The sequence below is a fragment of the Neolamprologus brichardi genome, chromosome 17, assembly GCF_056152115.1.
Source record: "Neolamprologus brichardi isolate AB-2024 chromosome 17, ASM5615211v1, whole genome shotgun sequence".
Taxonomy (NCBI): domain Eukaryota; kingdom Metazoa; phylum Chordata; class Actinopteri; order Cichliformes; family Cichlidae; genus Neolamprologus; species Neolamprologus brichardi.
In genome coordinates this window covers 25,466,472-25,596,169 of record NC_142120.1, presented here as the reverse complement: position 1 = coordinate 25,596,169, position 129,698 = coordinate 25,466,472, and the positions used below count along the sequence as shown (strand labels likewise).

The 129,698-nt window shown below is 39.4% G+C and overlaps 2 protein-coding genes and 1 pseudogene across 4 annotated transcripts; 1 reads left to right on the top strand and 2 right to left on the bottom strand.

The window, feature by feature from the left end:
• The first annotated feature begins 11,485 nt into the window (after positions 1-11,485).
• ghrhrb (growth hormone releasing hormone receptor b) lies at positions 11,486-86,857 on the top strand. Its single transcript, XM_087830715.1, has 13 exons — positions 11,486-11,751; positions 33,887-33,995; positions 58,325-58,435; positions 64,155-64,255; positions 67,593-67,690; positions 67,820-67,952; positions 73,429-73,582; positions 73,715-73,775; positions 75,287-75,356; positions 81,693-81,784; positions 81,899-82,028; positions 82,131-82,172; positions 83,389-86,857. Exons 1-13 carry the CDS (start codon positions 11,650-11,652, stop codon positions 83,593-83,595), a joined length of 1,410 nt encoding a protein of 469 aa, XP_087686841.1. The 5' UTR covers positions 11,486-11,649; the 3' UTR covers positions 83,596-86,857.
• A 2,704-nt stretch (positions 86,858-89,561) lies between these two features.
• adcyap1r1b (ADCYAP receptor type Ib) lies at positions 89,562-126,642 on the bottom strand. 3 transcript variants are annotated; one of them, XM_087830335.1, is made up of 15 exons: positions 126,298-126,642; positions 123,909-123,977; positions 111,764-111,898; positions 106,269-106,365; positions 103,292-103,405; positions 103,077-103,180; positions 102,879-102,976; positions 101,986-102,118; positions 101,714-101,867; positions 101,572-101,632; positions 101,416-101,485; positions 101,241-101,332; positions 99,966-100,095; positions 95,740-95,781; positions 89,562-94,690 (listed from the first exon to the last, which is right to left on the bottom strand). In XM_087830335.1, exons 3-15 carry the CDS (start codon positions 111,818-111,820, stop codon positions 94,298-94,300), a joined length of 1,545 nt encoding a protein of 514 aa, XP_087686461.1. In that variant the 5' UTR covers positions 111,821-111,898; positions 123,909-123,977; positions 126,298-126,642; the 3' UTR covers positions 89,562-94,297. The 3 variants fall into 3 exon arrangements, with proteins under 3 accessions (XP_087686461.1, XP_087686460.1, XP_087686462.1); XM_087830334.1 differs by lacking the exon at positions 123,909-123,977; XM_087830336.1 differs by lacking the exon at positions 123,909-123,977 and having other exon boundaries at positions 94,341-94,677.
• LOC148097949 (uncharacterized) lies at positions 112,088-115,799 on the bottom strand (annotated as a pseudogene).
• Positions 126,643-129,698: the final 3,056 nt, after the last annotated feature.

The following is a 129,698-nucleotide window of genomic DNA, read 5'->3' as shown; positions in this document are numbered from 1 at the left end:
ACTCCATCCCTTTTCCCCGTCTGAACAAGTGTGACCATGAATGGTCATTAACCAATTTCTTCCACCAGTGGGCATGGTCTTTGGAAACCCTTGGTAGGCCCGTCTGTCGTCTATCAACAATCGAGCTCAGTATTTGAACTTTGTCCCTGGCTCTCTCACCCTCTCTGTCTCCTCAGTCTTTTTGTCCCCATGTCTGTTCTTACCCCAGTCCCAGTGTCAAGCCCATATGTCTTAGTCTGCATTTTTCCTGTGTTATTTTGGCAGTCTCTCCTCCTGTGTTTAGTTTTGCTTCACCTGTGTCATTATGTCAATTCATTCCAGCTGTGATCCCCATGTGTTTCCACTTCCCTCGTCATCTCTCTGTATATATATTGTGTCAGTTTCCCTTTGTTTTTTGTCAGGTAGTCTGTTCACCATGCGTCATGTTCCTGTTCTCCATGCGGCACATTTTGATATTCATGTTTCAGGTTTACTCCATGTCCAGACATCATGCTCTGTGTTCTCTGGGTTTAGTGTTTGGTTTAGTTTAGCTTTTCCCACTTTAGTTATATTTTAGCTCCCTCCCATTTTTTTCTTTACTGTTCATTGCAGCCTAACTAAAACACCATCCCTTTTGGTTTCATGCCTCGTTTTGTATCTGCATTTGGGTCCACACCCTGCACCAGCCTTCCAGCCCTGACAGACACTTAAGAAAAAAAGAAAAGTTTGAATTTCATTGTTTAAAATTATGTTTAAAAACAAACAAAATGTGCAAATTTTTTAAGACAAAACTCTCACTTGAGTGCCCCAAATTTTCACATTTCCATTCATATTTCTTAAGGCCAACAACCCTTGTCTTCAGTGTTAGTAAATGGATGGATTTTTACATATTTTCTCTTTTTTCATTTTTGTTCTGTCCTTTTTCTTTCTTTTTTTTTTTTGTTTTACCTGCACTTCAGTTGTTGTGATTCATTGTGACTGCTGACCTCAGTCTAATGAAAAACAAGAAAACAGAGTTTTCATTCTGAAGGGTTCCTCTCAGTCAGTGGGGACAGCTGCTGTTGTTGCTGTTGGTCCTTGTGAAAATAATGCTGATCATGTTTCTTTTTAATGATGTTTTTGTTGTGAGAGCAGTTCCAATGTGGTTAGGGTTAGGGCTTTGAGAAGAGATACTGATACTGGAGAGTGCTGCAGTTCTTATCAGTGATACACAAAAGTATTAAGCTTTTCATTGTTACTGAGACAAGTGATCCTGACCAAATCAAAGTAATACGTTTTTTTTAGTTTGCTGTCTTAAACAGATTTGTTGCCAGTTAAAAAACTAGTGGGTATGTTACTACACCACATTTGGGTCACAGCTGGTACCTTTTTAATCTGATGCTTGGATTTACTGTGAGATGTTGTGATTGAGACCACAGTGTGAGTCACTACACCCTCAGGTGTTGCTGCTCAGGCAGAAAAACGCTAAAACATTGATTTTATCTTCTCATTCACTGGCAGCTGCAGAAGCTGATTGAGACAGACTGTAGTGGTGATTATGACTGAGGCCAGGGGATCTCGCTGTACCACTTAATGTGGCTAGAACACATTAGTTTAAAATGAAACTACATGCAGCAGCTGTGTGAGTGCACTGACACTAATGTGTTGGCAGAGAGTTTTATTGGAGCTTTAATACTCATGAACGTCTGTGACATGTTGTTAATTCATCTGTAACATGATAGGTACACAACTCATATTAACACAGTGAGATTTGTTAATGCTAACACACACAACTTTAGCCAAGGAAATAGTTGTAATACAATATATCAGAAATACACTCATTGGCCACTTCATTAGGCAAAAGTTCAAGTGCTTGTTAACCATCTCTATGGTTTACATAGAATGATCTGAAAAAGATAAGCTATCTATTGAGCTGCAGTTCTCTGAGCAAAAATAATTTGTTGCTGTTGCCATCTTATGCCAGAGGTCACAGGAGAATGATCAGTAAGTCAATAACAAGCTAAGATAAGCTAAGATTTTATCATATATATATATATATATATATATAGTGTGTGTATACATATGTATATCAAATTATAAAAATATGAAGGGCATCTTAAATCGTTTACACAGTGCTGTTTAGAGTAGCAGAAAATGGTCACTTTTTAGCCTTCAGTTCAATTTCTAGTGACACAAAACTAATAGAGAATAATGGGATTTTCAGTTAAACCATTGCATTATTATTCCTCTGGTGTAAATGTGTTGCAGCTCTCTTCCTGCAAATCAGCCTTGCAACCACTTTACCCTCTTTAACATCTTTAAATGTGTTTCCAGCTGGACACCTCTCTCAGCAGTACAATTAAATCCAGCCTTCAAATAGCTCTGTGAAATCATGTGTAAAACACTCCACATATCAGCTGAACATCTAAACCCCAACTCAGTTTAACACAAATTTGGAGTGAGCACACTCCTCCACATTGACGGTACCTCGCTATGTTCGGGGCGAGCCTTACTCACATGTGTGCACACTCACACATGCATAATTGTTTAATGTGGGGGAAACGTCAGTAAATGTCAGTAGCTGTCTTTATTTTTGTCAGTATCTGTTCATTTACAACATATTTTTATTTGATATTAATAACAGTGCTTCAGAAATCGTTGGAAGCACTTTTAACTGATTAGGAGGCATCAGTGGAGTAAAACAGTAAAACATGAAGACAGGAATTAAATATCAGGCAACATAAGGATGAAAAGGCAAAAATTAGAGCAGTGCCTTCCAGCAAAGCCTGTCTGGTCTAACAGCAATAATAAAATAAATACTTTGTCTCTGTGTCAACCCTTAAATCACCTTACTTATCTTCATAAAACCTTCCCCCGTATATGGGTCGACATCATCCTGAGGTTTTTATTTTGAACTTTAGGAGGAAGTAAGTGTCACATATGGGCGATGATGAGGTCCTGAGGTGATGAGCGGATACGTGACACATCTGAATGAGCTAGTCCCATCAGTTTCCGTTCAGGGTTCACAGCCTTGTAGTGTCTCTTTGAGCTGCATGCCCCCATGCAGCTGCAAACAGCATGTGTCTAGCAATGAAAACACACACTGTACACAGGAAGGTTGTTTGAAAGTCACCACCAGTACACAAAGGAACAAATCTGGACAAACAGAAAAGAGGTCAGCCCTAAGCTAAAGGCTAAAGAACATTTTTTTTGTACACACCAAATGAACTGCTGAAATCTGGCAGTAATATAAGCACTAACTTTCTGGGTGGGATTCACACACACAGTTCAGATCCTAGCTAACATTCATTAGTAATTCAAAATGTAATTATGGTCATTTTTTGTCACATGAATGTTGTTTTTCACATACTGTTGATATAGCTATTACTTTGTACAGTGCAAGCCAACTGGGATTCTACTCAACAGGCAGACTGAGAAAACAGAAAATGAATCCTCTGTACTTCAGGATGAGTGCATTAGAAAAATGTGTGTGCACACGTGTGTATGTGTTTGAGCTTCATATGTGTGCTTCTTATGTACACACAGTCCCTGGTGGTTTATTGTTTAAAAAATTAACTTTGTGTGTTTTACAGAGATGAACTGGGACATCACATGTAAAACTTAACTGAAACTAATTTCTAATCAGTGCCTCATTATATCCACAGAGACATACATTTCTATACGTACAAGAACACCTTATTGATTTGCATTCATAATGACTCTGGGGATCATCGAGGCTCCGTGTTCTGCTTGTCTCGGCATCTACAAGAGGACACATGTATAACCACAGTGAATTTCGTGAAATTTTAGAAATTTGGTGGCAGACACTTTTGGGTTGCGAGGAGAATAAAATGGGTTGTGGCTAATGTTTTTTGTAGCAAAATATAACAAATGGGAATGACATTGAAGACAGCCACAAGTACTTGGGAATGATAGACCCGCAGTGATACCGAATGACAGCAACATCAGGAAGAGGGAACACGAGAAGCTGGAGAAATGCCAAGGGCTCAGAAAGAGCTCAAGAAGATGTGGAGGGTGAAGGCAACACTGGTCCCAGTGGTAATTGGAGCACTAGATGCAGTGACCCCCAAGCTAGGCGAGTGGTTCCAGCAGATCCAAGGAACAACATCCCAGATCCCTGTTCAGAAGAGCGCAGTCCTAGAACAGCAAAGATACCGCACAGGACCCTCAAGCTCCCAGGCCTCTGGTAGAGGACCCGAGCTTGAAGGATACACTGCCCATATGAGTGAGAGGGGAAGTTGTTTTGAGATCTTACATATATATAATAATATAATATAATATTATAATAAACAGGATTGTATCAAATATATATATTAGTAAACTCTTCACAGTCTATGTATGAATATTGATGCTCGTGCATTAAAGAAAGATTTTTGGTCCCATGTAAGGATGGGTATCGAAAACCGGTTCTTGTTGAGAACCGGTTCCCAGTGTTTCAATTCCTTGGAATTGTTTGCCATTTTTGCAAACGATTCCCTTATCGATTCCAGTCGCCCCGAATGACGTCACCACGTTGCGGAGCGTCATTTACCTGGCAGGAAACACGGCGCCTAAGCGGCTCAAACGCTCAAAAGTTTGGTTTTGCTTTACGAGAATGGATGACAACAGGGCAACTTGCAATACTTGCAAAGTAGATATTTCATTTAAGGGAGGAAACACTACAAATATACAAAAGCATTTGCTCACAAAACACACGATGACCTTAAGTGAATGTCGTGTTTTTAATTCCGCTCCGGACTCGTGAATCTCAACCCAGCAGCAGCGGTAACGTTTGCACGTCCTCTCCCGTTAATGCGGTAAATAATCAACTAACAGTGCATATTATGTTAGCGCGATCTGCCTTATTACAAAACCTGCCATTACTGTGCATTTAGATGACCATGATGAGAGAGACAGACAGAGTCTGGCTGGCGCTCGCTGGCAGTTCTCACTGCAGTCTACTGTTAGCGTCTCCTTTCAGGCTAGGATAGACGAATGTCACCGAGCAGTGACTAAGTTTGTGGTCAAAGGTTTGCACCCATTTGCCACAGCAGATGATTTTCGGTAAGTGAATGTGTTTAATTGTAGGCAGGGACATTACTGGATATTCTTGTGTAATTGCTACAGAATAATTGATGTTATACTTTGTTATTGCTACAGAAAAATATTTATTTTATTATTTTACATTTACAATTTTTTTTCCTGGGGACCCTGTGACACCACATTGAAGAGCCGTAGGCTGGATCTCTTAAAATCTCACTGTTGGGTTTGTAAGGCCATGTTACTCCTAAATTTCTATCTTGTTCAAAGAGAAGATATAAAACAAAGTTCTAAGCTATTAGACCTTAGTGTTCTCCTTTTTTAAAAAGAATCGATAAGAGAATCGATAAAGAATCGAATCGTTAAACAGAATCGAAAATGGAATCGAAATCGTGAAAATCTTATCAATACCCATCCCTAGTCCCATGGCTTCCAAAAGTCTTGACTTTATCAGTAATTTTAGATCTGAAGATCCTCATTCCAAAATCAAGCCTACTTGATGTTCTCTTGTCAATGTTTCTGTAGCAGTTTGGGTTTTACGGTTTTATGTGTAGTTGCTAGCCCTATGTGCACCCCCAGCTCCTTTCTTATCAGTGCTTGGGATCACCCACGGCAGAGTTTTGATCACAGATACCCAGGTATTTTTATTTTATTTTAAGATCAGTTGATTGATAAAGTCACATTTTCAGTAGCCAGAAGCTGCAGTGGTTATTATTGTACAAGTATTGTGTCCAATGAAGCTCCCCATAACAATGATTAAGGGGTAAGTGATCTAACCATTAAAATAATGACAAAGGTTGATGCCAGGTAGCATAATAACAAGGAGTCATTGTGTTTTTGCCCATGAGCACCAAAAGCTAGAGCTAGAGTGTAATTAGAGAGGTGGTGTCCAAAATGTTCATTTGAAGTACTTTTGATACAGTTAGAATGTCTGTTATGTTTCTTTGAAATTAACTGTTTTGCTAGTTGAAATACAAATTGCTTACTTGTGAGTTCTGGTCAGATTTTTGTCTTGACAATGCATCAAAGACATAGCACACATCTACTAAAAACAGTACAAAATCACATTACCTTGAGCTTTGTTCTGGCTCCATGATATAACTCATTGAATGTACACTTAACAATTGTTCTCCTACTGTAGTGTAAACTCATATGTACAGCCTAATCCCTGTATAAGAACCCTCAGGCACTCTTCTCCTTCTCACAGGTGCCGCAGACAGCAGCACCTGTGAGAAGGTGGTCTGGTGACAAAGCCAAAAGCACCATCTGTCACCCGCTGACCTATATGCAAGGTGCCTCCAACGCACACACTCGCGCACATACAAACACACACACACACACAGCGCTGCTGTCAACCTGCACTGTTTAACTTTACTAGAATTGTTTATATAAAGTTTCCAGAGCAGCAAAACATTTTTGAAAAGGCCCTCTTACTGTGCTCCTGGAACACAGCATGTATAGACACTGCCGGGAACATCAAATCTATCATAAACCACTTCCTGTTATAAGTAAATGTACAGTGTACATGAGAAACAGATACTATCTGTTGTATTATATTAATTTTTCACAAGCATTTTATGTGACTGCTCAAAAGTAAACAAAAAGCACTGAATATAACCTGACAGTTAAAACAAGACTTTTAGATTTGCTAAACAATCTGGTCTTTGCAGCAGATTTAGGCTTATGGGTATGGCTGTAGTGGCACGGTACTGTGTATACCTACAGAGAAGACACAGAGAAGAGACATTTGTGGATTGATTTTTGTGTCAGGTGACCCTGAATCTTTTATTAGTTATGCTGCAATAATCCTAGCCTGCTAGGGGCTTCCCAGGATACCCATGTTTCTTCTTCACTCACTTTTTTATTTGCTCTTTTCCACTAGTGCCTACTCAACTTGACTCAATTCTAAGGGGTGAATTTCAGCTTCTTCCCTCAGGACAGAGGTTTCTATTTCCGAGATGCAGGACAAAGCGTTATAAAAATAGCTTTGTCCCCGTTGCTGTCACTGAATTAAATAAGAACTGTTTTTGATTCGAAATATTAAAATTACTATATATACTATATATATATAAAATTACTATATATGTGCCACAGTGAGGTTTATATCTTTACTAGGTATGTGTGTTTTTAAAGGGATGCCAAATGCTGTCATTTTTTCTGTAAAGCAAATTAACCTTGCCTATGGGTATAAACAAAGTTACCTTGACCTTGACCTCAATGTGACTCAACTCTGTGAGTGTAGGGTCATTATAGCAATGTGACCGAAAGTCCCGAGGCTTCATTTGTATGTGACTTGAACACTACAACAATGGTGGACACCGAAACGATGGTGGACACTGCTGCATGGTGTTTTGCTTTTTGTCAGACTCTGGGATCATGGTGTCAATTTTTATGTAGCCATTTCCTTTGTTGCTGGGTTTGACAGTGACAGTGATTGACAGTGGTTTTTATTTTCGTGAAGCAGTCTGTCTCATGACTCATCAAGTGATGCCACTGATTAGCCAATCAGTGGCATGCAATCTGTTGTTGTCCAATTTTCAGATCACTTAGATCACTGGAACCCTGGCTGAGTAGGCACTAAAAAAGTAGCTGGTATCAGGTACTACCACCTAATTGAAAACCCCCCCAAAAAAGAGACCCGCGTAGGTACTAGTGGAAAAGCACTATGTGTGTTTATGCCACACTGCATTTAATCATATTGATTAAACTGCTTGAGCTTCCATTCAGTCATTGCTTTGAATACACAATGACTGTCCACATGAGAAGTCGACAAGTCCACATTAACATGCTGTGGGAGCAATTTGCGCACTAATTTGCTTTCAAACTGTATTTTGAAAATTTGGCATGAAAATTCACTTTCAAATTTTCAGTTTTTAGCTTTGGAATTGCAAGAATATTTTGATAAAAATTAATAAGACAAGTTTATTTCTCCCATATTTCGTAACTGATTTTGTCAGGGTCCTGGTTGTTTGACGCAGGGTTTTTAGTTTTGTTCTGGAGTTGTGTTACTCTACCAACTGGATTCATTGTGCAGTGATGAAGGATAACATAAGACTCAATTACAACATGTAGAAACCAAAATTCAATTTAAAAATAAATATATGAACAAATACAAATAGTGTCTCAGTCAAGTGTTGGGCCATGAGAGATTCAGTCCTCCTTGATTCTCTTAGTGTCCATCCCAGTGAGTTAAACACCATTCTTCCAATGATGTTGGAGATAACAGTCTAACCAGTCCCTTTTAGATTTTTGTTTTAGCTGTGAGATCTAGATCTAGATTCTGAAGGCTACTATATATGATTTGCATTATGTCTGCACTTATCAAACCACTGAGTTGCCTCATGTCCTCTCCACATCAATGCAGACCAGTGCCTGTTCTTTTTACATCACTGAACTCTCAAATGTGCATTCATCTTTGCAAAGAAGGCTTTGTGCACTGGAACTCTGTTAAAATCTCCTTTCAGTTGACATTCTGAATCAACGAAGAACGAGTTGTTTTTCTCTTTTTCTTTCATTGACTGATTCACACATTTATCAAAAGCCATTTAGACTGTGGTAGTTCAATAAAAAGTCACTAAGAAACCTGCAGAAAAGGATCACATTACCCTGCTCCTTAAGACATCGCCCAGTCTACTCACATCTCTCAGAATGAATTTTAGCACTCTTTGATTTGCATATAGAGTTTTAAACAACTTAAAACAAAACAAAACAAAACAGTGAGACTCTTATTTTATGCTGCTGTCAGATCACTGAAGTCCTTCAGAGCTTTTGTTTTCTGTTTCTGTTCCACTGGAGTTCCAGGAAGGTGGGTTTCATTTTTAAGCCCTTAAACATGGGGAAAATAGGCCTTAAAGCAAAACAAAACAACACCCAAATTAAATAAAAGGCAACATTCATTTAGGTAATGACTGCAGGTAAATGACTGTAATCGGTCTGCGCTGCTGGTTAACTTGATTCCAAAAGAGGCCACACCTCTTATGGCTGTCATGGCTGACAAAAACTTTGGCCCAGTCATTTTTTCATTTAGTAATGCGGGTCTATATGACAGATAATATAATTTACTGTACAAAGGTCTGCCTTGACTCTCTATATAACTCAGGAGTTGTGATGCATGTTGTGATTTATGACAGTCAAAATAAAGATGGACATGCAAAAGCTAATCAGGAGGAAAACAACAAAAAATTAACAAAATTGTTGTTCAACATAAATGCTTCATATTTAAACATTTCAAGATCTGCAGTCACAGGGGGAAAGAAAGCAAAGTACTTCCATAGGAAGTGATCGGATGAAGAAGATGGAGATGGATAAGACAAGTCAAGAAACAAGGCAACAACATTACCAGAGAAGTCCTAACATAGAACCTGAAAGAAAGGAGTAAATAGAAAGGCCAAAGAATGCATGGTGAAGATGCCCCCAAAAGGGATACCGAGCAACTGTGATACACCTTGCATGAGACCGAATGGCTCAAGACAGAGGCTTTCGGAGGGCCCTTGTTGACAGCCGGTACCCCAGGAGGCATAAATAAATAAGCTTCTCACCATTTTCTCAAAAACCTGTTGAGCAATCAAACCTGAGTCTACTGCAGGAAAAAGTACCAGCACTATGGAAGACAAAGAAAGCCACCTCTTCTGGCCTTAATGACTTCAGACCAGTTGCTTTGAAGTCACATGTCATGAAGGTGCTGGGGAGACTGTTTATTGCTTGACCTAGCTTGCAAATGAAGTCTTCAGTTTGCCTGCCAGTCTCTTGTGGGGGTAGGTGATACTGTTATATACCTGTTGCAGCATGCTCACTCTTCACCTGGAAGGTATTGGTGGCATTGTGAGAATCACGTTCTTCAATTTTTTTTCCAAGATCCTAAACAGATTTTTGCATTATACCTTAATACAATTAGGTGTTGTTATGTACTACTAGACTGTACATTTTTTCTCTTTATCATGTTGCTGTACCACATTTTTGCTTGTGGGATCAATAAGGATTCTAGCTATCTAGCTATCTATGAATTATACAACTAACAATGCAAGCTGGACAGGAAGCCAGGACTAAGAAACTAGGGAACTACAGGGAAAAAATCAGAACTTAGAAACAAAAAAGGAAAGAAAATTAAGATATAGGAACACACAGTATATAGTTATGAAGGAAAACACAACAAAGGACAAATGGAGACTGAGACACTAGATACATACATACAGGTAACAAGGGAAGAGGAAACAGGTGGGAGCTCAGCTGACACTAACTGCAGGGAACGAGACAATGGTAGTTAAACTGAAAACAGTGCACACAGTATGAGGGACTATTAAAATAATACAGAAAACTGAGACAGAGACTGAGCCATACAAACTTGATATAGACAAAAAAGAAAACAGACATGACTGACAGAGGAAACAGAAAACACATGACTGAATGAGAAAGTATGGTGAACTTAACAGATGAGAACAGGAGGACTAGACAAGGGAAATGGGAGACAGACAAGTATGGATGAGATTAAGACAAACACAGACTAAACATCAAAAGGTAAACACACACAAGACTGACTACACACATGAGACTACAGGACAAAACAGATGAGACAAGGACAGATACGGAAACATAAGGGAAGCAAGAATACAAGGGGACATAAGGAATAAACTGAAACCAGGAACAGACTGAATAAGAAACTAGATCTCTGCAAAATAATGAAACAAATCGATAAATGAAGAAAAAAAAAGACAAAAAACACTATCCAAACACTGATACATGCAAACATTTGTTGCATCTCATACTCTGCAAAGACAGTTTGTATATATTCTGTTTTACTTAATATTTAATATTGTAATGTAATTTTTGGTCTTCAGGTCTGTATTTCAGATGGAATCCAGACATGATCACTGTTCCCGTTTGATTGAAATATGCTTTCTATGTTCTGTCATGGATAAAATATGGGTTTATGAGATTTACAGATCATTGTATTGTGTTTTTATTTACATTCCACACAGCCTGAACTACCTTTTTGGAAGGGGAATTGTAAAGTGATACGCACAATACTCAAAAAGCAACTATGATTCAGTAATATTATGGATATGATTCTGTAGAACTTTTATTTTAGGTATTTGGAGTACAATTTGATGCAAAACCTTTGTACTATTTGGGTATTTAAACAGAACCATAATTTAAATCTTAACAACTCCAAATACATGTTTATCCCTTCCTAAAACAGGTATTCAGTGCAAAATGAGGTTTAAACTTTTGTGCATACATTTTTCAGGAGATTCTGCATGGCAGTACGGAGCCTGAAAATTATCCTGTGTTATCCGTTTATGCAATTAGAGTAAAAACCTCGAACCTATGAACACACCGTTTTCCTGCTCGTGAAGACTCCACTCGCTGTCTTCCCTCTTGTCAGCGCGCATCTGCGTCTGTGTGTTCTGCTCCATTTCAGGGAGGAGCGCAAACTGTTTGGCTCTGTCCAGCGCCGGCTCCTCTCCGCGTGTAAATGCGCACTGTCTCACTCACCGGACACTGGAGAGAGACCGGGCGGCATTAATACCGGCGAACTGTCAGCCGGCTGCTCAGTTCATTGGGTGTTGACAGTCGGGGAAATTTAAGGAGGAAATAGTTTGTTGTAATCTGTTTTTTCTACTTTTCTACATGCACTTTTCAAAGCGAGCATAGATGTCATCGCACAGCATGCTTATCTCTGGAAGCTCCCGATTGAAATGGACGGACGCATTTCTTTACTTGGGTCTGTTCATGCAGTCGGCGGTTTGGGAAACGGTGAGTCCAAACGCACAGCTTAACCTCATCTATCTTATCAGAAGGAGAGTTGGAACATGAAGTAATGTGTCTGTGTGGGTGATTTTAACACGATTCTAGTCACATTGTTTTTATACTGACATGACTTAAAATATTTGAAAATTATTTTTTAATCAAATAAGATCAATTCTTTTACTTTTTTTTTATTAACTTTTACTTTTATTCACTTTGTACATTTATGAATTCTTTCATTGTAGTGGGACTGTACATTGGGTTTACATGTTATCATGAGCCTTTGTTTGAGGATTGAGGAAAGGGAATTAGGGATCCTTGCCCCTTTAAATTAGAAGTTACAGACTAACATACATTTTGTGTGTGTAAAGCTTAGAATACAAATACAAGATGAACAATAAAATACACAAAAACGATAGTAACTGTACAATCTATATTTGTGACATTTTAAGATTCTCTTGTTCAGCTTCAGTCTGGGAGTTTAAAAGAAACATAACACATTTTAGTCTTATTATTATAGGCAGGCAGGATTGATAAGGTTTGCTGCCTAATGCTTTTTATTATTAGCAATTAGCCATTAGTCAGTACCTCAATGAAAACAGATGGCTGATATATCTATTGAGTAAGTGCTAATAGTTAAATAGTTAATTGCTGTTGAAATGGGAGCTTTACTGGCCTCTCAAAATTCTTTAAAGTGTTGTGAACATCAACTAATGCAGCTGCTGGTGAGACGCGTTTGTCTGCGTTTATGATGCATTATTGGAAAAAAGGTGCTGTGTGAATATTTGTATCAGCTGGAGGAGGCGAAGACAGCACTATTGGCAAATAGGTGCTTAATATGATTTAAACACCTATTTAAACACCTAATATCAATATTGTTTAATATCTGTGTGTCAGTTTGTTGTGTGTGTATCATACTTGACTTAAATTTTTTCCCCCATTGTGTATCAAAGTAAATAATCTTCAGATGTTGATTTCCAGAGCTGTTATATTCTGCCATGTAAAGAGAACGCAAAAAGAAGTTACATGTACAATCAGTACAAAAAGTACAAAAAGGCATGCACTGTTCAAAACAAACAAACCAACCCCCCCCCCAAAAAAAACAAAAAAACGCCAAACCTTTGAGCAACAGATTTCCATCAACCTTAACCTCCTAAGACCCGAACTTTTCCATGGCATGCATTTTTAATTTCTCTTTGATATTTAGGCTGATTGGGACCTTATGAATGTAAAAACAAAGAATCACCAGATTTTTTTTTTTACCTGATTTTTGTTTCTAAGAAAAATGAAAGGCACATATGAAGACATTCATTTTAAATTTTGATAAAACAGAGGCAGTGTAATGTCCTCGTAAGTGGATATCAGGCCCTTGTGGAGCTAAATTTAGTATTTTGTTCGAGACAACCCAAAATGTGATGTACACATATGTGGACGCCGGGTCCTAGGAGGTTAAGACTCTTAATTGCAGTGGTATAGAAGAACCAGATGATACCTCTGCATTCTTTTCCATCTTCTTGCTACACCATCATATACGTTAACTCTCCCCAAATGTTACCTGAGCAGATTCCTCCATATTTTGTTGTAAACAAATTCATTTTACATTAGATGGACTTTTGTGCAAATGGTGAGTTATACATGACGCTGGCATTTTTGTAAAGAGCTAAACTATTAATGTAATAGAAACATCATTTAAATTGTAAAATATATATTTTTTTAATCAAACTCTGCACTGTATACATTTGCATCAATATTCTAACATCTAAATTTTTTTTGTCATAAATAAAAAGAAAAGCATATTTTAAACAATTTTATAAATTAAATTGTTATAATAATTTTCTGCTTCCAACGTAATCATGATCTTATGTAAAAAATCACTAATATCTGCACGAGTGTTTCTAAAAATTTAAGGTGGAAACATTGCATCCATCATAATCACAGAACGTGTAGATTAGGAGTTGTTTTCTGATATTGACCTGCTGCGTTCATGTTTGTCTGGCACATCTGATTCGAACTAGGATGATAATTACTTGCTAGATGACTAATTTGTCTCCAGTGGTGTCAAATCGCCACGAATCATGTGACTTAAGAACCAATACATGCATGTATTGCATGTCTGTCTGACTTTTGTTTTTCTGCTTTGCTTTTTCTTTCCTTTATAACGAAAAAGTAGAATTTGAGATGTACCTCAGCCATCAAGAGGAGGACTGGATTTCAAAGAACAAACTCATATAGCTCAAATAAATATTGAATAAATAGTATCTCCTGTGACTCCATTAACCCTCATTGCTCACTTGAGTCTTCTCTGCTTTTGGCTTCAAAAAGTTTTTTCAGTAATGAGAACGTAGAAATATTTTCTCCCTTTTTCCCCATTTCTACTATGCATGTGGGGTTTGAAATTCAAATGGCGTAAACAATTTAGTGTGAAGCCCATTTCTTTTGCATTTTGTCCTTATATGAACTTTGATTCAAAACCATTGTGTAGTTTCTTCTTTTGGGGTTATGGAGTGATTTGTGTCTTTTCCCTGATCCCAAATGCTCATAATAATCCTGTGTTGCCTCTTCATTTATTAGCTCTTTGCTCCAGATGAAAAGATCAGATTGTCATGGACTCAAGATGCCTTTAACCCCCTTTTCCTTATATTATATATCATATTATAGATGGCAGCAAGATCAGTATCTCTTGTGAGTTACTAATCAGCTGGAAAACTTTATTCAACAGAAAATCACTGCCTTTTATTACTTTATTGCTGATGTTTTCAGTGTAAGGTACAGTAACAGTCTTTACTTAAAACACTGGGTTTTTCATATTTCTCTTTCAAAATCACTGCCATCCATATCTGACACAAAGGCTTTTGTCGAAAAACATTTGACCACATGGAAACACTTGATCTTGATTTAGTCTGCAAACATGAGATGGTGCCTGCAGCCTATTGAGATTATATAGGTAGTCGAGCGCCTTCCAGGCCTGCACATTTGTAAGTGCAGTCACAAGAATGTATTCTGTGTCTCCCAGTACAATCTCAAGTGTGTGGGGGAAATATCGGAAAACTGGTCATAACACTAGGGGAGCTGGACAGGGCTGTAGAAGGGCATCAGTCAAGCAGCAGAATTGTACCAGGAAAAACAGGAGGAGCATTGCCACTTGCACTGACCTACAAAAACTCCAGTAGGCTACGTGTGCATGTTTCTGACCAGACAGAAACAGACTCAGAGAGGTTGCCGTGAGGTCCTGATGAGGCATGTCTTTGAAGGACATAAACCTCCATAAGCTAGCCAATAAATACTCTAAATGCTGTTAGGTATGGAGATATAATGCTCAGACCCATTGTCAGAACTTGTACTGTTGCAGCTGTCACTGGATTCCAAACACTGTCTATACACATTACTGAGCCATATGATGCAATTAAAAAATGAAAAGAAAAATTAATAACATAAAATAAAAAAAAAATCCAGAGAAAATTGTAACTTCTACATTAACAAGTTGAGTGCACTCAAGCACAAGTCTAAATGGTTTTAGCATCATGCAAGGTGTTACCATGAACCATAACCAGACATATGCACCAGGCAATAGCTTTTAGGTGAAGAGGTGTTCTGGTGTAAGTCCAATATTGATTCTTCTGTCATCCAGCAAGTCTGTCTCTATAACAGATGAAAATTTTAGTCAGAGATTTTTATGAGAATGCTGAGTGAACCAAAATGGGAATAATATGGACTAAAAAGTAAATCATAAAGATATCCCAGTGCTGAATAAGATGATTGTTCCTAGTTTGTTTGATAATAGGAGGCACACATACAGTACAGTACAGTACAGTACAGCTTTGAAATGTTAGTTTTTGATCTCCATGAAGTTGTTTTTCAATACTACATTCCCATTTAAAGTGCATGTGCACACCAGTGAGACCACAGACATCCCTGCTAATAGCTTTACACGGTTCCTCTGATCTACAAGCACTACATAACAAGGAAGGGAGTTATACAACCACAGCTGTCTTCTTCTTCCCTGCTGTGGGTAAAAACATGAACGTAGATAATGAAGGTTTAAAATTACCAAGAAAATTCAACACTGCATTTAACTGATGGAGAAGAAAGCTGCTATATTAGAATGATATGTATCAGCTAAGTTCATAAAGGTGGGTTCAATAAATTCTTTGGTTATTTAATATAAAAAAAAAGTAGTGCTGTCAGCATTAATCTCGTTAAAATGACGTTAATGCCATAACCACATTAACGCGGCAAATCTCCGTTAGCGAGTTAGCATGGATCGCCCTGTGCTTGGGGCTGCACGGCGTTAACGAGCTAACTGCACTAACGCATTGATGCTGTGCAGCCCCATGCATGGGCCAATCCGCACTAACTCGCTAACAGAGATTTGCCGTGTTAATGCGGTTATGGCATTAATCTCATTTTAATGAGACTGACAGCACTAAAAAAAAGTATACTGTGTTCATAAATATGCATAGATTACTGTGTAATTATGTCTGTTATATCAAGAAATTGATGCACTCTGACAAACTTATTGTCAATCCATTAAAAAAACATAGGAGCAGGTTTTTGGTTTGTGGAAGCCGCCATGTTCCGCCACCACATTTAATATTTACAGTGGTCAGCAAGGACATTTTTCTTCAGATGAATTCTGCATTTTTTGGATGTGGCTAGAGACTGGCCACATACAAACACTAAAGACCAAGGAGAGGAGAAGTGATGTTTGCATGCCATGGAGGGAGATTTCAATTCAATTTTTTTTCTATTTGAAAAATACAAATAGAGCTACCTTTAATATCCTAATAGCAGGTCTTGAGTAACAACTTGTAGTTGTAGATTGTAACGTTCCTATCGCCTGCAGAAGCCTCTCCCATTAGACATCAAATAACCTGTTACCCTCTGTCTCCAGCCCAAGGCAAGTTCTACCTTAAAAAAAACAAGCTGTAAAATGCTAAAATCAATTCTAAAGGCCACATGTAACCAGTGCAGAGAGGCCAACATGAGGAAATGTGCCATCATCCTGTTAGTGCCCTTCTGATGGCTGCGTTTTTTTGTTGAAACCGAAGGCAGACAATTGATTTTTGGGGGCAAATAATGAGTGACATTAACTCAGTTGCTGAAAAGACAGGAAGGGCTTTTGTGCCTTGAAATGAAAAGATTGACTTCACAGTTGATTTTCAGCATACAGATGGTTCACTCTTTTGTATCATATAAGAAAGTCTGATTTTAGAGAAAGTATATATATAAATTATATAACGCCAGCAATTTAGATAATTTAAAAATGTAAAAAGTATAAAAAGATTTTTTTTTAAATTTGATTTAATCCTTGCACTCCTCTGGAACCTACAGTAAGATAAACATGTGTCCTTTTCAAGTTTTTTTTATTTGACCTTAACAACGGAGTAAAATATAACTCACATTAATCAAAATACCATCACAGAGGCAAGGAAGCACCTCGACTTTCTTTCATCAACTACAAGTGCATGGATTGAGCTGGAGTTCTTTAAGTATTTCCCAAAGCCTTAGATCACAATTTTAGCGAAAGGTTTCTATCAAAATATTACAAATCTTAAACAAACTACAAAGTGTTAAAGTGAAAATGACAAGGGCTGGTCTCTGGATCTATGGGTTAGCTTTAGCTTTAGGGTTTGCTGTTTCATTTACAGTCTTTGTGCTAACATGAGCAAATTAACTGCTGTACAGACATGAATATGAACCCTTAGTAATAAAGCAAACATGCATGTTTACCAACATGTGAGATATTTAACAAAGAGGACAGACAGACTCAGAGACCAGTGCATGTTAAAAAAAGGAATGCTAACAAGTGGAACTGACTAAAGAATGGCTGGAGGTGCCTGCAATAACGACCTGTTTTAGACAGTGATTGGATTTAAATGACACCACAGCCGCATAAACTGCTGCCAGATAGGATGGAGAGTTACAATAATTAAAGTGCTGCTCAAATGGCACTCACGCTCTTCTCTCTGAGTGAGTCTATTATTCGGCATCTGTTAAAGGAGAGAAACCATCAGCGAGCTTGTGTTGCTCATATGAGCTATTCCAGGTTCACTGCGCATCACTACATTCGAAAGTGACACCCCGTGCTGCTCCATCAGACAGTATGTCATGTTACGATCTTGCTTGTATAAAAGAGGCTTGTTCTATAAGCCTACAGGGTAGATAAGAAAGCACTGTCTTGTGTCACAGTGAGGCTGTGCTGCCAGATCAAGTCTTCAGCCACGCGCACTCACGTGTTACTCCCGGACATTTGAACTATTAATGATGTAGGAGTTAACAGGCCACCCAGATGGAATACGTTACGGGAATATTTAATATTTTCACTGTAAATTCTCCTCCCTCGTGTACAGTAACATGTTTAAAGGGCTGATAGAAACAGTACTTAAAATAGAAAATAGCTGGTGGAAAGATGGCCTTCTATGTTTATTAATGACAGAATATAACAAGAAGGGTTTATACAAGGATTGTAGTCTGACATCTAAGGGAGTGCTTTATAATTATGTGATTAAAATGAGTTGAATGAAATACTGTAAAAGTTATGATAATTATTGTGCCAGCTCACGCCAGAGCACCAGTTTACTTTCAGGCATGTGTCCTGACACACGTTACCTTCAACCTGCACAATTGCAGAATTCTTATATACACAATCGTGTAAGCTTCTGTTGTTGACTGGTTTGTACTGTATATTTGTAAATGTGTAAACTGGTGCCATCAAAGGAATATGTCCCGTTGTAAATCATTAACTCACCAGTCATGATGCATTGGCTGAATTCTAGCAATTTCTGGGTAAAATAAAACTTTTTTATGGCAAAAACAACAATTTAGCCAATCACTAAATTGGTTCATTTAGCCTCATTAATAATAATGGATTGCATTTGGCTTTTCAAGAACCTCAAAGCACTGTACAATTCCACTATTCATTCACTCTCACACACTGGTGGAGGCAAGCTACAGTTGTAGCCACAGCTGCCCTGGGGCAAACTGACAGAGGCGAGGCTGCCATATTGCGCCATTGGCCCCTCTGGCCATCACCAGTAGGCGGTAGGTGAAGTGTCTTGCCCAAGGACACAACGCCCAAGACTGTCCGAGCTAGGGCTCGAACCGGCAGCCTTCCGGTTACAAGACAAACTGCCGATCACTCCACCATCATTTACTTGTATTCATCGAGAACTATCATGTAACCAACCCAACCTATTGCCATCTGGTGGCCTTAAAATGTAGATTTTTAAACACTTTAAAACAATAAGTTCTTCTTATAGTGCTTTTCTCTTTACACACTTGAAACACTTTATATAGCATATCTCATTCACAGAAGTACTTTTCCCCCTACATCTTAGTATATTCTATATGGTAAATGGACTAGTTCTTATATAGCACTGTTTTACTCCAAACGCTCGAAGCACTTACAGAACTATAAAGCATTTTCTATGCTTGTTTTTTCCTCTACATAAGTGCTTTTTATCAAACAATCATACTCTGATGGATGCATTCGAATGCAGCTTGGGGTTAGTATCTTACCCAAGGATTTTTGCTATGCAAACTGGAGAAAAAAAATCCTGATTTAGGTCAAGAAGAGTTTCTGCCCTGTAGCAGTGAGTGTCACTGGGTTGCTGTGAGAGCACTGGGTTAAATGTCACACTCCCCTGCAGTGTCACCATCTGATCTACAGGCAGGTGTTCCACTAGAGCTTCTTCACACAGTTTGAATCAAACACATCCGAAGAAATCAATTGCATGCCAAAAAAACAAACAAAACACACACACACACACACACACACACACACACACGCGCGCGCGCGCACACACACACACACACATGCAAAAAACAAACAAACGAACAAAAAAAAATTATTCACTTGATAGCAAGGTATGACACAAATTTAACTACAGGTTCCAGATGCTGTTGGAATCTACATTTTTTGGCACATGTTACTATAATCTCAGATCTTTTTAGATCTAAGCTTCAGACGTCCTCCTGTTTACATTCCTGAGAAGGCGTGAATATAAGTAAAAATAGAGAAGCCTTGACAGCAAATGTCAACGCTTTGAGAGGACGTCAAACACCCACATTTTTTGCTGTCATGGGTGCTCATTACAGTTCATCCCAGGGGTTCATTTCAAGACTCCAACCTCTGAATGCCTCATCCAAAATAAAAAAGGACTTCCGCCTCGTGGCACCGCCACGAGCAGGCAGCAGCTGATAGCGCTTTGGCAAATTCAGTGTTTTTTTTATGGTGTATTGTTTTTTGACCCCTCACACCCCTCGTCCACCCCTCACACCCCTGATAGGACTTTTCTTCCTCTTCCCATCTGGCAGACGCTATCACAGCATTAGGGCCCGATAATCCAGACTGCGAGATAGCTTTTTCCCAAAAGCCATCAGAGTCCTGAGCTCAGCCCCCCCCCCCCCCCCCCCACACACACACACACACACACACACACATACCCACACAAACCATTAACTGACTCTACTGCACTCCACATACCACTGCCTTTGTAAATAGAATAGAATAGAATAGAATAGAATAATCCTTTAATTGTCCCACAAGGGGGAAATTTGGTTGTAACAGCAGCCAAAAAGACAAATATACAAACAAACAGTACACAGGACACGGAACAGAAACATACATAATTTTTCTTACATATTTACATTAAGGACAATGGTTACTATAAACAGAGAGTACTGTACAGTTATTAAATTAAATAAAAATAATTACAGGTAAGAGGCAAACCAGGTTGTAGTGCGAATTGGTTAATTAACTAACTTATTGCAGTTACAGCATTGATGTAAACATCTATGTTTGTTGGGAGCAGTTCAGATTGTACAGTCTGACAGCTGCAGGGAGGAAGAACCTGCGGAAACGCTCCTTCATGCATCTAGGATGCAGCAGTCTGTCACTGAAGGAGCTCTGCAGTTCAGCAACATCTACATGCATGGGGTGGGAGACTCTGTCCATCAGAGATGTTATTTTGGCCAGAGTCCTTCTGTCTCCCACCACCTGCACTGGGTCCAGGGTGCATCCCAGAACAGAGCTGACCTTCCTGATGAATTTATCCAACCTCTTCCTCTCAGCTGCCGATAAACTGCTGCTCCAACATACCACACTGTAAAAAATGACAGATGCCACCACAGAGTCATAGAAGGTCTTTAAAAGCGCTCCCTGGACTCCAAATGACCTCAGCCACCTCAGCAGGTAGAGTCTGCTCTGACCCTTCCTGTAAAGAGCATCAGTGTTGTGGCTCCAGTCCAGTTTATTATTCAGGTGAACACCCAGGTACCTATAAGAGTCCACTATCTCAATGTCCACTCCCTGGATGTTCACCGGTGTCAGTGTGGTGGGTCTGCGTCTCCGGAAGTCCACCACCAACTCCTTCGTTTTCCCGGCGTTGATCAGCAGGTGGTTCCGCTGACACCAGTCAACAAAGTCCAGAGTCCACTGTCTGTACTCTGAGTCGTCCTCACCTGTGATGAGGCCAACTATGGCAGAGTCGTCAGAGAACTTCTGTAGGTGGCAGCGTGGGGAGTTGATGGAGAAGTCTGCAGTGTAGAGGGTGAAGAGGAACGGTGCCAGCACAGTTCCCTGCGGGGCCCCCGTACTGCAGACCAGCGTGTCAGAGACACAGCCCTGTGACCTCACATACTGTGGGCGTTCTGTGAGGTAGTCCAGTATCCACTGGGACATGTGGTGGTCCACTCCTGATAGCTCCAGCTTGTCCCTCAGAAGTCGTGGCTGGAAGGTGTTAAAAGCACTGGAGAAATCAAAGAACATGATCCTCACAGTGCTTCTAGGCTTCTCCAGGTGAGTCAGAGCTCGGTGCAGGAGGTAGATGATGGCGTCCTCCACCCCAATGCCAGGCTGGTAAGCAAACTGCAGCGGATCCAATGAAGACCTCACCAGGGGGTGCAGATGGTTTAGAACCAACCTCTCGAGGGTCTTCATCAGATGCGATGTCAGGGCTACCGGCCTGTAGCTGCTGAGGTCCTTGGGATGGGAGGTTTTTGGTACCGGTACCACACAGGAGGTCTTCCACAGCTGTGGTACTTTCCCCAGTGACAGGCTCAGGTTGAACAGATAACCTAGGATGCCACACAGTTCATCTGTGCAGCATCTCAGGAGCCTGGAGCTGACGCCATCTGGACCTGCAGCCTTCCGCACCTTGATCTTGCGAAGCTCATTCCTCACTTGAAGTGCTGAGAAAGAAAGAGTGGATTTTGGGGGAAGGGTGTGTATGTTGGAGTCCACAGAAGCCGGGGGTGGGTGTAATGACTTGGAGCTGGGAGGTGTGAAGCTGAGAGGTGTGAAGTCCTGAGATGAAGGACAGGCAGTCCCTGAAGATGAAGGAGATTGCAGCAGGGGGGACGATGCTGTGGGAGGGGTGGGTGTTTGATCAAACCTATTAAAATATTTATTTAGGTCATTCACCCACCCCAAGTCTCCTGCAGCCTGGGGGGATGGTTTTTGTCCTGAGATTGTCTTCAGGCTGTTCCAAACCCCTCTGATGTTGTCCTGTTGCAGCTGCTTTTCCATCTTCCTCCTATAGTTATCCTTTCCTTGCCTTATCTTCCATTTCAGCTTCTTCTGAACAACTCTCAGCTCCTGTTTGTCTCCAGATCTAAAGACTCTCTTCTTCTCCTTGAGGAGAGCCTTAATTTCAGGATTTATCCATGGCTTGTTGTTAGAAAAACAATGTACCTTTTTGATGGGTACGGTGTTGTCCACACAGAAGTTCATGTAATCCGTAATGCAGTCTGTGATGCTGTTGAGGTCATCCTCCAGGGGGCTGCAGAGGTTGTCCCACACAGTAGAACGGAAACAGTCCCTGGGGGCCTCTTCAGTCTCTGTCGACCATTTCCTTACTGTGCGTTTCACAATTGGTTCTCTGTGTACTAGAGGTTTATACACAGGCTGGAGATGAACCAGATTGTGATCTGAGCCCCCCAAGGGAGGAAGAGGTGATGAGCTGTATGCCTCCTTGGTGTTGGCATACAGTAAGTCCAATGTTTTATTGTCTCTGGTGTAGCAGGTGACATACTGGGTGAAGGTGGGGAGAGTGGAGGACAGGGAGATGTGATTAAAGTCCCCAGAGATCAGGAAAAGGGCCTGAGGGTGCTGCGCTTGGAGTCTGCTGGTTACAGTGTGCAGGACCTCACAGGCTGCTGCAGCGTTAGCAGAGGGCGGGACATACACAGCTATCATAATCACGTGTGTAAACTCTCGCGGTAGATAGTACGGTCTCATGCTAACCGCTAGCAGCTCAATGTCCTTACAGTATAGCGTCTCTTTGATAGATAAATGCCCAGAGTTACACCATCTATCGTTCACAAACACAGCCAGACCCCCTCCTCTCTTCTTACCACTCTCCGTTGTTCTGTCGGATCAGATGAAAACCATCCATGTTTACGTGTGAGTCCGGAGTTAGCGCAGTTAGCCACGACTCTGTGAAGCACATCAGGCTGCACTCCCTGTAGCTCCTCTGATGTCGGGTAAGGGCTGCCAGTTTGTCTACTTTATTGGGGAGAGATCTCACATTCCCCATAATAATAGATGGAATCGCTGGCCGGTACCTCCTGACTTTACTGCGACGCCCGATCCCGGCCCGAGTACCGCGTCTCTTCCTCCTCACCTCGCGGGGGATGTTAGCTTGCTTGGCAGTAGGCAGGGCAGCGGAGGCTCCGAGGGCTAACAGCTGATCCCTGCTGTAAACAATGGGAGATCGGACCTCCACGCGCTCTCCGGACAAAGACGCCGTAAAAAATGTAATAAAGAATACCATTGTCCATAGAATTCTGATCTCCATTGTGGGGGACAGCAGTCCACAATAGAAAAACAAAAACAATAACACAAAACAACAAAGAAACATATATTAAAGAGAAAAAAGGACTCGGTCAGGTCGGAGCTGCTGATACTGGCTGCCAGCTCGGAGCGGCGCCGGACAATCATACACATAGGAATATTGTTCATGTTGGTCACTTTATTTCACTCAAGGTCACTTTAAATCACTCATACTGTAAACTGTAACGCTGCTACATTGGTCACTACACTAGAAGTCCCAGACTTTTCTAACCCTCTGTCAGCCAAGTGGAAGCTAAATTGGCTAGTCTTTTAGCATCAATTCATATGTAAATTAGGTCGTTACCTGAGAATTCTGGAGGGGAGTGGGGTGTGTGAATGATTGCTGATTTCTAACTGCCAACTGCCTCTTCGTTTGTGTGTGTGGGGGGAGCTGCTAAAAGCTGTGAACTTCCTTTTGTGTTGAGGTGGATGCAATTGTCATCTTGCGGGGGGTTACTAGGGTTCCATCACTACATGACTGCTGGTCAGCAAACCTGGGAAACCCACAGAGCATTGGAACTATGCCGCGAAACCGCTTCCAAGACATCATGCAACACCTACGCTTTGATGACAGGTCCACCCGCAGTGATCGCGCAAAGACTGATAAGTTCGCTGCAATTTCCAGTGTGTGGGGATCATTTGTCACCAACTGCATCACGTGCTACAACCCTGGTCTACATATCACCGTTGATGAACAGCTTTTCCCATCAAAGACTCGGTGCTGTTTCCTGCAGTATATTGCAAGTAAACCTGACAAGTTTGGGATCAAGTTTTGGGTGGCTTGCGACCTAAAATCCAAGTACATTTGCAATGTCTTCCCATATCTTGGCAAGGACCCCAATCTTCCCAGTGGGGAGAGACTGTCTGAAAATGTAGTGATGAGGCTGATGGAACCATTTCAAGACAAGGGCAGAAATGTTACCACGGACAATTTCTTCACATCGCTTTCACTTGCGCAAAAACTTCTTAGACGGAAAACCACCATCCTCGGCACAGTCAACAAGATTCGCCGGGAAATTCCTCAATCCGCTAGACACACAGATCGCAATGAATTCACCACTCAGGTATGTTGCAGGTCTTTTGTGGTTCTATGTTTATGTGTTTCATTGTGTGTAAAAGTGCTATGGAAATAACAATTTATCTTATTTCTTAGGTGTTTTCAACCTCTGCTGCCACGCTGACAGCGAATGCGGCCAAATGGAAGAAGACAGTCTATATTCTTAGCAGCATGCACAGCGTGGTTCAGACTGATAACACCACCAAAAGGAAGCCAAACACTGTCACCCTTTACAACACCACAAAGTGTGGCGTGGATGTGATGGACCAGATGGTGCGGGAGTACACTGTCCGCAGAGGAACACGGCGCTGGCCAGTTGCCGTGTTCTATAACATGATTGACATGGCAGCACTGAATGCACATGTGCTGTATCAAGCATGCACCAGGACGCAGGAAAGACGGGTGGACTTCCTGGTGGAGCTTGCAAGAGAGTTGGCTAACTCCCATATGGCTGGGAAGAAGGCAAGAAAAGAACAGTTGCTTTGGACACAACCCTCCACACCTAGCCCTGGAAAAAGAGCCATGTGTCAGGTCAAACACAAATGCAAGAACAATCATGCCACTGTGCGATGTGTTCACTGCTACAGATACACATGTGGTAAATGCAGACTACAGATACCATGGCAGTGCCAGGATTGTGAGTGATTGCTGAAAATGTTGAAATGTACTCACTCACTTTTTATTATTATCTGTAAATATGTGTACAAATGGTTGGTTTTTTTTTGTTTTTTTGTACTGTTTTTAACAATAAATCTCAGCAACAAAGGAAATACACCCATGTGTGTTGATTTCTCCCTAAGATGGTAAACTGAAACACAAGTTTCCTTGTGGCCCAGGAAACTAACCACTCCAAGTAGCTCAGCATGGCCCCACCTTATTTACATGACAAAAGCAGCAGTTCACAGGTGATTAAGGATATTAGCTAAAAGCCTACCAGCCATTTGGCTGGAAGGCGGGTTTTAAAGGTAGAAAAGCCAAAAGGCTGCTCTCTGGGACTTCCAGTGTACTTCAAGGTTAGTGTAAGTTTACAATTGTAAATTGTTAGACTGTTATTGATCCTTTTTAGCTTAAAGTGTATATTTACTCCCCTTACCTTAGTCTTAAAGTGTATATTTATTTCTTACTCTTCCTATGGAACTGGAGCCTAGTCGTCTCGTCTCTCTATATCCTGTACTGTATATAGCAGCGATAACAATAAAGTTTACTTTGACTTTGACTTTGAATAGTAGATTTTCTAAGCCGTCACAGGGAGAATGAAGCAAATATGTGCACTGGAAAGAAGAATGTTGAAACCATGTCAAAAGATAAATTGACACTTCATTTTGTCACCAAAATCTCAAAAAACAAAATCTGCCTAAATCTGCTGGTGAGATATTCATTAAATCTTCTAGCTTGACCTCAGGGCTGGACTGGGACAAAAAATCGTCCTGGGCATTTTGACTAGAGACCGGCCCACCAGGTATTCTAGGAAAAGCCATAAAGCCTTTGAATGAAAACAAACACTGTTGTGACAGTGATGTACGCTGTCTTATATGATTTCTATACATTTTAGGTCATAATAAAAAATTTGGTTGTAAGATTCAGATAACAGCCAGACATTTTAAATGAGAATAAGAAAGAAAATTATTTCTTTGTGCCCCCCTTTCCCTGTTAATGCCCTACCTGGCCCCCTGGCAAAACTTTGCTAGACCTGCCCCTGCACAGTTACCAGCTGTCAGCTACTTAGAAAATGATATTGGTGTTATTTGTCTCTCAGAAACAGTTCATAACTTCCCTTCAACTCATTCATGTCACCTAAAAGGTAAACCTGTTTCTCCATCACCTGCTCAGCTCTGATGATTCAGTAAGGACATCTCCTGGTTTCATCTTCATGTTTTCCTCTCACCACATATCCTAACTGATATCATGACCAGCAGCTTTTACAGCTGTGACTCCAACAAACATCAACTGATACTAGAAATTAATATTAAATAAATTCTAACAACAGCTTATCACGCTTAAACGTGCTGCTGTTGGTTTCCTCTTTCTGGCGCGAAATGGGTGATACACAAACAAGAGAGACAGGACTTGCGTCAGAAAAGCTGATCAGCTGATCATTGATCAGTTTCATGATTGAAGTAGCAACAGGAGAGGGAGGGGAAGAGAATGAGAGAAGAAGAGGCAGCTGTGCAGCATAACGACAGAATAACTCCAGCTTTGTGTCTTTTTCCATTCTAGCTAAAGTCCGGGACAAACTGTGTTCCTTCTCAGCCCAATACTAAACGCATAATATTTTCTCTGAATACCAGACGATTCTGTTTTTTAAGGGACGGATGGCAACTCTACTAACTAACCTTATGACTAAAATAAAATTCACTATCAGTAACATCATAGCACCCACCCAGCTGTATAGAAACTCAGTCATGCTAGCTAGTACGCAGTACGAGTTATTGTAATTGACTGTAAAAAGTCAGCACAACGAAAATAAACTACACATAAACTTGGTTTATATCTGACCCAGATAGACTGCAGGTCATAACTTCTTACCTGAAGTTCAGTTCACCTGACACTCGGACCGGCGGCCGCCTCGGGTCTCTCCTCCTCCTGCCTCCCCTTTCCCTCACCCACCTGCTGGCCTCAGTGGAAGCTTCGCCATAGCCACCACCAAACAACTGAATTATTTTTACACATCGGCCAGCATCTGGCCAATCCACCACCCTTCATTGTTTATACCGTTACAAAAAAAAAAAATAATAATCGGCCCATAAAAAAGAAAAATCACCATCGGCCCACCGGGCAAATGCCCGGTATGCCTAATGGCCAGTCCAGCTATGCTTGACTTCATGAAAAAGTCGCACAATCAAGTATTAGTAGTGTTCCCTTAGGAACCTTGCCTCATCCAAAATAAAAATAAAAACATACAAATTAAAATGTATAAAAGTGAAAGCAATCCCTTCCTTCTCTTTCTATAATTTTTTTTGCCTTTTTTCCACCCATCCTTTGTGTCACTGCCATCTTGTGTCTGCAGTTGGCTATTGTCACTGGAAGCATGCTTGGCTTGGATCCCATTGGAAACTGCAGCTTGTCTCCATTTCACCGGTGTGTCTATGTCCCATTAACAATGGCCTGAACTTATCAGGCTGAAAGGCTAGCTGCCTTTTCTGGTTCCACTTGCACATTGTGGATAAACCTCTGGTCTTTGCATGTTCCATGTTAAATTTAGGCTGGCAAAGACAGGATTAACCATTGGGCCAATCACAAAAGGCCCTATAAATTAGGACTCAGTTTCCTGGAATCAGTCTGGACCAGGACATACCTCGTGGTGAGCCATACCTTTTGCCCAGGCTTGTAGGGAGGTGCAGGAGTCCGACATTGGTCCGCCAGGTTTGTCCTCCAAAGATGGCGGCACCGGGAGAGATAGTGTTGAACTGAAGGAACTTCATGCTCACCATCGACTGCTGGAATGAGCCATGGTTGATAAGCCAGGGACGCTTCAAAAGAAGATAACCCAGTCGCCGAGGAGGTGAAGCTGTTGTGGACATACTCGACCCAGGCGAGTTGGGCGCTAATTGTGGTTGGAGTGGAGCAGCACAGTCCTGGGGTCTGGTTCTGAACAAAAACCTACCTTGACCTCCCAAGGGATCGCCCTGATGGTGCAGGAGGCTGGAAGGATCAGAGACTCCTCTGGAGCTCCTTCCAAGGAGGAGAATTGCCGGGACAGAGCTTCGGGCTAGATGTTGTGTGACCTGGTGCTATTGGTGATAGTTTTTTACTCATTTCCAGTTTTCAGAGTCCACCTGGCTTGCCAGGCGTTTAACCATTTAGGAGTTTGAAGGTAGGCAAGATTCTTGTAATCCGTCCAGACGATAAAGCCAGTGCTGGTACTCCTCCAAGGCGAGTTTGACTGCCAGGAGCAATCTGTCCCCTACATCATAGTTCCATTCTTTGAAGAAGAGATGATGAGAGATGTAGGCACAAAAGTGAAGCTTACCTTCATACTGTTGGACAGCCGCCACTCCCGAGTCCAAAGCCTCCACTTTTACAATAAACTGGTTAGATACAGGTGGAGACAGGATGGGAGGTGAGGCAAAGCATTGCTTGAGGTTACTGAAAATGGTTTGAGCAGCCTAGTCCCACTGAAAAGCACCTTAGAAGAATTTAGGTGTGTGAGAGGAGAAGCGATCTGGCTAAAGTTTCGGATGAAACAACAGTAGAAATTAATGAAGCCCAGAAAACGCTGGAGCTGTTTCCAGTCAGAGGGTTCTGGCCAGTCCACCACCGCTTGGACCATGTCTGGGTCAGGTGAAGATGTTTTCTGGCAAAACAGAGACAAGCCTTTATGTTCCTTTTGCTTGGCAGTGGTTTTTGTCTTGGAACTGTGCGATGCAGGCCCTTCTAAACATTGACCTTAATTGAGGCATGTGAGGATGTGTTGTTCTGGGGTCTTTTGTGACCTCTTGGATGAGTCGTTGCTGCGCTCTTGGGCTAATTTTGGTTGGCTGGGAAAATTTGCCATTGTTCGACGTTTTCGCTATCTGTGGATAATGGCTCTCACTATTGTTTGCTGGAGTCCCACAGCTTTAGAAACAGCTTTATAACCTGAGAAATCTCAGTTACTTTGTTCATCATTTGTTCCTAAATTTCCTTGGATTGCTGCATGATATCTGGCTTTTGTGAATCTTACTCCACTTTGTCCGGCAGGTCCTATTCAAGTGGTTTCTTGAGAGCAGGTGTGGCAATAATCCATCACATGGTGCTGTTACAGTGAGGAGAGACCTTGTCATCTTCTTCCAGACTCCATCTGGACCAAAGGCCAACTATGTACCAAAGAGACTGAGCATGGTATACTTGGCTCCTTTTAATGTTGAGGAGCAGAGGCTCTACTCTGAGCTCCTCTCAGATGGCTGAACTTCTCACCCTATCTCTGAGGGAGATGTCAGCCACCCTTCGGAGGAAGGTCATTTCTGCTGCTTGTATCTGTGATCGTGTTTTTTTGATCCACAGTTCATGACCATCGCTGAGGATAGCGACATAGATCGACCGGTAAATTGAGAGTTTCACTTTTACACTCAGCTCTCTGTTGACCACAATGGACTGGAACAGCGTCCGCTTCACTGCTGCTGTGGCACCAATCCATCTGTTGATCTTCCGCTCCCTTCTGCTGTCACTTGCGAACAAGACAACTCTTCCACTGGGGACAGGAACTCATCCCTGACCTGCTATGAACACTCCTCCTGCTGAGGACCATGGACTCAAATTTGGAGGTGATGATTCTCATTCCCACCACTTCATCCTCGGCTGCAAACCATTTCAGTGCGAGCTGGAAGCCATCACCCAATGAAGCCAACAGAACCACATCATCTGCAAAAAGCAGAGCTGAGATTCTGAGACCAACCAAGTGAAAGCTTTCTACCACTTAGCTATGCCTAGAAATTTTGTCTTTTTACAAACAGAATTGGTGACAAACAGCAACCCTGGAGAAGTTCATCACCCACTTGAAACGAGTCTGCTGACTATGCGGACCAAGTTCTTTCAATGGTTGTATAAGGATCAAATGGCCTGTAGCAATGGGCCAGACACCCCATAATCCCCAAGGACCTCTCACAGGACACTCAGAGGGACATGGTCAAATGCCTTCTCCAAGTCCACAAAACACATGTAGACTGGTTGGGCAAACTCCCATGCACCCTTAAGTATCCTCGAGCGAGTAAAGAGCTGGTCCAGTGTTCCATGACACTACAAAAACCGCATTGTTTCTCCTGTATCAGAGGTTTGACTACCAGACCAACTCTCCTTTGCAGCATAGACTTTCCTGGGAAGGCTGAGAAGTATGATGCCCCTTCTTAAAGATGGGAACCACCACCCCGATATGCCCATCCAGAGGTACCGCCCCTGATCTACACGCAACTTGTAGAGCAGTGTCAACCAATGTTCCCTCTAATTTTTCATGTGTCTGAGCGAACACACAAACTCCTTGAGCGGTCCCTTGGACCACTGTGAGCAACAGCAGACGTGTGCACTGTGGTCACGCCAGCATCGAATCCATCCAAGTTACATGGTTTATTAAAATAATCAAATTACAGCATTTACATTTATGTTAGACTACTTTGAATTAACTGCTTTAGCCCACTTACAATGAAAATTAAAAAAAAATCTTGTTCATGACCTGTGTAGTATGTTAACACTATTGGAAGTAAAAAAAAACTTGAACTCCAATTTTGAAAACACAACTTTCTTTTTTTTCTTTTTTTATATGAAGCTCTGACTTGTATTATGAGTATGAGTCTGTGGTCTGGGAGACAGTCCTGTAACTCTTTGTCTGCAAAATACAGTATATAATGACCAATGTTGGGCAATTAATTATATAGTTACTTCTTCAAAAAAGTAACTGAGTTTTGCAAACAACAAAGTTTTTTGCAGCTTTTTACCTAAAAATGCAGCCAATGCAGTTTTTTAAATAAACATTTCAAACTATTTACAGAACAATCAGCTGTTCTGCATCAAATTTGATGCCACACAAATTATTTGTGCCACTCCAAAAAAAAATTTCTGTCCACTATGAGATAAAGGAGAACAACAGCCTGATACCTGCAGGCCTGACAACAGCAGATGTATCACTCCTGTAACACCTGTAACATTCAGCAGTCGCCTCATTGTTCTGACACACACAACAAAACTATTGACTACACTACATACTAACTACACAAGATTTGCGCAAATCTCTCACATCTCAAAACACCGCCGTCACTCCTAAAACTTCCCCCTTTCTAAACAACTAAATGCCATGTTGCCATATCATTTTTTGACTGGTCGACATGGTACATTTTTCCACCAATAGGAAAGGGTGGGGTTCTTTTTGTTTTTGTTTTTGACCACAGGCGGAGAGTGCTTTCGAGTGTTTTCCTTATAAAACGTTTTTACCGTTTCTTCCCACAGTAAATATAAACAACGATAGTATTCAGGAAGAAAATCAAACATTGCATATAATTTTATCATAACTCTGGGTTTACGTGGCTTATCAACACAATAAAAACTAATAAAAACATTATTATTGGCTGGACTATGGGATAAGGTGGCATCGTTCTAATCCCATATGGGAGCAGCCAGTCACTTACTGACTAACACTGCAAAACAGAATTGTTAAAGTATTAATTTTAATTTCAATTCAGGTTAGATTTCTTTTTTGTGCGCAACACAGATTTTCTGTGCTCAGAGACCGTGCCAGCAGGGTTAGGGAATATTGGTGTCAACCAAGACAGCCCTGCAACATACAGAGCCTTCAGGAACTCAGGGTGAACCTCATCCACCCCAGGGGCCCTGCCACCAAGGAGTTGTTTAACTGCCTCAGTTACCTCACCCCCAGAGATAGACAAGTTGCCCCCCTCATTCTAAGACCCTGAAGAAAACTGAAGAAAACCATGAATCATCATATGAACATTACCTGATTGACGCAGTGCAAAGTTACAGAGGTTTTATTAGAGTCACAGCTAAGAGTTTTACAATTTGTCATAATTTTAAAAAGTTTACATTTCTTCGGTACCTAACAGAAGAAATGAGGCTTTCTTGTCTGTACACAATGGTAGACTGGTGTGTAAAAAGCAAACGAATAATGTAGAAAACAAAGATTTTTAAATGGGAAACTGTTCTTGAAGTACACTGAGAGGGGAAGAGAGCTGTGCAGGAAGTGTGATTTTGTGTTTGGTGGTTGTTGAAATAATTTGTGAGGTTTAAGCTGAGATTCTAGCGTTTCTGGCAAAATACAAATATATATTTAAAAATCGATTCAGGATTTTAATGAATCAATATTGCTTTGTTAAAGCTAAAATCGATTTTAATCGATAAATTAATTATTGAAACCCACCCATATTAAGAAGGTCCTCGAAGTATTCCTTCCACCCCCCAACAATGTTCTCAGTCGAAGTCAGCAGTGCTTCACCCACACTATGAACAGTGCAGGTAGACCACTGCTTTCCTCTCCTGAGTCGCTTGACAATTTGCCAGAATCTCTTCGAGGCAGTCCAAAGTCCATGGGAGACCCTACCATGGGGGCAAAAGTGGACTGAAAACATAGCCCCTCAAATCCCTGGAACACACAAACCCCTCCACCACCACGATAAGGTAATTGATTCACAGACAATTTAGTTGTTACCGGGGTTATTAGGGTAATAGTGCTCTTTCCTGTTTCTAAAAGGACAGGGCAGACAAAGAGAGGTACAACAGATGCAAATATGGCAAACTTTCATCACCTTATCATCTCAGAAGAAGGTGCTCATATATTCCTGATGTTGAAGCTCCAGTTTGGTTACTATAGGCTACAACAGTTAAACTGAATATTTTTTTTTTGTATATAACTCAAAGAATTGTTTTATGTGGTGAATATTACATTACAATGTAATCTGACATCTGACCCACGTTAAACTCATGGACTGAACATACACACACCCACAACCACCTACACACACACACATGGACAACCGTACCCTCAAACACACAATAATAACATGGACTGAACCACCACTCACAATCACTAGCACTTTATAGCCTCTGTAGAAATTATCCACATATCTCACTTATCTTAACTGCACTACTGTATAGTTCTGTGTAAATAATCATACGATAATTTTTTAATCCTACAACTGTTTATAACTTGCATAGTTCACATTTCTGTATAACTGTATATCTCAGATTTCTGTATAGTTTTTTTTTTTATTTATTTATTTTTTATTTCATATTTATATCCTGTTCATAGCCTGTACATAGCTTGTACTCACTACAGCCTGTACATACTTATAGTTATAGAATATTCATAACATACTTCATACCGTGTACATTATAACATACCATAATAGACCCATTTCTGTAACATACTTACATATCTATATTATTGCTAATATATATTGTAATATATCTATATCACTAAAGCACTTCTGGATGGATGCAAACTGCATTTCGTTGCCCTGTACCTGTGCATGTGCAATGACAATAAAGTTGAATTCTATTCTATTCTATTCTATTCAATGTGTCTTATCAAAGCCTTTATTAATAAAAATAAGTAATAGTTTTGGGAGAGGCCAACAACAGGTTCCATATGATATTTCTTTAATATATTGTCAATAGTATAACAAAGTCCAAAACACAACCACTACTGAACTACTGATTAATAACATTATATTTGCCATTATCATGTCCTGTAAAAGAAAATTATGGTATTTCTGCACTTCTGTGTGTCTTTCTGTGTTACTGGATGTGATGAAAGATTTTTTTCTCGCCTTCAGACAGAGGCCATCCACCCAGATTGCGCTCTGGTTGTTCAGCACATGAAGGCTGAGGAAGAATGTTATCAGATCCTCAAGCAGGAGGAGAACAACCACTCTGCTAAGACAGGTCAGCCCGTGTTTTAATCTCACAATGGGAACAGATATTTTCATGGTAGAAAGCATTCCACTCCTTCTCCATACTTTTTTTTTCTAGCCATTATTCTGGTATAGGTTGAGCTTGATTTCATCTGTCCAAAGAATGTTTTTTCAGAATTGTGCTGGATTTTTTTAGATGTTTTGTTAGCATCCATAATTTCTATTCTTGAGGCTTGTCACTTGCATCTTGCAGTGAACCCTCTGCATTTACTTTCATGCTGTCTTCTCTCTATGGCAGACTTGGATATGGATATGCCGACTTCCTTCAGAGTGGTCACTTGGTTGGCTGTTGTTAAGGGGTTTCTCTTCACCATGCAAATACTGTTGTCTTCTGTGGACTTCCAGGTCTTTCTTCATTGCTGAGTTGACCAGTGCTTTCTTTCATTCTCACAATTGACCAAATCAACTCCTTCTCTCCAAAACCAATGCCTTTTATCTGCTTAATTGATTATGACATAACAAAAGAACTGCCCACATCCACGCATAAAATTGCCTTTTAGTCAATCGTTCAATCACTTTTGGTTTTTAAAAAGAGGGTGGAACATGCACAGGTTAAGGAGCTGAAACTCCTAAACTTGTCACGGCTGGGGCAGCAGTCCTGTGGTGTATTGAGAAAAGGATCCAAAATGCAGGTACTGGCTGGGGTGCGAGTGAGTGTTTATTTACAGAAGTGACAAAGTGGCAAAAACAGGAAGAGCAGAGCGGAGAGTTAACAAACCTAAACTGGGAAAACTAAAAAACTAACCTGAAACCAAACACTTACGGGAGGAGGAGCAAAATGCACAGAGAAAGATGGCAGAGAGAATGAACACCGGGTTACACAGAGTAATGCAGACTGACACGGAGTAACACAGACAATGCGACAGAGAGCACAGGAAAACACAGGGCTTCTATACACAGGGCGGCAATCAGGGAATGGAAGAGTGAGACAGACTTGACACGGAACTAAACCTGCAATAATAATAATAACCATAATCAAAACAGTATCACTAAATAATCAGAACATAAATCATAATCAGAAAAACACCAAAACATAAGAAACAGAAAAAGCTGGGTCAGAATGACCCAGAACCATGACAAAACTTCCCTCAAATGAAAGTTGAGACACATTATGTCCATATATAACTATAACTATACAACTATAATTGGATTATGTTTCAGTAAACAGGTAAAAAAGCAAAAACAAAGCTTGTGTCAGTGACCAAATATATATGTGGCTAACTGTATGTAAACCATTTACAACAACAGCACTCTGAACGCTCGACAGCCCCCCCCACCACCACAATGTTTTTATTACCGTTTGCAGACGTCAGCCTGCTTTTATAACAACGTGCTGATGTCTGACTTTTGACCAATGACCGTGAAGCATTACATACTAAAATGGTATTTTGTTATCTTTACCCACATGATTAAAGCAGAACTGGCTAAAATAACTGGCCAAAATCATTACATGAGAATTTTGAGCTTTTAAGCATTCATGCGGTGTGTATTTTTGTGATCACTCTAATGTCATAGTTTTGTACTGAAAAAAATAAAAAATGTGTTGTACAGCTCTCTCCATGCCCTTTCATATGATACATTACTAAATATGGGTTCTTGGAGATTTTTTCCAAGGTCAGCTTTGATCTTGGGTACCTACCATGAAGGTCAAGGTCAAATGCTTAGCCAACCTAGGTACTCATGTCCCCCAACACCTAGTATATTGTTGTAAAGTTTAAAGAAGACCCATAAAATTGTGGATAAGCTAAGGTTTTTGGTGTGACCTGATTGACCTTGAGCTGTTATTGGTATCTACCATTACACAAAATCTGAGCATGATATCTTAAAAACTGTGGACATTAAACTGCCAGAAAACAGGCAGCCAGACAAACAAACAAACTGAAAGGATTACATAATCTTTCTTTTGGGGGGAGAACAAACGGTCTCACCCCAAAACAAAATAAAAAAAAAGTGATCTTTTGAAAACCGTTGCCGTTTCCACCCCCTAAATAAAACACAGAGACGCATTACACTTGACAGTCCCTTTTCCTTGGTAGCACCTACATTTGGGGCCATCAGAAGCCAAATGGGCTCAAGTCATGTCACATAAAATTATAGCCATCCTGGGAACAATTTGAAATGTTCCATGATGTCACTGTTAAACATCCATACTGATTTTACCGTACAGTAAAAATCCAAAGCTGAAAGAGATGTTGTTGTTTTTTTAATCAAGCAATATTTAAAACAGTGGTTCCTTTTACTGTTTATTTGATATCTAGGCCAACGTATATACTGTGCAGGGGTCCGTTCTTCGTACCTTGCTAAGTAAGTTAGCTGGATTTGATTGTTGACGATTTCGCGTGATCTTGGATCGTTCGGTTCTCCGAAGCTCATCCGGGACTTGCTGTCATAGCAACAGATCCGTAAGCGTAAACCTGCTTGGGAGAAGGCTTACTTTATGTAAACAGGATTAGATCGCGGCCACTCAGGTATGTCCGCTTCATTTATACGAAAGCAACAGCGATATTTTTCCACTGTTTTTCCATAAATAAATATTATCAATGTAACTAAAGATAATGCAGTATTTGATTCTTTTATTGATTTCATACAGATACATACAGGTCATTTCCTAAAAAAAGGGAAATGTACTATTAATCATTCTATTTCATGTATTTGATTATTTCAGATGTAATTCATATTTTAGAGTTGTAATAGTAAATTACTTTGTGTAATCAAGATGAGAGACCACGGCTATAAAAGCGAAGGTGGATTTGGGAAGTTATAATTATATATTTATACATCAATCCAACAGAGCAAGAGAAGATTAATGGATTCATATCTGTGAGGGATACTGGTTTTATGACTGTTAAATAGATAAAACAGATCCGGCCTGTGTGTTAAATATGTAACTATTATTTATGATATGCTATTTAAAACAACAACAACTTAGCATTACCTTAAAAGCATTGCTCTGTTAAAGCTGTTTTGAATTCTATAATTATATTTAAGGAATTATTTTTAAGCAATTATTTCAACTAAGCAAACACTTGCACACAAAGTTTTAGCACTGTACTATCAGGGGAAAAAAAATTCAAAACAAGAAAATCGCACTTTCCTCAGCCTTGAGTTAATGTCTTAATTTAATACAGTAACAGATTACAAGTTCCTAATTTTAATTGAAGTCCTGTTATGAAGTATGTACGTCATTTTTATTTAATCTGATGACATCTACCAATAAAAATCAATTATTTTCAAGTTAAGGAATTTTGTGTTAAAATCAAAACAAGAAAATTACTGCTATGCAGTATGTATTTCGAAAAGAATAGTATAGGATACCAGTGGTCTGTAGTGTTATGGACTGCATACTGTGATTTTTCCTATGTAAATTAAGAGAGAGAGAGAGATCTTATAGAGCATAGGCATCTACTTCTCAAGCATGAGGCCGAGCAGCTGTGGGATGAAAGTCTTGTCAAAATAAATCTGAAAGAACCTGGAAAAAAATGAAAATGATCATTTCTGATGTTGGTCTTTTCTGTGGAGCCTTTCCCACCCTAGGACTTTAGAAAATGCTGGAATTTCTTTCCGTTTAGGAAATGAGTATTGTTGATTTATGTAGTCCATGTTTGTCTTATAATGTCATGAAGCAACACACAGTGATTTGAGGTTAGTGGTTGTCGTCTGGTTTTTCTGGATTGCTGTTTCCTTATAGTGAGATAGATAGTTTCAAAGACAGTTGACATCTGGAAGGTCAAAGAGGGTATCATCCTCAGTCATCCTCTGGCAGAGCATGTGTTCCAAATCAATCCTCCATGTGATGCTCACAATGCTGAGTCAGAGATGGCTGTGTTGTTTCAAAGAGTTCAGAGTTACATGTTCTGCTTCCAATTGGGAACTTATAAGGATGATTTTGTAATGTCCTTAGAACTGTTTTCGCATTCAAGTACTTTCCATATAGATACTAATTATAAAATATGGGCTTAAGTTACGTGAAATAAACTATCGTTTGCAATTACACAATTCACACTTTTAAGCATCAACTCTAGCATTTAGCCATAAAGCATAAAACATGGACATACTTTCTCAGTCAGAAAAATGAAGCCAATGCGAAAGTACCTTGCCTGTGAACTTTTTGCTGGTGATGTTATGGGGTCAGTCTCTTGTTTGGGGTCATACTAAATAAATAGTTCAGTTTGTTTTGTAAATCTTTTCAAAATGATGGATTGATTGTGGTATGAAACACTCGTTGGCCAACAATTTGTCAGCGCAAGTTGTTAGCTAATGACCTGTGGCATCATAGTTGGAGCTGACACGCCTTGTTTTTTCGCACCTAAGTTTGCAAAGGGTTTGCAAAAATCTCATCTCAAAGCTTCAAAATGAACATTCTGTGCCACCAACATGTTGTTTTTTATAATCCCACAAGTGACCAGACCTGTCAGTCTAAGCAGCCACAATTCTAATAGTAATAATCAAATACTGCAAAAAGGTGATTTAAAAATAAATAAATAAAAGTCACCAGCTTTACTATTGTTTGGAAGGATGATACCATTTGTAAAATTTTGTTTAGCTGAGAGTCCTTACCTAGAGCAAAAAGTTTAGATAAACCAAAAGGGTTGTATATTAGTTGAAGCCCCATGCATACACAATATATTATTAGCATTATTATTATTGTTATAGGGAGGAATGACCAGGTGATGGAGAACAGCCGTGTGGGCTAACTTTCCCTGACACCACACCCTGAACCCATTGCTCCACCCCTCCCCTGTAGCTGAGCCACAAACCACACCCAGCCACATTAATAATAATAATAATAATAATAATAATAATAATAATAATAATAATAGTAGTAGTAGTAGTAATATTAAGGCTTACAAGACAAAATGAAAAGAGAAAAAATAAGAAAAAACAGTGAGATTAAAAGCAGAGTCAAAGTTAAATATCAGAGGAGCTTCTATCCCCAAGCCATCCGCACACCTGGGACATTGCGTGACAAAATCTCTGTTATCCTCGTCCACATGTAAACGCAAAAATTTTCAAAAAAAAGTTTTCAAAAATCTCCACCGTAGCAGGAGTTTTTTATTTTTTTAAATCTCAGTTTATATGTGGACAAAAAACCTGTGTACGTGTGGACGGAGCCCGAGCATGTGAAAAAGTAATGGCATAGCGGAATGAAATGAGCAAGTGAATAAGGAGATTTGCTCTTTCATTTGAACCTTCACACACGGCTAGTCTAGCTGTCCAGTACAAACTGAGCACATGCTGTGGAGATAAAACAAGTGTAGCTTGTTTCACAATTTTTTTTCCTATATTAAATGTAATTACTAAAGACATGGTTTATACAATTTAAAATATAAATAAGTACAGCAATTTACAAGATTCTTGTACAAGCCAGCACATGTGTTTAGATGACATTGAATCTAATCAGGTTATTAAGTGTCACCAGGCACTTCTTTCTGGGCTTCTCGTCCACAGGAAATGTATCATGAATGAGCTGAAGTACATTATTGCCATTTTTATTATTTACATTACACTGGTTACATGTCAAATTTGCTCTGGACACGGTTTACTTTTATTTTTGTCTCACCAAAAGACAAGAATGTGATGATAAAAAGCAATGTCCGTAACTAAGCTCCTTAAAATTTATAGACCACTCCACCATTTCCTTCCCATCATATGAACTGTTATCAGATGATTGTAGCGCATGAAGAGGCAAATTTTAAAAGGAGGCCGGGCTTGATAACAAATACTGAATCATCAATAGTGGGAGGTGAAGCTTACTTGTCACACTGAAGGCATGACTATGGTTTACTGCCGCTGTTGAGCAGGGGAGAATGTGCTGGCGGGTGCACAGGTGGAACAGCGGAGTCCAGGTAAGTGAGATCAGAAGCAGGTGAGCAAGTGTTTGGCAGTGGCTCAGTTCTTCTGGAGGGTGAAATGTAACTCTCAGGAATACTGGAGACCAACAAGGAAACTTAGATTTGTCAATCTAAGAAATGCATTATCTGAAGTCACTAGGAACAGGTCACGTTACCACAATAGCAGAGACAATGATCTAGCAAAGAACTGTTGCCACAGCTCATTCTGAAATATGCTGGCTCAATGAGAGAACCCAGAAGTCTGACAGAAATCAGAAATCTTGGAGAGGGCGCAAGAAACAAACCCCAGCATGTCCAAATCCTAACAAACATAAGAATAACAAATGATATTAGGAAAGAAACAAAACTGGAACATAAATCATTCTCGAAAACAAAAAGGCAGTGTGTGGACAAAGTGGATTGGACACACACAGGAAAGAATCCCAAGAGTAGTGAGTCTGTAAGGAAGATATAAAATGTGAGGTATTAGCTGTTCTCATTCTGGACTTTGTTGTAAGGAGTTGGATCATCTTGAAGAGAGGATTATACCCAATTTGCAGATGGAATATAATTTATAGAGTGCAGGAGAATTAAACATATTCAAAGAGCTGTGGATGGAATATTAGTTTAAATCTCTTCTTCTCTGCTAGGATTGCCATGTTGAAATGTAAACCTTATGGGCACTTTGGACAGAGTCGGTACTTCCACATCTGGTTTTCTTTCTACATGGTCAGAAAAGGGAGTTGGTTGTTTTTTTTAGGCGAGATTACTCACAATACTAATTCACTTCAAACACCATGGTAGTTATTCCACAAAAGTTTTTGATTAATTTCTGCTTTTAAAACCTAAATGGAGAATATTAACTTTTTGAATTAGTTTATTGTCATTATACAGTTTTAATCATTCTGATTAAGGTTATTCTAGCCCCAAAATGAATAAATCTTTGGAGGCTATTGTCAAAGCCACTGAAGTAAATGTCTTAGCAATTTACCAAGTGCTCAGATCATTTAGTGGAGTGCTGCTGTTAATGTGTGTAGCCAGTGACTGTACTTAATGGTTAGTGTTACTCTCTGAGTATGCAATTCTGGCATTTATATATTTTCACTTAAACTTGATTTTATTTTATTTTTAATGGGGACCAGTGTACTAATATAACTTTGTATCAAGATGGTACCTTATACATTGTTGCAGAAAGACTTGCAGTGTTAAGCCTTTATTATACACTGTTTCAGACACAGATATGGACACCAAAAGACGTGACCACTAAGTAGTCATTTCTATTATATCTCACACAAACAAAACATGTATTATGAAGGCATTATAGAATATGTGAAAACAGCCTTCAGACTTGAGCACTTTCCTGAGTTTATGGGCTCAGTCACTCATTTTGGATCATAATGAGTAAAACACTGAGTCTGATTGACCCTAGATTATCCAAGCCACATTGGCTAATGACTTGATTAACAAGCCAGTATGCATGTGGGTTTCACTATCAGATCACACCTGACTTTAAAACACTAAGATGGTAATATGAAGGCCTTATAATGTTACTTCACAAAGCAGCTGTTGTAGCTACATCCATTGTCTAGATCAGGATCCACCCTTTAAAGTAAAACTGAAATAAACTAAAAGACGGACTGAGACTGAACTCTTACAAACAATGTGGCAGAGAGGCGAACACAGGAGGCACATGAAAAAGAAAAGCTCTTGGCAAAGCAACATAGGACAACAATAGAAATCATGGATCAATATTCAACAACCCAAAGGAAGAAGATTTAAGTTATAACATGTAGCGAGTTAATCTGACAGAAGAAGGTACAATGCACTGTATTACATTGTTACAAAAGCCCAGAACATAAGGCAGGGGCTCCTAAATGAATAAATAAAGGGTTTGTAATCATTTGAGTGACAATTTGGCCGTCAAGGTTAAAACAGGACATGTAAAGCACACCAAAACCCTTTTCTGTTTCTTTCAGCTGTCCATTGGCAGAGAGTTTTGGCAGCTGAAATGCTAAACTTTGTTTTGTTACGCCCCCCAAAAAAAATAAATAAATAAAATGTTTTCCTCTAAAACTTCGGCTTAGGCTTGGTGTACAGTTTAAATTTGCTATATACTATTCATAAAATATATATTAATACTACAGCAGTTAGCCTAAAGGGAAAAAATCTACATGATCTGGTTCCTCATGTCTGTCTGCATAGCTTGATGTTTGGGCTATTCCTGCTTCTCTGTTCTGTCACTTCCACCTTTGCACAATCCTCTCATTCTCAATTTTCTTATAGCCAGTTATTACACTATTCAGACCGTTTTTTGTGGAACTCTCAGTTTTACATCTCTTCCTGGAGGTACAGAGCCTTACTCAAAGTCTCTGTGAGCCATCTGTTAAGTGTAATCATAACCACCAGTATTTAGACTCTGGAGCCCTGTCCTATTTCTTACCTTGATACACTTACACCATGCTGCTCAGTTGCTTCAGACTGTAAACAGCCAAAATACTTCTATTGCATAAACTCTTGTACAATCACTAATGTTCCTTACTTTCACAGAGTTCTCCAAATAATTCTTTTTTTTTAATTTTCCAGAAAATTTGAGTAGCTAAATCTAAAATACATTCATATGGCTTAGTAATAGTAATAGTAGTAATCCCGATTGTCAGATTGACATTATTCATTGACATTTTAGTAAATTCATTATTAAATTATTAACAGTCAAAATAATCTGATTGTGTTAATATTGACACAAGAAGCTACTGTTGGTTTATTGATGAGGAAAACTGTGGGTTTGCAAAGTGTAAAAATGATGAATTATAGTAGCTAAATTGTTTTCCATGCAATGAACCGCTATTTCAAATGAAAATGCTAGTGAAAACTGTTGGGAAATATAGGTACTTTCTTTACACATTAAATTTATGCAAACTCATTACATGAAGGTTTTATGCCTTAACCCTTTAAAGCCGGTCGGAGCGGGCACGCTCTGTTTTGCGTAACTATTTTTAAATCCCGGTAGCTCTGCAACCACGTAAGCTAGCGCAATAATTTTTTTTGCATATGAAACCGGAGGAGTTGTACTTACATCTTATGCCATCAGCTTGTCCTCGGTCACAGTTTCCTTCCACATATAACTTTGCAAAAACTGCATAAAAAGCACTTGCAGCAACAAAAACATAATATTCCAGAAACACGCTTTGCCGATCCGATCAGCTGTTCATAACACTTCCTACATTGAAACAGACGCCAGAGCGAACGATCGCATGTCCGCCATTTCCTGCCCGAAACCGGAAGTGACGTCATTTTCGCGAAAAATGTAGTTTTTTACTTGTAGGCCTCGAAAGCCTATACTGGTGTTTTTATAAGTCATGTTTGACTTTATGACTTTCTGTGTCGTTTCTGGGATGCTTAGGACTCATATTGCACTGCTGGAAATAGTTTATTTTGATGCATATGCTGTTTTTTTGCAAATTTGCATCATAGGATTGCTTTTCGTTTTTCCTGCAGTGTATAAAAATTGTTGTATCTCAAAAATAAAACTATGAAGACACTCAAAATAAATTTCCTGTGGTGGGAAACTATTTTGTGCAACTTTTTTGTATTTACAGTTTTGAGGGATAAGCCTCTTAAATTTCTCCAAGTAGAAATATATGTAAAAAAAACAAAAACGATTTTCAAATCTTTTGTAGTTTATTGCACTTTTTTGCAATTAGTGTGGTTACTATGGACTTAATGCAGACATATTATTAAAATCTGGGCTGTAATGGTTGTATTGATGTATAGCAACTTGAAATGCTCCCAAAAATGGCTCCACAGCATGTAAAAATATGATATAAGCTCTGGCGGACTTGGTTCTATGGTAGGTCTTAAAGGGTTAATCTGTATCACAATGCAATGATAATAAAGGGCAGATATTGTGGTACATGTATCAGAGGTCCCTTTTTTGTAATATCAGTCGTACTGTCACAGCAGCAGCAATGTGCATGCTTTTTATTGAACCATGAAACACTGGACAGTTATAGCAGGGGGTAGTTGTAGCCAGATAGGAATAATCTCGAGATATTGTAAAGGCAGTGTAAGGGGTATACAGGAAATATGTTTTAACTGACACTAAGTTAGTGTAATTTTCCTTCAGCTGTCGTCAGAATTGATTAAACCTTCATCAGGCTAATCCAGACAGTTATTGTTTACTTGTATATGCTTTTTGAATTCTCATTGATCTTTTTTACCCTTATGTTTTGAGCCATAAGTGCCCATGAGAACTTAAAGTGCATATTTATCAGTTAATTGTAGCAAACTTGGTTAGTAGCCTGTATCTATGAACTGTAAAACTGCAAAACACACAGTTCCACATCTGCTAATTAGTAACAGACTAAATAAAAGTTAGAAATTCACTCATAAAAATTGTAGGACAGCCTTCTTGGATGGCCGATGCCAAATAGTAGGTCTTAATAATCACCACATACTTTCCTTAGAAATGCTCCAAAAGGCACAGACAGCCCAAACATAGTCAAGTGGTCAAGTTGAGACTTGAATTAACAGAGGTGAAGCCTAGTGATCAGTTTCCCGCTGCAGCTTACTTTAGCCCTGGAGGGTGCCGCTTTACAAAAATCCCAATCCACGAATCTAAGAAAACACAGCAACAAAATTCAAATCTTTACCTCACCACCTTAGTGTGTGTGTGTGTGTGTGTGTGTTTAACTAATCTCTGCAAATGTTCAACAAAATATTACGCTAAGGCTGTGGGTAACTTGTTAATCATGTGCGCATCTCTTAGGATCTGTCTTTTGTTTTATTATGTCAGCCCTGTATGAATGCATTATTATGTTGAAGAAAAATCACATTGTTTGACAATGAAAAAACAAATGTGACACAAACCTAGAAACCAGAGACTTTGTTTGCCTTGTTGCCATAGGGCCTATTATGCTGAAATGTGCAAAGGTGTGCATCAATAAGATGTTCATGCATGGTGAGCATAATGATGCTCTTTACATTAATCTGTCATACAGACCATTGATCCTACTAGAATTATGGAGTCTCTGATGGAAGTAATTACTGACAGCATGAAAAAACAAAGGTCTTTCTGCTATGGATACTTTCTGCTAATAGAACACAAATCGCAATTAATAATACTGAGTAAGAAGAAACTGCCATTCATCTATTGTGTCATCCTGTAATGCTTTTATTGCTACATATGAAGGGTTCCATCCTGCCTATGGAGTGCAGTTACACACGCCAAGTTGAATAAAAGCACTGTATTCATTAGTACCAACCAGTCCTTAGTCTCTTTGTGGCAGTTCATTACTTGGAGGGTCATTAATGAATTTATATTAACAACATGCTGTTTTCATTCATCATTCCATTCATGGACAATAGTTATGATGCAGAAGCCGGTGGATGTGGTGGGGGTTACGGGGGTCCAATGTTTGCTTCATCACTGCTTTGGCAGCCAATCTTCCAGCACTAGCCAAGAGCTGTGTTTTATTATGAATGAGTGGCGGGGTGTCTTTTTGCATAGCTCTTTTAATTGACACAGGAGCAAGGAGCTTTGATGTATAAGACGTGGTGGTGGAGAGACTGAATCCTCATTACTGCTCTCTTTTAAACTCTGCCACCCTCTCTGTGCCTCCCTCGCTTGGAGCAATGCAGACTGCAGGGAGAACTCATCAGGCAAGTGAGGGGAACAGCAGAGACAGAGTGTGGGTAGAGAGGAGGGCTGAGGACGACACCAAATGAAATGCCTTTTCACTTTCCCATAGTGGGGAAAACCCAATGAAAAATAACACTCCTGAATCCTGTAGTACCTGCAGAATCCCAATGTTCTAATGAAGGAACTTCTAAAACAAAGCTACAGGAGTAACAATAGGACATACAATATTTTACTGTATGGAATGGCACAAACATGACACATAAGAACATTCATATTACATACATTTTTTTTACAGGACTGCAGTGCTGTGAAGAACTGAATATGCCCCATGATTCAATAGCTTACAGAGCCAACTTTAGCAGCAGTAACTTGAAGTAATTTCCCTATGACTTTATGACCCCATTACATCATTTTTGGCGAATTTTGGCCCATTCTTCTTCAAAATGTTGCTTCATTGAGCATTTGTTTATACATAGTTGTATCTGGAGTTGACAGGCGTGCCGGTGTGTCCAAATCAAATGACTCTTTTAAGATGACGTAACAGCAAGATGCAGCCTGTTTCACTAAGTCTCCATTTCACCATGTGTTGAAATTGTGGACTTCAAACTACATACCAGTTTTTAAATTGTAAGAGTAAAAACAGATATATTGTCATTACGTTTAGTGTATGGCAACATGTGGCATTTGGTTACTAGGAAAAGGGGAAAGGAGTGACTGGAGCAAGTGAGAGAGCAAGAGCGCCATTGAGAGTTTTGAAATGTGAGACATGTGTGTTTGGAGTGCGTAATCAGTGTGTAGCGTTGTGTTTGTTTCTGTAAAGAGTTTTTTTTTTTTTTTTTAAACTTTTTATTTTGTACTTTTTCCAATTTTATAGTACATGCAAACAAAAACACGAAAAAAAAAATAAATAAATAAATAAATAAATAAATAAAGGACACCCAATCTGTGGAAGAGGGGAAAAGGGAGAAAAAAAACAACAAAAAAACCCCAAAAAACAAAACAAAAAAAGAAACCAACAACAACGAGGAGAGGTCCCTGCCCTATGGGGCTGAGTGAGCCTTATAAGCTATCCATTTTGTCCACTGTTTTCGGTGTTTGTCAGATTTCAGTCTCAAAGTGTAGGTCATTTTCTCCATTATATATATGTCCTCGATTACATCAGTCCATTCTTCCAATTTTAAAGGGTCACTTTTCAGCCAGTTTTTTGTTATTACCTTTTTGCTTGACAGCAACATAATTTTAAACAAGTAATGGTCCTCCTTTCTTACATTTTCCCATATTCCAAAATACATTACTCGTGCCTCACACAGCACGTCATACCCCAGCACTTTCGTCATTGTTACCGCAATGCTTTCCCAGTAAGGTTTGATTTTTTTACAATTCCAAAACACATGAGAATGATTGGCGTCCCAGTCTCCACATAATCTCCAGCATTGCTGGGGTGTTTTCAGCTGCTTGCTTTTGATATAAGGAGTAATAAAGAACCTAATCACATTTTTCCAACCATATTCTCTCCATCGTCTAGAGCTAGTGGAATTATGCTGTGTGAGATATACGGATCGCCAGTCATCCTCTGACAACTCAAGATGTAATTCCGATTCCCACTTTTGTTTGATATATAATGTTTCATTCCTATTCAAATTTTGCAGGCCATTATATAATTTCGATAAAATTCTTGATGGAGGATTTTTATATGCACCTGTTATTATTTCTATTATATGGCTTCCTTCTCTCAAGAACTTCTTCCTAATTTCTGTATTGTAAAAATGTCTTAATTGAAAATACCTAAATAAATCTGATTTATCCAGTCCAAATTGTCTCTGTAGATTCTCGAAGGATTTGAATGTTGTCCCGTCTATTAATGTACACATTGCTGTAATTCCTTTATTGACCCATCTTAAAAATGTACTATCCCATTGTCCACTTTGGAATTTTCGAGAATATGCAGGCCAAATCAGCAATTTACAGTCTTCTATAATTCTATATTTCTTCACTATAATCCACCAGAGTTTAATAGTGAATTCAGTAATGAGATTTGTGTTCGTAGACTGGATAGTTTCTTCTCCCAATCTTGCTTGTGGATGACATGATAAGCAATAATTTATCTCCATATGCTTCCATTTTGAGGTGTAATCCGGTGAACACCAGTAAACAATATATCTCAGCTGGGCTGCATAGAAATATTCCTTGAAATTCGGGAGGGCAAGTCCTCCTTTTTCTTTTCTTAATTGGAGTATTTTAAATCTTATTCTTGGCTTTGTCCCTTTCCAAATAAATCTACTAACTAATTTATCCCATCTACCAAATTGTGGATCTGGTATATGGACTGGCAATGAAGTGAATAGATACAGTAGTCGGGGAAGCACATTCATTTTTATTACCTCTATTCTTGAGCTAAGGTCCATGAGCCCATTTAATCAAATCTTTTTGGATTGTATTACTAATCTTTACATAATTTGCCTCGTATAGTGTACTTATTTCACTAGTTAGATAGACACCTAAATATTTGATCTTATTTGAGTCCCATTTTAGTTTATATTCATTTTGAATTGATTCTTTGGGGAAATAATTCAGACAGAGTACTTGAGTCTTTACGATATTTAATTTATATCCTGAGTTTTTGCCAAAATATTTTAATGCTTTAATCAACCGAGGAAAGGTCGTGTCAGGATCCTGTAGGTATATAATTATATCATCTGCAAAAAGACCTATTCGTTGTTCAATTTTAGAAACTAAAACCCCTTTTAAGTCTGCACTTTGCCGTATATACTGAGCCAAAGGCTCGATATACAGAGCAAAAAGGGCAACCCTGCCTGGTTCCTCTGAAGAGCTCAAAACTGTCTGTCAGGTCCCCATTTATTTTAACTTTAGCCAATGGCCTGTGGTACAAGGATTGATACACTCGATGAAGATACTGTTAAAGCCCATTCTCTTCAAAACAGCAAAAGGAAATATCCAAGAGACTCTATCAAAGGCCTTTTCAGCATCTAAGCTCACTAAGGCTGTTGGGATTTTCTCTTTATTAACTTCATTAATTATATGCAATGTGCGTCGTATATTATCTTGTGTCTGTCGCCCCTTAATGAACCCTGTCTGGGCTTCATCCACCAGATCTGGGAGAAACAGCTCTAAGCGTCTTGTGATTATGGATGTAAATAATTTATAATCCACATTTAAAATAGAGATTGGGCGATAAGAGTCACAGTTTTCCTTGTTTTTACCTTCTTTTGGTAAGACTGATATAATGGCCTCTTTCCAAGAGGGTGGAGTTTTAGCGTGTTTCAATGTCCAGTTAAAGGAATCTATCAAAATAGGAGCCAAAATCTCTTTAAAAGTCTTATACCACTCATTGGGATACCCATCACTCCCTGGACTTTTATTAGATTTCAATCTCCTTATTGCCTTATCCAGTTCTTCCTTAGTGATTGGTTTAGTTAAAAATTCATTTTGAGTTGTCCCAATAAAAGGAAGGTCTAACTGATCCAAGTACTCTTCAATTTCTTGTCTGTTTTTCTGGTCGGGTTGATTATACAATGTTTTATAATATTTTTGAAAGGCATTTTTTATCTGTATTGGTTCATATAATAGTTCCTTGGTGTTTGGATCTCTAATCTTATTAACTGCATTACTTATTTGTATTGATTTTAACCGTTTAGCCAGTACTTTGGTTGCTTTGGAACCAGACTCCAACCAGAACCATGTTGTTTTGTGAATCTCAGTTTCTTTTCTATTTCCTCCATAGACAGATCGCTTAGTTGTTTTCTTACATCTTTAATGCTTTCAGCCAAGTCGGCACTCAAATCTGTATGCTGTTTTTTTTCTAAATCCCTTAATTGTTGTTCTAATTTGAATTGTGTGAGCTTTTTCATTTTTTTGATATGGGTAGTCCTTGATATCAGATACCCTCAAATTACTGCTTTAACAGTATCCCAAATTATTGTTGGATCCATCTGTTCATCCTTGTTGTCAGCAATACAGACTTGTAATTCTTTTTTAATCTCTTGTACCACAGATTCATTGTTAAGAATACCAGTATTTAGTTTCCACAATGATTTCTTATTCTGATTATATAAGTGAATAGTCAAGTGTATGGCGTTGTGATCCGACAGATCAGCTATACCGATATTACACTCTATGACTCTATGTTTATCGCTTCTATTTATCAAAAAGAAATCTATCCTTGAGTGTACCTTATGGGCTACTGAAAAATGTGTATAATCCTTCTCCAGAGGGTGTAATTCTCTCCATACATCGCAAAGATCCACTTCCTTTATAAGTAAATTAAGAGCCTTGGATTTATTATTTTTGCGTCTTTTTAAGCTTGTAGTATCTTTAGTATGATTTAATACACAGTTCCAGTCACCCCCACATATCAGAGTCCCTTCACTAAAACTAATAATTTTTTCAGATAGTTTTTGATAGAATTTTGGGTTGCCCTCTGGAGGGGCATACACATTTATCAGAGATACCACATTATTATTAATCCTCCCTTTAACAGCAACATATCTACCATCTTTGTCACAGATTTCCTCTAGCATTTCAAAATTTACCGTATTAGAAATTAAAGTTATAACTCCTCTTCGTCTGCTATTCTTACATGAGCTGTAAAAGGAATTTACATAGCCAAACTTTTTAAATTTTTCATGTTCTTCTTTTGACATATGAGTTTCTTGAATGAATATAATCTGCGCCTTGTGTCGTTTCAATTTAGATAACAACCTACTCCTTTTAACCGGATTCCCCAGACCGTTGATATTGATTGAGATAATGTTTATTTTACCTACACCACTCATGACTTGTACAATGTGCAGTAACCATCCCCTGAAATTTGAAAAAAGAAGAAAAAACAATATTACTAAACATAAAACAAAAAATAATCAAAAACTTGCGACTCCCAATTAGTAGGAAAAAACAATCTCCCACCATGACCCCGTTGGTAGGTCTAGGGTAAAAACCTCCATAAAGGGAGGGCCCTATAAAAAGTTTGAAAACTGAAAATATTGTTCCCATCTTATAGTCCAACGTATTTACCTCCATCCGGTGTTACTCCTCCCGTTACTCCCATAAAGAGTTTTTAATATCCATCCATCCATCCATCTTCATCCGCTATATCAGATCCGGGTCGGGGGGGCAGCAGCCTAAGCAGAGGGCCCAGACCTCCCTCTCCCCAGCCACCTCCTCCAGCTTATCCAGGGGAACACCAAGGCGTTCCCAGGCCAGCCGAGAGATATAATCTCTCCAGCGTTTTCTGGGTCTGCCCCGGGGCCTCCTCCCGGTGGGACATGCCTGGAACACCTCACCCAGGAGGCGCCCAGGGGGCATCCTTGTCAGATGCCCGAACCACCTCAGCTGGCTCCTTTCGATGTGGAGCAGCAGCGGCTCTACTCTGAGCCCCTCCCGGATGGCCAAACTTCTCACCGTATCTCTAAGGGAGAGCCCAGCCACCCTTCGGAGGAAGCTCATTTCTGCCGCTTGTATCCGCGATCTCATTCTTTCGGTCACTACCCACAGCTCGTGGCCATAGGTGAGGGTAGGGACGTAGATTGACCAGTAAATTGAGAGCTTCGCTTTTACACTCAGCTCCCTCTTCACCACGACGGACCGGTGCAGCGTCCGCATTACTGCAGCTGCAGCCCCAATCCGTCTGTCGATCTCCGGCTCCCTTCTCCCATCACTCGTGAACAAGACCCCGAGATACTTGAACTCCTCCACTTGGGGCAGGAACTCATCCCCGACCCGGAGTGGGCACTCCACCCTTTTCCGGCTGAGGACCATGGCCTCAGATTTGGAGGTGCTGATCCTCATTCTCGCTGCTTCACTCTCGGCTGCGAACCGTTCCAGTGCGAGCTGGAGGCCCTCACCCGATGAAGCCAACAGAACCACAAATCATCCGCAAAAATCAGAGATGAGATTCTGAGGCCACCAAAGTGAAAGCCCTCCGCCACTTGGCCTAGAAATCCTGTCCATAAAAATTATGAACAGAATCGGTGACAAAGGGAACCCCTGGCGGAGCCCATCACCCACCGGGAATGAGTCCGACTTATTGCCGGCAATGCGAACCAAGCTCTTGCAACAGTTGTATAGGGATCGAATGGCCCGTAGCAATGGGCCAGACACCCCATACTCCCGCAACACCTCCCACAGGACACCCCGAGGGACACGGTTGAATGCCTTCTCCAAGTTCACAAAACACATGTAGACTAGTTGGGCAAACTCCCATGCACCCTCAAGTATCCTCGAGAGGATAAAGAGCTGGTCCACTGTTCCGCGACCAGGACGAAAACCGCATTGTTCCTCCTGTATCTAGCGGACGAACTCTCCTTTCCAGCACCCTGGCGTAGACTTTTCCAGGGAGGCTCAGGAGTGTGATCCCCCTGTAGTTGGAACACACACTCCGGTCCCCCTTCTTAAAGATGGGGACCACCACCCCGGTCTGCCAGTCCACGGGTACTACCCCTGATCTCCACGCAACATTGCAGAGGGAGGGAAGAGTAAAACTTGAAAATAACTGGGAGGAAGACAGTGAGGAAAACAAAGTCTACTTCATAGTTTGTTTTCGCTGCTCTTGCGGCGACCAGCAGGTTGTCTCTGTCTGTCAGTGTCAGTGTTTTAACTTATTTTATTTCATTCTTGAGTTATGTTTTTATTTTTTTGAGCATGAGGAAATCCTACAGCATCGGCTTGTGCTTTGTGGAACTTCTTTTAACGAAGATGGGATTTTTATTTTGCATGTTTTTATTGGCAATCCTGACGGTTGTTTGGAGTCATTGCTATTCACAAACAATTACATACTCATGGGAGTTTCTTCTGGATCTTCGGTGGAAAGGCCCATCTCTGGACTCTTTTCACCCTCCAGTGTTTTCCAGCTCTGGATTATCTGGTAACCACAAGGGCACTCTTGTTTTTAACAGAGTCAAAGCAAGGAAGCGGGGTAAGAAGGGAGGTCTACGTCAGCGATTGAGGAAGCAAATACGATACGCTTTACTCCTCTCTGAGGAGTAAATTGGATGAACTGCATTTGAATGTCGTACATTTACGGGACTACAGGGATACATGTCTAATGGCATTCACAGAGACTTGGCTCAGGGATTCTGACCCTGATTCTTCTCTGGAATTAAAGGGCTTCGGGTTCCCATACGTCTGGATCGAGACCCCAGAGCTACCCAGAAATCTCAAGGAGGAGGGGTGTGTTTGTATATAAATTAGAAATGGTGTAAAAATGTTACTGTTTGTAAACAAGTGTGTCTGCCTGACACTGAGTTCCTCTCTGTGTCTTTGAGGCCATTTTATCTGCCGAGGGAATTCCCACAGATTAACGTCACCGTTGTTTACATCCATCCTAAAGCGAATCCTAAGAATGCGACTGGCACCATCTCCAACGTCATCCACTCACTACAATCTCTCTCCTGAGGCCCCTAATATTGTTCTTGGGGACTTTAATTGCTGCGATGTGAAGAAAACACTGAGCAGTTTTTATCAGTATGTGAACTGTCCAACACGCTTCAATAAGACTCTGGATCTATGTTACAGTTCCATAAAAGGTGCAACCAGACTGGTCGGTGTTTACAGAATCATGTAGAGACACTCACTCACTGACGTTGTCTGCAGCTATATCTCCTTTTGCAGAGACATGATTATCCCTTCAAAGGTTGTGCATTTTTCCCTAATAACAAACCATGGTCTTCAAAAGCTCTTATGAGGCTGATTCATGAAAGGAAAAAAGCTTTTACTGAAGGGAATATCTTGAAAGTTAGAGAAATTAGGAAGGAGATCAGATCAGAAATTAAAAAAGCCAAAATAAAATACAAGGATAAAGTAGAGGCGGAGATGGGTAGCAATAACTTAAGGGTTGCCTGAGCAGGTGGTCACTGTTACAGTGACTGTAATAAGATAAGTTTCCCTGGTTTTAGTTCAGACTCTCAGTTAGCCAATGAGCTGAATCGATTTTATTTGAGATTTAATGATAATTATAATTTTAGGAATACACTTGATTTCTTAATAGAGAGCACCAGAGCCCCCCCAGCTTTGTTCTTTGATCTTTTTAAAATGAGTAAGACTAATAAAAGTCCAGGTCCTGATAATATTTGTGGCCAGGTGCACTGAACAATTACGCAGTATTTTTTTATTACATCTTTATTTTATCACTTCAGCAACAGAAGGTTCCAGAGGTATGGAAAAAATCAATTATTTCTCCAGTTGCTAAGACCACAAAACCTACATCATTAAATGATTTTAGGCCTGTCGCTTTAACATCCTTAGTGATGAAGTCCTTTGAAAAATTTGTCAGGAAGGAGATCCTGCAGCAAGTAAAAAATCTTATCGACCCACTACAATTTGCATACAGGCCTCGTAGAGGTGTTGATGATGCAGTGGTCACTGTGTTGAATTTCCTTTATCGCCAGCTCGATGGTGCTAAAGCTCATACTCGGCTCTTATTTATTGATTTTTCTTCAGCTTTTAATACCATCCAGCCACATCTTTTAGTTGATCAACTTCTTAACCAGTTTAAACTTGATTTTAATCTTGTTGGTTTGATTTTAGACTTTTTAACTGACAGATCTCAGTGTGTCAGAGTAAACCGCTGTTTTTCCAAACAGCTGAACTCTTCTACTGGCTCACCACAAGGTTGTTGTCTCTCTCCTCTACTGTATATTTTGTACACTAAAGACTGTGGCAGTACACAGGCCAACAGGCATTTCATTAAATATGCAGATGACACAGTCATTGTAAGCCTCCTTCATGGTGAAGAGGATTCCCATGGGCCTGTTGTGGATGAGTTTGTTTCGTGGTGTGATCAGTCCTTCTTAATGATCAACACCTTGAAAACCAAGGACATGGTTATTGACTTCAGGAAGACATCCCCCCATCCTGCACTAACAGTGTTAAATGGTGCAGCCCAGAGGCGATTTTAGTCCATTTTTGGGGGTGCTTCAGCACCCCCAAAATGAATCAAAGCACCCCCAAAGATTTCTTACTTTTTTTGACAATATTTGTTGTTTGTGTGACACACTACTAAAAATATAAAAAGCATACAGTACTGTACTTGTTTGAGACGTAACATTTTAACAACAAAAGTATAGATAACCCCCCCTCCCAAAATGGTTTGTTCCAGCTCTCTCCTGCTCTGGCTCTAGCGCTCTTGCTGCCAGAGCGATAGTGGCTGAGACACAGCGGAGCGGAGGTGTGAGTGCCTGGCTTAAAACAGGACATATTAGCTGCATTTAACCTTCAGTTACTCTTTATATAGTTAGGTAGGAGTCAGACCATGTTTCTTTTTAACTGAAAAACATTACACCCAGGTAACCTGCAGTGTTGAAAACGTGTTTTCCGACAATGTTTGCTACCCTACAATCCGTCCTGCTCTGTAGTAAATTCAGCGACATTTCACCGTCCTGTTCCTCCCATTGAAATGTATACAGCCTATTTAAAAATATAAAACTTTAAATTTTCCGTAACCTAAAGTTGTTACCACGTCCTGTTTTAAATGGATACTAACTAGCTAACTGACTGAATGCCCATTAACCTTATAACTCCTGTTGTGTGTGTGTGTGTGTGCGTACAGAGAGACAGCCAGGTTCATAATGGATATGAGGAAGTTTTTTCAAAAAAAAAGGAGCCACATTCAGGTAAAAGTGTAAAATCAAATGATCCGTCAATCAAGAATAATGTTGGATCAGTGTTTCAATATTTATATCTTTTATTAGATGTTCATGTGGTTTGGTTATTTGCTTTTTGGTTGAAAGTACACTGAGAGAGGACTTTTTTATTAGTGATCTTAATAGTATTTTTTCATATTAATTTAATTTTCATCTAATTTAATACAATCTATTTGTGTATGATTGTCAGTCCAAAGAGGGAGAGAGGAAAGAGGGGAATGTGAGGAGAAAGGGCAAGGTCAGGAAGAACCAGGTAAGAAAACAGACAGGGAACAGTGACAGGCACAACAGAAACTCACACAATCTGGAAGTTGTGTCATCCCTATATTAAAGCTGCTATACAGAATCTGCAAAACAAACTGGGTTGAAACATTTTGACCCTCTTTAACAACATTCCAACATAACATTATAATTGATTGGGGAGATTAAAATTAATAATATATTTTTATGTGGTTCAGCCACAACTCTTCTAAAACCTCAGCAAGTAATAGGTAGGCCAACTTTTGGACCGTCCAGTTGTCTGTATGACTGCCGCAGTACGTACATCACATTTGCACACTATCAGAAAGTGCCAAACAGCCCTGGTGGAGTGAGGAGCTGTAAAGAGAAGCAGAGTGCTCTGTTTATATTCTAAAAATGTTTTAAGCTTGTTTCAAAGATTACAGCAGCTTTAAATGTTTTCCAAAAGCACACATACACTTCTCAGTGTTTCTCAAACTTTTTACAGTGTGTACCACCTGATAAAATGTCAAGCTCTCCTAAGGACCACTATGAAAGCATGAAACTCATAAATCTTACAACAGAAAATTAGTATTATTAAATTAGTAAAATTAGTATCTGCATACATTGTATACATTCTACCACAGGCAAAGTTGCCTCCATTTTTATAGTTTTCATTAATATTATGTAATAATTTATTTGTAACAATTTATTCTGTTTCGGGAGTGTTTTTTATGTATCTGTATTATATTATACATACACATTAAATGTGAATCACTGTCCAAAAAATGCACTCAGTTTACTTCTTACTCACTATGAGCATCATTCATTATTCTCACCCAGTAATTAAGGTTAGGATATGTATTTTTTTTATTCCAATCCATTCTTCTTTTGCAGCATTTAAATAACCTTGATCAGATTTGATGGTTTTGTTACAGACTTTTCAAAAAAGTGTTTTGCTTTTCTTTCACAAATGTGGGGATTAAATTGTGTTAAAATGTACAAAACAGTGATGTCATGTTTTGTGACGAGGACCCAGGCACAGAGAGACTTGATGAATTTAAGAATCTTATGATTTAATAAAGAAATTTGCAGACTTACACAGAGATGGTAAAATTATGATGACTGATAATGGAGATGAATACAACAGACGATGAGGACAGGGAGGAACAGGGGTTTAAATGCACCAAAGTGACAGTCAGAGAGAACTCGGGACAACATTTAAGGATGCAGGGACTGACAGAGACAGGTTTATCTTGCCTGGCTGGGCAGCTCTCTGGGTGCTCAGCACCCCCAAAGCTCTGATTCTAGAATCGCCCCTGGTGCAGCCATTGAACTGGTGGACAGTCATAAGTATTTGGGGGTTGTTCTTGATAAGACTCTGTCCTTTGAGTCACATCTTGATTCTACAGTGAAAAAGGTTCAACAAAGACTGTACTTTTTAAGGAGTTGAGAGGTTTTAATGTTTCATCTGAAATGATGACTCTTTTTTATAAAAGTTATATTGAATCTGTTTTAACCTTCTGTATCATTGCCTGGTTCGGTAATATGTACTTGAATAATAAGACCAGATTTAGCAACCTGGTTAAAGTGGCTGGTCCGATTTCAGGGAGGTCTCAGGTCCAGCTTGTGAAATTTTCTAACAGGCAGGTGCTGAGGAAGGCAACCTCTGTCTTGTTGTGTTGAGATCATCCTCTATTTAATGATTTTCAACTGCTTCCTTCAGGTCATCGTTGTAAAGTGCCTGCAGTGAAGACATAGATTGTCTTTTCTACCTACTGCTATTATCATGGTTAATAACACTAAACCATAAGTGTTGTTGCCATTGCACATTGCACTTTCTTTAATGATAAAATTTAGGTTGTTTTCTCAGGGCTTATATTATTTTTTTGTATGTATGTGATGTGTTTGTTTGTTTGTTTGTTTGTTTTTTATATTTCTGTGTGGACATACTGCAAATCAATTTCCCGTTAGGGACAATAAAGTTACTATTGACCACTGACATTGACCATTGACAGTTAGGTGCTCCTACCGAGTTAAGTTGGTGGATATCAGTGATTTTATCAGTGAAAAAAGATATAAGAGAGTTGCAAAAGTCAGCAAAGTCCATATGAGAGGAGAGTGAGTCTGGAGGTTTTGTAATTTTACTAAACAATGAAAAGAGACCTGGAGTTACCTTCACTAGAACTGATTAAACCAGAATAGTATGCAGATTTGGCTGAAGCAATGCAATCCTTATACAACAAGATATGATTGTTATACATTTCTTGTATCGTAAGTCCGGTTTTCTTGAACAGACGTTCCAGTTGCCGTCCTTTAGCTTTGAGATGGCGCAGGTTAAGAGTAAACCTTGGTGCTGAACGGGAAAATGAGACAGTTCGTGTTTAAGTGGAGCAAATGTGTTAAGAAGGTTATGGAGGTTGACATTATAGTGAGAAACAAGTTCATCTGGGGATGAGGAGCTGTGAATAAATGGGAGGTCATAAATGGCAGATGAAAGATCAGCAGGGTTAATATTACTAATTAAAGTGAAATAAAAATTCAACAATCTGATCAACTTTATATGTTATATCTACTTATGTCTGCTCATAGATCAGGTCTTCCCTGCCCATGAAACTGCTTATTAGTCAATGGTCTAATCATTTTTGAGCACTTGAACACAGCTCAAAAATCTGTCATTTCTAATCTGTAACCTGTAATTCTTAAGCTTTTAATGCAAAGTTTTGGAATTAATGCTAAAAATCTGCACTTCAGTCACACTGCAATTGTTTGACTTGAAGCATTTGATGGTGTGCAGAGGCAGAACTACAAGAACTGTGTCTTTGTCCAGCATGTATATTTTTCATAATGGTCTGACCATATGTAATGTTTCTGTTTACTCACCTGTGCTGTGAAAGTATTAGTGCTGCTAACTGAGACTCTATAATGTTTGGTAATTACTGTCTTTCCTTGTTAGGCTGTCCAACAGTTTGGGACAACCTTCAGTGCTGGTATCATGCTGAGGTGGGACAGGTGGTCAATATCTCGTGCGCCTCTGGAATCTGGCAGCTGTTGCCTAATAACCAAGGTAAGTCCCTTTCACCTCAAAATAAATGATTAGTTTTTGTTGGTTTAATTGGTTAATTTAAATAATTGCTACTGTACCAAAATTTGACATTTTGAGGATGCTTGGCGGTGTTTTTTTAATGCTCTAAAAACAATGTTCTTATGTTAGGGATCCTAACTTGATATAAACTGCAGCAGAACTACTCACATCAGCGTTGGTTGAGGAAGGGCAACAAAGTGATTAATAATGCTGCCAACAGTCATGGCAATCTTTTTATCCTCCTGCTTCTGTCTGTATAGTGTTTTCTTCCTTGATGTTTTCTGTGTGTGTGTGTGTGTGTGTGTGTGTGTGTGTGTGTGTGTGTGTGTGTGTGTGTGTGTGTGTGAGAGCCAACTCAACAAAAGAATTTTGCATTTGTCCATTTTCACTTCAGAGCTCAGCAAGTGACTGTGGTATATTTAGAGATCTCTGAGCACCAATGTTATGTTTTCACTGAGTGGTTTACAAAAACTACATTTTTCTAGACTGCACACTGTAGAGAGTAGTGCTGTCCTGACTGTTTACACGACCCTCACCTTTTCCAGAACTCTGACTCATCCAGCTGGCTGATTTAAAGGAAACATAATAGACTCTCTCACTGACAGATAGATACAGACACAACTAAGAATAAAAAAACATGCATTTCTGGATATCTGAAAGATAAACAATGACAAAGAAGATATCAGTATTTAGACATGAGATGTGAAAATAAGCCACTGAAACAAAATGTGATGTCTTTATTAAATGTCTTTTACAACCTAGACCTAGACACAACATAGGTGTGACTCCTCACTCCTGCTACTCCCAAGAAAATGTGAGCAACACACACCCAAAGCTAGTAAACAGCTGGCTCTTTACTGGGTACAGAGGAAAAAAGGAGAGTGGTGAGGTGAGTTGGAGGTTAAGAGGCCATCCGATAATCCCTGGAACTTCTCCAGTCTCCACCTGTCTCAATAGCTACCGCACACCACACACACACCTAGGAGGGAGAAGGGAAACCTGCACACACCCACATACACTCTTATGGCAGGAACCATGGAAACATGACATGATCATGGATCGTAACAATGTCTAAACTTGCAGTTTACTTTGAAAACAGTGTACATTAGATAAGCAACTTTTCTAAAGAAATCCCAGAAGCTTGTCTGCATTGCTGTAAAATTGGTACAGAAGTGCAAAAGGAAGAAATCTTACAAGCAAGATCAACTAAATTTGAATTACATTTTTTGTTATTTTACCTGTTTTCTTTTTTTCTTTTTTAGCAGAAGAATCTACTGTCGTCTGTGGAACCAGTTCCCAGTTTAGATTTAGGGGACAAAAATTTACAGGATTAGGTTTAAAATATGGTGACCCTGAACCCCCCGTAGTTACACTGCAACTGACCTAAACAACTATTTCCATGATGTACTGAGTGTGTCTTCTTCCCTCTCTGTGTTACGCCACTTGGAATTTAATCATTATTAATCATTCTCTGGCTCTCTCCAATGTGTGTTGTCTCACTTCCTTCACCCACCAAGTGGTCACGGTAGATTCCTCCCTCCCTGAGACTGGTTCTGCTGATGGTTTCTTCCTATTAAAAGGAGATTTTTCCTTTTCACTGTTACCAAGTGCTTGCTCACACGGGGTCTGATTGCTGGAGCTTTCGCTCTGTTGTTGTAGGGTGTCCATACTATAAAAGTTGAGTTGTGGCTACATTGAATGTAATTAAAGATATGAAACTTTCATATGAACTGATCCAATAGCTCTAAGATCACTGGCTGACTGAGTGCCTGCCCTTTTGTTGTGTCAGCTGTGTTGCTAAATTGTTGCTAAACAGAATAAGTAGTTGCAGCAGAGAACATGCACAGTAAGTGAGAGGCTGTGTGTAGAAAAGATTTACTTGACTAATTTCCAGTCTTGAATAAAACACTGCTTAAATGAAAAAAAAAATGCAGAGGAGCTTGTGATTGAAAGCGTATACTTTGCGTGGAGGGATCAGGAGGCGGAGGTAGCTGCTGATGACCTCATAACTCAGTGTTAGTGGGTTCTCGGACCCCACTGGATTTCCTCCTCCACAGACAGTACCGATAAGTCCAGCTCTGTAACTGTGCAGGTGATCCAGGCTTTTCAGTGGGAGAATATAATGAATTGGAAAATCAAAGAGTTCACTGCATAAACCTTCCTTCAGGAATGAGTTGGCGCTACTCGATAGGAATAGCATTGTGAGCTCTAATGCCCTCCCTGGAGCCTTGGCCTTCAACCTCCATTCACATCCTGCCATTTGCAGCGGCTGCAGGCCTGCAGGCTTTACATGCCACTTTATACTGAGGCTAATACAGCTGGATAACGCTAAGTCCACCCACGACTTAAACCCACACTCTCCTCGCTTAAGCGTCGGACAGGCATTTTCAAATAGTGAAACAGATTTTTTTTTAAGTGTAAACTTTGTATCCTCCTCTCACAAACACAAACTTGCACCATATACCTGGTGACCTTGTGTGCATCATTTATTCCATAAGGGTCACTGTGGCTGAGCTCCACTATTCTAACTCCAGGCAATGGTGGGAGAACATTGCTTTGAATTCAGCTAATTCAAATCCAGCATTTGTACCCTTCACCTGCATCAGCTCCATTAATACTTACAGTAATCTAATAAAAACATGTTTCTAATCTTATGTTTTTGTTGTAACCTTCACAGGCAGTTAATAATGTTGACCTTAACTTAATGCGGAAATTAGCAATTGTATTAGTGTATGAAGTGTATGAGGGAATGACTAATATTATTTGTGTCACTAGATAAAGTAGAAATTCTGACTTCAAATAATAATTTGGATTTATTCAGGATTTTGACTTGCTTGGCCCAGCAAGTGACAGTTTATAGAAATCAACTAAAATGTTGCTCGCTGTGCAAACTTATGGAATGGGCTATTTTTATGCCCTAAAATGACAAAATCATTAAAATATAGCTTACAAGTACAATTTTATGTTTAAAGCTTGTGTAAAATGTAAACAAAGCAGCCAAAGTAGCCTAGGCCCATTGCAATGTAATGAAGGGAGGATTTAGGGTCACTTTAGGGCCACTTCCAACCCTAACTATATGCTTATCAAAAGCATATAGTTAGGGTTGGAAGCAATGTGTCCTCTAAGCTGCGCGCGTGCGCAATTGCGCACTGCTGGAACGGTCTCTGCGCACAGAAAATCTGTGTTGTGCACAAAGAAATCTAACCTGAATTGAAATTAAAGTAAATACGTTAACAATTCTGTTTTTGCAGTGTTAGTCAGTGAGTGACTGGCTGCTCCCGTATGTAATCAGAACGATGCTTCAGGTTACAGGCTGTTATATATTATAGCAAGGGCGTAGATTTGGCATGGACGGAAGGGACGTGTCCCCACCAATATCCAGCGATTATTGAATTGTCCCCATCAATAATTTGATCTCTTTGAGTAAAGAAAAACAAACCCGATAGTAAGAAAAAAAACAATCTGTCAACGTCTCATTCACCCAGCAGTGCAGAAAGAGTTAAATTACGTTCTCTACTGGAGTCCTACGTCATGTGACAAATATTGCCAATGTGATTGGCTGTGCTTTTCAGGGAGTTTTCGAAACTAACTGCACAACATGCAGCACTATTAGTTATCTCAGTCTCAGAGTAGCATTTCTAATTTTGATTGAAACTGTCAGAGAAAACGGCAGCCTCGAGCAAGCCAGGATATTAGTTTACAGAGGCTGTTAAAATTATATGTCTAACGTTAAAATGTTGGTGACACAATAATTTCATCCTAATGGCACTGACATATTCATAGTGTTAATTTTTGAGACAAAATGTCATGAGGTAGTCATGATTTTGCAAATATTCCACCTTCCACCTATTCCACCACAAATTGTTTTAAAAATGCACCCACCCTACAAACATTACTGATGAGTCAAGATCTGCACAAATTGACAGAAACACTGAAGCAGCTACACATTTTATTCTTATTGTCATGTATGTCCTATTTGTCAGGTGACAGAAGAACCAACACAAAGCTCAGAGAGCAATGGTGATGCAAGATCACAGGTGAAATTGGATGGTGACTTGTTGGTTCATTACTGTATTTGAAGCACTTGTGTGACTGCATGTATTTGGAATTTCTCACTGTTATTCATCAGGTGACAGAAGCAGCTCTGCCATGTTGTCGCTCGGACAGAGGTGAAGAGGCAAGTCACAGGTGACTGACTGATGATTTGGTGCTATAGATTAACGAGAAGAGAAGGCATGTATTTGGCTGCTTCACATAGTGGACATTGAGTTGTTGTGTGGGGCACCAGTAGTGCATATGTGTTGCTGTAACAATAGTTCATGTTTAGAATAAAAAATCCCAGCTCACTGACTTGATCGGGGCAATAGTGCCTAAAATGTTGCATAATTTTGCTGAGAGATCTTTTACTTTGTGGTAATCTTAGATGAGTAGTTTTATGGACAAAAACCACCAGGTCATTCAGTGTTCCCTTAGTGCTAATGTATCAGAGATGTTGGTGTACTATAACTGAAGTAATGTTGTTAAGTCCTTAAAGTCATATTCTTTTATTGTCATGACTGTATTTGAAGCTATTTTTATTTTTGTTTTTAGTAGTTATGTACTGTATCTGTGGTAATATTATCAGCGTTTACACGTGGTTGTCATGTGCCTGCTTCATAGGAGGTGTATTTTCACACTATTAACGGGAAGATGGAGTAACCCACTGAATCTTAAGAGCTGTGGTGCAGTATCTCTTCTGATAAACTCTCAGAATATTTGTGCTCATGTGCATTCATGTGTTTATAGGGAGGTGTGTATAAGAGGGATGGATGAATGTTTTCTTATTGTGCATCTGTGTCCCAGTTTTTAAAATGCACGTGCCGATGCACACAGCAAAGGATATAACCCTAATTCCAGTCCATTTACACTTTTTTCCATTTGCTTTTTGGTTGGCAAATGGAAGAAAGGGGGTTGGTTGCTGGTAATTTGCACAACGGCACTGTGCAAAAGTCTTGAGTCAAAGAACACATATTGGAATTTTTTTTCCAGTTTATCAATCTAAAGTGAATTCACTGTTTGAGTTTTGCTCTTCAACTCCCAAGAATAACACCTGGCACAATAACCTTTTTGCCTTTTTGTTCAAATGGACTTTTTGTGTACATGGACAATTGTTTAAATAAATAAACAAATAAAAATTTTAAATGAATTTACTAATGCATATTTTATTGCACAATTCATTATTGAAGCACAACATTCTTTATTTTCATGCATGTGGCACTTCTGGTCCTCCATACTGGACACAGGAATGCAGACTTGAAACAGAGAACACAGAAAGGAAAGAAAAAAAAACCTTGGGGAATAAGTGATAAGTTGAACTTCAAAAAGAAAACATAATCTGGATATAACATCACAGAAAACTAAAAAATAGAAACTATAGCTAGAATATGTAAATAAAGAACAGACTATGCAGAAACTATAACAATGAGCAAAACGAAAATACTAAACTCAAAGTCCTTTTTTCATTTTTTCATTTGTTAGGCTACTTAGGACTGACATGTGAATGACTGAAAAAAATAAGAAAGGATCCTATTTAAAAGGGATGAATGAGACTTCTGTCTGTACATAACAAGCAAATTTGAAATGCCACACTTTGGTGGTATTTGCCTTGGCAGAAACCGCTGAGTTTCATGTATTTTTGTATTTTGTATTTTTGTTGTTTTAGGTTATATCTATAGGAACTGCACTGAGAAAGGATGGTCGGACTTCTACCCATCCTATGAAGAGGCCTGTAAGATTCCAGAGGATGAAGAAATCGAACCAGAGGTAAACATTGCTCATTCTCACTTAGAGATACAAGACTATTTGCTGGATTTTTTTCTACTGATATTAAGAGAATTCATTGTGATAAAAATATTAAAGTTTTTTTTTAATGATCTTAGCACCCTGCACATTTTTCAGCTACAGCCTTGCAGAAGACCATCTGGGTCTGTAAATATTGTGATTTATTTACTATGGTTTGTTTGTTTTCATTATTTTAGTTTGCTATGTTCATTCCAGAGGTGGCAAAAGTGCAGATATTCTTTACTTACGTACAGATACTATAAAAATACTATGGTAAATGTTTAAGTACCGAATCAACTTTTTTTTACTCAAGTGAGAATGAAGTGGTGCTCTGAAATGTACTCAAAGAAATAAAGTTAAAAGTAGCTCCTTGAAAAACAATTCTACCAGATATTTTGTACAAAGGGTAACTGAACTTTGTGCTACTAAAACATAATAATAAAATAATAGCAGTGCATAAGAATTCAAATGATATTTGACTCTAAATGCTAATTCTAATGAATGTGGTCAGATTTAATCTGTTATATAAGACACAAGCAGTAAAAAAGAATAAAAAATAACTATTTTCTGTTGCCTACATTGTAAAGAGTGACTTTGCTTCCACATATAAACAGAAAAATACAGTAAGGAGTTCAAGTGGGATCCAGCAGCTGAGTGAACCCTAAGACTACTTGTAGTAGCTCAGTGTGGGGACACGAATCACAACTCACAATATTTTCTAATGTGAGCTTCAGTAAATTGTCTTTGTGTACAGGCTGTGATCAGGTGACCTGCTGTACTTTTTGGATTTACAAAGCCTAATTTAACAAGATATCAGCAGATGTTTCTAGCTAACCTGTTTATCCTGCACAAAACTACTGATAATTTTCATTTAGCATTTGAGTAACACAAATTTAATATACTTAGTTTGTTTTGCCGGACATTTCACAATATGAAACAATCAAAACACATATGTATATCTAATATGTAATTAAAAATGATGGCACTACATGTCAAATCTGCAGTATAATTGAGCGGTCGTTATCTATAAACAAGGGAGTCTCCAGAATTTTTTCATAGAGCTGGTCATATTGGGGCAACTAAAAATATTGAGGTGGCATAACCAAAAACAGAATTTCTATTTTTATTATGCTATTGTCAAATATAGTTTACTTGAAAAATTTGGCAAAAAAGGAGAAAGATAAAATAATAATTTGTCTAGTTAATTTCCTGCTATTAAAGGTGATACCACTGAAAATATGTACATATGAAAACCAAGTACTTGATTTTGAAATCCATAATACGTTTTAACTGACTTATCAATTGATCAGTTGACTAGAAGTCCCAAACAACACTTTAATAATTCTCAGCAGAGCTGAGCAGAAGCAGCCTAAAGCGTCACGGTCAGCGGGAGCTGACTGTGTGCGGAGTAAGGAGGAGGACCCAAGTGCAGACATGGAAGGAGATGGAACTGAGATTAACTGAGATTTTGGCTGATTAAACATCATTACAAAATAAAGTATGGCGAATAGGGGCGAGTAAACTAAAACTAGAACCTAAACTGTGAAGGACTGACTATAACAAACATGACATGAAAATAATTCTGAACATTATAAAGCAAAATAATTATACATGCAAGGAACTATGACGAGAAATCATGAACATGAACTGAGCAGAATCATGAAAATGTGTTAACCTGATGTGACATGGAGAGAAGGAAAACAGACGACCTGACACTGAACAAAGGAAGACAGGACTTAAATACACACAGGAGGTGATCATGGAAGTGGAAACACATGGGGAAACAGCTGACTCAAATGAACATAATGACACCACAGGGGAAGAGTAAAACTAAACACATGGAACAAAGAAACATAAGACTTTTAAAATAAATCAGGAAACATTGAAGGATGTGAACATGACAACACACAAACAAACAATATGGAACACACAGACATAAAACACATGACAGACTGGACAAGAAACAGGACACAAAAACCAAGGACACAGATGATAGTACATGCTGAACTGAAACTCAACTAGACCCTAAATAAGAATAACACAAGAACTTATAATCACAAACTTAACATAAAAACTTAAAAATACAGAGCGAACTGAAAATGCTGGGTCACAGACCCAGCCCCTGACATAAAGCTTCACTCTCCCAGAATGAAGTTAACTTGTTCAGGAAAGACAAATCAGTCCAAATCAAATTAGATCATGTAAGAGTGTGAAGTGTTTCCGGTCTCTATTTTGGCTCTGAGCTGCACCAGTGATCTGTCCATGGATTGGTGCCAGCTTTGCTGCAACCTTATTACAATATTACCAACACAGGACAGTCTTTCTGGTAGGAGGCCCCTGGGGGTGGCAAATTTTGGGGGGCTGGCCGGTGCAAACAATCCGGGCGAGAACTGTGTGGAATCCTGTGAAACATGCTTTTTACGTTTTCTTCACAGGACTGCAAGAACAAGCATGTTTTAAATGTGATTCCTAATTAATCAAGTAGCCACGGATAACTGGAGAGGTGAAATATATTAATGCAGTTGCTGGTATTCTGGTCATCAGTGTTAATAATGAAACTGCTCCACCTATTTCTAAACAGATTTCTCCAGGGTTACATTACAGTAAATTTGGTTCAGGTCACATCAAATATAGTAGCTGCATTATTCAATGAACAACTCATAAAGACAAACATAATAAAACAGCAGATGGGTCATTATCTCGTCACATTATTGAACACTTGATGGTTGTGAATGAGCGTTAGGTTAATATTTGCTGGTGTCTGTTTAGGTTCCCGGGATAATAGTTTGCCATTTCTGGACTGTGCTGTGCACACTGGGGAGAATGGAAAAGTCAGCATTTAAGTTTACCCCAAGCCCACACACACAGACCAGTATCTACTCTTTGACTCCCACCACCCTCTGGAGCACAGACATGGAGTAATCAGCACCCTACAACACTGGGCAGAAAGCGTTCCCACTAAGCCAGAAGGGAAATAAAAAGAACACATACATGTAAAGAAAGCTCTCAAAACACGTGGTTATCCCAAATGGGCTTTCATCAAGTCAGCAAAGATGGGTAGGAAAGAAGGTAAGGCACAAATTAGCGAGAAACAGAATGAAAAACGGAAAAGGTCACTCTTTCGAGGATGCCAATGTTCACATTTTGGACAGAGAAAGCAGATGATTTGAAAGAGGAGTGAAATAAGCCATCTATGTCCACTGTGGACAGCTTGTTGAACAAAAGCGGTGGCTTACAACACTAGCTGTCTGCCACCTACAGTGCAGTTTTGAGATCCCTTCCCTTAACCCCCACTCACTTCTTCTTTTTTTTTTTTCAGACAACGTATTTCTCCAACTTCAAACAGGTGTACACTGCTGGCTACGCTACCTCCCTCATCTCTCTTATATCAGCTATTTTTGTCTTCACTGTCTTCAGGTAATGCTGGAGATCTCATTGAAAAATATTAGACTCTTTTAGACTAAATGTCTCACACTGAAATAAAATAGTATATTAACATTTATCCAAACAGATTAATTGAAGGTTCTTTTTTCTTCTACTCTTTAGGAAATTTCACTGCACCAGGAACTACATCCACATGAACTTGTTCTTCTCATTCATCCTGAGAGCGAGTGCTGTCTTTATCAAAGACGCTATCCTTTTTTCTGATGAAAACATGGACCACTGCTTTATGTCTACAGTGAGTATGTCATCTTCCATGCCCATCAAAGGCAGTAGGATTAAGGATAGTATGGTTATCTAAAAATAAACTAAAATTCAGCATGACAAAACTATTTTACTTAAGTGAAAAACACATTAAAAACTAGGTTATAGAAAAAACACTCACTGAAATTATATTATGTGGTTGCAAAATGAGCTAAAGTGGGAGATTCACTTAGTTTTTAGGGTTTGGAGGCATTGATGCATATTGTTAATGATATAGATATTCCATTCTCATTAAACATGTAGCTCATAGACTCCAGTTCCCCCACGACAGAGATAGATGGGGGGATATGTGGATGTGTCTATGTGTCAGTGAGTCAGCTGTTTTCAAAAGGTCTCATTTGTATTGAAGCATCAATACAGAACATTGTAAGATTGACCATTTAAAATACTTTTTTTAAAAATATTTTAAATAATGAAACTAATACAGAAACTTAAAAACTAAAAAAAAAATCTTTATTTTTTTTAATTATAAACTAGCTGAAACATAGCTTAACTAAAAGTAAAACCTGAAGATTGGGGTCATTACTCAAAACAAGCAATGCACTACAGTTTACACTTCACTTTTTAAAAGTATTTTGTTTCTTTTGCTTATCTAGTGAATGGTTACAAGGGTGCTCTCAAACTATGACTCTGTCCTGTCATAGCTTGAGAGGGAGGTACAACCTAGGCAGGTTGACATCCATTCTGGGTTACATTCACCAGTCACCAGTTAGAGGAGAAAACTGCAGTCCCCAGAGAGAATCCACAGAGGCACAAGGAGAAATATGCAGTCTCCACATAAAAGCGCACCACCTTGCTGGCCTTCACAGGGAAGGTTACTCCTTGTGGGAAATAATTAATTGCACAACTTATCATATTTTTTTATTTTGTTACTTGGCAACAGTGCCTGTGTAAATAGCAAGCTAACAATAAAAATATGATATGTACACATATCCTCTACCATCCACTATTTCGGGACAGACCTCACTGACTGCTCTTTATGGTCCCCCTCTGATCCATTCTTGCAATAAGGAAGAACTAATGAGCATAATATCACTCCTCAGTTTTTAGAGTGCTTGGTCCCTTTTGTACTTCTGCAGCATGAATTAAACTCAATAAAAAATATAGCTTGGATCATTTTTTTCTATCCACCCAAGATGCAGATAATTAAATGATACTTAATTGTCAGTGTGGTACTTCAATTCAATTCAATTTTATATATATAGCACCAAATTACAACAACAGTCACCTCAAGGCGCTTTATATTATAAGGTATACCCTACAACAATGCATAGAGAGAAACCCAACAATCATATGACCCCCTATGAGCAAGAGGGGCAGCCATCTGCTGCGACCAGTTGGCGTCAGTGAAGGAAGACAGAATAACAGACATGCTGTGGAAGAGAGCAGAGAGGTCTATTAACACATAGTGAGTGAGAAAGGTGACTGAAGAAGAAATACTCAGGAGTCCCCCAGCAGCGTAGAACTATTGCAGCATAACTAAGGGAGGATTCAGGGTCACCTGATCCAGCCCTAACTATGTGCTTAATCAAAAAGGAAAGTTTTAAACCTGATCTTAAAAGTAGAGATAGTGTCTGTCTCCTGAATCCAAACTGGAAGCTGGTTCCACAGAAGAGGGGCCTGAAAACTGAAGGCTCTCCCTCCCATTCTACCTTTAAATACTCTAGGAACAACAAGTAAGCCTGCAGTGTGAGAGCAAAGTGCTCTAATGGGGTGATATGGTACTACAAGGTCATTAAGATAAGATGAGGCCTGATTATTTAAGACCGTGTATGTGAGGAGCAGGATTTTAAATTAAATTCTGGATTTAACAGGCAGCCAATGAAGGGAAGCCAAAACAGGGGAAATATGCTCTCTCTTTCTAGTCCCTGTCAGTACTCTTGCTGCAGCATTTTGGATTAACAACTTAACTGGTTCCAGACATTCACATCCACTTTCACCCATTCACAAGCACACATTCATACAGTGTTTTTTTCTGTATGCCTGTTAGCACTTTATATCATTCAAAAACCCATTCTCCCATGCATGCGCTAAGGGTAATTTGGGGTTCAGTTTTACCCAAGACACATCGGCATACAGACTGGCCAGGGACTAGCCTTGAGAAAAAAAAAACAATTTTCATGAAATTCAAAAAATTCTGGGTTTCTTGGACAAGTGCTCCAATTTCTACTTAAGAATATAGTTGGGGGGGGGGAGGCAGTGATCCTTTCAAAATAGGCCTTTATTTTGGCAGCACCACAATTACAATGACTTCCAAAATGTGCAACACAAGAAGTATCCATGTTTTAAAGCTATAATCAGAACCTGTCAAGTAATCTTGGAAAAAGTAACTAAACTTGGTCAATTATTTCTTCAGACTTTGCATGTCAAACCTTCTCAGAAGAAACAAGACATGTTGGCAATTTAACAATGTATTAAACAAACAGGGGTCTCAGTAGCATGTGGAAGAACAATATACAGAATCAGCCTGGCACCACATCTTCATGCTGGCCACAGTCTGGACACACTAAAGCAATGGGATGGTATCGCATTCTTCAATCAGCACTTGTCACAGGTCAGCCAAATAAACAGGCTTTCCAATGGTATGAGATTTATACCCATTGCAACAATAAAGATAATAAACCAAATGCAAATTTCCTTACTTTGCATGCTGCTAATAATCCAGTTTAATAGTTTTTTAATTTAATCTAACTGCACAGGTTAGATTATTGTTTCTAACCAGCCATATTCTTTTTACAATTACTAGGTAAATCTGTTGCAGGAAAAAAGGGAGATAAAATATCCATGTTTCAGCTGCAAGGTTTCTTTAAACTGTAGCAATGAGTTTGGTTAGCTGTGTTTGGTTTTCTTGATATCGACTCTGATGACGTTAATAACTTAATATAAGAGCAGCAAGGAGAAAGACTGAAATGCTGGGAATGGCTGAGCAAAGAGCCGGTGAGAGCATAAATGAGTGTTTCCCTTTGTGTTTTTCTCCTGATGAGGCTGTCTGGAGTGCTGGTAAGTGTGCCTCTTGCGTCGGTATGAGGGACCAGCACCAGAACATCAGCATGACTCGTAGAAAGGCTTTGAGGCACAATGAGTAGGTAATATGAAGGAAAAAAAAGCCTACTCATGACATCAACAAAAATATGTTTTAAAGAAAAATACAGTGGGCAAATATGGATAAGAAGATGGTTCTAGAACAGGATTCACAGTGAAATCTATCAATCAGTAATACATTATGTATTAATTACGAACTGTCCAGATGTATCAAATATCATGTACAAAAGGTTAGCAGCTAACTAGTGAAGAACATAGAAGAAAATTACAGAAACAGGCAATGGAGAGCAAAACTAGAGCTAAAACACCTTGAATAGTTAGCATTCCTTCTGGTGGGAACAATCTAACTGAGGGTTACTCTTCAAAAATGTACAGGGAATTAGGCAACAGATTGCTAACAAGTCTAATTTAATATGCTTTATGCATATAACATGGTCATAGTGTGAAGTAGAAAGTGGACTCACCCAAGTAACCCAGAATACATTTTGTCCAACACCGGAAAGGTGACAATGGCAGAGTAGCGAAAACTACAAGTAATGTTTGAAATATTACTGTTTCTGTTGCACAAATTAAACTTTTAAGATGTTTATAGGCAAGAATGTAGATGTGTAAACTTCAAATATCTGTTCGATTTATCAAGACATGGCGTAAAAGTGCTCCAGTGTTTTCAGATAAGTCCCTTCCTGCTGGTCTAACAGCTAACTTGCTCCACCAGCTGTCAACTGACCAGAAGGTCAAGGCTCACTATACCCAACGAGAACGCCTTATTTCAGGCACATTGTTTTAAGAACCCTCTATGGCTTTCACCACTCAGTGGAAGTGAAAAGAAAGAAATAATTCACAAGGCTTCATAACTGGATTATTTAACAAATTTTAAGGATTACATAAGCACATAGCCTTTATGGAATTCCATATCGGTGTGATTTCTGCAACACTCAAAAGCCAACAACTCTGTGATGCATTGCGTGTTTCATCCCAGATGCCATGCTCCCCAAACACCATTTTGGCTGCCAGCTGTTTCAGAGTTCTGACATTTAGCGCACAGCAACAGAAAAAGACAAGAATATCAAAATTATTCTGAGATATAGACAGTGTACCAGTTTTGCTGGTGTTAAGGGAATCTAAATCCAATAATGTTTAGTTAAACAATAACAGGCTTGAATATTATTTACAAGCAAAATAAATATCCCAAAGTCCTCATCTTAAGACTCAAGTATAAAATAAAGTTAATTAAATGTCTCTTAAGACAAAGGCAATTTATTGGTAATATAATTTGTAAACTTCAATTAGCCATTAAAAGCCAGTTTCCATTTTGGAATAGCAAAAGAGCATTTACAAGAGAGTGACACGATGAAGGAATTAAAATCTGTGGGAGAATTCGTCAACACCAAAAATGATGGTAGAAGTAGAACTTCGAGGTCAAAGTCAGCATGTTTTTTAAGTCTGTTCTTTTAGATTTGACAAAAGATTTTATGCATGCAGTGTGTTTTAGTGACCATTCAAATTCAAATTTAATCAGATATGCTATCTTAAAATGAGCAACATGACAATACATAATGTAGATGCTGCAGGTGGATTCAGATTCAGGTGAATAGTCTTTTGTGATTAGTTAATGAAACTCAAATCCCAGCTACAGATGGGGGTCCCCGCTATGATGTCACTCACTTGTTTCTAAAGTCCTGTTGTTTATATATTAATGACAGTTGATGATTTATCCTTCTTTTTGATTCAAGTGGTAGCTCTAATGCAGCTCCATTGCTATCTCCTCTTCTTTGTAAACAACCTGCAGATTTATACAATACTCTGGCATTGCTCCCCCTCCTCAATCAGGAGGTCTAATCCCTGTTGCTCATTCATCTGCTTGTTAATAAGGAAGTTAAACCGGTCTACTACTTGAGTCCTCTCACTCTTTTAATGGCACATGTTATATTTAGTAGGACTCAAAATTAGTGACTGACACCATAAAGCCACCAGCAAAGTCTTTACTGAGCAAGCTAAAGGCCATTATCTTCTATACATTTTGACTTCTTTGTGCAACCGCCACCTACTGATTATTAAAGAGGTGCAGGTTTAAGGTGAAATGTGACCGTCTTCTTTGATTACCATTATAATAAACTATATTTGAACCATTCCAGAAATATTAAAAGGCATAGTGTTAGTAAGAGGAGCATGAGACTGATCATTAATTATAATGAGTATAAATAAATACAATGCAAAACCCATGACTTCAAGCATGTGTGAAGGGAAATGGATGTTTCCCTGTAACACTAAAGTCTTATGTTTTTTATAATTCTGAACATCACTGTGGCTCATAAATTGATGTTTTTTATTGCTGCTGCCCCTGAAGATAAATGAGCCCTTCAGATGAATCTGATGTTCAGGAATCTTTTTGTTTTTTTGTCCCACAGACATCCTGTAAATCAGCCGTGGCCTTCTTCCAGTTCAGTATCCTGGCTAACTACTTCTGGCTCCTGGTGGAGGGCATGTACCTGCAGACACTGCTCACTCTCACATTTGTCTTCCAGAAGAAATACTTCTGGTGGTACATACTTATTGGCTGGGGTGGGTACCTCACTTGTCATCATCCCTGTCTATCATATGTCCCTGTTTCCTTTCATGTGATTTCCTGTTTTTCCTCTTGTTCCACTTTAGTTCTTTTCCTAATGATCAGGTCACTCTGTTTGTGCCTCCCAGGTCTCCCGACGGTAATCATAACAGCTTGGATTCTAACTCGAAACTTCTACGACAACAGGGGGTGAGCAACGGCTGCAGGAAATCAAGACAATATCAAATTAGAGAAAATTTAAATAACAAAAATGATAATAACACATACTCGCTCAAATAACTTTAGACTAAACATAAAATTTTAACAAAAATAACATATTTTGTGATCTAGTCTTTGTGGCAAAAAAGGCTTTTTGATAATATATTCATTTGTACAGTAATTCACACCCACAGTGCTGTACAAAACTCTCGAGGATGACTCATTTCTTTATTTTTTGCAATGAAAACAGGAAATAGTTGGAGAAAGTTATTGGAACATGTTTGAATACAAGTGAAAACACAGTATACAAGGAAAAGCTAACAAGTTTGTACAATTCCAATGAACTTGAAAGTGGATATTTGCTATGACTTCTTCAGCATTGAAACCTCTTTGGCAAGTGTTCTTGTAATTTTTTTGACTTCATGATTAGTTTTCCGGGCTTCTTTGAGAACACTCCAAATTTCTTCTTCAGAAATGGACTGCTTTTTGATCCATTCTCTGTCACCTATAATAGAGCGTCCACCATGCTTTACAAATGACTGTAGATACTCCCCCGACCTCCTCTTTATGGAAATATGATGATTCATCACTACACTAATATTGCCAGTTTCAGTGCAGTCCTTGTGCCATTGTGCATACCTCAGTCTTTTCTCCTGGTTCTATTCCTTAAGAATGGCTGCCAACATTCAACTGAGACCATTTCTGGTGAATCTTCAGTTAACAGCAGATGGCTCAACTGAAGGGGCTGATGCTTTTCTCACATCCTGTGTCAGGCTAGTAACAAATTATCTAAAGGGGAAGCTTATCTAAGGTTTAATTCAATTCAGTTTTATTTATATAGCACCAAGTCACAACACCAGTTGACTAAATGTACTTTATATTGCAAGGTAAAAACCCTACAACGATACAGAGAAAACCCAACGATCAGATGACACAAGCAAACACTTTGTCACAGTAGGAAGGAAAAACTCCATCCTAACATTATTGAATCTCTGCTAAACCAGGCTCAGGGAGGGAGAGCCATCTGCAGCAATAGGTTGGGTTGAGGAGGTTAAAACAGGACAAAAGACACACTGCGGATAGTGTAAAAAAGTAAATAGGGTGTCTGTCTCTCCATTTGTAATATAACATTGATTTTTGCAAAGTTGTCTGTTATATGTAAACACAACACTAGTTCCTCCCATAAATTATGTGTATTTTTATACCTGTATGATTCATGTTAGTAGGAAGTGGCTTAACAAACAAACAAAAATCTTTTGAAGATGGTCAGGACTGCAGTCAATACCACCTTAAAAAATGACATTATTATAAGAAAATCTGGTTCCTTGGAAGCAAACTATGAAGAAATGTGGAGTGGCTCAAGATATTTGCACAGTACTAAAAATGTATTAGCTTATTACTATTGGTTTTAAGCTTAATATATATTGTTGATTGTTCAAAGATACTATAAACAGCCTTGTAAGCCAGTGGTAACACACATTTCTGCCTGTTGTGTGTCTCAGGTGCTGGGATGACACAGATGTGGCCTTCATCTGGTGGATCATAAAAGCTCCAATAACGGCATCACTACTGGTGAGTACAGTAAAAGTGGGAGCCATTGCTGGATTATCAGAGTCCTCAATCTTGGCACAGTCCTGCATTTTGACTCTGTGGCTGCTATTGCAGACACTTATCTTGTCTTCACACTAGGAGCGACAATAACAAGTCAGGGAGAGTTAAGTCATATTCTACCTGGTCAATGCACAGAAGGTCAACAGAAATGACTAAATCAGAATCTCTCTGGTTTTCCTGCTATTGTGTTCTGTTTGTTTCATTAAGACTATTATTACAGCTCTCATATCCCTCCTGACTCTAGAATTTATTACATTATATGTTCATATTATAACTTTTTCTCTCTGCAGTGTTATAAAGTGCCTTTACACTGTGGTACTTGTTTCAGTTTATTGCATCATATGTTGGTGTGTGTATATGTGTGTTTACAGTGGGGGTACAAATTCTCAGTTCTTACTCATATAATTTGCCCTTGACTTGCCACTGAGTGTGACTGAAGGGAATCACTACTAGATTCCAAACCTCTCCTTGCACATGCGCAGTCATTAAAATCTTACTTGATTATATTTCGACTTCTTTAAGGGCATCTGCTTGTGCAGTGGCTTTTTTGGTCTCTCTTTTACTGTTTCCAGCATTGCTATTTTTAGATTGCTCCATGAAAGTCAAATTCAAACCACTCATACATGCATTTTGCAATTTTACCAATGACCTTAAACTCAGTATGTGTCAACTTCCTCACAAAAATGGATTTTGGCCATCATAATTAGTGATAAACGGTAAATCTTGATCCAGAAACCAAACAACAGTTTTCAATGAAAGACTCTACAGCAGGGGTTCCCAATTCCAGTCCACGAGGGCCGGTGTCCCTGCAGGTTTTAGGTGTGTCCTTGATCCATCACAGCTGATTTAAATGGCTAAATGACCTCCTCAACATGTCTTGAAGTTCTCCAGAGGCCTGGTAATGAACTAATCATGTGATTCAGGTGTGTTGACCCAGGGTGAGATCTAAAACCTGCAGGGACACCGGTCCTCGTGGACTGGGAGTGGGGACCCCTGCTCTACACTGTCCAAAGGTGGTGCATCTGGGATATTCAGCAGAAATGTTCCACTATTTGGTTGCTCTTGTGTGGATGGGAAACAGCTGAGGCTGAGACTGGTGAGTGGCAGCTTGGTGTCTGCAGTGGAGCTGGGTGTCTGGAGCAGCAGTTGAGGGTATGTAAGGGAGGAGACTGAACTGAACTCTGGTGAATAAGGCCAGGTGAGATTAATTGACTACAATTGACTTTCCATCTGGGTCATGGAGATACACATGCTTGAAACTGTTAGAGACTGCAGCATTTCAGGACAGCTGAAAATGATTCCTACTAGCTGACAAACCCACTGAGCGAGGCTTGTCCATAGATTTTTAAACTGGGGAGGAAATCCTAAAGATCCTCATATTTCCCCAGAGATCTTCTGGGTCCATGTTTAGTGCCAATATTTTGTCATAAATTGCAATGTTTTGGACTAAAATGCAGACATATGAAGAAAGGCAAACAAGCCTTTACTTTAGCTGAGAAGCAAAAAATTCACTGGGAGAATAAACAAAATCCAGAACTGGCAAGAAATATGCAGGAGAGATTAACAGACACTGACAGAAAGATAAGATAAGATAACTCTTTATTGTCATTGCACAGTCATACATAGTACAATAGTACAATGAAATTGGAAAACTGTCCTACGTCGGCACTACAAATAACACAACACGACACGATATGACACATCACAACGCAACACAAACAACACAACACAGTATAATAACTTAGTAATAAAAAAAGAAGAATAAGTGTATTTGTATTGCACACTGTTATTATTGCACATTAATTATTATTGCACCTTGTTATAAATATATATATTATTATTGTTATTGTTGTTTTAAACATTGTTACCTCCCCCCTAAAAAAGTCCAGGGAGGTAGCCAATCAGGTCAGCTATTTGCATTGATCAGGGCTATTGCCCTGTTGTAAAAGCTGTCCTTGAGTCTATTTGTCCGGGACCTCAGCAGCCTGAACCTCCTGCCGGACGGCAGCAGCTTAAACACCCGGTGGCCTGGGTGTGTGCCATCCCGTAGGATGCTGCGGGCCCTCTTGAGACAGCGAGTGCTGTACAGGTCCTTCAGGGAGGGAAGAGGATGTCCAATGATTTTTTGGGCCATACTGATGACCCTCTGGAGTGCCTTTCTGTGTGCTGTGGTGCAGCTGGAGAACCACACACCGATGCAATATGTCAGCACACTTTCAATGGAGCAGCGGTAGAAGACGGTCAGCAGCTCCTTCTTCAGGTCCATTTTTTTGAGGATTCTCAGAAAGTGGAGACGCTGTTGGGCCTTCTTTAAGACCGCAGAGGTGTTTGAGCTCCATTGGAGGTCTGTGTCTATGTGCACACCCAGAAACTTGAAACTGGAGACCCTTTCCACGCACTCCCCGTTGATGCTGACAGGCTGCAGCTCGGACTTCCTCCTTCTGAAGTCAACTACCAGTTCTTTTGTCTTGGTGGTATTGAGGTCCAGGTTGTTATCTACACACCAATCTGACAGCCTCTGAACTTCAGCTCTGTACGCCGTCTCATCTCCCCCAGAGATGAGCCCCACCACGGTGGTATCATCTGCAAACTTGATGACTGTGTTGTCTGGGTGGGAACTAACACAGTCATGTGTGTACAGAGTGTACAGTAGGGGACTCAGTACACAGCCTTGTGGAGAGCCGGTGTTGAGGCTGAGGGCTGAGGAAAGATGAGGCCCCACTCTAACTCTCTGTACACGGTCTGAGAGGAAGTCTCTGATCCAGCGGCAGGTGGTAGAAGGAAGTCCGATTTCCAGCAGTTTAACTATTAGTCTGTCCGGGAGTATTGTGTTGAAAGCAGAGCTAAAGTCAACAAAGAGCAGCCTGGCGTAACGGCCCTGCACTTCCAGGTGAGAGATGGTGGTATGGAGCGTTGTAGCAATGGCATCTTCAGTTGATCTGATCTCTGTATGCAAACTGGAGCGGGTCGAGTGTGGGTGGCAGGCAGGACATGATGTGACGTCGGTCCAGTTTCTCGAAGCACTTCATTATAACAGGTGTTAGAGCAACTGGTCGGTAGTCGTTGAGGCTGCTAATGTTAGTACGCTTTGGCAGTGGGACAATTGTGGCTGACTTTAGGCACGGCGGGATGCAGGACTGGGACAGTGAAGAGTTGAAGATCTTAGTGAAGACCCCAGCCAGCTGGTCTGCACACTCTTTTAGGACCTTTGCTGTTACCCCATCTGGTCCGGCGGTCTTCCTGGGGTTCACTGCCCTCAGTGTGCGCCTCACCTCATATTCCTGCACTATGAGGCTTGGGCTGCTGCTGCTGTCCGATGTTTTTGCTGCTGCTGCCTCTGGTCCCTTCACCTCAAAGCGTGCGAAGAAGTGGTTCAGCTCCTCTGCAAGCTCCGCGTTACCCTCAGTCAACGTGGTATTGCAAGGTTTGTAGTTGGTTAAGTGCTGAACTCCCTGCCATACCTGTTGTGAGTTGTTGGTGCTGAAGTGGTCTTCGATCCTTCTCTTGTACGCTGCCTTGGCCTCTCTGATGCCTCTTTTCAACTCAGATCTGGCTGCACTGTACTGCATACCATCACCGGATCTAAAAGCGGCATCACGTTGCTTCAGCAGGACCTGGACCTCTTTAGTCATCCAGGGTTTCTGGTTGGAATATACCCGGAGACGTTTGTCCACAGTGACACTGTTGACACAGAAATTAATATATGAGAGCACTGATGTTGTGTGCTCTTCAAGGTCCTGATGTTCGAACACGCTCCAGTCCGTGTTTTCAAAACAGTCCTGCAGCTGATGTGATGCACCTTCTGGCCAGGTTTTCACAGTTTTTGTGACTGGGGGGGCTCTTCTCCTAATGGGAGTGTATGCAGGGATCAGCAGCATGGACATGTGGTCTGACAAACCTAGATGTGGTAGAGGGGTTGCTCTGTAGCCTTTTTGGATGTTGCTGTAGGCTTTATCCAGTGTGTTTTTCCCCCTCGTTGCACATGTAATATGCTGTTCAAATCTGGGGAATACTGACCTTAAATCAGCATGGTTGAAGTCCCCAGCTATAATGTGCACTGCGTTTGGATGGGAGTTCTGCTGGTTGCTTATTGTCTTGTGCAGCTCCTCCATGGCCGAGTTAGCATTAGCATCGGGTGGTACTACACGGCCGTTACCATGACAACAGTAAACTCGCGAGGTATGTAGACGGGTCTGCACTTCACAGTCAAATATTCCAAATCCGGGGAACAATGGCTGTCTACAGTCTTTGTATTTTTGCACCAGCTGTCATTGGTGTAGATGCATAAACCCCCTCCTTTGATCTTACCGGAGTGGCCGTTCCTGTCGTGACGGTGGACCGTGCGGCCTGCTAGCTCAATAGCCGAGTCCGGAATTGATGGCTGCAGCCAAGTCTCTGTGAGTAATATTATGCTGCTGTCCCGTACACACTTGTTGACTGCAATCTGTAATCTCAGTTCGTCGATTTTGTTGGTTATGGACCTGACGTTGGAGAGGAAAATACTCGGAAGCGGTGGCTTAAATGGCTGTTTCTTTAGCCGAGCTAGTGGGCCCGCCCTGCAGCCACGCTTTTGCCTCCTTTGTTTACGTTTCCTCTTTGTCTTGCCGCTGGGAAGAACCAACCACGGAGACCCTGGAGCTCTTATTATGTCCTCCGGAATGCCGTGAAAGTGATGGTAGTCCGATGTAATGCTCCTTGCACAGCGTAATCCCGAACTCAGAAGGTCCTGACGACTGTAGGTGGACTCTACTCGATGTATAATAATAAAAAACACACACATCCACACAGATACACGTAGAAAAAGTAAAAAACAAAACACCGAACGTGAGGAGCAGTGAGCCGCTGCGTCTGTGCACGCTGCCATCTTGCTGTGGACCAGAAAGGACCAAAGAGAAGACAGCGCTATGTATACACAGAAGGACAATCAGGGAAAGGGGACACAGCTCGGAAAAACAGGTGCAGACAATCAAAACAACCAGACAGCAGGGAAAGTAACAGTAAATGCAAACCACTACAGACAAGTACAGCTACCAAAATAAAACAGGAAGACAGAATGATAGCTAAATTAGGAAACCCTGACACATGAATGAACTAAATCTAGGGGCATTTATATGAGTGTAAAACAGAATAACTTGAACTAAACAGTTAAGACAGAAAATACTAAGGAATAATACATCCATGTAGAGACGGGTGGATGAAGCGCTGTGAACCTTTGAGGCTTCTTCCTGATTGTACTGAAAAACAGGCAAAGCTTCAAAGCCTCAAAGACAGATACAACTAGTATCTGTCTACATCTAGTGCTCATGTGCAATTATTACAGCTACGAATTTCCAAATGATTCACACAATTCAGTTATTCCAGTTCCAAAAAAAGAGAGATAAATTAAATCTTAAGAATCAGAATACTTTATTAATCCCTAGGGAAATTGTGTGGGTTACAGTTGCTCCAAGACAGTAACAGTAACAGACTAAACTATTTAAACAATACAATATGTTACAGATTTTGCAAATGTAAGAAATAGCACCAATTTCTAAAAATCACTCAATTATAAATATCAAGGATTAACAGGGGTGGTTATAAATACATATCAAGAATATTGACAAGAATATTACAGAGTAGAAAAGAGCATATGCAAAAAGGGTGTAACTATTGCTGTGATTACACTGTATTCGATGGAGGAGTTCTGCAGGGAGACGGCCACGGCCAGGAATGATTTCCTGTGTCGTTCAGCAGACAGAATTATTGACCACACATGAAAGTGCTACAACATTTTGAAATGTCAAGTTGCTAATAAAATGTTTAACACTGGAACCACGATGGAGTCATTTTGATCCCATAGGAATTAATGCAACACCACTTTTCCAGCATGCTGGCTTGCCTAGCAAAACTTACTGTTCAGAGACATTTTGACATAAAGACAATTTTTAAAATATATATATATATATATTAGATAATTAGATAATTGTAATTAGATAAAAGATTAATAATTAGGCTACTGCAGGCCTGAATGGGTAGTGCAAAAAACGTGATTTCCTGCATTTAACTGTTGTAAATTACTTATTTATTACTTATCAAACCTGTCAAACATCCTCTCATGAATAACGTATGAAGCCTCAAGCATCATCTGTCATATGGTCACAGAGGTTTGATTCAAGCCTCAACACAGTGTTTTGGACCAGTCTGCTTCAACAGAGTGAAACAAGCTTCAGCCTAAGAGCCAAATGTTCCATCTCTAGTTAAATGTTAACAATATTCTGACAGATTACTAACTTGGTGCTTCCCACTTGTTTCATGTAGGTGAACTTCATGATCTTCATCAACGTAATCCGTATTCTGGTCCAGAAGCTTAGGTCTCCTGGTGTTGGTGGCAATGATACCAGTCACTTCAAGTGAGACAGATAAATGCTGCTGCGTGTGAAAGCATAAACAACAAATATAAAGTCACAAGGGATAGTGAATCTGCATGTGTAGAATGTGTCTGTGTTTTGCATGTGTGTGTGCAGGAGGCTGGCGAAGTCCACGCTGCTGCTCATCCCACTGTTCGGGATGCATTACATGGTGTTTGCCTTCCTGCCAGAAAACACAGGGACAGAGGCACGCATCTTCATAGAGCTCGGTGTGGGCTCCTTCCAGGTAGAACCGAAAATACACATCAACATATAAAGGTAAAAAATAATAAATATGTGTCATGAAAGCATATGTAATACTTTTGAATACTATTTCTCTACTCTCAAGGGTTTTGTGGTGGCACTGCTCTACTGCTTCTTGAATGGTGAGGTAAGTAAAGTAAATACTAAACAACATTAGGAGATGTAATGCCTCGACTATTTCATAGTCATAGTCATATATAGTCTGACTGTAGATTTTTCTTTCATTTAAAAGGTTCATAAAACTGCACAGATGATGCAAATCAAAGATAAAATAAACAAAACAGTGCTGCAGTACGGCAACCTTAATTAAATGTGGAAAGTTTCATTAAAGATTCAGTATGCTGAAGTAGGGTTGGTGGAATCAATATCAAGTCAATCCTGAAGGAATCTAGCTTTTAGTGGAATTACCAGCACAATCTCTCTATGTGCTCCATTTTTTGCTTCTTTTTGCCCTTCCCGCCGACAGCCTGTCGCAGTCCATAACTACCACCCCCCAAACCTAGTTCTGCCAGAGTTCAATAAACAAAGATCACTTTGAACATGATATATTGAGATAAAGAGATGAATGTATTTGGCCAACAGACTCCGATGGCCCATCATGGCAGTGACAGGATTTAGGACAGGACCCCTGGGAATCTAGACACTGGTGGTGGTGAAAATTAAGGTTGATCCTTTGAACTATGCAACGTGGAGGCCGATTGGTCCAAAGAAGGCAGGCAAGAAGATGATTGGAGTAGAGTAATGATAACAGTACTGAGTTTGACAGTGTGGAAAAGCAGTAGGGATGTAAAGAACAGAAAAGCAGCCTTACATCGGCGAAAGCAGGAGGAAGACTGATTACAGATGTTCCTTATTGAATGTACAAGCTTAATTTCTTCCTTTCCAAGTGCCACTCAAGGGATTCTCTGCTGTATTACATAAAATGTCACTATATTACAATTACTGTAACTGTTGTGTTGTAGAAATAAAACTGAAGGGAATTGAATAAAATAATAAGATGTCAGGAACCTCACAATCTATAGGTACCTGAACAATGAGGACTATTTAGAGATGCCATTTAATCATCGTCCTTAGAAAAGCACTAATCAGATTAAAGCACCTCCTGAGTAGCAACAAGAAAGACTTGTAGTGTTTTGAAACAATTACTTTTTGTTTTACTATCTTTTACTAGATGAGGCATATTTAACAAAAATGTGCATACTGGAAAGGCTAAAATTGGCTAGTTTATTTCTCTTTTAGATGGTAGAGAAAAAAACACTTGGAAAGCTTCATGCAGGTACATTGTGTATTTCCTGCTTCTAAAAACAGTTATCTGGAATGTATGTTTTCCATCTTGATTTCAGGTGCAGGCTGAGCTCAAGAAGAGGTTTTGGAAGTGGCAGACTCAGAGTTACCTGAGCTACAGTAAACGACGGCGCACCCTGTTCACTGAAAGCAGCACAATCACTCAGATATCTGTCCTGGACAAATCTAGCCCAAAAGATAAGCCAGGCCCTGAGACACACGCCCTCACCAATACCGTCACACACAGCAACGTCTCGGCTGTGTGAAAAACAGCCGACAGCACCAGTAGTTGTGTCCTTTTATACACCTGCCTGGTTAGCAGAGACTAAACCACAGAGCCTGATTGTTGAACGTTTAAGGTACCTCCTAATTTTTTTAGAAGTGTGGGACTTGTAGGCTTACCGTACACTAAGTCTAATTTGAGTTCAGCTCATTAATTCATAACATCTTATACATCTTTTCACATTAAACTTTTCTCCATGATGACACTAGATATCATGTTGGCAGAACAAGAGGTCATTTGTTTTTTGTTTTTTTCAGATTTTCTTTTTATGCTCCGGGGCCCCTCCTCCACATCTTACTCACAACCACCAAATTTTTTTCTTGCCTTGTTTATCACAAAACCATGTATTGAACTGCTCAGTTTTGTGGGTGAATGTTTTAGTATTTAGCTTTCATTCTCATTATTTTCTTCCAACCTGCTCTTAAAAGGAAATGGGCAAAAACAAACAAATGCATATGTATTCATTGTTGTCTCAAGCAGGCACAAGACAGACAGTTTTAAATGTATAATTACAGGTGAATCAATTTTAAACCTTTCTAAAATTCTGAAAATTGTATCACTCATTTTTGCTTAGTTGTTAGTGGTTGTCCAGTATTGATAAATCTATTTATTGATTAGAAAACATGAATTGAACTGAACCTGTTATGCCCATTTCTAGCTCCATAATTTTATATTTGGAGAATACTAGAATAGCTTTGCATGACAGTTCAAAATAATCCTTATTGTTTTATACTGGGCTTTAGTGCTGTCCATCAACTGTTGAAACAAGCTCCTTCCTCCTTTTATCTGATTGGCTCTCCCCTAACAGCAGATGATCATATTTGGGAGATCTCCTCTCACTTATGTTGTAGATTACTTCTGCAGCCAGTGACCTCGTTATGACCAATCAACACTGTAATAGTTTAGTATATGAAAAAAAGGAAAAGCAGAATATGTCTAAAATAAAACAGATATACAGAGCATACGTCGTTTTTAAAACAGGTTAGTGAGAGACAGAAAAGAAGATGAAAACAGGGTAAGGATGAAACGACCATGTACTTTTTACTAAATATTCTTCTGTTTGCTAATTCTAAGGTGAGCACAGCTCATAAATGAGTTTTCTTTCTCAGTCTCCAGACTTTACCAAAGCCCTGTAGATACAATAGTTTTTAAATCGCTGCTGAAGTAAACAATAACACATGTTAATTTGACTAGATAGTTATAAACTATATATAAATGCTGGACATAGCTTTGGGGTTTAAAAGTGATGCCAGTGCAAAAGTGCCTTACATTTGGTTTTTTTCATGGCCAGTAGGGGCAACTCCTCTGGTTGCAAAAAGTCTTGAGAGAATGACGCTTAATTCAATTCAATTCAATTCAGTTTTATTTATCACCTAAGGTGGTTAATATATTTTAATGTAGACCTTACAATAATGAATAAATTAGCTCCCTCTTGGGGCACTTTATGCACTGACTCAGTAGTTTCATCTCACAATGATTAAAATATGAAGTTAATTTTGTTCAAGTTTGAGTTAGTCATTGTCAGCGTCAGAAAAAAGACTTATTCTGGAAGTGGCTTGTCAGTCACTGGTATCCTTGATTTCATTTCTGAGCCGCTCCTAAGTCATCAGTGAAACATCAAGATGGCAGTAAAATTGCTCAACTCGAAGCTTAATAGGACTTCAGTAACCAGTGGGTGTTGTTGTGGTGGCTGTGTACATGTCTTATATACAGTCTGTGGTGATGACAGATAAAGTAAGAGACACAAAGGATTTCTATATTGAAGTACAGCCTGAAATTATTTTAAAAAGTGATAATTTATTTATTATGTTTAAATACAATAAGCCAGCATGCAACTATACCGAACCCCAATGTTCCCTAATGTTCCCATCACAATCGTACAAGGATACATAAATTCAAATTTTATTAAGACTTAAAACACTGGCCACTTTCTCAGAAGACATTAGGCAGCTGTTCAGATTTTTTCATTTTGATTTAAACTAGACCAGACTAGCAAGCTAACACTGATAGTAGCTGATTACAGAGCTCTGGCTAATGTTAGAGTCTTTTTTCTTGGCAGTAAAAAACACTTGCTCCCTCAGCAGCTTCACGTTCCCAATTTAGGCATAGCCAGTTATATTTGCTGTTACACATGACATGCGGTGCTGCTTGTAAAAATGAAAACTCTGGGGAAATGTTCACAAAAGACACTACTCTAGTTGCAGACATGTTTGACACCTCTATAGACCTGAGGCTAGTTTTTCATGTACTAAATACAAATAAAGAGTTCCTTGCCCACAGATAAGAAGAGGACCTAAACATGTGTTCCCTAAAAATTCATGTAAGCAGGTTTTGTAGGGGTACAATTTCTCAGTCTCAAAATTATTCCAAAAAAAATTTTTTGAATATAAAATAGATCCTCAATCAGATGATATTGTTTTTTGGGTTTTTTTTTTGGTACCTTCAACTTAAATTATGTCTGTGATTAAATGGGATGTAAAAGACAAAGTCTAAAAGGTCCCACATACATGTTCACTGTGGCATTTAAGAGCTCTAGTGAACAGTGATTAATGGCATGTTGAACGTTGGGTATTGTATTGTAATCAAATTTCAGAGAGACAGGCCGATACACATTACACATTGCACAGTGCACTTGTGCACATCTGGAGCACTACACTGTAAAATCTATTTATTGTGAAATTATTGTTTTAATGTCTCTGTGTGAATGTAAATAGACTTCAAATAGAGTTTACATATATTTTATGATCTTGCAGTTTGACTTATAGATTTGTACAACCACCACATTAAATGACCTTCTTACCATAGTAAATAAAAGATAGTTAAAATGTTTAAAATTTAAAATTCCCAAGTTGATGTTTAATTCAGTTCAATTCAGTTTTGTTTATACAGCACCAAAGCACAACCGACGCCTCAAGGCGCTTTATATTGTAAGGTAGACCCTACAATAATACATACAGTGTACATTCAGCATTTTTTGTATCATACTGTACATACATGTAACGTACTTTTATTCTTATATACTGTATTATTACAAAATGTTGAAAATGAAAAAGAAGTGTTTGTGTACATGTTCCTATTTATTAGCATAGGTTCAGATAAGTCTAGTTACTAATTACTAAGCTAATGCTAATGCCAACACTGATCCAGAACCTCTTTCCTCTATTAAAGAATTGTGATTGATAGGCTGCTTTTACCATGATAACTGAGTACTGATGTGGTATCACTCTGTCTTTTGACACAATAGGAATTACGCATGTACAGTGGGGCAAAAAAGTATTTAGTCAGCCACCGATTGTGCAAGTTCCCCCACTTAAAATGATGACAGAGGTCAGTAATTTGCACCAGAGGTACACTTCAACTGTGAGAGACAGAATGTGAAAAAAAAATCCATGAATTTACATGGTAGGATTTGTAAAGAATTTATTCGTAAATCAGGGTGGAAAATAAGTATTTGGTCAATAACAAAAATACAACTCAATACTTTGTAACATAACCTTTGTTGGCAATAACAGAGGTCAAACGTTTACTATAGGTCTTTACCAGGTTTGCACACACAGTAGCTGGTATTTTGGCCCATTCCTCCATGCAGACCTTCTCAAGAGCAGTGATGTTTTGGGGCTGTCGCCGAGCAACACGGACTTTCAACTCCCGCCACAGATTTTCTATGGGGTTGAGGTCTGGAGACTGGCTAGGCCACTCCAGGACTTTCAAATGCTTCTTACGGAGCCACTCATTTGTTGCCCGGGCGGTGTGTTTTGGATCATTGTCATGTTGGAAGACCCAGCCTCGTTTCATCTTCAAAGTTCTCACTGATGGAAGGAGGTTTTGGCTCAAAATCTCACGATACTTGGCCCCATTCATTCTGTCCTTAACACGGATCAGTCGTCCTGTCCCCTTGGCAGAAAAACAGCCCCATAGCATGATGTTTCCACCCCCATGCTTCACAGTAGGTATGGTGTTCTTGGGATGCAACTCAGTATTCTTCTTCCTCCAAACACGACGAGTTGAGTTTATACCAAAAAGTTCTACTTTGGTTTCATCTGACCACATGACATTCTCCCAATCCTCTGCTGTATCATCCATGTGCTCTCTGGCAAACTTCAGACGGGCCTGGACATGCACTGGCTTCAGCAGCGGAACACGTCTGGCACTGCGGGATTTGATTCCCTGCCGTTGTAGTGTGTTACTGATGGTGACCTTTGTTACTTTGGTCCCAGCTCTCTGCAGGTCATTCACCAGGTCCCCCCGTGTGGTTCTGGGATCTTTGCTCACCGTTCTCATGATCATTTTGACCCCACGGGATGAGATCTTGCGTGGAGCCCCAGATCGAGGGAGATTATCAGTGGTCTTGTATGTCTTCCATTTTCTGATGATTGCTCCCACAGTTGATTTTTTCACACCAAGCTGCTTGCCTATTGTAGATTCACTCTTCCCAGTCTGGTGCAGGTCTACAATTCTTTTCCTGGTGTCCTTCGAAAGCTCTTTGGTCTTGGCCATGGCGGAGTTTGGAGTCTGACTGGTTGAGGCTGTGGACAGGTGTCTTTTATACAGATGATGAGGTCAAACAGGTGCCATTCATACAGGTAACGAGTGGGGGACAGAAAAGCTTCTTACAGAAGACGTTACAGGTCTGTGAGAGCCACGGATTTTCCTTGTTTGAGGTGACCAAATACTTATTTTCCACCCTGATTTACGAATAAATTCTTTACAAATCCTACCATGTGAATTCATGGATTTTTTTTTCACATTCTGTCTCTCACAGTTGAAGTGTACCTCTGGTGCAAATTACTGACCTCTGTCATCATTTTAAGTGGGGGAACTTGCACAATCGGTGGCTGACTAAATACTTTTTTGCCCCACTGTATGTAGAGTGCATACTGCATACACAGATATGTACATGTGTATACATTTCAAGTGTTGTCCATGAAAGACATATAACCTTAATCAGCTACTTACCAGGATAGTGCCTTTTCTCATGCGGTATAGCTCGATGTTTCCCAGCAGTTCAGCTGGACTGTAGGTTTGCATCCAAACTCTGTGTAACCCAGTAAGACTGTGATACTGTACCACATGCTTTTGGCTTTTGCTGAGCTATGTGATAAATGTGTTGCTCTGTTGAAAATTGTATGATTAGGAAGTTAACTTATATTCTAATGAAGGAAAAAAAGCTGTGTATGTTGTGTGGACCTTGCAATTTAGATTGTTTTCATTTACATTGTAGGAATTAGACAATGCCCCCCCCCCCCCCCCCCCATTTTACTTATAAGTGTGATGTGAATGTTTCTCTTGCAGGTTCCAGTTTACTACATGTGTGCAAGTTTCTGCTTTGGTCTTTGCTTCTTTAGGGAGGCTGGCTTTTAATCAAGCATAGCATTAGTTCACAAAGTGAAGCTCTGCCGCAGGCCCAGCAGATCAGCTGGACTGAGTGCCAGCTCACATCAGCTGATGGCTCAGCTGATATTCGTTTACACGTCCAACTGATAATGAAGGGCAAATTATTTCAACTGTACTTCATTTCAGTTGTTTTTGTTTTTTAAATAGCACCTATTAACCACAATACTCATCTCAGGAGACTATTGTGGTAAATCGTATACTTGCTTGCTGCTTAATGTCGTGTAACAAACAGAGTCATACTACTAAATATAAACATGTTGTAAATGTGCAGAAAGAAATATTATTCTTTTGATGATAGTGGACCTCCCTGAAATATTATTAAGTATCATTTTGGTGGTGTCTTTGGCCCTAAATACTAATCCTACAGGAAATGTTGGGTAATGTATAAAAACCTCCATAGAAGAGGGCTGGTGCCACCCACTGACCCCTCTGGATTTTGCCCTGATTAAATCCTAGAGTGCTCAGTTGTTATATGAACAGCAGTCTTTTAAAAAATAATAATAGTATTTCAAAGATTTACATATTTGAAATACAAGACAGCATTAACAAACACCATTGAACCAACAAGTTAAAAACATTTATTGTTGATATTTACATGATGTACAAAAACCCTTCTAATGTGCACACCCCCCAAAAAAGAGAGTAAAAAGTCAAATAAAAAGGAGCTCATGAGCAGACAGGAGCAGACTCATAGCAGAGATCTTGAAGTTAATTTTACATTCAGCAATCTGAATCTATGATGAGCCCCATAGCAATCAGTACAACAAAACAATTGAAGAGACAGCATATGTCAAAAAAAAGAAATTCATTAGAAATCAACTTTCTTGTCATGCTATGCAAAAAAACAAAAAAACAACCCAGCAGTTTTTATGGCACTGTACCTTTCCTCATGTTTGTGAACATTAACATTCAAAGGAAAAGTATTTAATGGGTCATGATGGGACTTAAACTCCAATCTGATAAAGCATTCACAGTTGAAACCCAATATCTGTGTTCTAGCTTATTAATTGCTTCACCCACTCGTCGGAGGGATTTAAAACAAGGACACAGCTCAGATTCCCTTAATGGCATGGAAGCACGACCCTCCCCTGTGAATACGTCTGCTGGTCAAATGAGATCAAAACGTTTTAAAGCGCATGCATCAGCCGATTAGAGTACAGAGGCATTACAGGAGGCTTTATACTTTTAGCAAACACAATCACCATTTACTAAAAATAAAAATATGAAAACAATCACAGCGCAGTTTTTAAATGACAGCTATTTACTTTGAACCACAAAAACTTTTTGCAAGGTACAACAGCAGCTTGTTTCTGTCTTGCACATTTACACTGCAGTTTATTTAGTCACAAAGGTTGATTACACACCTTTCAAACACTTTAACTAACTACTTCATTGTCAAAAACAACAGGTTCCTATAGTAACAGCAACATCTTTGTTTGACATCAACATAGTACTGGCAATATAAGGCTCTAACTTTAATTTTAACATTAAAGGAAATCATAAATATATGGTTTAAAACTGGAATGGTGAGATTGTCAAAATGTTTGTGATGAGCTCAACTGAAGACCCCAAGTGAACCAGAGCAGATGTGGTGATTGACCAGCCCTTTCCCTGTATGAACCCCCTATGGCTGCTGTTGCATCTGCACTGGTATTGTTTTAGCTCAGACTAAATGCATACATAGCAGATTAGCAGGACAACACAGTTTCTGGTCAGCCCTTCTTTTCTCTCTTTGCTTTTGACTCGTCTGAACTCCCAGAAAATGTGAATATTTGCAGGTCCAAAGACGCCTTAAGTTTAGGGGGGGAAATGACACTGTTACAGTTACAAATAGTATCTATGTGAATTTATTGGCTACATTTTAATATCATGTTAGAAATCAATACACAAAATAGAGAATTTCTATGTTTATTAAGAGAACCACTGCCTGTAGTTGTAACCTCTTAACATTAACAAGACTACACATGAATCATCTAGGGTTATTTAGGTTTGTAGCCACATGATGTCCAAGCACACGAACAGACACTAGAATATTTTACCTTTCAAATTAAGCTTTATGCAGCTATTCTGATATTACAGCTTTTAATGTTAAAAGCTGTAATATCAGAATAGAATGTTTGGGTATCGCAATTGGGTAAAAATTCTAGAAAATAAGTTGGATATCCACTAAATGTGACACTGCCTTTTAACCCTAGATCGATCACAGGTAAACTGTTGGATGTTAAGTGGATATTTTTAATTATTTATTAATTTTGCATGATTAATTATATATATTTGTATTGTTTATTTTTACCAAAATAACCCAAAAGTCTAAATATTTTTATAAATAAAAGACAGCCAGCTTAATACACTACTGTGGCAAGGGAAATAATTTATTAACTTGACTGACTAATCACATTTAGCTATTGTGGGATTGTATACCCGTTTTTCTTCAAACCTATGATAGAGAAATATTCCTATTTTTAAGAATTGATTTTCAGCCCATGAATATTTAACCTAGATGTCTACTTTTTTTAGTCATACTTTCAAATGAGCCAAAGCGTTTAACCTAAACACACATTTGTTTAGGACAATGTTATCTTTACTTTAAAATATCTGTTTAAGTGATTTTAGTCCAAGTCCAAGTTATTATTATTTTTAACTTTTGGGGTTTAATATAAGGCATCTTCTTACCTGTAAATCACCAAAACGATATTTATGGTGTAACTTCAAACAGCCGATATGGAAAACAGCTCAAACTATGATAACATGCTGAACTGAGGAGATGTGGTTTTCTTTTGTTATCGGTTATAAATAATGTGTGACATACTTAGCAAAAATGCATTATGCTAATCAAAGAATTTAATCAGTTTTTGGGTTTTAAAGGTCCTGTCTGTCTTTCATATTTAATAGATAGAGTTTATCTCCTGTAATGAAGAAAACTGTCTTATTTTTTGCAAATCCCCCAACAACAAATCAAAAAGAAGAATCATTAACCCCTTTCTTTACTGGCTCATGAGAACTTTTTCTCATATTTCTGCCATTAAGCAAAAAAAAAAACCCAAAAAACAGAAAAAAAACCAACAACCCCAAAACGGCCCACTCAATTAAACATTTATTAGTGTGTAGACGTGATGTTGTGCCGCACTGTACAATGGCCGCTATATTTAGAAGCCATTATACTGTAGCACTGCTTTACTGACAACACTAACTGGTCATGTTCTCTGTGTCTCCTTAAACATGCTTTAAGGACTTTGAAGGCCTCCGGGGTTAAAATTAGTGTGAAGCATTGTAAAAGCACTTTGTAAAACCCTTTACTTTGCAGTTTAGTTTTTCGAAAAGAAAAGACAAATCTCCTTTTATTTGAACTCATCAACAGAAGTCAAAATACTTATTTTGTGCTTAAAGGCACTTTAGGAGACACAAAGTAGAGTCAAACATGGGGTTTTAGAGGATAGCTGAGTCAGACCAAAAGGAAAAATCTGCAGTGACATCAGTTGCAATGCAAACTTGAGCATCGCAAACAGATACGGCCGTGCAAATACTCAGTGAAGAGCCGATTCATTTGTCTTTGGAATGAGAAAATTACCATCTTGGTATAAGTAACATCCATCTCAGCATACTTGTCTTTAAGCAGAATGAGCACATACAGCATCAGTAACAAAGAGCTGTTCCAAGCGAGGAGAAAACCTCATTAATCAAAATAATTCAAACAGATTTTTCAAATGGTCCTCTGTAAGGAGAAAAATACAAAGGTTTTAGCCCAAGAAAGAAGTGCTGTGATGTTTCTCATGGTCTATATCTCCACTTAGACCAGTATAGTTTTATACAGTCTCCTCGTGCAATAGGCTGTGGAGGAGATACATGTAGTACATTAGCTCCACAGCAGCCTGATAAACACTAAAAACCCTAAGAAAAAAAAAAAACATTCAAAAAACACTGAATTCTCACAAAAACCCACGTGGACAATAAATGCAGTTTCATGCAAGCAACTGAACTCATGACATTTCAGTCGTGTGCTCATTTTCATTGACATTTTCTGTACTATCGGCTGTTAAAACTACAGACCTGCTGACTACATCAGTGTCCTCTTCTTAGACTTTCTAGAGATTAAAAAAAGGCCTGTTTGTGGTCGCATTTGCAAACCTTAGCACTGTGGACACATCTGAAGATCAACATGATACATATTTTTAACTTTAATGGCATATTACACAGAAATATGTCCATATAATAATCTAGTAAATACTGCTTGGTGAAAATTTTCTGTGACAGAAGTTGTATTCAACTACCTTTATATTGTTTTAAATCTGTCACAGCTGAGGCTACGAATGATAATACTAAGCTTACACACAGTCACTGTTTGTGCATCGCGGGTGCTGCAGTCATTGATAGAAAAAAAGAGGATGGCATTTTCAGTGTTTTATATGCACCGAAACAGAGGAGACAAAGAGGGATTGTTTTGAATGCGAGTATGACGCCAATGAAACTGGCCAGGTTTGCTTTAGAGTCCCTGCTTCAGTCATTAACACTGATAAAGAGGCTGAAAAAGAGAAACTTTCCGTCATGTTCAGGGTATTAAATATACAGCTTATTTTAAAAGATTACTCCTGGTGTTTAGGGTTAGGGACCCACACCAGAATAAACTGGAGTAGCAGCAGCACTTATCCTTAATTTACATGCTCAGATTGGGGCAGGCTTCACTTCCATGTGACACAAATTATTATTAATATTTATTTATTTTATTATTTTTTTCAACCTCATCTTTCACACATCTCCACAGTGTGTAACACAATCGTTTTGTTAAAAAAATCCAAAGTCCCAGTTGAGATAAGCGTCGGACACAGAGGACAACAGTTTGTACAAGCTAATAGGAAACTAATCTTCATGTTTAAATCCAGCGGCGTGTCCTGGTAAAATATTTACATCAGAGTCACCAGTGTTTACTTTCTTCAGTTAAATCACTTTTCATGGCACAGGAGCTAGGAGATTAATTAAGGAATTAAGTGTAAAGTCATCTAAAATGTGTCTTGAGAAAAGTGTGAAACCTGAAGACCAAAGTGTCCTCAGACAGACTGGAATGATCAGTGTGATGGGATACATACTGTATTGTAGAGCTATTTGGTCCCTCTGTGTTGCACAGCAAATACTGCAACACCAGACAATTCTGAACACCAATACAATATATACAGAGAGAGCCGGCACACATGCCTTTTTAGTGGGGTTCCAGAACGGGAGAGTGAACCTACAGGCTGCACCTGAATGTGTCATTCAATTCACCTGTCAGGTTTGGTCATATTTCATTGGATGCGGACTCAGACAAGTGGCTGTTCTGGGTCGCTGGAGGTGAGTTGGGTTTCCATCATGATTTCATCGGGGTAGGGGTTGGGGTAGGGGTTGAGGAACGGGTTGGTGAGGCTGGTCATTGGGAGGATTGTAGGTTTGGTGGCATCAGGTCCGGAGGCGGCAGTGTCGTCATCAGACTTGGCGTCCCCGAGAGCGCTGCTCAGGTGGCTGGAGTCTCGGCCTGCAGGCTGGACATTCGGATCTGCGAGCTGCTCTTGCTGAGGATGGACAGCTGCGTCCCCCCGTTCACCCCACTGCTCGCCAACGAAGGATGCCGGTGCTTCAGGTCCACAGCAAAGTACCTGTTCACCGTCCAGCTGCGCCATTTCCTCTTGATCTCCGATTGCACCTTGAGGGATATACTTCACAAGGTCATTATTAATGGACCTCGCTGGAAAGAGACAAGCTCAGTGCCTTCATGCTATACATTTCTGAGTGGACTGTAAACAGTCATTTTCTTGTACCAGAAAATGCAGTCTCATGGTTTTACATCTACACACAGTTAAATTAGTCATGCATTCTACTCTAAGAAAGTGCTGAGCTCCAAAAAAAAAAATTTCTACTAAAGGGATGAAAATGCGAATGTGCCAGATTCCCTTTACCCCTCGTATTTTTTACAACCTGTTAAACTGAAGAAAGTGTATGTAAGAAAATATATGAGGACACACAACATCTTTAAAATTATAAGGGCACTCTGAGACAATGTTTTCTGCTGAGGTCAGTGCTCACTTTCACAATTCATAGCTAGGGAACAGACTTTTTATGAACTAATTAATAATGATAAAGTTACACTTTACAAATATTGTTCAGTACAACATTTTTCTACACTGAGTCATAGTGTTGCTGCCACATTAGCTGTTACACTGTGTTGCTACATTATGTTGTAGACTTCATCTATTTATTCTCCTCTAACACACAGTGTTTACCTGCTGTTGGTTTACCATTATTTCATGTCATTTATTTATCAAACTTTATTATTACTGTACTTTTTTATTTAATACTTTTTAACATTTATATGTTTCTTTTTTATTAATTATTTATGGAGTTTTCAAAACTGCAAAGTGTTTGTTTAAGAGCATTTTGATTGGGATCAAACTCTAGACAGACCATGGTGTGCTGCAGAAAGGTGACATAATTCATTTAAAAAAAATAAGAATATTAATAGTAAAAATGTTTTGACTGTAAATGATATTTTTTTCACTTCAAATTGAGTTCTTTAAATATTGACTTAATTAGGAAATATCTGGTGGAGACCCCAAAAGTAAAGTGCATTTCTGTTCAATGCACAGATGCATAACTCAAACCTCAAATCTCATGTGTAAATATTTGGATTGAGAGATTCTGTGCTGTTATAAAGTACTTTAATGACACCAATGTGTTGTGGTGATAGCTTGCTATAAAAAAGACTTACCTCTCCATTCAGGAAGCAGTACAGGACAGCCACCACAAAGCCCTGAAGAAACACAGAAAGTCAGAGCATGAGACAAAGAGACTAACTCATCTAAAGTGAACACGATGCAGTCAAGAATCCTTCTGCTTGACTTTAACCATTACAGTTTTTCACAGACGCTAGGACACATTTCTCAATACTTAGGTCACTTTTGCAAAACTCCTCACACAGTGAGCACAACAGAAGTCTATGTGGGCTAAACTGAGGATCAGTTATCATTGTTTTGGCACAAAATGCATTCAATGACTACATCTCTCAAATTTCATGAATTATTTTCTCACTCAGACACAACAACTGCCAAAAATCTTTGTACGTACAGGACATTTTGCATGTACTTACATACTGTTTTCAAAACTGTTAAACTTATGGTCAAAACAATAACATAATGCAAAACTGAATAAGACAGCAAAATTCAACAGCAATATTTTATTGAAACATATTTTAAATCTAAAAATGCAGTTTAACCAGCCACAGCTGATTCTCATTGTAGATGAACATCTACACAGGTGTTACTCTATTCTTTCCTAGGTGTATTGCCCTAGATGACATACAGTTTTTTCTGAATGCTTAAACACTAACTGTGATTCTTATAGCACAATTTCTAAAACTATTAATACTTATAGCAAAACCACTCACTGAGTTTGCAAAACTAAAAGCACAAACACTGCTTTGCACTCAGTTTGCCATTTTGTAACACACACTTTGCAAACCTGTAGCTACAATCCACTGCACAGCACTCTTTTTGCAGAACTGTAAACACAACTCACTGCTTTACACTCAATTTCCAAATGATCAACACACTCCTAGCAAAACTATACACATTTATGGCTATTATTTACACTACAGTTTTTTCTGATTGCTTAAGCACATTTTTGTAACTATTGGCTATTTTTGCAAAACTCTACACACAAATAAGAAAACCTGTCACCCAATTATCAAAACATTGTAGTTCTCTTGCAAAAGCGAACACAGCTAGATTAACTCTTCACACCTTCGTAAAAATGGTGTTTTCGTATCAAACAGTACACACAAGCCATCATCTACTAAGCACACAATGCGCTAACTGCACACTGATGGTATGAATAAAAAACACATCTGGCTTTTGCTTTCTCTGTGCACAAGGTAGGCTATGTCAGTTAACTTCAAGTACTATTATTCACACACATCAAAACAAACATAAGTGTTTATTTCCAAGTATAGGATTATTTGCAATCGCCATATTGACTATATGGGTTTCTTGTTCTGCAGTGAACATGCTTCCTCTGCCCCCAGCATCTGGTCGTCTAGCAATTCTGTAAAGTAACAATTTCAGTATTTTTACATCTATGGTATTGTTGTGCTACAAATCTTAGTGCAAAGTGACTGTACTAACTGATTCTCATTTCAAAATGTCCTTATGATGCTTGCTACAGAGTAGTGGCTCGAGTTAGGCTGAACCCGTTGGCCAGCTTCCCTCAGGGTCATTCCACGGTTGATTACATGGTCCACTATTGTAGCTCTGATGTCATCAGCAATTCTATTTCTTACTCTTCTTACCCTTCCTCTCCCCCCTCCTCGTCCTCCTCTCCCCCCTTCTCATCCTCCTCTTGCTCCTCCTTGTCCTTGTCGTCCTCTTCATCCTACTTCTTCACCTCCACGTCCTCTTCCTCGGCCTCCTCTACTTCTCACTCTTCCTGCTCCCTCCATTGTACTCCACACACAGAGCTTACCTGTATTATAGTGCTTGGGCTGATTGCAAAGTGAACTAATTATCTAAAAAAGTTTTCACAAGTGAAAGTGTGCCAGACAATTGGCAAAATAGTGTTAATGATAGCCATACATGTGTATAATTTTGCTAGGAGTGTGTTGGAAATTTGGTAATTGAGTGTAAGCAGTGAGTTGTGCCTACAGTTTTGCAAAGTGTGTGTTACAAAATTGCAAACTGAGTGCAAAGCAGTGTTTGTGCTTTTAGATTTGCAAACTCAGTGAGTGGTTTTGCTATAAGTATTAATAGTTTTAGGAATTGTGCTATAAGAATCACAGTTAGGGTTTAAGCATTCAGAAAAAACTGTATTTTGCCAACTGTCTGGCACACTGTCACATGTAAAAACTTTTTTAGATAATTAGTTCACTTTGCAATCAGCCCAAGCACTATAATACAGGTAAGCTCTGTGTGTGGAGTACAATTGAGGGAGCAGGAAGAGTGAGAAGTAGAGGAGGCCGAGGAAGAGGACGTGGAGGTGAAGAAGTAGGATGAAGAGGACGACAAGGACAAGGAGGAACAAGAGGAGGACGAGGAGGGGGGAGAGGACGAGGAGGGGGGAGAGGACGAGGAGGGGGGAGAGGAAGGGTTAGAAGAGTAAGAAATAGAATTGCTGATGACATCAGAGCTACAATAGTGGACCATGTAATCAACCGTGGAATGACCCTGAGGGAAGCTGGCCGACGGGTTCAGCCTAACTCGAGCCACTACACTGTAGCAAGCATCATAAGGACATTTTGAAATGAGAATCGGTTAGTACAGTCACTTTGCACTAAGATTTGTAGCACTGCCATATGCTAATGAGAAACACAACAATACCATAGATGTAAAAATACTGAAATTGTTACTTTACAGAATTGCTAGATGACCAGATGCTGGGGCAGAGGACGCATGTTCACTGCAGACCAAGAAACCCATATAGTCAACATGGCGATTGCAAATAATCCTATACTTGGAAATAAACACTTGTGTTTGTTTTGATGTGTGTAAATAAACACCAGTACTTGAAGTTTGGATCCCTCCATGTTTACAGACCTATGACAAAAGTATGAGCTCAAACTGACATGGCCTAGCTTGTGCACAGAGAAAGCAAAAGCCAGATGTGTTTTGTATTCATACCATGAGTGTGCAGTTGGCGCATTGTGTGCTTAGTAGATGATGGCTTGTGTGTACTGTTTGATACGAAAACACCATTTTTACGAAGGTGTGGAGAGTTAATCTAGCTGTGTTCGCTTTTGCAAGAGAACTACAATGTTTTGATAATTGGGTGACAGGTTTTCTTATTTGTGTGTAGAATTTTGCAAAAATAGCCAATAGTTACAAAAAATGTGCTTAAGCAATCAGAAAAAACTGTAAGATGTGATGTGGATGAGAACCTGTGGCCAAATGGAGAAGACCGAGTAGATTAGCATTACTATTGTATGTGTATCAGTGGATGGTGTGTATACAAATTCTTGTATTTTGGGATTACTTAGTGCAAAAAAATAAAAATACATAAATTCTGCATGATGTCTGATTCATTCCAGTAACATATATTGAAATTATAAACAGAGATGTGTCCTTGTTTTACACAAGAAAACACTGTGTAATGCTACATGTTGTTAGTGTTTTTTAGGTCATTGTTTTGTGGGTAACAAAGTGTGTTTGTCGGCTGTCAACCTTTGCTAGTGTTCTGGAAGAATGAGTTTATTTGAGACCTGAATAAAGTGTTTTGGTAGTTGTAGTGCATTTTGAATGTGAAATGAACTGCTTTGCCAAGCTGAAGGTCAGTTAGGAGAATTGTGTGAAGAGTTTTGCAAAAGTGACCTAAGTATTGAGAAATGTGTCCTAGCGGCTGTAAAAAACTGTAATGTGGCAGTTTCAGCTCAGGATGGATGGCTGAATATGCAGGGTGATTAAGTCACGCTGCAAGATGCTGCCTTCTAGTGGAGGTATATAAATGTTGCTAGCAAAAATTATGTTCTGAATTTTGACTTTGGATTTGAAAAATAATGTAAAAAATGTTTAGACCTACTTTGCTCATTTCCAGCTCCAGATTTTAATTCTTAGACTTTACTAGATCAGAATTTTGTAACTTAAGACTTCAAATTATGAATTATTATTAATTATCTTACTGGGCCTTGAAGCATCCCCTCAGTTCACCCTCTGTGTGAAACAAGTTGTTTTAGCTTCCTTCTCACTCTCTTTAAGTCAAATTTATTCTGACTGGCTGCCACCCATAAAGAAAAAGTTTGAATAGGGGGTGGGCAGAGGTTCTGTGCTAATATTAAGGATGTCGTCTCCCTATAAATACAGATCATAAACAACAACAACAGCTATAAAAACAGATCAAAGAGTAGAAAGAAACTGATGCACTGCCACAATATAGACTGAAAGTTTTATTCTGAAAATAGTTCACACAGGCATTATCCTTGCCTACATTAGGCTATGCAGGAGAAATAATTACCTGGAAGGATCCGAGCCCAAGCTCAAATACCAGACGTTCCCTCTTGCTGACATTCTCAGGAGAGAAGGCGAACACAGTGTAGTGGATCCCGAACAGAGGAATCAGCAGCAGAGTGGAGCGTGCCAACCTCCTGTAAAGCAAACGCATGAAACACACTCATCATCAACACCATCATAATGAGAGAGCTGTTCTACCAATGTGTCAGTCCTCATACACAGAAGACTAAATTTATAGTAGGGCATATATGCATGAGGATAAAAATGCCATTTCAAGGTTTCAAGGTTTTAAATTCAGTCAGTAACATATCTGTAACTTATATATCTATAACTAAACACTTTCCCCCACAATCAGATCAGCGTGAGCTCTGAAAAAGCTGGCAAATCAGAACTTTAACTTGGAGAATAAATAATAGGGTTCCAGGAATCATGGAGCTTACCCCAAGCTCCCACAGTGCAAAGGCATGCATGTTACATTGACTGCTGATTCTAAGTTGACTGTAGGCATGAATGTGAGTGTGAATGGTGATAGCCCTGTGATAGACTGTCCAAAGCTCCAGTGCCCCCAAAATGTATGGATGGACAGCTGGACTACATAGTCATCCATATGTATTCAGATCCATCCACAAATGGGTCTGTGACACTGGTGTTACTATTGTACATAGTGAGGTGACTAAATGTAGTCAAGTAAAAAGTGAAATATGTTCTACAAAAATGGAAAGACAAAGTTAAAGTTTTAAGATGCAGAAATACTGAATTTGTCTCCAAGTACTTCAAATTCTAATGTGCAGCATCCTGAACAATCACTGTCAAACTTGGTGAGTTTAGTACATTTCATATTCAGTATTTAGTATTCAGTAGTGTCAATGTAAGTGTAGCTATACAAACATGGTTATGAGTTATATTAATTTGTCTATTTTGAATGTGCAGTACATCAAAAGGCTACATCATATAAACTTGATCTGATATACGACAGTAAAACACCTCAATTTTTTAAAAGTAAATGCTAATAATAATGTGCTACTAATGTGTTTTCATTAACAGTGAAGCAAACTGCATGACAAATCCAAAACTTATAAATAGAGAGAAATGCTCTCCTTATTGGGTAAAAAGTACTTGTTGTTAATTAATTACACAATGAATCACTTGTTATGTTTTAGCACTGATCACAAAATGGTATAAAATTATGTTAAATACACAAATAAGATATTAAACACATTCAAAAAAAATTCATTTGTCTGATCTAATAAGAAACTTTATGTTAATGTCAAGTACTTACAGGTAAATACTGGATTCATTTCCACCAATATCTGGAGATTGTAACTTCTGAACCAGGATGATGATGATGCCAATGAACAGCACAAAGTTGACCTGTAAAATAAACCAGTTGTATAAAAGTAATACAAATATACTTGACAAAAGAAAGACTGCGTTTTTGCATCCTAGCTTCTCACCATAATTGAAGCCAGCACGGGTCCTTTTATCACCCACCAGATGGCAGCATGGTCATTCATGTCCCAGCAGCTAAGAGTGCAGATGATAAAATGAAATGTTCAGCACATATGCAACAAAAACATGAGACTCTACTTACAGTGTTATTCATAACTCACCCTATATCATCAAAGTGCAGCCTCAGCACTGCCCAGATGGTCACACACACCGTTGGGGTCCCTGAAACCCACATCACCAAGTAAGCAACATGACATTTGGAAATATGAATACAACGACAGCATGGCATGTAAGACATCTCACCCCAGCCTATTATGATGTACCAATAGAAGTATCTTTTCTCAGGGAAGAAGGTCTCCACTAGTAACGTGAAGAGATACAGACCCTCGATGAAGAGCCAGAAGTAGTTAGAAAGAACACAGTAGTGGAAGAATATCATCACCGCTCGACACTCCAGCTTCAAGAGAAGACAGATAAAAGCAACGTGCAAGAGAGTGTCAGCAAAGGTGCCACAAACCATCACCAGCATGAGTACAGCCTGCTTTACTGGCACATGTGCAGCTTGCTTTACTCACAGTGTGTATGAAGCAGTGCTCGCTGTCCTCTTTTGCATACAGCACGCCGTCTTTGATGAAGACAGAAATAGCTCTTAAGATGAATGACACAAAGAGGTTCATGTGGATGAAGTTCCTGGTACAGTGCAGCTTCCTGTGTGAAGGAATAAATGTGAACACTCTGGATACAAATGTATTACTTTGTAACTAATATTTTCTTTTCCCTGATAAACACACACAAGTGCTGTTCTGCAAAACACTGACTCACTGTTAACACATAGACAGGATACCAGTGTTAGAAGCATAAGTACTACTACTTCTGTCACATTAATTAGTGTCCATAGCCACTTGAGGCTGGCTCCAAAAGCATGTCAGTCTCCAGAGACTTCCATAGCAAAATGTCCAAAAGGTAATACCAGTAATATGACCTATTTGGGTTTTTCTAAATCTGAAGTTAGGGGCGTGGCCATTTTGACTGTGAACCACTGAACTGGACCTCTCTGCTGTATTTGGAAACATTTTAATGGCATTATCTGATAATTAATATGGACTGCTAAGCAGACTACTCAAATAGTTTGTGCTTCAGTGTTGGTGAGTGAAATTTCAGTGTTTATTGTAGTGTGATAATAAAGGCCTATTGGCAGGTATCTGCGTGTTTAACCTGTGGAGTTTATGGATGCTGTATCTTTTATATACAGTCAAGTCTGTCAGATCCTCACACTAACAATTTGTACCAACTTCATAAACTGAGCATCCACAGGCTGACTCATAAATGGCACAGAAAGATTCCATTACAAAGACGAGGTCCTTAGTACTCTTTACTTCACCTGTCAGTGGTTTTGATCTTGTAGCAGATGCATTTCATCTGGTTTAAAGTCAGTCTTATCACCTATAAGACGTACAGTATTTCTCACCTGAACCTGCACAGGATGACCATGGCGGTGGTTAGAGAGACCAGAGAGGTGCTGTAGCCCACAGTGTACAGAGCTTTCACTGACACGTAATACATGTCCTACAATGGTGATAGAGACACAGAGCGTTTCATGTAGAAAATGTCAAATACAACTGTGCATTAGACACAGTTGCAGATGCTGAGGTGCTGTTTAACTCACAGGGTGGGTGCTGTTTCCTTCCTCGTACAGGCAGGCATCAAGATAGTGGGGAAAAGGCTCCGACCAACCAAACTGAGTGCAATTGCGGCTAACCTTTCCCAATTCTGCAGACACAGAGCCCTTTACTTACTTACAGTAAACACGCCAAACACACCAATGTAATTCTACAGCAGTAGAGCTGTCTGAAATATAAAGATAAATGTATAGAAACAGACCGTAGTCTTCTTCACTCATAAACTGAGAGAAGAGTTCAGGACAGTTGACCTCAACCACCTCCCCGAGCCTGGCAGGCTGCCAACATGTCAGATTGTCCCAAAACCACGGGCAGTCTGGGGACACAACGGGGAGAAAAGCTCAGTGCTCAAGTCCAAAAAGCCATATGTTCATTTCATATCACTGCTACTATATCAAATTACATTTTGACCAGGGACTTTTTCTTTGTTTCCATCTAACTGGTCTTTGGACTAAATAAATCAATTATCAGACTACTACATGATGATAGTAGTAAAAAAATTGTCTTTGCTGTTGCATCTTTTTCTACGGCACTTTTATACAGGGATCGGTTTGCATCAGAAATCAAGGAGCAAGTCTCATAGATTTGAAACCTTTTAATTTGCTATTCTGTTTGAGTGTATTTACATGTCACTCTAAATTAGACACACTTTTAAAGGATAACTGGAAAACAACTGGATATTTTAGCTTTAAATATAACTAATATTTTGTGTGCAGTTACATTGGTGAGGTATGCCCTAATTTGATGACGTGGTGTGTTTTATGTCAAACATTCCAACGAAAAACACTAAAAATAGCAATTAGCTGTGTTGATAAGCTACCAAATAATTTGTCCCTGGTCAAAAACATATTTTTTTTCTTCTGTGTCATAAAATATGATAGTGACAAGCCATCTTTTGGATTTATTGTGGGATTGTGCTGCCATTTTGTCCAGCATGGGGCTTTCAAATATATATACTGTTCCATGATTTGTCCCATTGCAATTAGGGAAGTTCTACAAAAAGAGACTTATTTCAATTAAACTCTCGATTTAAACCCCGCAAAATGTGCTTTTTAAAAGAGGTATTCACAAACTAATGAAGCTCAGTGAGTAAATGTTAAGTACATTGGTCATTGGTCCCCATGTGTTCTACTGCCCCCTCAAAGTGAACAGTGAGCAGTGAACCAACATAAAGAACGGTTCTTTAAACAGAGCAACTGCACAACAACACCCTGGCTTGAATTATAATCAATCAGTGCAGAACTCAGCCATTCAACTTCTGCTCCAGATGCTCCCCTTTTTTTCACTGCAAATCATTTAGCGTTGCAGTTTGAATGTCTAAAGCTCACTTAAAACAGACCTTGAGTTAGAAATGGAGAGATGCCTGCAGAAAGCATGTAAAGTGGTACATCAGGTTTAAATTCTGTTTTTAGGACATTGTTGTTAGTGGTAGTTGTGACTGCTTTTTGCAAATAGTACAATGGGCTCTGTATTCCGTGCTTATATTATCATTAAAGTTTTAATATTAGCACTGGTCTGAAGTTCTGTAGTACTGGTTACATATTTGGTTTTGTCTTTTGAAGCCACTTTCATGATGACAACGGCTTCTAGCTCATCTCAGTTCAGTGCAGTTGCCATTTCTGTGTGTGTTTCAATTGCCCGAGTCATTTTCTTCTGTGCTGCCCCTCCCTTAGGCCAGTTCTGCCAGCGGTTTCTTCTTCATGGGTGTAACACGTTCCAAAGTAATCTGTTGTTTTAATCAGAGAAATACTTGAAATACTGAATTATTTCTATGATTTCTAATGCCATCTAGTGCTATCACATGCAGCTAATGAAATGAAACATCATCAGGGTAGTGTATGAAGGTTTGAAAAAATTTATATGGACTAAGTCTACCTAAAGACCAGTTGAATTAACATTTGCTAGAAGGCAGTAGGTTAATAGTCCAGGAATGTCAAAAACATCTTCCTGCCCTAGCTTTAACAATATATTCTGCAGACTAGTATACAGACAGCACAGACCATTAGGAAATGGGGGGGTGAATCAGGATCTAACAATGTAGTCTAAGCACTGCTTTAATCAGTGAGCTTTCCTGTCAGAGATTATTAAACCTGCAGTTGTAAAAAATTGGTGCACATATACGTTAATGATATGGTTATATATGTGTGTCTGATAAACCTAATCTTTGTATTTGACAGTGAATTTGTCCCAAAAAGTGAACATGTTTCTTTTCTCAAATTCAAATACTGCTGAAATGTTTGTAATATGCCAAGAAACCATGATATTACAATTTAAAATCTATACACGCAAACACCGAAAACAACTGCTAGACTCCCACAACCCATATGGAAAAGATATATATAAATCTTATAAAGTTTGTATCTGTCTTGTGTGAAACTTGTATGAAAAGCATACAAGAGTGAAAACGGATATAAGATCCCTTGACAAATTATATAAATGAAACTTGTATGTTTTGGATACTTACTAAAGCAATATATGAAAGTAATGAGAAAGTGGCCACTTTCATGAGTAAATCATATAAGTTTTTACTATTTCTTTTCCATATGGGAATGGTTGCACAATAGTTAAAAAGTATTTAAGTAGCTAATGTTAGTTTACTCTGTAAGATTATCTGAACTCTAGCACCACAAAAAAGTTTTTAACAACACATAACAAATGTTTTTATTAAAGGTCTGTGGAGACAAAATAAAAGGCCAGGCTGGATATATATGACAAAGGGTTGTTGAATACGGAACAGTTCACCGTTAGTTTCTGACAGTGAGAGTTAAGTCAGAAACTAAGGTCACGAAGGAGAACTGGCACAAGTTGCCCATCATTTTAATATTCCCTTCATTCATCATCTAATCAGCCAGAGAGACAGCTGTCACTCACTGATCAACTTTCATTTTCAGAATCATCATCACAAGACACTAACAACTAAAGAACGTGCCCCTCCCTTGCTCCAAAAACACAGTCTTCCTGTGGCCTCATTAGTTATCTGATGCTTCAAATTAAGCACAGAGGCTATGAACTGTGAGGTTCTTTTTAAAAAAAAAAAACATTTTCCAAGGATCAGGTGAGTCATCTACAGTTTGTGGAGTTATCACCAGCTCATTAGCACGAAGAATCCAAAGATGCTTCTGTTTTAATCTCTGCATAGCTAAAAATACAAATTTATCATGAAGGCAACAAAGACTCACCAAATTCTTGATTGTTGGAATCCAAGGCCATCATTTCCATGCATTTCTCCTGCTCCATCTTGATCACACAGTTAGAGGGGACCTGTTGGCTTGAAATCTAGAAGACACACAGGGACACACACACATACAGACAGTGTGTGTGTGAGTCAGAGGGAGAGAGAGAGTGAGAGAGTCAAGCAGCTAAAGAGCACATAGAAAAGATTCAAAGGTAAAGTGCTTGGTTCATTAGCCACTCATGTGCTTCAATCTACTGTGGGAGCGGTCTAAGTCCTGGGATCTGTCTGAAAACCCAACCAATTAAACTAATCATTTCAGAGCTGCTGGCTCTCTCTCCATTCTAACTGACCCACAGGATGACATTATTCTAATGAAAACAAGTCAGGAAAGATGAGCCTTTTTCACACCACACATTGCCAAGCTTTAGTCCCATCTGTTCTGAACCACAGACATGAAGTTTATAATTGTGCTCTCCAGACATCCAGACACGGATGACTGCATGGCTACGACTGCAGACATGGAGGTTATGACCAGGGGCACATCATTTACAGCCCCTATGGTGAGGATCAAGGTGGGTGTCTGATATGTCTGGTATGATACATGTCTCTGTGCTGGCGTCAGTCCAGGAGACTCCACGTGTTAGCTTCAAGAGGAATATTAATCTGCCGAATAACACGGATAAGCTTCAAACATCTGGCATACACTGAGTGCGGTTTGTTAATAAATATTTATTATTTGATGTAATGATTTAACGTAAATATTATTTTAAAAAATGCTGTAGCTTAATTTACCAGGTAGTATAATTGGTTTGAAATAATTTTCAGCTTCATTTATCTTAAACCTTTCCTTTATACAGCTTGTCCATTGTTTGATTGCATCCTTTTCGGGCCATCATGTCTATAAAGCAAAGCTGAAGCTGGTGTTCTTTAATCAGAAGGAACAAACTGTCACCTGTTAGTAGGAAGACTCTGAAAACAAACTGTAAGCCTATTAAAAATACAATTCTTTGATCTGACTTTGACTGAAAATGAAGATGGGGATTTCTCAGATATATACACAGGTGTACATGGATGTAATAATTAGAGCTAACTTGCATTTGAATGTTCGCTGGTCACTGGTTTGCAAGTATTCAGACATCAGGACAGAGGCAAGTAAACACTGTTTAAGCTTTCAAATGGTAAATGATGACTTGAAAGAAGAGTGTTGGTGATTTGCAGTATGTGAATATTAATGAAACCAAGTTAAATAAGGAGAGATCACTTGGAAGAACCCAACATGATTTATTGAGATAGAGATAGATAGAAATCAATGTATTTGGCAATTAGACTCCGATGACCCATCATGGCAGTATGGAATCCCAGCAGTGATAGGATTTAGGACAATACTCTGTGGAGTCTAGAGATTGGTGGTGAAGATGAAGACTGAGGCTTGGATGGAGCTCTGACTGAGGTGTCTGTGAGGTGGAGATGGGAAGGAGGTGAGTTGCACGAATGACAGCCTGAAAGGGAGAATGACAGAGAGCACAAATTTAAACCATGTAAAGTGGAGGCTGACAGGCTCGAAGAAGGCCTGCAAGAAGATGACTGGACTAGAGTAATGACGTCAGTATTGAGACTGACAGTGTGGGAAAGCAGTAGACATGTACACAGAAAAGCAGGGAAAGAAGGCAGATGAGTGATTAAAGATCTTCCTCATTGAACTTAAGCATATGCTTCATTTTTGATGATGTAAGTACTAATAGTGCACTGCATGTACACCCACAAAATTTGTAATAATGAGATGATGTACAATGGACTAATGAGCCAATAAATATAATTATCCCAGTAATTTGGATAATCAGGCTTTGTGATTTATGGATTCGGTCAAAAATCATTTACTATATAGATAGATTTGCAAACTAAAGTACATTTCAAGTAAAGGAAATTGAAACCACTTGGTTAAAATGTCAAGAACATCCACTCATGTGTTTCAATTAGTGTCTGATTAAACCTCTACTCAGATTAAAGTTGCTGAAAATTACATCCATTAATCAAAAGAAGAGATCTATTCTAGTAAAACAAGTGGAAACACTTGTATTGGGCATTTTGGCTACAGATACATTTCGGCTGTTGCTAAATATAGCAAACCTTTGTGTATTGATAAATCACACAATTGGATAACAATTGTTGATTCTCTGTGTTTTAGATTTAGCATCTAACTAAAATATGATGTTTTTATTTTCATTCATGTAGACATTAAACTGACTGCATTGGCTTGCAGTAGGGACGTGATTGAAATGTGGGCTGGGAATTTTATTAAACTCTAAGGTGTAGAAAAATATCCACCTTGCCGAGTTCCACATTCTGCTTTTAACTGTTTTAGATTTTAGACTTTGGGACTGCTCTCTAAGTGCATATGAGTCTAAGTCATAGGAAGCAGAGGTATTACAATGATAAGTGGCTTGAGAGGCAAAGAAATACAGTGTATTCGGCTTCCTCTGTTTATGTCTCTGCTCTGTAACCTCCTGTGGTTATATCATATCTGTCTGCCCTTGGTCACACTGCATCAGATCAGCATCAAATATTAGTATGTTGCTTGTCTGACTACACTTGATCATGGGTTTTTATTCTTATTTCAGTGTATTGTTACGTGAATCTTACAACAGCTCAGAATGAAGTTGAACTAGTTTACAGGTTTTTCCCATCAAAAAACTAAATAATTGGGGGAAAAAAGGGATCGATAGGGATTTGTTTTAAATCCCTATTTTACAGATTACTTTTTTATTTTATTTTAAATTAACCAAAGAGATTTTTATTCTTTATTAAATAATTATTAAATATTATTTATTTATTAAATACACCTAAATACCTCACATTTTCTCAGTTTGGATATTTTTCATACGTTTTCTGTGTGCTATTGTGAATAAAATATGGGTTTATAAGTTTTGCAAATTCATGTTATTCAGTTTTTATTTTCACTTTACACGGAATTGCAACTTTTTGGGAATTGGAGTTGTAATCCAGGGAGTGTCTCCATTCTTTTACGAGCTCCAGCAGAAAAACACGTTGACAAGGAGAGATTTCTTTGAAGCTCAGACACTTTCTAAAGACTCATCTTAATAATTATGAAACAAGAGCTAGCTTATAATTTAAACCTGTGTTTGAGAGACTGCATTTTGAAAAGACATGCAATATTATTAATGATGTTAATAATGATAATAATTTATTAATGATGCATTAAGAACAGAGACAAGTAAATATGAATTGTCTCAGAAAGGATTGTGAATGAATTGGGAGTTGGGAATGGATTTGTATTGTGTTAATGCTTGGCGCTGTCTGTATTCTTCTCTGGCGGAAAAAGGACATGTCAACCTTTAGATCCTGTATTTGTATTCCATATGTCCTTAGTGCCAGATAAAGGGTTTTGAACAGACTTGGCAACCATTGCTCTGTCTTCTGTTATACAGAACAAGACGCTAAATAAATTTCCTCGTCTTTGGTTAGCGCTGGTTTGTGTGGGTATATGCAGCATCGTTCACTGACTGACTTGTACAACTGAAGCACTATATTCAATCTAAAAGTTTTCACGTGCATTGTACATGTTTCTTAATAAAATATTTGAAACAGACTGATATTAAACTGAGCTTAGCAGTAGCTATCATTACAAACATACACATCTAGTAAAACAATCAAGTCATAAGACAGCGTTTACTGAAGCTTGCAAATGCATGATTTAGAATTAAAGGAAAGGGGACCATAAATAAAGTTGGTATATCTGGCAAGAAAGTTATTACAGTTATGATAGTTTTAACAGACAAATTGAAATATATATTATTTAAAAGTATATATATGTTAGCAAAACAACATTGGCCTTTACATTATTATATAATTCTAACAGTACCAATAATATAACACTGGTTTATGTTTACAAAGTTGCAAAGTTTAGTTTGAAACAACTTCAAATAACTTTAAACACATACTTGATAATTTTGTAACAATTGTAAATTATTTTGGATATCCACACAAGGTAGTAGCTTTATCATGATACAGGATACAAGGCCTGTCTGTGTTTTGTCCCATCTTCCTCCCATCACCACCAAGTAGTTCTGGCAGATGACTGGCCCTCCATGACCGTGGTCCTGTTAAAAGTGTGTTTTTCCTTCCCACTGTTGCCAAGTGCTCACATATACCCAGTGCTGGGAAGGTTACTTTAAAAATGTATTCCACTACAGATTACAGAATACATGCCCCAAAATGTATTTTGTAACATGTTCTCAATGAGTTTAACGTATTCTGAATACTTTGGATTACTTAATACATTATCATGCTTTTTACAACTACATGAATGTACTATTGCTGTGTGATTTATTGCTTTTACAGAAGGTTATTCGTCATAGCAATGCCAACTAGATTTTTAAATCTTAATATAAAATGAGTAACAGGGTGGACATTAGATAAGGCTGCACTTTTTTCAGTGATCTCGTATAGAAAACTATTCCGCTCGTATATAAAACAGATCCACGGCTCCGAACCGTAAAGGCGTAAAACCGTAAAGGGACCTCTGGCTAATACGTCGGGTTCTGTGTCGGGCTTGTAGCCAAAAACTAGCTTTACTTCGTTGTCTGGGTCAACTTTGCTAGTGAGAGACAGAGAGAGGCAATGAAAGGCTCCAACAGAACTTATTGTTTCGGAGGAAAACAGGAACACAGTGTACAGTTGAGTCTTAATAGCTTACTTACAACTGGGCTCGTCAGGCACTCTTTTTGGCTGCAGTGGTTATTATTATATTTACATGCTTCCATCTCCCGTTTCTGCTTGGTGACAGCTCGTACTTTTTCACTTTCCTTTTTCTCCCTCCCTCACTCACAGACACATAACAGGTATGGCAGTCCATTCTCCCTGCAGCACAGACTACTAGCACGACTAAAGACTGTAAGCTCTCCATTTATTTCCCTTCCTTCAAACACCTTTGAATTCAAACATGCGGGTATGAGTGATTACATACATAGTGACAATTTGTAAATATTAACTACTCTGTTCTGTGTCCCTTGCCTTCCACTACTCTTTATCCCCCCCCCCCCCCTCCATTTCATCCTTAATTGTTACTTTCTGCTCAAAGAAAAAAGCTATTCTGTCAGTTTCTCTGTCACCTCAGCCCAGGTGATGATACATCTGCTGTAACTACCGCAGAAGACAGGAGAGGCCATTCTTTCCTCACACAGTTAACAGGCTGGAATAATGCTGAACAATCCATGAATAAATGATGAGGATGCATCTTTATCCATTATTCCTGTCACATGCTGATCAATGAATTATTGATGCAGATACTCCATATGGTTATTCTAAGTAAATTAGTGTACAAGTGTGTGAAAATCAATCTAATATGCAAACACTGCTGAAGTGAATCTCCACCTGTTGCAAACAGAATGTTTCAGAAGCACTTTGACATGAGCAGTTAGCCTTGCTGCACACGTTTTCATAAACCCATTTATAAGACATGAGTAAAGAAATAACACTTACCGAGGGCATAAGGAAGAGTAGGGTGAGGGTCAGTGAACTGATCTTTGCACCAGACATTTTTTTTACTTCTTTCCTCTACAAAAAAAGCTCCTTTTGCAGCACTAAACGTGATGGGATGTCACCTCACCTTGGGATCTGAAAATCACAAGTGTGGAAAAGTATGAAACAGCATGTCTACATTACATCTCATTAGTAGTTATAGACAGACACTTAGCATAGTTTTATATGATTGCTTTCAATAGAACATTGCTTCGATGAGTGGTAGAAAGACCTTTCTAAAACCTCTGAATAAAACTGAGATCTGCTAACTGTAAAGACCACACCCTAAGACATCATTTTCACCGACATGAAAAAAGCCACTGACCTCATGCCTCGAGGCACTGTCCACTGGTATAGAGAATTAGCATGAGAACAGAAAAAAACTGACAAATGGACCTAATCCATACCAGCAAAATACCCCACACAATGTAACAAACCCACAGGATACCCTCAATGCAGGAGTCAAGGGTTAGGTTTTTACTTTAAAATAAATCCTCGATATTTGGACTTGTTTTAGTGTTAAGGCCCATTATGGCCTGTATTTGTATAGCGCTTTACTAGTCCCTAAGGACCCCAAAGCGCTTTACACAACCAGTCATCCACCCATTCACACACACATTCACACACTGGTGATGGCAAGCTACATTGTAGCCACAGCCACCCTGGGGCGCACTGTCCGGTGTCCGGCGAGGCTGCTGGACACTGGCGCCACCGGGCCCTCTGACCCTCTGACCATTATGTTTTACAACCATTATGTTTTACAAAGGCAGTATTGCATGTGCACAATTCACTCTGAGTCGAGGAACTAAAGTGATTTCACTTCACTGCACATTTCTAATGTGTATGCCAAGAATAAAGGAAATAGAGAGTATATGGCTGTGATTTTTTTTTTTTTTTTTTGTTAAAAGGAAACAAGACAAGTGATAGTAAGGCGTTCCCCATTTCTCTAATTTGTGCCTCCTCATATCCTCTATCCTCTGATGAATTGATCCCTGGATTGAATGGTAATTTGAACTGAAGACGGCTTGTCAGATAATGCATGTATGCAGGATCACAGTGAATCCAGAAAGTATTCACAGTAGTTCACTTGTTCAACATTTTGTCATGTAACCTGAGCCTTGTTTCAAAATGGATTAAATACATTTTTCATCTCAAAGTTTGACACACAAATTGAGATTCTTGCAAATTTAGTAAAACAAAACAAAACAAAAAATTCCCTTCCTGCTCCTGCGGGCGGTTAATCCATCAAGCTCGGGTCCTCTACCAGAGGCCTGGGAGCTTGAGGGTCCTGCGCAGTATCTTAGCTGTTCCTAGGACTGCGCTCTTCTGGACAGAGATCTCCAATGTTGTTCCTGGGATCTGCTGGAGCCACTCGCCTAGCTTGGGAGTCACCGCACCTAGTGCTCCGATTACCACTGGGACCACCGTTACCTTCACCCTCCACATCTCCTCCAGCTCTTCGCTCAGCCCTTGGTATTTCACAAGTTCCTTGTGTTCTTTCTTCCTGATGTTGCTGTCATTTGGAACCGCTAGATCTATCGCTACAGCCGTCTTCGTCTGTTTGTCTACCACCACTATGTCCAGTTGGTTAGCCACCACCATTTTGTCCATCTGTATCTGGAAGTCCCACAGGATCTTAGCTCATCATTCTCCACCACCCTTGGGGGCGTCTCCCATTTTGACCTCGGCACTTACAGGCCATATTCGGCACAGATGTTTCTGTATACTATGCCGGCCACTTGGTTATGGCGTTCCATGTATGCCTTGCCTGCTAGCATCTTGCACCCTGCTGTTATGTGCTGGATTGTCTCAGGGGCATCTTTATACAGCCTGCACCTGGGGTCTTGCCTGGTGAGATAGACCCCAGCCTCAATCGATCTTGTGCTCAAAGCTTGTTCCTGTGCTGCCATGATGAGTGCCTCTGTGCTGTCTTTCAGTCCAGCTTTGTCCAGCTACTGATAGGATTTCTGGATATCAGCCAGTTCCTCTATCTGCCGGTTGTACATACCATGCAGGGGCCTGTCCATCCATGATGGTGCCTCCTCTTCCTCCTCTTTCTTGGGTTTCTGCTGCCTGAGGTATTCACTGAGCACGCAGTCCGTTAGGGCCATCTTCCTGATTTATTCATGGATGTTCACTACCTCATCCTGGACCATGGTGCTGACGCCCACCAGTCCCCGGCCTCCTTCCTTACGCTTAGCATGCAGCCTCAGGGAGCTGGACTTGGGGTGAAACCCTCCATGCATGGTCAGGAGCTTTCTTGTCTTGATGTCAGCAGCTTCTATCTCTTCCTTTGGCCAACCTATTATCCCAGCAGGGTACCTGATAACGGGCAGGGCGTAAGTGTTGATAGCCTGGATCTTGTTCTTGCCATTCAGCTGACTCCTCGGGACTTGCCTGACCCTCTGCAGGTACTTGGTGGTTGCAGCTTTCCTAGCTGCCTCTTCACTGTTCCCATTTGCCTGTGGGATCCCCAGGTACTTGTAACCAATGTTCCCTCTAATTTTTCATGTGTCTGAGCGAAAACACAAACTCCCTGAGCGGTCCCTTGGACCACTGTGAGCAACAGCAGACGTGTGCACTGTGGTCACGCCTGCATCAAATCTATCCAAGTTACATGGTTTATTAAAATAATCAAATTACAGCATTTACATTTATGTTAGACTACTTTTAATTAACTGCTTTAGCCCACTTACAATGAAAATTAAAAAAAAAAAAAAAAAAATCTTGTTCATGACCTGTGTAGTATGTTAACACTATTGAAAAAAAAAAGAACTTGAACTCCAATTTTGAAAACACAACTTTCTTTATTTTTTTTTTTTTCTTTATATAAAGCTCTGACTTGTATTATGAGTCTGAGTCTGTGGTCTGGGAGAGAGTCTGTAACTCTTTGTCTGCAATATACAGTATATAATGACCAATGTTGGGCAATTAATTATATAGTTACTTCTTCAAAAAAGTAAGTGAGTTTTGCAAACAACAAAGTTTTTTGCAGCTATTTACCAAAAAATGCTGCCAAGGCAGTTTTTTAAATAAACATTTCAAAATATTTACAGAACAATCAGCTGTTCTGCATCAAATTTGATGCCACACAAATTATTTGTGCCACTCCAAAAAATAATTTCTGTCCACTATGAGATAAAGGAGAACAGCAGCCTGATACCTGCAGGCCTGACAACAGGAGATGTATCACTCCTGTAACACCTGTAACATTCAGCAGTCGCCTCATTGTTCTGACACACACAACAAAACTATTGACTACACTACACACTAACTACACAAGTTTTGAGCTAAACGTTGCAAATCTCTCACATCTCAAAACACCGTCACTCCTAAAACTCCTCCCTTCATAAACAACTAAATGCCATGTTGCCATATCATTTTTTGATTGGTCCACATGGTACATTTTCCCACCAATAGGAAAGGCTGGGGGAGTTGGGAGGGGGGCTGTTTTTGCTCACAGGCGGAGAGTGCTTTTGAGCGTTTTCCTTATAAAACGCCGTTTTTACCGTTTCTTCCCGCAGTAAATATAAACAACGATAGGAAAAAACAAACATTGCATTTTTTTTTTATCATAACTCCGGTTTTATGTGGCCTATTAAACACTGGTATAAAGTCCACACTCTCTTTATTTAGGCCTCCAACTTTCCCTCATCCAATGCCTGCAACTAGTCCAGAATGCCGCAACATGCCCTTTAAGCGGCACCAGAAGACATGACCATATCACACCCATCCTCGCCAACCTTCATTGGCTCCCCGTCAAATACCGTATGGTTTTTAAAATCCTTTTATACACTTTTAAAATTTTAAATAACCTGGCACCCAGCTACTTAATCGACCTCCTTGACCTATACATCCCCATGAGAGCACTCAGATCCTCTAACCAGGGGCTCTTAATGCAACCAATGTCCCGACGGAAGAGTAGGGGGGATCGTGCTTTTGCCACACCAAAACTCTGGATAAGCTTGCCGATTGATGTCTGTGCGTCGGAATCCATCCAATCCTTTAACCTCTTAAGCCCCAACGCCCCCTGATACGGGGGCAAAAAGCAGGAGATCAGGTAGGCTTGGGGCTTAAGAGGTTAAATCACGTTTAAAGGTAAATCTTGTAACATTACAACATGTTCTGAATTTGTAAAACGTAATGAACACTTATATTTGAGCAGCAGTAGTTGGGAAAGGAATTATTATTGCAGTTGTGCCACATGTCATATTAAACCGGCATTTTAAAATGAGACTGCAAGGCGAGGGTGCTTCACATAGTTCCTGTTGCCTGGACTCCTCCCTACTCGTGTCTCTTGAGAGTAAGATATAAGTCAGAAAGATGAGAACTGAAGATGTGGGAAATGAGAAAGGGGGTATGTTTTTACAGCTTTATTGTTGTTAAGAAAGCCCAAAAGACCCACGACTGTGTCACTGCGTTCTCAGACAAAGCTCTCAGATAAATTCTCTCAGTTGGTGAAGAGTCGTATTCATCAAACAGACCGTTTCTTCTCTTAGAAGAAATAAAGTATCATTCCGTAAATTTTCTTCCTTACCTTACACTGAGGATCAATTTGAAAATGTTGAAGTGATAAATACACTTATCTCGCTGTAGGGACAAAACCTGCTTGAACCACATGATATCTTTAGTCTCACTGCATTGCAACACAAAGAGCAATAGCGCTCTAAATATTTTGATATATATATATATATATTTTCAATTTGAAAAAAATTATCTCTACAGTACGTCAAATGTTGTTAATGTGGGATTTAAATTGCCGAGTCAGGGTTTCACTCATCCATATTCAGCACAGTATTGTCAGTCAGTTCTATTTTGAGATTTATTATCATAGAAAAGAACTCTTGTATCATGAATGCTGTGCAGAAGAGACTCAGTCTGCCAGCACAGCTTAAGTGATGGACGTTTTCATTCCAAGTACTGGAGACCAAGCAAGAGACATTACAATGGACTGTACGGTAGGCCTTCATTAAAGACATAGTTTAAAAATCTTGAATCTGCAGCTCACAAGCAGAAAATTAATTATTAACACAAATAACGCGATGTTTTGAGAAAAAAACACCGAACATCCTTTCATCTTAACCATGTGCTGAAGAAGAGAACATAAATATGTTCAGAATATTCTGTTTTGAGTTCATGGGGAAATGCAGTTTGCAAACCAAGAAAAGAATATTATTTCCCCTACAGCATCAGTTGTGAACCATTACAAAGGCACTGTCTTGCTATCAAATGACTGAGTATTCAAACTGTACATGAACCAGCAGGTCAGGTTGTGTCCGTGTAAAGAGCTCTTATGTATGCATGTGTGAGCCCTCATGGATGCACCGTGACGCAGCAGGTTTAGAGGGCTTGCATGAACAAAGCCAAGTATCAGGACTGGGCCTGGGGCATCATCCCACAGGGAGAACTTGGCAGCTTGGCATTCCTACTCTACCAAAGCCCTGCCAGCACAAGCTCCTCCTTCTGCTGTTGTCAAGAGCAACCGCTGAGAGAGCTGCTGAGTTTGGATCTAAAGTGGACCACGTGGCCCTGGGACCTCTTTCTGCTCCTTCTTGAGCTCCACTGTAAATAGTGCCCCTTAAGTTTTCTAATGTGCTTCTATTTATCTCTTAGACAATAAACACCAAAAAACGTAGTAGAAACAGCAGAATCATTAAAGCCTAAAATCTGTCGGTTTTTAAGTCCTGCTGTTAAACAGCAGGACACACACAAACACTACCTTCACTTGCAGTTTAAAGTAAGAAGGACACACACACACATCAGACAAGACTCAGCATGAATGGGAGTTGCTTCATTGCCAAACCCACCTCAATCACTTCTAATGCTCTTCCTTAGAAAAGCTTTCATGGTAAGTGCTAAAGCACAATCTCCCATGAATTCATTTATTTTACACGACACCATGCATCACAGCATTGATGATATATTACCAAGATGTAGAGAAAAAAAACAAAAAACAAAACAAAAACCTAACACTTCAGTTTCGTTTCCATGACATTGGAATGTTTAGGAAAGCACCTACAGTCTTTCTTTGTTTTAAAGAACACTTTCCTTTACGGTCCCATCAGTTTAGAAAAACCTTTGTAGATAAAGTAACTCAAGTTCAGCTGAAATTCATTATACTGGAGACTTGATAGGTCTGTCTCTCAGACTGCATACAGTCTGAACACACTTTGTGAACATATTGTATGCCCCGCCAATGCAGTCCATGAAACCAGAAACTAAAACTCAGTGGGAAAAAGGCAACATTTACAGCATCTCAAATCTCCTCCTATCTCCATGTGTGTGGCTATTTGGGGAGATTTTGTAAACAGCAAACACACTGCAAATTAAAAATGTTTGTGATTTGATACGTAACATTGAACCTAAATCATGCTTCAGTTTCAGTGAATGAGAGATAGAGTAAATATTTAGATTGCTGCCAGTGTAACCATACTCCAGTACTCCAACTAGGCACCCGGAACTGTCAACACCTCCCACTCTGAACTGCCTGAGGCCAGCTCCATCGAGTGCAGTTGATACGCTCGTCTTGGTCTTTCTTTTCAGTTGATTTGAAATTAAACACCAGGAGAGCAGTATTTTATCACGTATGCTGATTTATTAGTTGCGGTTTCATGGATGAGTTTTTGCTTTATTCATGTACGCATGGAAATTGTCTAAGTGTGGCAACAACAGGCCCCACTCTGTGCAGCAAAGGTTTTCCTCCACAGTCAGGAGTATAGACATGAGCGCTGGTACACCATCAGCATGTTGTGTTTCCGACGCTGCTTCGAACCTCTGAAATCCTAAACTGTAGTTTTAAGAAATGAAACTGATTTGCGCTGAGCCAGCAATTCAGTTAGCAATAGCGATCGAGAAATATACATGCAACAACACACTGAGTTGTGTCACTTCAGCTTATGACACATTAATGAAAACACTGGTATATTTTTATTATTATTATTATTATCATTATCATTATTATTATTATTGAGATATGCAGGAAATTCTGGTGCCATCTTAACTTACAAGACTCCAGATATGACCTACATTTCACCTCAGTACTGGAACAACGGTGGGCGTGTTCCCTATTAAAGCCTTCTGTCAGCAGCATCTCTGGTCTATATTTTTTTGTTTATTTGTTTTAAGTCAGACTGTCCTATCAATCACAAAGGACATCAAACACACTCAGGAACTTGCTTCCACACTTGCTACTCCAACGTTTCTTACACTTGGACTTGTATTAAGTCACATCCTAGTATAATTGTAGATATGTTTATTTATTTGTGGCTTGCATAAATGAGCTCAACAGTATAAAAACATAAATACAAATATAAAAATAGCAAAAATGATTTCTGCATATTGAGTTCCTCATTTATTCCTTTATGAATGGTTAAAATCCTATTAAAGCGCAGAGCTGTTGCAGCACCTCCTTGCCTCATACAGCGACAACTCCATTCATTTAGATAACCCCCACCCCCTCTTTCCCACAAATAGAGTGACCTACAGTTTCTCAGTACAAACATGATCATGCGTGGGAGGAAGGAGTGTTTTTTTGCTTCTTCCCATCAGAGAGCAATGACTGTACTGTTGAACAGAATCAACCCGTAGTTCAAAAATGGTTAATGGCAACATTTCTGCTTGAATATGTCTAAAATAAATGCTGACAAGTTAGTCTGTATTGTTACAGTAACACAACACTGTTAATAATGGAGACACAAATTTCACAAATCTCCAGGCCAGAAAAGAATAGCCAGACTTCTTCAAAATGATAGAAAGGCAACATTTGACACAGATGGGCTACAGCAATAGAAGTCCATACCGGGTGTCCCCTTCCATTACCTAAAAGCAAAATACATGGGTTGACTAAAACTGGACAATAAAAGATTGGAAACATCTCCCCTTGCATAAAATACATGAAATCATGGATCCATCCTGCCTAATAATGTGGGGTATTTTTTCTAGGCACGTTTTGGGCTCCTTAGTACAAACTGAGTACTACCTAAGTACTGTTGATAACCATTTCCATCCCTTTATGACCACAGTGTACTCATCTCCTGGTCAGTACATTGCCATAGTCATATACTGTGTACTGTGTTTGTATATATGTAACTGTGAGTATATATGATCAATCAACATGGCTGTGGCCAACCACACATTTCCAGTCTACAAAAACACCTAAAGACCATCTGGAACCATTTTCAATGGTGTGGTCAATAATCACAAATACATAAGTAGCGTAGTTGGAAAGGACAGCTATAAGTTCATGACAGAATGTTTATAATGTTTCACCTAAAAGTTACAAAGTGATTCACAGAACCAAAATAAATTAAAAACTTTGAATAAGAGCAAAGGAAAACAGAAATCTGAAAAGCGGTGGAAGCAGACAGCATTAATATTCATTCTTGAACTCTTGGATCTAAATGTTTGCAAGATGATTACTGGAAAACATTTTAACTGTGTGATTAACAATCAAATTAATTTGATTTACAATATTTCCACACTTCAACCAGTGCAACTGTGGTAGCAGCTGAAGCAGAAAGCCAGAGGCAAAGGAGCAATAGATGCGATTAATGAAGGGAGACATACTGCTGTCCAATACCCAACAGGAGAAACAAGAATTGAAAGCAGTAATTTATTTTGAAGTTATCTATAGAAACTCTCTTGATAGAAATTTGTGCACATTCTTCCTATGCATCCAAACATCACATGAAAGATAACACTGAGGAACTCAGGAAATTGTGGCCAGTGGCCAGCAGGGAGTCTAGAGAGGGCAAAATCTCACACGATCACATAGCCAATTGACTATATCTATTAGCCCTACCAATCTCTATAAAGCGCCAAAAGTGATCAACTCACAAACATTTGTTTAAATAATAACCAAACTGGTCCTACTTAAAAACAAACATATTGTTACCCATGAACACACATAAAATGAGAATGCATGAGTGTGTGTGGGAGTTTGCCTGTAAGCTCAGCAGCTGCTCAGAATTCTCCTCCCCAAGCTGTAATCAGTGTCCTAATGAGTCTCAGCGGCTTTCATGTTGAACAGTGTCAGCCTGGATGTGTGTAATGTTTGATGCTTCGTCTAAAGAGCACATACCTAATTAAAAAAAGCACACACTTATGCACACAGAGGCACAGTCACTCTCCAAACTAAACATACACACAATGTGGAGACTGCGGTCTGTACTTTGAATAAACATTCGTGTAAAGTTTCACCCAAGAGACTGAGAATAAGCAAAGAAGGGATAGAGAAAGTAAGAGGGGAGCAGGCTGGCGAAAAAGAGCTGCATTATGAATATGTGGGTGCTGAGAAAAACTATTCACTCGGGAGAAGAGGAATTGGTTCGCTCCGGCATAAGGAAAAGGAGAAGCAAGGATATCCTAATGATCACTCACCTGTAACACTGCTGCGGTGCCGAGAGACACTTTCTCAGTGATGAGATGTATCATTAGAAGGAAAAGAGACAGGGAGGAAAAAGCAGGATTGCAAAAAGCGTGAGCCACCTTTGATTTTAGTTAGAGCAGTCTAGCCCCCCAGGATGTGTTCTGGTCAAGCTTTGACAGCTGTTGTAGCTGGGAGAAGAGGCATGCACTGGCTTATCCCCCTCTACTCACTGAGAGAACCTCAAACCAAAACTATTCTTCTCTTTCTATCTCTAATCAAGGAGGTGCTTACTCCTCTTTTCAGAAAAATGAAATGTTCTTTTTGTGCTTCAAGATTAATTATCTCATGTGTTAATCCACCACCGGACTGTCTAATTCCCACTGAATATCTCACTAAGTCACTCAAGTCTCTGGCTCTATATTTAGCCCAAGGAATTATGGGAGGAATTAATATACACAGACATGACTTAGTCTTCATTATTTTGGAGATGGAGAGAGAGGTTCACGCATTACAGAGAGAGGGAGTGGGAGACAAAGAAGAAAAGACAGTATGAAAACTGGCCTGGTTTCTCGCTCCTATTATGTCCCATTTTTCCCACAATTCTGTTGGGAATTATGCAGTCACAAGGCCGAGGCAATGGCTTTTTAAAGCGCAAAAGAAAGTAACAGTTTAAATAACATTAAAACATCCTCAAAATGCACCATAGCTAAGAGTCATTAAACAGCCAGATTCTCTGTGAGTGTCACAGACTGTATTGCCAATTTTCATGGCTATAAAAACCTAGCTGTAGGCAGGTGTGTTTTAGGAGCCAGTGGTGACATATGTGAACACAAATTATCAGCTAACATTTGCAGATTTGGTTTGCAGGTTGCAGCTATAAGCTGTACAAATCATGGTGTAGTTTAGTAAATTTCACATACTAAAGTAAAGCACAAACTTTATTAGACTGTTTGGACCCCACAGCTCTTTCAAAGCTGAGATGAGTCACCTGTGTGAAACAGTTTTATGCCAATCTTTATAAAAACTGTTGGAAGTCAATAGTATTCACTTTAAATAGAATTGGAACCAAGTGTACAGGAGTTGCATTTTATGGCACTCTCACTTATCTAGGTACAGTTACTTCTGTTACTGTTACAGCTGCTACCTACAATAATATTCCGTTTGGACAACTGTTGGATTTCTTGCAGATGTATTTAGGTTAGTGGTGTGACCTACTTTACAGTGCATACTTTTTTATTGCATATGTTTGCATTTGCATATTAAACAATGTAAAAGTGCATAATGGCAGAGCTTTACATTACTTTCAAATATTGTACAATATTGTGAACAAAATGAGACAGAGAGACAGCTATTTACCTTGCATTTGATTGGTTCCTGTGTGGCATAATTCATAACAGGCATAATATTATGACAGAATGCCTAATATTGAAGTTGATTTCTGCCAAAACAACCCTGAAGGAGAGCTGTGGTATCTGGCATCAAGATGTTAGCAACACATCCTTTAAGTCTACATATATATATATATATATATGTCTAAAGGTTCAACAAACACTGTATTATCAAAAAATTAAAGATTTCTGGCAGCTATTTAATTGGTTCCGGTTTTAAAAGGTTAGGCACAGAAAGAGAGATGGGGTGGTGAGTTGCAGATTTGCAGCAACTGGGGACATACAGCTAACGCCCTATGTGAAACAGACAATTGGATGTGTAGAAGAAAATCAGCTGATCTCCTGTAACAGTGGCTGAGCTTTGCGGCCTGCCTGGAATAATGCTATGCTCAACATATTGTATTGAAATAGTAACATTACTTCAGTGTCATTTACAGTTACAGGTTCCTGGAGCACTAACAAACTTGAATTGAATTGAACTGCAAAGCACATGTGTCGTTTTGGGGAGCTGGAAAGATCACCTCCCAATATTTAGAGCAACCCCTGCATACCAAAAATAAAAACACAAAAGAATCTCATTGAATACATCCACTACATTTTTTGTGATGACTGTAACTGCAGTTATATAACCATGGAAGAGCCAGAAGGAAATGGGATAAGGACAAATGTCTAAATACCAACTAAGCAGTGAATGTACATGTGAAAACACACCGCATATGCAAACACTGGAGGCTGTACATATCTCAATGTACAATATTCAATACCTGCTGTTATTAACACACAACCACTGCACTATGAAACATTTTTTCTGCTGCTGCTGTAACAATGTGATTTTCCCAACTTTTGGACTAATAAAGCTTACTTTATCTTGTAAAGTTGTAGATTTCTGTGTTTGGAGTTTATAGTCCAAGTGTTGTGGCTAGAGATGTACATGAGTCCTAAGCCCCCCCCCCCCCCAAAAAAAAAATCCCCAAAAATAGTAACCACTGTCAAAACTGAGAGGTTTAGAAATTTATAAATAATTTATAATTTATATAATTTTATATAATTTATAAATTTATAAATTCATTGATGAAGACATTCAGGCACATTCAGGCAGGTCACTTCCCCAAACAAATCAGCCTGATTAGACAGAAGTGCCAATTTGTTACACTCATGTCTAAAACCAGGCAAACACAAAAGAGGACAGAAAGGTAAATCAGGCTTTTATGTATCTGTATTCTGCAGGGAGAACATCCAATGAGGGAAATTAAGAATTAATATTTAAAAGTGATCAAGAATGCCAGGAAACCTCACTGTATAATGTTTTTCTTCCTGTGATTAATTATTTTGATAGAGTGTATATACATACCACTGTCTTTACTGAGTCTAGTTTCAGTTGTGCCCTTGCATTCCTTATGATTTGGTGGGTTGGCCATCACTGACAACACATAGAAAACAAAAAGACGATAGTGGATAAACTTTCAGTGTACCTCTGTACCTTTCTCTGTCACAGTTCCAGTTATCAGCTGCACTCCTTTAAACAGTTACACTGAGGGTTTTGACAGGTCTAGGTAAAACACTATTTTCTTACTTTGCACCTTGGACTTGAAATAACTTGCAAAACGTTTAATATGTTTCTAACAACTGGTGAATTTAGCATATAGGCATAAATAAACATGATAAGGACCCCAGTGAAGGAGACTTACATGTTTTTTAAAGGCAGTGTTTTTTAGTGGTGGACATTCGTATATATCATGATCTAGATCTTGAAATTTATATTACATTTTAAAACATTTTGTGTATGTATGGCTGCTACCATAACCAGGTCTTCATTGTGAAAGGCCTTTCATTTCAACAGCATATCCTGGTTACATTTTTAAAAAAAATGTATTTTCTTTTAGATAAATTAAACCACAATGCAGAAAAAAATAAGTCTCCAATACTCAAAATTCATTGGGGAAGAACCCAGAACCCTTACTCAATGTGTCCCCTAAATGCAGACCCCCAAGCCTCCCCCATTCTTCATAATCTGTTTAAAGTGACATCAACAACTACCATCCAGAATGATATGTACTAATATGAAGAACTCTGCTGGCGGCTCCATGTTTGGTCAAATTTATAAAGTTCAAATGTAAAATTTTGTGGATTTTGTGTGCATTAAATGATGCACATCACATCCAGAAAACTCCTATTTGATTGGATGGTGTAGCCATTAAAATGTGCTCTCTTTGCCATTCAGTTCAACCATCGTATACCATTAATTGCAGACATGGATGTGGCAAGTATTTCAAAACTAACATTACTTTTTATTGTGTTCATCCTTTTGCATGGGAACTGGATCGCCTCAATACAACTATAAATGACACTCGCTCATGCATGACACTGGGTGTGTTACAAGGCTGCCTTGCTGAGACTGGGCCTGATGCCTAATATCTTCTCCTCCTCCTGCCTGACTTTTTCTTCTCTTTCCTCTGCTGATCAGACCAGTCAACACAACAAGGCTAATTGGGTCATTTAAATGTCAGCATCACTGAGATCTAAAGGACAGAAAAGCTCTTTGGTCCTACTTGTGCTGTTACACTCTAAACGTCTCCTCACTTTCCCGCACGAGGTATTATGGGAATGTCTGTTACTCTTAGGTCAAGCAAATCTAAACAGGATTCTGTGGTTTCTCTGATATGCTGAGCTGTATGTGACCTGTAAATTTAAACAAATTAGAACTGCATACACACTTTTACTTTGGGATAAACCAACTCAGATATTTAAACAGTTCTCAAGCATGTTCAGATGGAAAAACAGAGCATTACTTATCGCATTTGTGGCGAGTCTTATGAATGATGCTGCAGCTGAGCACTCCGAGATGTAAATAAATAACTCAACAGCATTTTATAATGTCATCGGAACAGAGGGACACAGACTTGCACGCACACATATTTCCCCCCAACATTAAGAAACAAAAGTGCTGAGAGGAAACACATCTTCTGCCATCATTCAGACACAACAGACATGTAGATGTAGGCGGCTGGGACTGAATAGCTTTTTCAGTGTAGCTTTAACCCTCCCAAACCAGCCAGGCACAGAAAGAAGAGAAGCCGCAATTGTTATTCAGCGACAGCAGGCTGCATTACAAGGTCACACACAGCATTTACCCAAAGGCCTGGATTTCAGACAGACAGACACACACACGCACACACACATATGCATATGCATGTGTACGTATATATATATAAAAATATATGTGTGTGTGTGTGTGTGTGTGTGTGTGTGTGCCAAATTATGGAATAGATGATAATATTAATCTTATCTTTGAGTAATTGAACTGAATACTCTAATAACAGAAGAAGGACTGGATAACACAGAAGGGCTCTTTTATCCATAAAAGAGCTCATGCATATTATTCTGATTTTAAATATATATAAATATATTCTGATTTTAAGAATTACTTAATCAGAATATATTAAAGACTCCTCATGTTCACAGACGAATATATAGACAATGCGCTATTTTGTACATAGGTGCTTTTCTGCTCCAATATCCTGTCTTTCTGTTTTCTCATATTCATTGCTTAGTGATGGTCCTTCTCCTTTGCAGTGTGCAAACTGCGCGCTGCCGGCAGCCACTGATAGGAAGCAACCTTCTCACTGAGATCATCCGACACATGCCGCAAGATCCCGGCACGCTCACTTCCATTCTCCTCCCTTTACATGCAGGTTTAACCACTTAAAATGTGATTCGTGAATCCCCCCCGCAAATCTTACCATTTTATCAGTTTGCTCCAAATAGAACTCCTGCGCCGCGGTCCCTTCGCGCACACCACAGGAGACAAATCAAGCCTGGCGGGGCTGTAAAGGTACAAGATTCCCCGGTGGCTCCAGGCGATGCAACTTCCAGCCGGTATGCAGTTTGGGTTTGTTGCAGAATTACCGCTTGGAAGAATGCGGTAATTTTGCTTTTGCGGCAGAGATTAAGGAATGAAACGAGGTTTCCCGTGCCGTGCGTGGAGATTGTTCGGTTGTTAAGTGCTGATATGTCGCTTGGCCCAAGGACCGCTGCCTGCTCGTCTCGTCTTCCACGTAAGAATGTGCCGCGCATTTCAACTAGTCCACTCGCTATCAACCCCCCCCCCCCCCCCCCCCTTCCCTCTCTCTCTCACTCTCTCTCTCTCCCTCTCTCTTATCCATACACAAACACTCTCACACATGCGCGCAAGGAAGCTGAAATCCAATTCTACATGATGGATGTGAGACATAAACGGGGTGTGTTAAATTATCTAGTCTCATCTGATTCTACACAGAGACACAGAGATGTGGTGGAACATGAAGAAAGTGTGTGTGTGTGTGTGTGTGTGTGTGTGTGTGTGTGTGTGTGTGTGTGTGTGTGTGTGTGTGTGTGTGTGCGTGTGTGTTATTCCTGAGGCATCAGAACGGGTCAAAGAGCTCAAACAAAAGAGATCAGAACCCCGGACAGCGACCGTGACCATTTTAATATAAATGTGTCCATTTACAAATCTACACGTTATAAAATGTCTGGAGGAAATTATCTTGGAAAGTCTATCATCTTAATTTTTTGAGAAATCGTCATATAATCTGTAAGATGATTTTAGACACTGTATGTTAGTACACTATGTGTTTAAAGCTGCTTAAGACATTTTATATAATATGTAACTGGCTGCCTTTCCTGCAACAGGCTAATTATGCCTCCCATTCCAAGATTATAAGGTGTGTTTACTGGGAGGAGGTGGTGTGGCATTACGATAGTCATTTGATAAACACTGGCAAAGACTGTGCAAAGACAATGGCAGTAGCTTTTAATGGCTTCTCCCATTTTTTGTGTGTTTCTCAGTTTGCCTTATCAGCTTTTTCTTGGCATCTCTTTCAGTGTGATTCCTGTTTTAATTGAAGACCTGTTCTTCATATAATTTTCTCTGTTTTTATTTCCCTCTTTTGTTCTTTTCCCCACCCTCGTCAGTGTCTGACTGGCATTCTCTGTGCCTTATTACCCTGTTAATCCTCTCTGATACTGATTGTGCACTGCACACTCTGTGAAGGTGATTTACCTGTTTTGCATTTTATTTAGATACAACTCCACACATATAGATGAGTATGCTGTGGTTATTTCAGAAGGACCACCTCAATTAAAAACAGAATTAACATGTCTTTTTTGTATGTTTGTTGACCTTTCCCACATTGGGTTATGTATTAGCTGTGTGAGCTGGTAATTCTGAACCCAAAAGGACAGAAGGCAGGAGTCGAACTCAAAATGAGCATTTAATGCTGATAGTCCAAAATGTTACAGCAAATATGGAACTGAGTAAGTGAATCAAAAACACAAAGAAAAGCCACGAGATACAGATTTGTTGGGGACGTCAGAGTGGGAAGATATAAGGCTGGGGTTCACAAAGACATAAAGGACGAAGGAAAAATAAACAGAGAGAGACAGAGAGAATATATACACTCTCATTATAACAAGGAGAGATAGGTGGGATGCATGGCTCGAAAAATGAGACATAATGAGACGGAGGAAGCAAATTCCACACAAGACACACACCTCTAAGGCCTCAGTGTGTCTAAAGAATGGTTGCTGCAACAGATGATGATTGCAAAACCTCCTCTCTTAAGCCAAAGGCTAGGAGACAAAGGAAGGCACAGCTTCCAGCTATTGTCTAATTACTTCTATTCATGTAGTAGTGCACCAGAACTGAGGTGTGCAACATCCACTTGGACTGGCAGCCAGGGAAACTGCAACAACGGATAACCCTGAGTGAACTGTGCATTATCTAAAAAAATCATTAAAGATAGTGTGTAATGTAATAAATAAAAGTATAACAAAAGTGTTGTGTCTGACTGTCTGTGTTAGGGAACCCACAGTGACACAGAAATACTGCACTGGTGCCACCACCAAACAGCAAAAAAAAATATTGGACTCACAGCCTATAACAGCCATTGCAAGCACTGACACAGATAGTGGCAGAGCTGTCCACAATGGACCAGAAACAGATGACTGGAGGCAGCTGGAGGCACGGCACTGCAGGCCTAGGTCGAGCAGCACATCCAGGAAGTGGAAAACCTTGGACCTGGCCTAGGGCCACCACTCTGCTTCACCTGGTTACTTTAATCAAGAAGCTGGAGATAGGTGATAGTCATTCTTGGAGGATGGCAAGGCTTGGCTGGCCATCTCTGCTCTAATCCATCTCAAAGTTGTTCTGTTGGCTTGAGGTCAGGACTCTGTGCAGGCCAGTCAAGTTCTTCCAGACCAAACTCACTTACCCAGGTCTTTGTGGGCCTTGCTTTGTCCACTGGTGGGCAGTCATGTTGGAAAAGGAAGACCCCTCCCCAAACTTTTCAAATACAGTTGGAAGCATGAAATCGTCCAAAATGTTTTGGTACAGTGAAAAATTAAGTTTCTTTTACTGAAACTAAGAAACTAAGAAACTACGATCTAAATGCCGGTCACTGGTCTCTCAATCTCCTGTTGGAGAGCTGTGAGCTTCTACGAGATGTTATCAATTTTGTGTTCAAAGAGCATAGTCTGAGTACTCACGACCGCTGTGAGCTTCTCCAAGATGTTATCTGTGCTGCATTAGATGAGCACATTTTGAGTATGCACTGTTCTTTTGCTAATCTCAAGGCTACAGGAAGTTTGGAGGTATCTGGCAATGAACTCTGCAGAAAGTTCTTGACCTCTGTGTACAATGCACCTCAGCATTGCTGACCCTGCTCTGTGATTATAGGTGGCCTACCACTTCATCGCTGCTTTGCTGTCGTTCCCAATCGCTTCCACTTTGTTACTGTAACACAATTGTGTTACAGACTTAATACAACACACACACATACACACACATATACACACACAAGCAGAGCCTGTGTTTGCAGGGAAGTGATGGATTATTTTCAGTGTGATTACACAACAAAAACTTGTTCTCCTCCATCTCAGCTCTTCCTCTGTCCCCAGTCCTGGCGTAACTGAAATAGGCAGAGCATGATTAGGGAATAGGTCCCAGCTGCTCTGCCAGACACTGCCCTCTGAACTTATTTCACCACCCCTCCCTCTGTAGCAGAGCCACAGACTGCACTCCTCCACAGATATAATAACACTAACAGTTGACTGTGGAATATTTTGTAGTGAGGAAATTTCACGACTGTACTTGCTGCACAGATGG

Excerpts from the sequence above, each read along its gene's own strand:
- ghrhrb (XM_087830715.1), top strand. The coding sequence starts at position 11,650 with ATGTCATCGCACAGCATGCTTATCTCTGGAAGCTCCCGATTGAAATGG. Across the intron at positions 73,583-73,714 it reads GTACATACTTATTGGCTGGG|GTCTCCCGACGGTAATCATA; the intron begins GTGGGTACCTCA and ends TGTGCCTCCCAG. Across the intron at positions 73,776-75,286 it reads AACTTCTACGACAACAGGGG|GTGCTGGGATGACACAGATG; the intron begins GTGAGCAACGGC and ends TGTGTGTCTCAG.
- adcyap1r1b (XM_087830335.1), bottom strand. The coding sequence starts at position 111,820 with ATGTCTGGTGCAAAGATCAGTTCACTGACCCTCACCCTACTCTTCCTT. Across the intron at positions 102,977-103,076 it reads AAGGAAACAGCACCCACCCT|GACATGTATTACGTGTCAGT; the intron begins GTGAGTTAAACA and ends TCACCATTGTAG. Across the intron at positions 101,633-101,713 it reads GTACATCATAATAGGCTGGG|GGACCCCAACGGTGTGTGTG; the intron begins GTGAGATGTCTT and ends TGTGGGTTTCAG.